General features: G+C 37.2%; 1 long non-coding RNA gene across 1 annotated transcript; it reads right to left on the bottom strand.

The window, feature by feature from the left end:
- Positions 1–20,408: 20,408 nt before the first annotated feature.
- On the bottom strand, positions 20,409–109,055 carry LOC140511691 (uncharacterized). The gene is made up of 3 exons (XR_011969636.1): positions 108,742–109,055; positions 27,215–27,303; positions 20,409–20,540 (listed from the first exon to the last, which is right to left on the bottom strand). It is a non-coding gene; the product is annotated as an uncharacterized lncRNA (long non-coding RNA).
- Between the last annotated feature and the right edge of the window lie 35,124 nt (positions 109,056–144,179).

Consider the following 144,179-nt stretch of genomic DNA (forward strand, 5'->3'; position numbering starts at 1 on the left):
TGCTTGCCTCTTTTATGAGAGATAATTTGCCCCATTCAATTTCTCCCTTTCTCCTCCCAATATATTTCTCTCTCACTGCTTGATTTCATTTTTTTTTAAGATATGATCCCATCCTCTTCAATTCACTCTGTGCACTCTGCCTCTATGTATGTGTGCGTGTGTGCTTGTGTGTATGTGTACTCCCACCCAGTACCCAGATACTGAAATGTTTCAAGAGTTGCAAATATTGTCTTTCCATGTAGGAATGTAAACAGTTCAACTTTAGTAAGTCCCTTATGACTTCTCTTTGCTGTTCACCTTTTCATGGTTCTCTTCATTCTTGTGTTTGAAAGCCAAATTTTCTTTTCAGCTCTGGTCTTTTCATCAAGAATGCTTGAAAATCCTCTATTTCATTGAAAGACCATTTTTTTCCCTGAAGTATTATACTCAGTTTTGCTGGGTAGGTGATTCTTGGTTTTAGTCCTAGTTCCTTTGACTTCTGAAATATCCTATTCCATGCCCTTCGATCCCTTAATGTAGAGGCTGCTAGATCTTGTGTTATCCTGATTGTATTTCCACAATACTTGAATTGTTTCTTTCTAGCTGCTTGCAATATTTTCTCCTTGACCTGGGAACTCTGGAATTTGGCCACAATGTTCCTAGGAGTTTCGCTTTTTGGATCTCTTTCATGCAGTGTTCTGTGGATTCCTTGAATATTTATTTTGCCCTCTGGTTCTAGAATCTCAGGGCAGATTTCCTTGATAATTTCATGGAAGATGATGTCTAGGCTCTACTTTTGATCATGGCTTTCAGGTAGTCCCAAAATTTTTAAATTGTCTCTCCTGAATCTATTTTCCAGGTCAGTTGTTTTTCCAATGAGATATTTCACATTATCTTCCATTTTTCCATTCTTCTCTCTTTGTTCTGTGATATCATGCTTTCTCGCAAAGTCCTTAGCCTCCATCTGTGCCATTCTAGTTTTGAAAGAACTATTTTCTTCAGTGAGCTTTTGAATCTCCTTTTCTATTTGGCTAATTCTGCTTTTGAAAGCATTCTTCTCCTCATTGGTTTTTTGAGCCTCTTTTGCCAATTGAGTTAGGCTAGTTTTCAAGGTGTTAATTTCTTCAACATTTTTTTGGGTCTCCTTTAGCAGGGAGCTGATCTGCTTTTCATGCTTTTCTTTCATCTCTCTCATTTCTCTTCCCAGTTTTTCCTCCACCTCTCTAACTTGATTTTCAAAATTCTTTTTGAGCTCTTCCATGGCCTGAGCCCATTGGGTGGGCTGGGACACAGAAGCCTTGATTTCTGTGTCTTTTGCCTGATGGTAAGCATTGTTCTTCCTCATCAGAAAGGAGGGGAGGAAATGCCTGTTCTCCAAGAAAGTAGCCTTCAATAGTCTTATTTCTTTTCCCTTTTCTGGGCATTTTCCCAGCCAGTGACTTGACCTCTGAATATTCTCCTCACACCCACCTTGCCTCCTGATCCTCCCAGCCAGCGTTTGGGGACTGAGATTCAAATGCTGCTTCCAGCCTTAGGGCTTTTGGCGGGGGCGGGGCTGCTATTCAGTATGAGATTATGTTCAGGTGCTCAGGTCAGGGCAGGGCTGCCTCTCAGGCTCAGTTCCCTCAGGGGGTTTATGCACAGACCTTCCACAATGGATTCAGGCTCCTGCCCGCTTGGGGAGCCCCGATCTGCAGCCGCCTCTCAGCTTCTACCTCCCGGGGGGGCCCGAATCATGGGGGCACCCCACTCCCCTCTCGACCCACCAAAGAGACTCTCTCACCGACCCCTGTCACCTGTGGGCAGAGGGACTTGTGCGGCCGCTGGAGATCTCGTCCCTGAAGCCTGCTCGGGTCTGTTTCTCTCGGTGCCGTGGCCACGGCCGCAGCAAGTCCAGGCTGGGCCCCGCGTCTGCAGCGTGACGGACCTTTTGCGAGAGGTTTGCAGGTCCCTCTGTGGGTGGAGGGACCCGCGTGCCTGCTGGAGATCCCGTCCCCGAAGCCTGCTCGGATCTTTTCCTCTCAGTGCCGCGGCCACGGCAGGGCTGCCCTCAGCTCCCAGTCCCGGCGCCCAGTCCGCAGCGCGAAGGACCCCCCACGAGAGGTTTGCAGGTCCCTCCGGAACAGAAACCTCCCTCGCTCCGTGGCCTCTGGGTGCAGAATTCACCGTGAGTTACTCCCCTGTAGCCGTTCTGTGGGTTGTGGGTTCAGAGCTATGTGTATGTGCGTCTTTCTACTCCGCCATCTTGGCTCCGCCCCCACTTAATTCTTTTCTCTGACTCTGCAAGAAACTTTGGAGGGTAGTTGCTTAGAACTGTTCATCCCTTCTTGTTTTCCTTCTTCAGGATCCCACTCATGGTGCTCCCTTGAATGGCTAGAGAATGTGGGAAAAGAACTTTTCCATAAGTAGGAAAGTCATATTTTCATAAACTCTTTACCTTTCCATACTACCCAGAGAGCTTGGTTCAGCCTCTTCCCGTTTTTGTCTAAGCAGCCCACTCACCTCCTTTTTCCTCCAGTACCAATAACAAAGGTTTGCCCCTACCAGGTCAGGAAAAGAGGAGTAACTTTCTCTATCACCTCCAACCCAAGTAGAACGTTAAGGGTCAGAAACCTCCCATCATATCTTTTTTTATTTTTATTTTTTTTGTTTCTATTTTCTATGTTTATTTATTTTTAGTTTTCGACATTCATTTCCACAAAATTTTGAGTTCCAAATTTTCTCCCCATCTCTCCCTACCCTATAATGCCTTGCATTCTGATTACCCCTTCCCTCAATGTGCCCTCCCTTCTATCACACCCCACTCTTCCCTTATCCCCATATTCCCTGTTTCTTGTAGGGCAAGATAGATTTTTATATCCCATTACCCGTATTTCTTATTCCCCAGTTTTATGCAAAAACAATTCTCAACATTCATGTCTAACACTTTGAATTTCAGCTTCTCTCCCTTTCTCCATGCCCACTCATCTCCCCCAAGAAGGTAAGCAATTCCATATAGGCTATATATGTGTACTTTTACAAAAGACTTCCATGATAGTTATGTTGTGTAAGACTAACTATATTTTCCTCCTTCTTATCCTGCCTTCCATTCATTCTATTCTCTCATTTGTCCTGGTCCCTCCCCAAAAGTGTTTATTTCTAATTCCTCCTTTTTCCCATTTGCTCTCCCTTCTATCATCCGACTCACCCCACTTGTCCTCTTCTCACATCCTGTCCTGTAGTGTAAGACAGCTTTTCATACCAAATTGAGTGAACATGTTATTCCCTCCTTTAGCCAAATGTGCAGAGCGTAAGCTTCACATTTTCCCTCTCACATCCTCCCTTTTCTCCTCCAGTGAAAAAGCTTTTTCTTGTGTATTTTATGAGTGATAATTTACCCCATTCCATTTCTCCCTTTCTAATTTCATGTTTCTTAAATTTCATCCTTTCTTATTCAACTCAACCTGTGCTCTGTGTGTGTATGTGTGTGTGTGTGTGTGTATAATCCCTCCACCTACCCAAATGCTGACAAAAATCTCAAGAGTTACAAATATTATCTTTCCATGTAAAAATGTAAATAGTTCAACTTAAGAAAGTCTTTATGATTTCTCTTTCTTGTTTTCCTTTTCATGCTTCTCTTGATTCTTGTGTTTGCAAGTCAAATTTTCTATTCAGTTCTAGTCTTTTCATCAAGAATGCTTGAAAGTTCTCTATATCATTGAATGACCATTTTTTCCCCTGAAGTATTATACTCAGTTTTTCTGGGTAGGTGATTCTTGGCTTTAATACCAGCTTCTTTGACTTCTGAAATATCATATTCTAAGGCCTTCAATCCTTTAAGGTAGAAGCTGCTAGATCCTGTGTTATCCTGATTGTATTTACACAGTACTAGAATTATTTCTTTCTAGTTGCTTGCAATATTTTCTCCTTGACCTGGGAATTCTGAAATTTGACTACAATATTTCTTGGAGTTTTTCTTTTTAGATTTCTTTCAGGAGGTGATTGGTGGATTCTTTCAATTTCATGAAAGGTGATGTCTAGTCTCTTTTTTTTATCATGGCTTTCAGGCAGTCCCATAATTTTTAAATTGTCTCTCCTGAATCTATTTTCCAGGTCAGTTGTTTTTCCAATGAGATATTTCTCACTATCTTCCATTTCTTCATTCTTTTGGTTTTGTTTTGTAATTTCTTGGTTTCTCATGAAGTCATTAGCTTCCATCTGCTCCATTCTCATTTTTAAAGAACTATTTTCTTCAGTGAGCTTTTGAACCTCCTTTTCCATTTGGCTAATTCTTCTTTTTAAAGCATTCTTCTCCTCATTGGCTTCTTGGACCTCTTTTGCCAATTGAGTTAGGCCATTTTTAAAGGTGTTATTTTCTTCAGCATTTTTTTGGGGTCCTTTAGCAAGCTGTTGACTTGCTTTTCACAATTTTCTTGCATGCCTCTCATTTCTCTTCCCAATTTTTCTTCCACCTCTCTTACTTGATTTTCAAAATCCTTTCTGATTTCTTCCATGGACTGAGACCATTGTATATTTATTTTGGAGGCCTCTGATGGTAAGCATTGTTCTTTCTTATTCAGAAGGATGGAAGAAAATACCCATTAACCAAGAAAGTAACTTTCTATAGTCTTTTTTTTCCCCCTTTTTTGGGCATTTTTCCAGTCCGTTATTTAACTTTTCAGTCCTTTGTCAAGAGGAGGGTATACTCTGGAGACCCATAAGTTCTCAGTTCCTCCAAGGTGGCACAATCAAGGGAGAAAAGTTTACTCCTCTCCTGGCCTGCACACTGGTCTGGGAGCAACCAAAAACTTTTCTGCCCAAAATCTGTGAGTAGTAGAATTTCCTCTCCACAACTGCCTTCAGCTCTGTCATGCCCCAGGACTGAGCTCAGGCCTGAGATTCAGATCAGCTGCTCCATACCCCCAGGGGCTTTAGGTGGAGGGCTCCACAAATGGAAGCTGCTGCTGCTGCTACCACCTCTGCTGTTGTTGCTGTCTTTGCTGCAGCCCCAGCAGGGCCTAGGGGAGGACCATGATCCGTTCTTTCCCAGTTGAAAAAGCCCTCTCACTGACCTTTGAAGTTGCCTTTGGCATTTGTGGGTTGAAGGATCTGAGAGCCTCTGCTGCTGCTGGGGATTCCACCCCTAAAACCTGTTCTGGTCTGTTCTGGTCCTGTTCCTCTTGGTGCAGCCTGGCCAAGGCTGGACTGTGCTGTGCCCTGAGCCCAGTGCAATAGACCTTTCCTGTAGGCCTTCCAGGTTACCTTGGGCTGGAAATCTCTTTCACTCTGTAGTTTTATGGCTTCTGCTGCTCTAGAATTTGCTGAAAATCACTTTTTACAAGTATTCTATGGCCTATCAGGGAAGAGCTAGAGTATGTGTGTCTTTCTACTCTGTCATCTTGGCTCCCATTCTACCATCATATCTTATGAGGTGAACCAGAAGGTTTGGTCATGTTCCCTAATCCACTGACCAAATCCCCAGATAACCTTTCTGCCCCAACATCACCCCAGTCCTTATTCACACTGGGTCACCTTGGGGTCAACGAAATGTTTTGTTTTGTTTTTAACTAAGGAAGTTATTGGCCCTCTAACTTGGCTAGCTGTCTTTTTGCCACAGTAGACTGATAGCAAATGATCAGCTTACTCCAGCTGAATCACTGGAGGGTCTAAGTTCCTATGTTCTCTTAGGAAATGGTTCTTTTCCAGATTCTTTAGGAAAGGAAGGCTGGAGGGGGTCTACCTTGGGCTAGAAGGGATGTTCCCTGCTCAAAATTTACGCTGAGTTAGGATGGACTTGAGAGCATTCCTTGCTCAAAGGAGAGAACATTATCCTCCCCTCTACATCCATTTACAGGTCCAAATAAAGGTTGAAGGAAGGAAGGAATGAAAGAGGGAGGGAGGGAAGGAAGGCTTCTCCCTAGATGCCAGACTTCTCCAGGAGTAAACATATTTTCATATGAGTCAGGAAATGGAACCACCTGCTGGAGAGTAGTGGCTCAGTCCCTTTGCTCCAACAGAAGTTGGCTTATTACAAAGCTATCTAACTTATTATGATCAGTAGATAGGTCATACTACAACTATTCTGGGTCATTTAAGAACATCACCACATTTGGAAAATACTGGATCTCAGTGTGACCCTTTCAAGTGCATTTATATTTATTTGTTTATCTCTCTTTACTATTTCTACTATATAGAAATATCAAAGAGCCTTATGAAGGGCTATGTGGCCCAGAAGAATAGGAAACCCAAGAACTCTAAGTGAAATAGATGAAAAAAGAATGAGATCTAATCTCAAAGCGCATCTAAGTCTCCTGTTATAAATACCAAGTAAATAGAAGATGAGGAAAAACAGCATTATGATTCCTATAGACATTAGACATCTCAATTTCAATTAAAACAATCATGGAACTGACTCATAAGTAAGCTATTGCCACAGCCTGGGAGAATGAGTGTAATTCTGGCAAGTATGTAGTAAGTGATTTTATTTTGTTTTGCATCTTCAGTCAACTTTGGTCCCCCTTTGGATTATTGTAAAAAGGATATTAGACTTTCTATTTACTGGTAAAATGGAAGGCTCTGTCCTATTGGAAAGACTGGGCAGAGTTGACAAGAGCTTCAACTCTCAGAATCCTCCTCTTTGGATACTGGTGAGGCATCAAGTTTTCTCTTGGGTATTCAGCTGGCTTCCAGCTTCAAGACAGAAGATGGAAGATGCCAACCCCATTTTAGATTGTTGAAGGAAAAGGCTTTGGGAAAGCATGAAAGGAGAGGGAAGTCTCCATCATGTTGCTATTCCTGGTTTGTTACTCTAAAGACTTCAAGGAGTTTTCCCTTGGGTGATATCTAAGATACTCTGTATTGGTTGAGTTGTGTTATTTCTCTCGCAATGAGAAAGATCCTTCACTACGTACTGCTTAGCACATATTCTCTCTTGTGTATCTTCTCTGACTTCTGTTTTGCTATGACTTGGATAAATGAGTATATATGTAGGTGGGTGTATCTATATACCTATATATGTATATATCTATATATACATATATATACCTATATATGTATATATCTATATATAGATATTTAGATGCAAACTATGCTGTTAGATAACAATAGTGTGCCCAGATCCGGGACGACCTCGAGGGCAGGGAGACTCTACCCATTACGTATCTCCCGGGGAGAGGCAGAAATACCCGAGCTAGCCGAGCTAGCTCAGTCTGACCTTCTCGAATCCCCGCTGTTCATGGAGGGCCTCGTAAGACTCTAAGATTTAGAAGTCCCACTTTTACCCGCCCGAGACCGTCCACACGGAATTGAGCTTCCAATCCTCACATAGATACTTATATGTATGTGTATATACACACATATATTTAGATATACATTCATAGATATCTCTCTCTGCATATATATACTTGCATATATATACATATATATACATATATATGTGTGTATATACATACATACTTATGACATCCACACAAATTTCACAGCCTGCACTGACACCTTGGGTGATAAACTCACATTTCTTGGCTTCCTACAACTATGAAGGTCAAAAGCACACTCCTCTTTTGGTCATTTAATGCCCTTCCTTACCTGACTCCAATCTACCTTTCCAGACACGCATGCATGCACACACACACACACACACACACATACACACATGAAATCTTTGTACTATGGGAGACTATATTTAAACGGTCTCAGAAGTTCCTGGCTAGGATTTAAAATACTTGAAGTATTTTTTGAAAGAAAATTGAAGCAAAAGAATTAGAAATAAAATAAATGTGTGTCTATAGAAGAGAAGGGATAGAGAGACCCAGAGAGAGAGACAGACAGACAGACAGACAGACAGACAGAGACAGAGACAGAGAGAAAAAGAGAGAGAGAAGAGAGAGACAGAGAGAGACAGAGAAAGAATTCAAGTTCCTGATTATTAGAGACATTTTAACTTTAAAACATTTCACTGTCCCAAAAATCTCCTGAGCATAATTCCTTTTGTAGGAAGAAGCTGGCAGTTTCCCTGAGCTTTATTAAAATATCTCTATTTATCTTTAGAAGACAGAAAACTTGTTAAAATTGTCTTTTACCAAGAAGAAATCTATCACATTAAGAGTTTCAGAAGTTTTATATGGGATAGTTATGATTCAAACTTTTAAACCTAAAAAAAAAATTCTTTACCTCATAAACTTCACAGGGCTCTTTTTAAAATTATTTTGTTTTTAGTTTTCTATAACCATTTCCATATATCTTAGATATTTTCCCCCTCCCCCCTCCACCTCTCCGCTCCTTCCCAACTCCCTCCCCGAGATGGTGTGCAACCTTATTTAGGCTATACACATACATTCTAATTAAATACATTTTCACTTTAGTCATGTACTGCACAGGACTCTTAAGAAAAGCTTGGAACAGGAAGTCAAATCAATCACTTAAATCAGCAAGGATTTAAGAAGTGCCTACTCTGTGCCAGGCATCATTCTAAGCACTGAAAATACAAAGAATGCATGAAATGGTCTCTTCTCTCAAAGAGTTCTGTGCTATCAAGGAGATGACGTATATAAAAACAAACACATGAGTCAGCTAAGTGGCATAATAGATAGAATACTGGATCTGAGTTCAAATCCAGACTCAGACACTTACAAGCTGTGTAACCTTTTACAAGTCACCTTCCATTTGCCTCAGTTTGCTCATCTTCAAAATGGGGATAATAATGGCATCTGCCTCCCAGAATTATACTGAGGATCAAATGAGGTAACATTTTTAAAGTGCTTAGCATGGTGCTTGGCTCATTATAAGCTCCATTATAAATGTCAGCTCTTATTATCTTATGTTCATGGGAAAAAGGCACTACCAGCTGGGGGTAAGAGAGGCACGGGGGAATCATGATGATGGTGGCATTTCAGTGTAATTTTAAGAGGAAGAGATAAAGATAGATTATGTTGTAGGCAGGGGGTGAGAATGACGAGCAATCATTGCAAAGGAACAGACAGGAGATATTCAGGGGCACAACGTGAAGGCCAGTTTGGTGGTTTCCGACAGGTCATGAAACAGTAAAAGATAATAAGTCTGGAAAGGTCAATTGGAGTCAGGTAAGGAAGGGCATTAAATGACCAAAAGAAGAGTCTTTTTTTGACCCTAGCAGTAATAGAAAGCCAAGAAATGTGAGTTTATCACCCAAGGTGTCAGTGCAGGCTGGGAAATTTGTGTGGGTGTTGTAAGACTTTCCTGGACATGTTTTTCACATTAAGACAGAGAAAGGGAGGAATTCATTTGTATAAGTAAAATTAGATAAGTCACATAAAAGCCCAGACCTTAGTTTCCTACCTCTGAAATGAAGGGGCAGAACTGGATGGCCTTTTGAGGCCCTTCCCAGTTTTAGCTCTATGCCCATTTGGAAACTTGACTGAGATCCTCCGATGAAATTTTGAAATGCCTTTATCAGATGTATGACTTTACCAATGACATTTTCACTACTACTTCCCTGAACCCTTGTCATAAATCTGCTATTTCTACACTTCTCATGACTCCTAAATCTTCTCTTGAACTGTAAGTAACAGAAGATGGTGGGAGAAAGATCTGCTGTCGAGAAGAGCAAAGAATTTGGAAAGAGAATGAGAGCATGAGGTCAGTCCTCGTGAGGCAGCTCTGATGGTTAACTTACAACAGAATAGCAAAAGAACATTCACCAGAAGGCCCTGAAATGGGAGATAAGGATTGAAAATATTTCTTGGAAATAAATGAAAAAGCAATCTGCAAGAAGAGATAAGAGAGGAAAAATAATTGAAGAATTAGATTTAAAACAATCTGTTTGGTAGAGATTTAAACCAGCAATCAAGTTCCTTTCAACTCACTTGGAACAACTCACAAATTCACTGCCCATTAATCTTGAAAGGACAAAGCTCTAGAAGCTGCCAATAGAAACACTGCATTTATGATTGACAAACCAGTGATTTAATCCAAAACAGCAGCAAGGCTAAGTAAAAGGGGAAAGCTCAGGAACTCCAAAACCGAGGGTCTGCATCTTTATCATTCACTTCTGAACCAGCATTTTCATTTTCATCTGCTCTTTCATGTTAATAATCAAATGCAATTTTTGCCTTTCCCTCCTAGCAGAATCTTCACATTCAGTCTATTCTGCATTTTACTACCCAGAGAATCTGCCTTCTGCAAAGACTACATTGGCCACCCCACTAACTCTAACGTGAACTTCTTGGCTTTCATTGCCCATCCCGTCTATCTAATTTCTCACTATCCTTCAGCATCAGTCCTTTATTTTGGTCTGTTATTGCTTGTTTTGGAGTGGTTCCCTTTAACTAATATTGTTTCAGCAACTTTACCTTCAAGCATATATAAAGTACCTACTAGGAACGGAGCACTGTGCTGGGCACTGGAGGAGATGCACAAGGAATATGTGATTTTTTTTTTTTACTCAATCGTATGTTTCAATGATGCAGAGCTCAAATATCACCCAACCTCTTTGAAAACTGTACACACTAGTAAAATATAAGTGTTGAAAAGATAGAGCTATGTTTTCATGGAAAGCTTGGATTAGTCAGTTGAGTCAGGTAGGCAGCACAGTAGATAGAACACTGGCCCTGGAATTGAGAAGACCTGAGTTCAAATCCAGCTTCAGACGTTAACTGTGCAAGTTTGTGACATGGACAAGTCATTTGATCTTTGTCTGTTTCCTTGACTGTAAAATGGGGATAATGAAAGCACCGACCTACCTTCCTCCCAAGATTATTGTGAGGATCAAATGAGGTGATATTTGTAAAGCATTTAACACATTAAGCACACAAGAGGAACTTAACAAATGCTTATTCCATTCCTTCTCTCAGTAAAAGAGCTCTGCAGCTACCCAAAAGCAAAACAGCCAATTTGAAGCTTCTTTTTCAATGATTGGCTAACTTTATTGTCCAGCTATACAGATGGACTTTCAGATGCCTAAACTGTTAGTAAACGCCAGAGGACACCATTCTAATACATGTTGAAATCTGAGCAATATTTATTCTTCATCCAGTTTGTTTTCCCTGTGTGACTAGATGATCTAAGCTCCTCTGAGTTATTATGGATCTCTTCCAGAACTCTTTGCTGTGTCTTTTTTCTTGATAGTATTAGCATGTTATTGACAAATGGGAACATCCAGTATCAAATAATACCCAGCTCCTACTCTGATGAAAGTCACAACTAGTGGAGAATACAACACATATAAAAATAATCTTAATAGAATGTGATGCCTGACATGTAGATAGAAGAAAGAAAAAAAATAATTGCTTTCCAAAGTACAAGGCAAGGAAGAATCATTACTGACTGAAGAGGTCAGGAAAGGTTTTACAGAAGAAGTGAGATATAAACTGGGCTTTAAAGGTTGAATAAAATTTTGAAAGGAAAAGAGCAAGAATGAGGGTCAGTAAGTGACCAGTTTAGAAATGGGGCTGGGGATGTGGGCAGGAGAGGTTCTGTGCATGTAAGAGAGTTGTGTGTGATAAGACTTGAAAGGTGGGGTGATGCCTAATTGCAAAGAGCTTTGAAGGCAGGGCTATAGAGTCCAAACTTTACACCAGTGGCATTAAGGTGTTTTAAGCAGACATGCCATGAGCTGTGTATAAGAAAGATGAATTTGGCAGTAAAGGAAAGGCTATATTGGAGGTTCAAGTGGGAGCAGAAATAAAATGATGTCTTAGTAAAGATATATTTGAAAAATCTGAGATAGGTAGTAATGAGGATAATGCATAGAAATAAGAATACACTGCAAAAGTTAAAATGGTAAGACCTGATATCTAATAGGATATGGAGGGTGAAGGAGAAAGAAGAGAAAGAGCAGATAAGACCAGTGGTTAGAACATATTTGATTAGCTGAATGATGATGCTACTGACAGGAATATTGAAGTTATGTTCCTGTCCTCTGGTATGGTTTTTTCCTTTTGTGAGCTGTTGAATCCAGCCAATTAAAATCTAACCACCTCCCAAAAGCCTTCCAGGACTCTTAGGCTCTCACTGACTACCCCTTTCTCTCAATAGATATTTAGCCCCTGTACTACTTATTAAAAATGAAATTTAGCCACTTCTTTCAGTATTTGATAATTATTTCACTTGAATTAATCTTGTCCTAACTAGTCTGTAAGTTCCTAGAAGATGAGGACTGCCCAAAGTACCTTTCACAACAGTAACGACATTATATATTCAATTAAAATCAGATAGCAACTGATTTACATATATGTTACGTATGTACGAGTAAAAATATATAATATATACATACGTGTTATATATGCATGTGTATATGCACAGATCATATATACATATGTATATACATACACATATACCTATATGTATACATGGATATACATACATGTAGACATGCATTTGCATGCATATGCATTTACTAAAAGTTTGCCAATTAAATTGTGTATATATATATGTATATGTGTGTGTATATACATACATACACACACACACACACACACACACACACACACACACACACACACACAAGAATGTTCCAAGGCTCAAAATGCCCCACAAGTTACAACTAAACCATTTTGAGAGTCAACTAGCTTCAGGAACTTCTTCATAATGCTGGTTTAGATGGCAGGGCTTCTTAAACTGCAGCATTGTGCGTCCTGAGGGCATGCTCAATGCAAAGTGCCCATGCTTTGTGTTCAGAACCTAGGCTGCAGTAAAGTTGCACAATACAACATGAGCAAGTACTACCGGAAATACAACAGATTCATTACAGATTTGATTTTTAATTTTTAGTCTGAGCACTCAGAAACCTTTTACTGTGGCCAATTTTTTTGCAACTCCATAGGGGGTCACAACCCACAGTTTAAGAAGGGCTGGTTTAGAGGATACACTTATTATGCAGAAGTGCCATAATAACTTTTATTCTGTGCCAGTACACTTTAGAGGAAGCAGTTTATGTATCTGAATTGTGTGATGGTGAGCAATACTTCTACTGCATATGTGACAGTCAGATAGACCACAAGTATTTATTAAGTTCCTACTATGCGCCAGGCATGGTTCAACTTTGAGGATGCAAAGACAAACCAAAAGAAAATCAATCCCTGCCCTCAGAGAGAAACTAAGGGAAACATTTAACTATATAAAACAAACAGGAATATCATTAAGATAAAAAATTGGGGGGAGGAGGGTAAGGTACTCAGATGGGCCTAGGGCCATGATGCCCAGCTTGAGCCCCTCGCAAAATGTAGGCCCCATAAAGGATCCATCCATGGGTGAGGGAGCCTTAGGGCACAAAATGTTCCAGAAAGACCAGGCCTCCGGCACTGACAGAAGTCCCAGAGTGAGAAAGCAGTTCACTCAAGGGGACAAAGTCCACAGTGACAAGCACAGCCAAGAAGACAATAAAACATGTTAGGCTTTTTTTTTATTTCCTGAATATTCAATGAACAATAAGTCTAGAAGAATCTTAGGTGATTTTTGTCTTGTCTTCTCATTACATAGATGAGGGCACCATCCAGAAATTTTGTGCGGCCAATTGTCACATTTCCGTGAAAAATGTGTATATGAAAAATATGTAAAACCACTGGGAGAATCCCCCCATCTCCCCAGGCTATCTCTACTAATGCCATTTTTGTGAGAAGAAAAATAGTGATACCAGGTTCTCTTTAGAGAGGCAGGAACTTTGTTATTTATTCACCTATATATCTCAAGAAATGGCACAGTGCCTCCAAGTATATGCCTAAAACTAATCATAGAAATGAAATCTAAGCTATGTTGAATGGCCTGCTTTGAACTTCTCCCACACAGAATGGCAAAAATTCAGAATCTAAAGGATGTCAGAGGTCATCTTTCTAACCTGTACCTGGCCAATAACTCTAATGACTAGTCATCCAGAGTCAAGATCTCAAGTGAAACAAGATTCATCACATTCTGCTTTTCCATCATGAGTTAATGAACTAAAAAAAAAAGCATTAAAGACTTACTCTGTGCCAGGCATTACAACAAACACTGCAGATACCAAGAGAAAAGCCAAGACAGTCCCTGAACTGAAGGAGCTCATACTCTGATTGGTGACTGCTTCATATGAAACAATCTCTACTGAAGACCTAACGAAAAGCTCAAGTCCTAAGGTTATGTGTGTGGGGAGGGTAGCAAAGTCCCTAGGCTCACAAGAATTTAAGATGGCAGGGCTAGGGAAATGAAGAGCATATACAGGCAGAGCACATGGCATGGCCTGTGGGTCTACGATCTCATCAGAGAGAACAGTTATTGAATTCCACATATAGCCCTTACTATGTTACAGTCACTGTACTAAATGCTTTAAAATGATCATCTCTGTTGATGCTCACAATCCTGGGAGGGAGCTGCTATTATTATCCCTATTTTACAAAAAGGAAACTGATATGTAGGTTAAGTGACTTGCCAAAGTCACATAGCTGGTAGTTGCTGAGGCTAGACTGGTACTGTTATGCCTGACTCCAGGCCCACTGATCCATCCAGTGCACCGCCCAGTTGCCCAGTGAGCAGTCAAACTTCCCCAGCAAGGAGGTGGGGTAGGAAGGTTGGATGCCCCCATGGATGGCATGTTTTTCTTCCTGGTCATCCTAGAAGAGTTCTAGAATAGTCCAGGCCAGAGGAGCAGAGGCTCTCAGTCGTCTCAGACAAGGTCAAGATTAGGGTGGAGGGGTCAAGGTAAAAGGGCTAGAGAGTCCCAGTGTTTGTTGTTCTTCAGATTACTGGGAAGATTTTTTTATTTCTTTGTTGTTGCTGATTTTTCTTAAGTATGTCCATAGAGGACACCCCTTCTGATTCAATTAGCTAGCCCAGGTTCTAGGTATTTTGTGGTTCAGTCTGCCAAACCATAACTTTCAAACCTAGCCCAGCCCAACACTCTCTGGACGACTTTTCCATCTTGCTCTTGCATGGATGCTCCCTCCACTGCCCTGCTTTTCAGCTCCCTTTTTTGATGTGTTTCCTTGCACAATTAGAATATGAGCCTCCCTGAAGACAGAACTGTTTCTTTTTGCTTACAGTTGTGTTCTCAGTGTTTGGCAGAATCCTTGGCATACAGTAAATCTTCATAACTGCCTTATCTAATCTAATCTCCAATAATCCATGAGCCCTAAAAGATGTTTTACTTTTGACCAGTCAGCCAGATGACCAAGATATTTTAATTAAGTAAAAACAAATTTAATTAAATGTAAAATTAATGATATAACATTCTTTTTCAGAAATGTTAACTCTTCTACAAATTCATTCACTACACACATAAACACACACAGAGAGAAATATACATGCACACATATATGTGTGTATTTGTTCCAGATGAAAAGCATAGGAGAGAGGGTGTTCGTATAGAAGCTCAGACCACCTGATCTCAAAACTTGCTTCACACAATTACTAGCCGAGGAATGTTGCACAACTCAGTTAACCTTTGTCAATCCGAGTTTTCTTATATGCTAGATGGGAAAAATAATAAGAGCATCTATCTTACAGGGTCAAATAAGGATCAAATGAGGTAACATTTGGAGAATCCTTTGCAAACCTTGGGTCAGCTGAGTAGTTCAGTGAAAAGTGCACTGGGCCTGGAGTGAGGAAGATCTAAGTTCCAATCTAGCCTCACACACTTACTGGGCAAGACATTTAATTCCAATTTACCTCAGTTTCTCACCTATAAAAAGAGGATATACTGCAGAAGAAATGGTAAACCCCTCCAACATCTTTGTCAAGAAAACACCATGGACAAAATCCATGGGGTCATGCAGAGTCAAATACAAGTAAACAAATACAATTGCAAACCTTAAAACACTACGCAAATGTTAGTTCTTATTATTTTAATTTTCATCTAGTACATGCACACGTTCAAAGCCTAGTTCCCCACTCATTATGCCCCATTGCCTTCATAAGAGTAACTGATGCTAGAAAGAAAGGAATATCTTTTCCTCTTCTATGGATATCATTCTCTCATTACTTTCAAGTAAGTTATGTTCATTACAGACTGAAAAAGAAATTGAGTATTTCTGAAATTCTGGTAAATACATCAAAAGCATCCACAAATGTAAAATAAAGAAGGAAAGAAAAGGGAATTATCTGCTGTTATAATTCACAGCCTTTGGTATGAATCAAGTGATGTCTGAATTAAACCTTGAATCAAAATTACAATAAAAGGAACTAGATTCCATATTGGATAAATTGCACTTTCATACAAATCTTCTCTGTTTTTTCATATTATTTGCACAAAATAAAGCATAGCATAATAGATAGAGTCCTATACTTAGAATCTGATAGACCTGGAGTTCAAATCATGTCCCTGAAACTCCCTTACTACGTAAATGTTGACAAGTCACTTCAGTTTTTGGAGTTGCAGACAATTCTCTAAGAATATAAAGATAGGTTGTCATCTATATCAATGGAGGGAGTTCTACATGTTGACATCTGCAATTTCATGGACAGCGATTTTGGATTATATGTTTATCCGCCATGTTAGTTTTTAGGAGGCTTCCTAAAACTTCCCCAAAACCCTTTATGAAAAATAAAATATTACACAGTTAGAGACAGGCATTTTTAACAAAGAAAAGTGCCAAAGAAAATAAATTTCCTTAATTTATCCTGAAATTTGAATTTTTAATCAGAACTGTTGGGCAAATTATTGTAGACTAGTGAAACCTAAAATGCATTAGATTATTTGTGAGCAAAATTATGGATAGGAGTGGAAATTATGAGCCACTCCCATTGCTTTTGTATCTAATATCTTGATGTACTTAACCCTTACATCAATGAAATCAAAATGATATTGCTTTACTTTCTGTGCAATTTCTCTTCTTAGTTGCTTGGATTAAGAAAGCAACAGCAAAGAAAAGGAGGAAGTAGGTGTTATTCCATTAGACCCTGACTGAGAATCTCATTCCCTTATGTTAGCACAGTTGTAGAGCTCACATGAACTCCAGTCCCCTCAACCTTCTTTCCATTACGCTCTACTCTGATGAGTGTGGGGGTGTTAAGGCAGGACTACTACCTCTGCTTTGAGGACTTGCTAAGAACTTGTTAGAACTATTCACCCTTCTTTGGTGCCCAATCTCACCCAACTCTCACCTGTGGCTCCAAGAAGCTGTAACATGAACAGTGGTCACACCCTGAGGAACTGTTTCAGCAGACTTGATAAATCAGATTGAAAGTAACTGACAGACCTCAAGCCCATCAGTGAGTTAGGGAGCTGTCTACCCCAAGCATGTGAAGACTTCCCCTAGCTAAATGGGTAGATGAGAAGAATTTGTTCCAATGGTCATGAAGGCAGATTAATTAAGCATTGTGGGACACTTAGAGCTTGGTCAGACATCAAAAACATCAAGATCATCCACTGCATCTTGGGCTATCACTAGTTGTCTTGGCTTTTGTCTTGCCACTGGACTTTGATGACTCTAGAAAAGAGAGTGAGGCTGATAACTCTACAATGTTTCCTCCCTTAAATCCAATTCACATACAAGTGAACATATCACCCCTTGATATTAGTGGTCCTATTCAAAAATGAAGGACAAAGAACAACTGTAATGGAAAGAATAGTGTAACACAATGTTGAACTTAGAGATGAGACTTGGGTTCAAATTCTGTCTCTACTGTCTAGTATTCATATGACTTTCGATGAGATACTTTGAACCTCTAAATCTCCTTTATTCATCCACAAAATGGGGATAATAATTCTTGCCCAATCTACCTCACAGCATTGTTATGAGAATAAAGTGAGAAAATATACATAAAGTGACTTGTAAATCTTATTTTCCCTCTTAGTTCCCTCTCTACCCACACTCAACAAAAAAGTACATCACATGCATTTATTTTAAGCTATTCCAATATTACTATTTAAAAAGTATTTATGTAGGGCCTGTAAGGTACCATCCCCCTGGCTATATCAAGGGACCTTACTCTCTAGAACATTCTATTGTTTTACAAATCCTTGGAGTATAATTCCAACAAGTATTTACCATTGAAGATGTTCAGATCTGTGTCTCTTAGTTTTGATTAATTACTTTTCTTTTGTTTCTGTCTTTTTTTCATTCCTTGTTATGGAAGTAATCTTAGCATGAGTGTGGCAAGAAATAAATATGGAGATGAAGGAGATATAAATGTGTATGGAAGTTATGAATGAATATGAAAATCAATAAAATATTTTAATATAAAAATAGAGAGCAATAGGATCACAGATCTAAGCTGGAAATGATCTCAGCAGTTATCTAGTCCAATAATCTCATTTATAAATAAGGCAACTGAGGCCCAGTGTTGTTGAGTGATTTGTCCAAGGTAATATGAACAGTAACATCACAGGCAGAATTTGATCCCAGGTGCTCAGATTTTAGAAACAATGCACTTTCCATTGTATGAAGTAGCCAATGAATTAATGCATCTAAAAACCTTCTGTGAAGTGTATGTGTGTGCATGTGTGTGTGTGTGTGTGTGTGTGTGTGTGTGTGTGTGTGTGTGTATGTGTGTGGAGAGAGAGAGAGAGAAAGACAGAGGAAGGGAGGGGGGAGGGGGAGAGAGAGAGATAGAGAGAGAAAGAGAGAGAGAGAGAGAGAGAGAGAGAGAGAGAAAGAGAATGCTTTAGGATCAAGAAGCAACAAAAGAAAGTAGCATTTCATTAGCTACTCAGAAGTCTCATGAATACTTTCTCCAAGAATCATCAGAAGGCATAGGATACAAAATGCATGAAACAACATCACAAAATATAGAAAATGACTGTTCTCAGACAGACCCACTCTTCCAGTATCAGCTGTCTTTGTGCATCTGGGTCCTCAACTTATGCAAATATGAAAAGGCAATGATGATGAGATGGCACTGAATGTTATGTGCAACAGCTCCAATTCAATTTGATTAAATAATGTTTTCACTCTGAAGAACAGGAAATGAAATCTTTAATTCCATTACTACTTTTCGAGATTAAGTGATGCAAAGTCACCATAACAAGAAGCCTCAGAGAGCCTCAAGCAGACAGTTGATCTTCTTGCCATGGAAGAGTAAATGGCAGTCCTGAGTGAAAATTTTAAAGGTTAGAATGTTATCTCAGTTTCAAATTATTATAGAGGAAGAAGATAAAACACTATGAGCAGGACTGCCTTCTAAGTTCAACATGAAACAAGAAAAAATATATTCTGCTCTTTCTATGGTATTTTTCCTCATTGGCAATGATAATGAAGTCAATATACTAGAACTTTACCACTTTGGCCTCTCACATAAGGAAGTGGTGATGACACTTGAAAATGATTTTGTCAAGGACTGCTGAACTTGGCCACATACCAAGAAAATTCATCTGTGTCAGAGATAAAATCAGAAGGATTCAGGGATCTATATATTTCCAGTGTGTCTACTTTCTCACATAATAAAATATTTATAAAGATGGTTTATGAAACCTGTGTGTGTGTGTTTAGTTAGTTCTAAAAGAGGACCATGACATCAAGATGATAAAATGACTTGAAGGTGACTTTGATTTGAGGGAAGGAAGGCAGTGCAAAGTCACCAACCTCACTTTTTTGTCCTGAGCCATCTGGTTCCAGTGGCCTGATATTTATTAGAACAACTGGAGATGGCCCAGGATGCAATGTGAGACCTTGGGCCTTTCAGGCTAAAGTCTTATCACATTGTCACTTTGAGTGAGATACACCCATTCAATGAATAGGCTTCTTTAAGTTACTCAAAGGATGGCCCCTTTAATAAAAAAACAAACAAACAAACAAACAAAAACAAAAAAACCTGGGAGGGGAAAATCCTCAGAGTTCTTGGGTAATAACTGTCAAGCTATTAATTGAACTGAGCAAGAGGAGCTTACCTTTGTGTGTGGTGCTTTGGAGTTCACAAAGTGCTTTACTCCTATTCAAGCTGTGGGGTGGGTAGTATAAACATTATTTCCATTTTACAAAGGAGGGAATGGTCTCCCAAGGTCACAAGGCTGATAAAGCAGCAGAGTCAGGATTTTGAAGCCTATCCTTAATAAGAAGTATATCAGGACATATCTTGGATGAAAACCTAAGATAATGGCTAGTTTTATAGGATCAGATGATTTTCAATAGCAGAATATACTTTTATAGTCACTCATTTGAATGAGAGAGGGAAATACCTAAAAATGGAAAATCCTGATGGGTTTCCTATTGATTTTTCTTGAAATGTTTGACAGTCAAAATCAATCAGTAAACCAAACTGCTGACTTAAAGGTTATCATCAGACCAGGTGAAATCACCATAACTCTATTTCAGATGGGAATCCGAGATAAGTTTGCTTCAAACTCTAGATGCAGCTGGATATCAAGGAAGATATAAAGTGGGAAAACTCATTTAAGTAGTTGTGTCACTACCTCTGATTCTATTGTCCTGTATGATTTATAACCAATAATAATGGAATAAACATGGAACTAATTCTCTAAATTTAGGTAAAAAGATGTTTGTTTGCTTGTTTTTCCCTACTTTACTTTTTTGGAGGGACAGGGAAGGAATAGTAACGTTTGGCCACAAAAATAAGAAGAAATGTAAGTTAATGACTATTTATACTCACACCAGTTTTGCATTCTTATGATGTGAATATTTGGCTTCATGGCTGGTATCATACCTCCTGGGCAAGTAGGTGGTGCAGTGGATTCATTCCTGGGCCTGGAGTCAGGAAGACATGAGTTCAAATGTAGCCTCAGACACTAAGTAGCTCTGCGATCCTGGGTAAGTTGCTTGACCCTGTTTTCCTCAATTTCCTCATCTATAAAATGAGCTGGAGAAGGAAATGGAAACTACTCCAGTATCATTTCCAAGAAAACCCCAAAACTGCATCATCAAGAGCTGAATATGACTGAAAATTATTAAACAACAACAATTGTCCTCCCTAAATCTTCTTTACCTCCAAAAACAAGGGTTATCATATTTGACAAAGGCAGGTTAAATGATTTCCCCATCTTATTGGCGTAATATTTCTATTTTTGTGAACATGTGGGGTTATGTGACATGTCTGATCTTTTGGCCTAGTATTGAGGATTTTTAAAAAGGGTTAAAGTAGGAGTGTAATTTAATACATTTCAATTCCATTTCAAACACAGACATATCTTCATCTAGGATGTGAACCAGAAATATGACCAGGGAAAATGGAACCACTGGTCATCTTGATTGAGTGCTCTATTGGGTACATTTGGTGAGCCAGTACTTGTCATTGCCCTCTCTGCCCTACTCTTTTCCTTCTTTTAAAATTTAATCAGTCATATCCTGGTATAATAATTAGTTCCCATGTTTTGTTAAAGGACAATATAATTGCCCCTGAAATCCCTGTAGTGCTCTCTTCTACTGGCTTGTGCAATTTGTGAGAGATTAAAAATGTAGAGAGAGTGCAATCCCAACAGCTCAAATTCCCCAGTTAGGAAACTCCCTAACATTTGGGCAGCAGATAAATTAAAAGTGCCACAATTAAAATTCATATTTACCTCTGTCTTACTCCTGGCCTCTTTAGATTTTGCAAATTGCTAGTTATAAAAAGTGTTTAGATAAAAGAAGAAAACGGAATATTTTGTATTTTCTGTTACTATGTAGGCACAAGGAAAGGAAGTTGGTGGAAGAAAGCTAAATCCTGATAACTCCCTATTCTAACTTATTATTCTTGTTAACTATTAATGAGGCAATAAATTATTGTTTTAATGCTTCTGAAGGAATAAACATGGAAGTAATCCTCTAAATTTAGACCCTGAGACAAAGACCAATTTGTTGCAGGCTAATTAAATTAATTCTGATCAATGAACCAAATCAACATTGTATTGTGAAAAAAACCCTAGATTTAGAGTCAATACCTGTCTTTGCTCCATATTTTTCCTAGCTGTGTGAGCTTGGGCAACTCATTTTCCCTGTATACCCTTTAGTCTCCTCATTTTTAAAATGGACAAAATAATACCAGCATTGTTGACTTCAGAAAATTGTTATGAGGATCAAAGGAAATGATGTGCAGTTATTATTGTGGTTATGATCAATAATCATTTCACCTTCTATTTACCATTTATATAGGACCCTCTGGGTAAAAACATAGTTTCAAAGGATCATAGATCTAGAGTTGTAAGGGATGTCCAAAGCAATCTAGTTGATAGATTTTTACAGATGAATAAGCTGTTGTCCAGAGATAAAGTGAATTGTCCAAGGTCACAGAATTAATAAACACGAGAGCTAAGATTTGAATCTATATCCTCTAGCTCCTGAGATAGCCCTAGTTTTTTCCATTGTATATCTTGATACCTCCCTTCAACAGAGTGAAAAATACATATGAACAATTTTCCTGATTTTACAAGGCTCTCTACTTATCACATTAAGGGATGATTACGGTTAGATAATTCAGGGCCATATGTTGAATCTCTTCGCTTAAGGGTCAATCTTACTTCCCCTTTTCACATAACCCTTACAATCAGCAACAAATCATTAAATCAAGTAATAAGTATTTATACAACATCTGTCACAAGTCAACACTGGTGCTAGGTACTGGGGTTACAAATACAGAGCTTTAATGCATGGTCATATGTGTCTTATCTAAGCCAGAAGATGATTCATGATTTAAGGAAACTATTCTTCATTGCCATTGGCAAATTGCAAAGCTGTTTCCCAGTTTTTGAGGCATAACAAATCTGGGGGCCATCTCTACTGTCAAGGGGTGACTTAAAAACTGAAAAGTTATAGGTGTGAAGGAGGTAGAAATTAACTCAAACAAAACACTTATCTTTTTACCTAGAAAAGACCAGTAAAAAAATATACTGTTATAAAATGTTCTTCAGCCTAATGGATGACTGTGATATTGCTACATAGACTATGACAGAGGGATGGTAATACAGTATAGTATTCCTTTCTTAATATAGGCTTCTTTTAAGGCGAGTGAGTTTATCAATGGAGATTGTTCAGAGCTCATAATAGTGCCAACCTTAGCCTAAACTGTAAAAAACGTTTATAGGTGTTATTCTGAAGTTTTGTTAGGCCACTTAATGTTCTATGACAGGGTAAGCTAGCAAAGTAAAAAGGGCCTGGCTTTGGACTCAGAGGATATGGGTTCAAATCTTAGTACTAATGCTTACCCAGGATGTCTCTGGGCATCAGTGAGGAAACTGGTTTTGATGGCCTCTGAAATTTCTTTCAACTCTACATTTTTGTTCCTATGACACCTGTGGGTCTCAGTTTTCTCATTTGTAAAACAAGAATGTTGGAGTCTAAAGTCCTTACATCAGAGGTGTCAAGCTCTTGGTCTCAGGCCACAGGCAGCCAGCAAAGAGTTTCACAGAATCAGATAAAAATGTAATTAGGGAATGTTGAACATAATGCAATATAAATAATGCTAGTTTGTGGTTTTCTAAGTCAATATGCAGCTTGTAAGGATTCCTTTCTATTTGAAATTGATGCCACCATATTTGTCCTCTAAATCTATACTACAGATTTAAGTAGTATTTATGGTGTGTGTACATGGGGCTCACATGGACAGGCAGAACTGTAATTAGCTTTTTCACACCCAAGGCATGTTTCACAAAGTGACCCCAGGGCAAGAAGCAGAAATTGTTTTCTCAAATCAAGTTTTAAAGACAAATTCTGTTGAAAAGGATGGTGGAAAATAGAGAGAGAAATCCCAGGGACAAAGCAAGATTGTCCTGCTATGGGAGAACTTCACCTGGGGTATGATTCTACTGGTAGTTTCCTTTGTTAATTAATTATTCTTGCTAACAAGATGCTGAGTTCAGTTGTATCTGTACTGCTGAAAAAGTATAAGTGCTATCATTCAAACAACAGCCCTGGGGATGCATGACCCAGTTTCAGCTCTCAAGACTAATGATTACATGGGAGGATACATACATGAAATAATTAGAGAAGGCATTATCTATAAAAGCATAAAATAACTGTAACCCTAACTTAAAATCCTTGGTAAGACAATGAATCTCATGACCCAGTCAGAATGGGGAGAAGTCAATGGTTGCTAGAATAACTGGAGGAATCTTGGAGGACTTTCTCAATCCAAATGATCATGGGGTATACTTTCCCTCCTAGTTCTGTACAGTTAAATCAGCTTTATTCAGATCCACTATGAGGTGAGAGATGAGTGCTAGAAAATGTCTCAAAAACCTAATCTAACTTTCTCACTCAGATTTCTTTTCCTTGATATGGAAGACTACAGACTATACTTGGTATGGAAAATAGGATTTACCTTTCTCAATAGCTCTAAAGACAGATATCTACAATTACTCAGTAGAACATTCCCAGAAAGAAAAGAGAGACTCAGAATTACTAACATATTGAGTAATGTAAATTACCCATCCTTCTCCAAAAAATAGAGATAAGACATAAGGGACTCCTCAAATTTATTACTTAAATAAAAAGCAACCAAAAAAAGAGCATTTGGTTTGAGTAACTTAGTTCCAATGTTGAAAGTTTAGTCATGTGGGAATTCTTTTCCCAGATGCTGAATTTCTTTTTGGATTTGAGTAACTGGAATTTTATTTTAATTCACTTAATTAAAATTTCAGATAGGTTTATTGGAGACTCTTATGGTCTGGAAGATACATAACTCTGCCTTCAGGCTCGACCACACCTAAAATGTCCTAGACAAATGAGAGTCATGCAATTTTTAAAGAACTCCAAAGAAGAAATTCAACCAATCCTCTCTGGCATGAAGTATATCTTAAAAGATTAAAAAATTTCTTCCTTTGCATTTTAAGATCAATGTAAGAAAATGGTGTCTTCAATTGGTAGAAAAAAAGGCCTTACCGGAAAATAAAATCATTCCTGACCAAACCTATTCCTTTAGTCTTTTGAAAATTTATGCTTAGTTATAGACTTTTAAATGCTGGCTAACATCTTGTTCTATAATCAAAATATCTCTAGCAACCCACCTTTACTAAATATTTGTCATGGTGGGCTGATTAATTAGAGTCCAGCCCTTAGAGTATGTACAATATTCTCTACCTGGTACCATCTCATGTGAAAGTTTGGAGAATTTTCTTCTGGGAATTCATACCAAAGAAACCCTTTTCTCATTCAGAGACTACAAAAGTATTCTGTTTCCTATCAACTGACTGTGGGGTGGTGAAAATCCTTTTAATTCACTGCTGAGCCAGAATTGAAGGCACATTAAAAAAAAAAAAAAAAAGCATGAAGAGAGGAAATCTTTTTCCCTGATGGTTTTCTAGTGAGGAGAAAGACATGCTATAGATCTCCAAGTGAGAAAATGAGCGGTGTCAGGAGCACTGTTAGGCAGCGCTGTGTCTGCCTTATTAACTTCCCTTTCCCCTGCCTTCCCCCAACCCCAGCCCACCATGTGGCCATGAACACATGATGCTTTTGTTTGTTCTATCTTGTTATGTTTATTCTTTGGTGATCATAGATGAAGAACTATGAGAGGTGAATAGACCAGATTAGAACTCTGGGAGCTCCTAAAGGTTGGACAAGCTACTAGAGATCCACCAACTAGAAGTGTTTAGAGGCAGAGTCTTTAGGTAGCGAAATCACTACACCTATAAACCAATTAAGGATATATTATCAAAGACATCTATGATGAAGAAAAGGAGGGGGGTACTCATTTAGCAAGAATGAGAGGTCTTGGATAGTCCTAGGTCTATACTGGTGTATATGAAATATTACAAGAACCAAAGGCTCAATACACTGTTGAGGATATACAAATATAGATATGAATAACTTAAGATCAGCAGGATTGTATGCTTTGCAGTCTGCACTGAAATCATACACCCTTCAAAGTGGACTAATGAATATCTCACTTGACTCTTAGCATAATATCATACACATAATTTGCCCTTGATAGATATTTTTCTTAAATTTGAAAGAACACATGCAACTTGTTCAGTTCATGGACTTGGCTTTATCATTGTCTTTCCTACTAACTAGTTGTTTGACATAAGGCAGATGACTCAGCTTCATCTGGTCTTAGTTTTCCCACCTGTTAAATGAAATATTGAACTAGAATATTTCAAAAGTTCCTTCTAGCTGCAACGTTGTAGGACTAGGTGGTCACTCTATGTGATAATTAATAGTCTAAAAGTAGAACTGACTCAGGAAATTTGCTTAAAACAAATCTAAGAGCAAAAATAGAATAGTCTGGAGACATTTCATATAAGAATAAATAGAAAATATAGTATTAGAGTGCATTAATATTCAGAATTAGGGAGCTGCTAGCTCCCCCAGCAGAACCATTGTAAAGGGGAAAGCGATGTTGCAATCAGATTCTGAAGAAGTGTTTCCTAATTCCAGGACTGTCACTTTCTCAGGGGAATCACTTCCCCTCTTTTGACCTCTTAACCCTTAGTCTCGTCATCTGGGAAATATCTAGATTAGCTAGATGGCCATGAATCTCTGGAATATTTAGCTCTTTGTGTCTGTAACACCAAAGAGGATCTCAGCATCACTGCAAGACAGGATGATGGTTGATGTTCATTACAATGATTTGAGTCAGCAAGATGAGGTTAAATTTTGGTCAGGAGTCTTTATTTAAGAAAGGAGGGGAATGTAATATATTTTTAGAAGATTTCTATCCTAAATAACTAAAATTTAACCAGAATCAGTTCTGCTCTTACATAGGTACTTACCTAAAAAATATCAATGATAGGGAACTGCTCATTCTCTGATGCTACTGGATAAATTAAGTGTTATTAATTAATCAGAACTAACTTATTAAGTGTCTGGAACTATATGTCTAGAACTTCTTTATATCAAGTTCATATTAGACAGACTACCAGTTCTTTTGTGTTTATTTTATGGGAGAACATGTGCAAGAATCACCAAAGAAAAGTAGACATGGATTTACACAGGGATTAAGCATGACCACTACGTGCTAGGAACTATGCTAAGTGTTTTATGTATGTTATCTCATTAGATCCTCACAACATTTGATCCTCACGACAACCTGTGGGTCAAGTACTACCATTATCCTTATTTTACAATTAAGAAAACTGAGGCAAATGGTGGTCAAGGGACTTGCTCCTGATTCTAATATTTCTGAATCCAGATCCAGCTATCTATGTACTACATCACCAGAGGCCTCTAGATGATGGATTCTCATCTGAATCATTAGAGGAAACATCTACATTGATGAGATCACTGGTCCTTTTGATTTATATAGAGTATGAAGTATACAAATAAGTTCAAAATTGGAAGGATGGAGGACTATGTATTGAATCATACTCTTAACAACATAAATTCAAGAACTTAAATGTTTGCAAGTCATTTTTATATGGATTATCTCATGTGAGCCTCATGGTAATTCCATGAGGGAGGTAGTACATTGTTATTCCCATTGTACAGATGAAGAAAGTGATGCTCACCTGTCATCATACAGCTAGTAAGTGACGAAGGTAGAATACAAACTCAAGTCCTCCTGACTCCATGTCCAGCATGATATCCACTTCACCTCCTTTACTTCCAGAGAAATATTGATTAGTATCTTTGTCCTACTGTCAACATGAATCCATTTACATATTTAATAATACTCAGCACTTACTGACATAGGCCCATCTCATTGTTACAGGATATCTACTTTAGCTGCGACTGTTACTACGTCATGTCCATATATTCCAAATTAGGCTAAATTGGTCATAAAAATAAACACTGGGCCTTAAATATTGTGTTTAAAGCAAATCAGGGTAGCCATCAAGGAAATATGCTTAGGAACCTCATAAAAACAGACAGCGAAATGAAAAGAATGGTGACATGTCCTCTGGCACTTTAATTTGTCTATTCATTTTTTTAATGGGAATTAGAGCATGTAGGGGTGGAGGGAAGGAAAAGAATTCACTGTTTGTGTCTTTTGGCCTACTCATATAGAGAGCGATGTGGTAATAGCACAGAGGGGAGGGGTGTGAACTGATGAATGTGGGATGAATCTGTGCAAATTTTACAGACCTAATGTAATTGAAAGGAGTTTTTAAAAATACATTTAATGGCTCTGTTGTCATAAGTTTCTGTAGACTAAAAGTATGAAAAAGTCAACATTATTCTGACAAAGGTTTTCAAGATGTGATCTTCCTTTACTTCTGATGACAAATAGGAGTATGTGCCTGAGTTAATGCTTTCTTCTAGTTTAAATCTTTAGGTCCCTCTTACTCTCCTTTCCTATGGGAGCCTCAGTTTCTGAGTTACAATCTCCTTTGTGCATCAGGAGTGTATGAAGCAGCATCCTCATTTATAAAAAGAGAAGGGAATGAGACTAGGTGATCCCTAAGGTGATTTCTAGTTCTACATTTTAGATTCTAGTTTTTGAAAAGAATCATTAGCTATAGAAATAGAAACAATGAATATAAGCCTAAAGCACAGCTTACCATTTTGCATATTAAATTAAGGAAAAAATGTTGATTAAACACCTTCTGTGTGCTTAGAGCTATGTTAGATGCTGTGGGAGAACACAAAAGAAACATAAAAGATCGTCCTTGGCCTTAAGGTTGGTTAGGAAGACATAACTAAAAACAGGTGAAATAATTTAAATATAATGAAGTCCTAAACTGTATGGTTGCTGACTATGAATATAAGACTGACTTCATAGTCTTGACCTTATAGTTAGCCAGAACCAGAATATGATCTCCTTTACCCTTGAGTCCCTGTTATATATTCCTTATGTCATCATCTTCTACTAGTTCTCAACTTTGAGTCACCTCTACTAAGTGGAGAATCTTTTCTATTCAGTTTCTTATCCTTCTGAAAACAACTACAGGTTATCACATGCAACTTTTCGCTCCTCCCCAGCTAGTACAATTTTCAAATAGTCCCAAAACTTCATTCTTCATTAACTCTTAATTATGCCACCACCATGGTCTCTCAGCGTAAGATCTTGATTTATATTTTATTGGGCAAATCAAGCATATCTGTAATACGTTCCTTTCATTCTCCTACTACAGACTTCAAAACATCACTTGACACCCATCCACTCCTAATTTGCCACAGCCTGCAAGGATAAAGTCTCTCTTCTTTCTATATTCTGCTTATGTCCTTAATATGGATAGATAAATTAGATAGACAGATCTCTATGCGTGTACGTATGTATATATGTAAAGAAAATACTTCATCCATTTTTCTTATCTGTAATCTCTACTGGATTTCTCTTTACTGGATGATTCAAAATCCAAAATGATCCTGGAAGGCTAGAACATTGGACCAAATCTTATAAAAATCACTTTAATGGGTATAAGATTATAGTCTTACAATTAGATTGAAAAAATCAATTTTTCAAGTATAAGTTGAAGAACGCATGGCTAGATGGTGGTACATCATCTGGAGAACTGCTGAATCTCAAGCTCAATACAGGTCATCATTGGAGGACAATAAATGTAATTGTAGACTACTTTTGGGGGTATGTCCAGGAATATTAAGGTTTCCTATCACTGGGTTCTGCTGTGGTTGGATATCACATTATAGCAATGATATTGATAGACACAAGAGTATCTAGAGAAGGGTAGCCAGAATGGTGAAGGACCTCAAGAACAAGTCACATGAAAATGGTCTGAAAGAACTGGGCCTGTTTATCCTGAATAAGATGAAGTATTGGGAGGGCACATGATTACTGTCTTTAAGAATTTGAAGGAATGTCTTGTTGAAGTAGAATCATATTTTGATTCTGCTTGGCCCCAAAAGACAGAACTAGGAACAAGGACTGAAAGTTCCATAGAAAACAATTAAAGCATGATTTAAAGGAGGATAAAAAAAGCACTTAATAAGTAAGGGATATCCTAAGTTCAGTTAGAATACTGAGGAAAATAATGTGTTTCCCCTTATTTGAAATCTTGAAGCAAAGGCTGAATGATTGTTAATTACGGTTTCTGTAGAGGGGATTCTTGTTCTAGTATAAGTAGAAAGAGATGCCTTCTTAGGTTCACCCCTTTTGACTCTGATTCTTTAATTTGGATTTTTTTTTTCTGGCTACTCACTGACATTCTTATATCTCTCTTTTTCTTAAAAATCATTTACTTGGTTCTGCAGTCCCTTCGAGTTTCCCTTTCAGTGTCCAGATCCTAGAAAGATCTGGAGTTTCACTCTGCTATTTGCTGAACAAACTGTTCTGAAAAGATTTTTTTAATGTTTCAAAATATAGATAGAGAGTTGCGCTTTTCTTTTGAACAACACAAAGAATTCACAAAAAAGTCAATATGCTGCCCCTATGTACACACAGACACACAGACACACACACACACACACACACACACACACACACACACACACACACACACACACACACATACAATGTGTATTAGTCCAGTGTGTGTTCGTCCTTTGTTGCAGAAGACCATGTTATCAGAGAAATAATGACATGACTTGTACTTGACTTTGTTTTTGACTGAGGGAGGGCTGTGCAGGTCACCAGTCTCACTTCTCCTCCACAGCCATCTGAATCCAGTGACCAGATATATTCATCAGGATGACTGAAGATGACCCAGGATGAGGCAATTGGGGTTAAGTCACTTGCCCAAGGATACACAGCTAGTGAGTGTCAAGTGTCAGAGGTAAGATTTGAACTCAGGTCCTCCTGACTCCTGCATTGGTGCTCTATCCACTGCATTAGTCCAAACAGTTAAGCAAAACTACCTAAAAGACTTTAAGGATCCTGGAAATTCTCTCAGTTCTTAAAAGCTGTCCCTGGAATATCCTTCTACCATGCCCACCTCTTTCTCTAATTGGTGAACTCCTTGGTGGGGGGAGGGGGGAAGCTCTTTACTTATTTTCCCACTGTGTGCCTCAGGGATCCCTTCTCTCCATCTTTAGCTCCACTTTCTGTGTTCTCTTCCTAATAGAATATAAACTTCTTGAGGTCAGGGACTATCCTCTGTTTTTCTTGTATTTCCAGCCCCTAGCACAATGCCTAGAACTTAATAAATGGGCAGCTAGGTGACTCAGTGGCTAGACATGGGGCTTGGAATCATGAAGACTCATCTTCGTGAGTTCAAATCTGGCTTCAGACACTTTGTGACCCTGAGCAAGTCACTTAACCCTGTTTGCCTCAGTTTTCTCATCTGTAAAATGAGCTGGAGAAGGAAATGGCAAATCACTCCAGTGACTTTGCCAAGAAAACCCCAAATGGGGTAACCAAGAGTCAGATATTACTGAAACAAATGTGCAACAACGAAAAGCTTGTCACTTGCCTTAGAGTATAAATCATATTCTACGTTTGTAGTTTGCTGATTAATAATATGAAGGAAGAGTATATTTTTAACCTTTATCATTTAGCAAACTTTGTTAACTTTTACTTGAATTTAGTTGCTTTTTAATGTCATCTATATTTTAATTATTGTACTCGTTGAATACATAGTTTGTCTCTATAGTTTTGTTTTCTATTGCTTTAACTCGCTTTAGATAAATTTTCCCATGTTTCTCTGAAATATTCATATTGATCATTTGTTATACACCAATACCCCATTACATTGTTAATCTACAGTTTCTTCAGTAATTCATATAGATAGAACAGATATAGATATATAGGCATATGTAAATGTATCTCTATATATACACATACATGTATTGTGTGCACATACATATGCACATACAAGTATATCATTTATATCAGTATTATGTATAATACAAGTATGTATAGAATGATTTTACATAGTATGTATATTCTAAAGACAGTATAGTTTCTATTATACCACTGTTGTTTTCTGTATATTCATATGATTATTAGTGATTTTGAATTATTCAGATGGTTATTGAAAATTCTATCTCTACATATCCTTTGACAGTTTGTTTATTGGAAAATGCTACTGCCCAATATTCCCAGATTTTGTAACCTCTCCTGCCTCCATGAATTTGCACAGGCTGTCTCCCATGCCTAGAATGCAACTCCCTTCTTATCTTCTTGGTTCAGAATCTTTAGCCCACTTTAAACCAGCTCAGTTACCTTCTCAGTGAAGTCTTCCATAATCCCCTTCACTATTCGTTAAGGATTTAACAAGTCTGCAGATTTTCCTGTTCACTCACCCAGCTGCCTTCAAACCCTTACTTGGTGTGTTCTTATGTATTCAATCCCTGAGGAAGCTGCAAAATTCTGAAGGGAAGCCAAAGATGGTATCATTTTCTTTTTTTCTTTGCATTCCTAGCACAGTGCCTTGCATATATCAGGTAACCGATAGTTATTTCTTATATTAAATTGAATTGTCAGTGATATAAATAAAATAACATAAATGTCGCAATTGTAAAGGTTGGCGGTGACAACAACAACTAGAAGCAACAGCACTTATTGAGCTATGTTCAAGGTAAAGTGTGACATGGAAGAAATACAAAGACAAAACATGACAAAAGAACTTTAAATGTAGTCTGGACTGGAATGGTCTCTAAACTGAGAATGGCCAGAGCCAACAAAGAAGACCAGAGGCAGGTGAGTTGGGAATCAAATAGCAGTTGAATTGATTTTGGAGTGAGAAAAGCAGCTTTGCAAACCAAAGTCCTTCCAATGAGGGCTTGTTGTATGTGGCAGGAGTAGGCAGGGTTTATAAAGATGAAAACCATAAAAAGGTGGAACCCAACACAATCATTCGTAGGTCTTAAACAAACACTTCCTGTGGCAGGCTTGTGCATGCAGGCATTTGGAGGACAAAACAGGGTCCTATGGGAATAATCCTTAAATTATTAGAATCATTAAGCCTTGTGATTGTCTCAAGTTGTAAGGGTCACTGAGTCTTGTGATCATTCAGTGGGGTGCAGAACCAGAGTTAGCATGACAGAAACAGGAGTGCTGCCCTTGGTTCAGTTCACTTAGCAGTCACAGGCAGAGGAATTGTTTAGAGTCAGAAGGGGTGATTAGTGACTTTCGGCTCTAGTATATCAGCTGTAGCTCCAGTCCTAAGGCCAGAGTATCCAGGGAAATAGGGGAATTCCAATAAATTTATATAGCATAATCATTGCACATGTCATATTAATTAATATGAAAATTGTAAATCCCAGGACAAATAAAAACACATTCACAATGCTGCCCTCAAGGAGGTTAATACTTTATATATACAGCACAGTTCATTAAATATAACAATAAGGGAAAGAGCAGAAACAAGGAAGCAGATCAAAAAAGGCAAGTTTCTAAGAGGTAGAAGTGAGGAGGAAATATATTTCAGGCATGAGCTAGAATGCTAAGTTTGGGGAACAGCAAGTAGGCCAAATTGCTATGATATGTAGAGTATGTTAGCGAGAGTAGTTTGAAGTAATTCTGGAAATGTAGGCTGGAGTCACCGTGTAAAGGGATTTAATATCTGAGGCATTTACATTTTTTTTTCCTATAGGACATTGAGAGACCTTGGATATTTTTGAGCATAAAGTCACACTTATCCTTTAGAAAGATTATATTGTTAGTCATGTGGAAGATATATTAATGAGAAAAAGAAATTGAAAGCAGAGGGACATATATTCCAATGTCTTCCACAATAGTTGAGGGACAAGTTAATGAGAGCTTGAATCATAAGAGAAAGTGAGAAATGAAATTAATACATAGGTAGACAAAGATTTGTGTGTAAGAAATTTTGTGAAGACAGAAATGACAATAAGTGGCAATTGTTTAAATGGTGGGAAGTCAGTCAACCAACTAACTATGTATGAAGCTTACTATGTACTAGGCACCAAGGGTGATACACAGATTGCAAACCTGTGAGGTTGAAAAGATGTTGATACTTTCAACTGAAACAATGAATTTGGAAGGGAGGAAGAAACAGACAGGAAAAATCTAGTGAAATGACTATGGGACATACGGGACAGATTGAGGTTCCAGAAGGTATTTTGTGACTGTATCTCAGGAGAGGAATGAAGGTTGGACATAGAGATTTTGGAGCTATCAGCACAGAGATGATCATCAAGCATATTGTAGCTGATAAAATTGATGATAAAATTGATAAAATTATCAATAAAGAGGGTGGATAGCAAGAATAGAGGAGCTCCAAGACAGAGGCCCAAGGCAGTCTTAATAAGTTGGTGATGGAAGATAAATGGGAAAAAAATCAGGAGGGAACATTGTTAGGAAAGAGGAAAGATGTTATTCAGAGATGAAAACTGATCACTACAACAAAAAGCTGCAAAGAGGTTAAGAATGGAAAAACAATTGAGAAAAAAATCAGTTGGATTTAACCATTAAGAAATTTTGAATAACGTGGACAAATTAGTTTCTATCCATTTCCTTATTTTTCAGATGTGTAAACTTGAGGATTTGAGAAGTTAAGTGATTTGTCCAAAGTTTCATAGCTAGTAAATGGCAGAGATGATTTATATTCAGGTCTTTTGTTTTTACATTTAACATTCTTTTGTAGATAAACTATGCCTCCCAATGTAAAAGATCATCCAACTAATCTTAACATTATCTAGAGCTAGACGTAATCTGTATTACATGTACAGATGTTAAAATAATGTTCAAAATGGAAATCTCTGGCCACTTTGAATGAGTCACCAAAAGGCTAAATGATCTTTCCATAGTCACAGAGCAACTAAATCAGAGTTTCCAGACTGTTCTTTGACCACATATTCCTAAGCTTATATTCAATTATATGTTGTCTTTCCATGGCCTTCCTCTTCTTATTCCTGTTTTATGCTTTTGATGTAACACAGGTCTACCATTAGGATAAAAAAATTCAGCTTAATGGGAGGTCTCTGAGTAACTTATATAGTTATACATATATATATTCCTCTGTGTCATCCAGTAACTTACAATCACATGTCCCCACCACTTGATGTGGTTGGAGAACCACCCAGAGCTTTCCAATTACATAAGTACTAGTCCTTGGCCAACTGCCCATATAGCTACAAATATGCATTCCTGGAAATAGTACTAAATAGAACCTACATGTAAAACACTTGCAAATAAATATTCATCCTTTCCATCAAACAAAGCATGAATCATCTGGTCAGATAATAAGAAAGTCATGATCTGGAACCATCTCCAGTCATCCCAACATGTCTTACCACTGGACTCAGATGACTCTGGAGGAGAGAGTGAGGTTGATGACTGCACAGCTCTGCCAACTCACTTGTAAGTCAAGACGTCACCCTCCTGATGTCATTGGTCCTCTTTGAGAATGAGGGATGATCTACAACTAGTATGATCTAGTATTCTTTTACTAAGTTTTCACTGGTATATTATAATCTATAATTTGATTCTTCCTTATGTAATTTAATTCAGTATTGAAGTTAGAAAGGCCAAAGTCCCTTACTAGAATCAGCAGCAGAAATGATGTTGACATGTTTCTCCGTGCCCCTTTCTTTATAACTATTAATTGCTTCCAAGGCATGATATAGAGAGTGGCACACCGAATTAAATGTGATACAATATGACAGGAATGTATAATCTTAGGCTACATAATGCTATATAAGGCACGTCACCACTTGCCAGTTACAGTCTATCTGTAATTCCCTTTCTTTGGCTCTCATTTTTCTCACATGTAAAATGAGGTCATGAAACTAGATTATCTAAGGTCAGGATGAACCTGATAGAATATCCAGAAATCATGGTGCAAGTGAAATCCTATATAATGTAGAATGTAAACATAATTTAATATGAAGTTTTTTATGAGTTGTTCTAGGTAAAAAAAAAAAAATTCACCTTGTAGTCAACATGAAATAAGCCTCTCTGAATTTAGTTAGCCTGGTCTTTGGATAGCAACCATATATTGAGTCATTGAGCACATACATAATGCCAGTTAGGTAGGGCTTACTTGAATTATTAAAGCTTCTGTTCTGCAGGCATAATCTTTGAGAACCCAAGGTCACTACCATGACATTAATAAGGTATCAGAGGAGGACATTAGTGGAAACATAATCAGTATGCTCACAGAAGCGAACATTTAACCCTATATTATCTTATTTAGAAATATATTGCATCCATAATTATTAAATGATTTACTTTTGAAAGTGTACTTTATCTATAATCCTATTTGCAAAGAAATTAACCAACTTCAGATTAAGGAGTTTAATGAAATCCTCTATAGTCGTAAGTGACCTACAAAGACTACTACTGCTATTCATATATTAATAATAGTAATAATAAAAATTAGAGCCAGAGACTTTAGTAAGATTAATTACTAATGTGCTAATGAAATTAAGAAGACTAAGCTAAGAATATCCACTTTGGATCATAGGGTGGAAAGCTTTAAGTAGCTTTGGAGATTATTAATACAACTCCACCACTGGACAAATTCAGTGGCAAAGACTTACTATAGAAGAAAAAAGAAAGAAAAAAAGAAACCTGGGATGAATTTGCTCTAAACAGAAAAGTATTGTCAGATGAAGAGAGCTGCTTTCAGAAGAGATGAGGTGTTCTGGAAACCCAAAAGGCAATTTGACCTGAGGCCTTCATAACCAGGCAATTTTTAACAAGAGAGTGAGTAGAAATACCCTATTAACCAGGAATTATAATTAAACTGTGATTATTTTTAAAAGGTAATTATGATCACCTGTAATGAAAAACAGCATATCCTCATGTTGTTATGCAAGATAGGACACTATTTCTAACAAGGTTTTGTTTTCCTTTCCATTTTAGTTTTGTTTGATGGAATTAACCACTTTGGATTTTTTTACTAAGTAAACTTTTATTTGTATATAAAATGTTAATTGTGAAATAAATTCTGGGTGAAGTCACTTAAGTGCACGTGTATACTGCAACATTATTACCAATGGTCATTTGTGTTTCAAGAAGAGGCTTAAATGATGGACAAATAGATCTGGAGAAGGAGGCAGATAAGCATTCATGAAGTGCCTACTATCTGTCAGATGCTGCGCCAAGTGCTGAAGACAAGAAGAGAGAGACTGAAAATAATCCATGCCCTCAAAAAACTTAAATTCTACTGATGAGAGAACTAGGAATAACACATGATCAGTATGGGTCTAACACACCTACTCATGGAATGCCGAAAGACCCAGATGAAGGCCATTAGTGCAATGAGCAGATCCTTTCTGAAATATGTCGTTAAACACAAATCCAGATATCATTGAAGAGAAAATGTTGATGGCCTTCCACATGAGTAGAGCAAGGGTGGCTCCCCACGTCAGTGCAAGGAGTATACTCCCCAAGTAGAATCATAAATCCACTGAAGAATTGGGTCATTGAACATACGAAATATGTGCCTTGTGAGTTGGTTTGTCAGCTACCTGGTCTTAGGTCTAACTAAAATAACACCCTTATCTGCATGACTATAATCTGTGCCAGTGCAAAAATCTATTCTTCCCCAAAAAGAAGCAAAGAAAAAAAAAGGAAAGGCTTAAGAATCCAAGTGCACCAGCATGTGAAGGCATATAGCTGCCTGGGAGGGGAGCAGTAAGGGGAAGGAGGGATGTGGGATAATGACGACTCAAAGTAAAAGGAACAGTCAATCATCTTTAATAATTAAATGTTCTCATTTAAAACCTTTTTCTTCCTGAAGGTTAGTTTTCTTTTAACAAAAAATGTATAATTTGTGGAATAAGCTTTTTTAAAAAAATTTTTTTAACAGTGGAAAGAAAAAAAAGGAGAAAAGAGGAGGAAAAGGAAGAGAAAATGAAAGAGGGAGAAGAAGAAGAATACAGAGTTAGAGTTAGACTGAGCTCTAATTTTCCCAATATTCTCAGGCCATGCCAAGATTGCTAAAACTGACGTGGAAGAAATTCTGCTCTGCCAAAAAGCATGAAGATAAGTAATATTCCCATAAGGCAGCAACCACAGCACCGATTGAAGGCTCCATCAAAGGCTCAATTCCCTCAGGTCTCTTTCTAGCAGAACTTCTGAATCTCTTCCACACTTTGGCAGGACTTGCCTAGGATTTGTCTGTCATCAGTCCTCTTTAGTGGACGTGACATGTAATGTAGCCTGCTAATTTACCAGATGGAATACATCACCGAAAAAAAACTTCATGAACACACACATGCGTGCATACGCACACGCACACGCACACACATACCCTATGAAGAGGCTGGTCTTGGGACTTTTCCCCCTTTTTACCTGTGAACATGATAGAACCACCATTCATTAATCAGGGAAATAATGTACAGTTTGCTAATTTTGGGACAATAATGGCGTTCATTACAGGCTAAAGCATCAGGCAATGGGAAAGGTGGGTGGTGTTGGAGAGTGGATTTTTTTTCCAAAGGTAAACGAATAAAAACATATTCTGAATAGTCAACTGAGAAGCCCCTGGGCCAAGATCTGATCGTTGTTCTTTTGCTTAGGAAATTCTCACAGGTAACCTGAGAGTCCCACGTGAAAAAACTCTCATAAATGGAAAATACATGCTAACCCCAATACACATTCTTGTGATTTCTTTGCAAATGTCTGTTCGAATCCCACCCTCTTTTTCCAAGTCTCTCAATGCTTTTGGCAAGATTTAGGAAATCTCAAGTTTGGGCCTTAAGCCAGATGCCTCCTTTCTTCATTTGACATCTTTTCACACTATACTTATATATGAGTAAAAGCCTCAAAAATATTTGTTTGAACACCTTCTTTTCAGTTACATACTCCAGTAACCATTTCCACAAACTTTTATTAAATGCCTTTTGTATACACAGCCCTAAGCTGTATTCTAGAGGAGGCATAAAAATTTGATAGGACTCAATGGCTGTTCTCACAAAGGCTATGTGCTAGTACAAGGATAAGAAAACAGCATGGTTAAATCATAATACATAATAGAATATGCCAAGTGGACTAGAAAAGTGAAAAATAAATTGATGTGAGGACTGAGAGGAATGTTAATTCTCTAGGTTCATAGATTTAGAAGGAACCTTTAAAATCATCTGCAAACGTTTCCTCAAGGGAATATTATACATAAAATATATTTTACAATATTGTATCTGATGAGTTTAAGAGGACAGTCCAAGTGCTATGCATAATAGGATGGGGTGGCTCTTTACTACCTAGTTTTAAGATTTCAAGGAGTAGATGACATCTGATCTAGTTTTAAAAGGACAGATCAAATTTTCATAGGTGGAGATGGGATGCAGGAGCATTCCAGACATAGGTAATTATTTGAACATAGGTATGGAGGCAAGAGAGAACCATAAAGGTCACAGTGCAAATAGTTCAGTAAGTAATAATGAAGTGAACTCATCATCTTCTCTGTTAAAACCAGCCCTCTCTTCCAAATGTCCTTTTTCTGTTAAGATCATCATCTCTTTCCATGCTATCTTTAATTCTTCCTCTCTCACTCCCTGCAGCCGGTCAACTACCATGCCTTGACAATACTACCTACATGTCTCAAAAATCAGTCCAGTCAAACAGCTGTTAACTTTGCTTTCCTCCCTTCTCACTGGGACTATTATAACAGCCTCTGAGTATACTCCCTGTCCCAGGTCTCTCTGTTCTTCAATTCTTCCTCCACAGAGCTGCCAAGATAATGAGTCAATGGCACAGGTCTGACCACATCACTCCCCGATCAGTTATATTTGGTGGTTTCCTATTATATCATGGGTAAAATATCAACTTTTCTGACAGGCATTAAAAAGGCTTAATAGTCTGATTTTTCAGATTCCTTTTTATTTTCCATCTTCGGTTCATACTTGTCATGAAACTGGACTACTGCCTAATCTGAAATTAGAAGTCTTTTTCTTCCCATCCCCCTAACTTTCTTGGCTGTCTCTACTGGATGGGAATCCTTCTAAGTAAGTCAATTAAAAACTCTATCACACTTAGCACTCATATCTTCATCAGATAAGAACCAATCTTGCTTAAATCAATCAGCAAATCGGAGTTTAAAACTAGGTGTAAACAAGCCTTGAACACCTGTGGTGAATCAATCCATCATTCAAAGGCTTTGTACTAGGTGAAAAAAAATGGTTGACTTTAAAGTCAATAATAATAATAATAATAATAGCATTCATAAAGCAATTATTATGTAAGATATACTATGCTAAGTGCTATACAATTATCTGATTTAATCTTCACAACAACTCTGAGAGGTAGGTGCTATCATTATTCTCATTTTATTGTTGATGAAACTGATGTAGAGGTTAAGTGACTTGCCCAAGGTTACATAAGTGGTAAATGGCTGAGGCAAGATTTGAACTCAGGTCTTCCTGACTCCGCACCATTGTGTCAATTAGTTGCTTTGAAAGCCATTATATGAAATAGAGTGATGTTGCACACTCTAGGAAACATCATCATTTTTATTGCTCTAGGAAACAACTTCATTTCCTGTGGGTTTTGTAGAAAACTGGAAACTAATTCTGAAGTTAAGGATTTTGGAAGTCTTTAGATAAGTCTCTGTGAAGGAAGTGTTTGGAAATTCCAGCCTGGACTTTGTTCCAAATCACTCTTCCTTCTCCTTCTCCCCATCAGAAGGATCTTGTGATCTTCAAAGTACAAGAGGATTTTGAGCCTGCCATTGGCATTCTATTAATTAGTGTAACATGGTAGTGACTACTTCCCAAACTGAGGGCATTATTTTCTCAATAAGAAAATATTGAGTAAAGTCATTTCTAAGCTTTAAAAGGAGCCCAGAAGAAAAGTTACCTCACATCTACAGGATCAAATTTAGGAGCCTAGCACAACAAGTTTCAAGTCACCCCTTTGCCATACGTGATCTTTAAACCTGAGTTCACTTACCCTTGGATTCTGTATATACTGGTTGGATAGTGTGACATTGTTTAAGGTTTGGGTGGAAAGATAAGGGAGATCACACTAATTATTCTCACCATACCTCCTCTAAAATATAACCCTTTCTAAAAACCAGGTAAGTATGGATGTCTTTAATATCACTGATACTCAATGAGGAGATGTGTACTGGTAGGCAATAACATTAAAGACACTCCCATTATTCTACGATAGAACTACAAATATAGAACATTCTAATCTCAGAAGAACAAAATTTACAGGGGACCCAAAGGCAATGGGATGATGGCTAAACTTGGACTTAGGTTGTAGAATATTACTGATCATGACTAACCAGAAAAAATGTGGCATAAAAGATATTCTCAAGGAGATGTACAGTTAGGGAAAAAAAGTTGTCTGGTCATACATTAAGAGTAAGGGATGACAGGCTAATGTATCATCTTAAATATTTGACAAGAATCAGTGAAATGTTAAAAAATCCACAGCAGGGGTTATCTGGTGCCTTCAATGGAACTCTGGGAGATTTAAGGAAGGATGAGAGGAGGATATGAGATGAGAAGGCTTGAGTGTTCTGTGATCTGCATCAGTGTGTTCACATCCTTACATCACCATTCCCTGAATTATCAAAGCAACTTCAGGTGGACCTCCTTGGTACTAGGCAATCTTAATCAACATTCATTCAGAGACTGTGTAACGAATTAAGTGAAACAAGAATAAGATAGATGGAGTGAAGTACTAAGGAATCTGAGAGTACAATGAGGATAATCTTAGGCTTAATGCCAATGATAACCAGTTTAAACTGATTTAAAACTCAGTATTCATTAGGGCAAAAGACAATCTAAAAACCTGAAATAAAATAAATGCTTCCATCTTTTACTGGGGAATGGAAAAGAATCATGGTATCTGAATGGAATAGAATATTACCGTATTACAAAAAACAAGAATTATTATGAATTTGGAAAAGAATGTACAGACATATGAACTGACACAGAGCTAAATTAGAAGAAATAGGGAAGTAATATACATGTCTATAATAGTATAGTGGAATAACAAACACATAAGAAAAATAGAATATTGCATAATTATAATAAATAAGAAGATTGGCCCTGAAGAAGGGATACAAAAAATATACCTCCCTCCTTTCTGTCCAGAGGAGGTGGACTATGGGTGTAGAATATGCAAATTCCATCAGTTAAAGGTGATGTTTTGCTAGATTCTGTTGCAACTTTTTTTTTTGCTTTATTTTTTAAAAATCTTTATTACAAGGGATGGTTGTTTGGGTAGGGGGAGCAGAGAGGACAGTATTTGGAAATGAATCTATATAAAAATAAATTTATCAATAAAAGGAAGATAAAAATAATAAATCGTCTCCATCCTTGGTAAATATTTTGGCCTCATTAATATTCTAAGAACTGAGGATACAAAGAAAAGGAAAAAGAAAATAATCCCTGCTCCACCCCCAGGGTCAAAATCACAATCTCACTGTACAATATGGACCTCATCAGAATTTTGCTGCTCTCTTTTCATTTTGTTCTAGAATGTACATATCTGATTCTTTTAAACCTAGATGAATTCTTCTGACCTTCATTATTCTCACTCATCTGCTTTCTTATCTGAAACCTTGTGTTGAACACTGTCAGTCAATCAATCAATCAACCATTCTACTTTCTCCGAGTTAGCACTTCTGGAATTCAAATATTTGCCAGCAGGAGGAAGCATGACATTCTTAATAGTCACCTTTAACAAGTGCTTGTCATCACTTTCAGTGACAACATTAGCACCCCCTCCTTTCAGACTCCTAGGAGAAGACTGACCCCACTGGGGAAATGGTCAGCCAGCTTGGCTTTCGGAGGAGCCTTTTCCGAAAGAAGCTCCCAAATCCCTATTGAAGCAACATTTCTATCATAATGTTAAAAGGCTTTCCAAATTTAGTATACATCATGTCACATCTCTCTATCATTCCAAGTTCCATCTTTTTGCTTTTCTTTTCCCCTACAGATCTCAGGCTGAAGGCTGTAGAATTTCAATGTTTTTCCTGTCATATTTCCTGTCCATCGTTTCTTATCTCATTGCTGCAGTGTACTTAGACTTATGAGATCCCCACCCCCATACCTCCATCTCCCTCTGTTTCTTTCAGTACTAGTACTTGCCATTCTGTCCTACCTCTGACAGGTCATAAAAAAAATTTTTTTCGAATGATCTTCCAAAATGAAATGCAAACAGATTTCTAGGCTGGGAATAGTTGCAGGAAATTGAAAATCATGATGAAAACAGCTATGGAGGAAAGAAATGAAGCAACACAGAGAGCATAAGGTCTAAGAGCATTTAATTTGTACCCCACAGAGACAGGTAGGGAGACATTGGACAGAGCAAAATGGAGGATTTACTGAAACCATCATGAAGAAAGTAGAAGACTGGGCCATTTAAGGTTATTTCAAAAATAATGAATGAGCTACATTTCCCAAGTCATAGGGGGAAAAAATATGCAATGAACTAACAAAGTTCATAGCTCCCATTCAAACTATTTTCAGTGTATAACAAATTAACAAAAATAACTTTAACATAAATTAATATAGAAAGGCATAGGGATGATATATCTTAAGTGCTGTGAGAATTCAAAGAGGAAAGTGATGTCTTCTCTATGTAAAGGTGGAGCTCACAGAAGGCTAACTTGATGGGACTGTGGGGAGAGACATTTGAATTAGAATTTAAGGCTGGATAGGATTTCAAATGCTCTAAGCATAAGGAAAGACATGGGCAAAGGAAGGGTAAAAACCCAGAACGTTTAGGGGTAATATCAAAGATGAGATAATAGAATATGTGAGGGGGAGTGTTGTGAAAGATGCCTAGAAATTTTGATTGCGAAGGACCTTTAATACTCATCTGTTAATGAAATATTAATGGTGGGTGGGGGGAAGAGTTAAAGATCTTCCCTGCCCATTAATAGGCTTCAGATACCTTCCATTAATTTTAATGAGGGACTGGGTCACTAGGGTCCTGCCCTCCAGCTCTGAAAAGTGTATAAATACTCTGAGGTGAGGCTTTACTTTGGGGCTTTTTTTGGAAGTAGGTTGGTATGCCAGTTGAGACTGGTTAGTTGCTAAGGAACCCCCCCAAGCTTTGAGAATCCAGATGTTGGTGTTTCTCTCTCTGGTAATGATATATGTATCTATGATCAGACAGCTAGAAGCCCTGTCTGTTGGTTTTTCTGTTTATAACTTTTGCTTGTAATTTCTGTTTGTAATTTCTCTGAAGTTCAGGGTGCTGACTTTTCCCCTGAGTTAAGTGAATGATATATGTACTTGATTAAAGTAGATTGTTGACCCCTCAAAAGTTTCTGTCCTTTTAGAAAATCAAATCTAAGAACCTGTACAGCAGACCCTCCTGCATATGCCAGGGTTTTTGCTGTTACATAATCTAAGCATTTGGGGATTTTTTTCTCCTGGTACATATACTAAGAAATCCTACACCAAAATGAATGCCTTGGTGAAGTTTACCTATCCTCTATACTCCCCAAGACCAACCCATATGTTGCCTCAGATCAGTACAAGCCCAACAGTTGGAGACAGCCTATCATAGGTCTTTAGGTAATAATAAAAATAATAATAATAATAATAATAATATAGCTGATGTTTACATATTCTTAAGGTTTACAAGGTACTTTATAAATATTATCTAATTTTATCATCACAACCACTCTTAGATGTAGGTGATATTGAGAGAGAGAGAGAGAGAGAGAGAGAGAGAGAGAGAGAGAGAGAGAGAGAGAGAGAGAGAGTGAGAGAGAGAGAGAGTGAGAAGGAGAGCAGTTATGTGACAGTCACTGTGCTAAATAACATACACACAAACATAAGCAAATGAGACATCTCCTACCTTCAAGGATCTTATAGTCTGATCCTGAAGATAATACGCAAAGAGAGGCTGGAAAGTGGGGCTGTGAGGAAGGTAGATGTCAAGAAGATAGAGAAATCTAAGAGATATAAGCATGACTGCGCTCCCTAAAGAAATGGATGTTTAGGTCATTAATGTTAAAATCAAATAGAAAGAGATCCTTGTAGACCTCATACGGACTTAGAAAACCACAAGTAAACAACATTGATGTTGTCTTTAAAAAAATTATTGAACTTTTCCAGATTACATTTTGATGTACTTTAGGCCACACTGGGGAGTTTTCCCAGGCAGTGAGTTTGACACCTCTGATCTGGGCTAAGGAGTCAGTAGTCAGGAGAACAGGCTTCAGAGCAAGGTAGGGAGGCAATCCAGAGTCAAGTCAAGAACAAAGTGTGTATGATTGAGGCTCCTCATTAAATAGAGGTCTCCTAACTCCTGCTAAGGTTTGATTTCTGTTACAATTATAGGTTTCCAGCTAGAACGGTTATTAGAAATCTTTTAGTATAACCCTCTCATTGTACAGATGAGAGAACTAAGGCACTTTGATTTCAAATTCATTGTTCCTTCTATTTCACCAAACTCCTATCATACAGATTTAGGGATTTATAACAGATTTGTAAATTAAACAAATGTTTTTGCTTCAAGCAAATGTATCCAGACCATTTGCACTTTATAGTATGGCATGAAATCAACCTACAGTGAAAACTAAATTCAATCCAAGAAGCATTCACAAAGAACTAAATACATACCCAGCACTGTGATGGTCTCTGTGGCTATAAAGATTAAAATGAGACACGAAGTTTGCCTTCTTCACAATCACAGGTAACTGAATCCAAGTCATATACAAAATAAAAACAAATGTTTGGGGTGGGTTGAGAGGCACTAACAATGGAAGAATCTGGGGGAAAAAATTCTTGTAGGAGATGGTAGTTGAGCTAAACATTGCAAAAAGCTACGGATTCCAAGAAACAGAGATACAGAGAAAGAAAAGAACATTCCAGGTTTGAGTTTGCATAAGGTGCAAAGGTACAATGATGGAAAGTGGAATGTCATGTTTAAGGGTGGGATGCTACATTCACCCAAGTATAGCAATCAAGTTAACAAAAGTATAAGCACAGTTTAAGCAAATGATTTCTCACTGTGAAAGGAATAAAGTATTTGGATAACTAGATAAAGGCAGATAATGTCACACAAGAAATATTTTGTGACTGATTGAAATAATCAAACATACCTCTGAGACATTTCCTTCTCCAACTCATTTTCAGAACAGTAAACTGAGGCAAACAGGGTTAAGTGACTTGCCCAGGGTCACAAAGCTAGTAAGTGTTTGAGGCCAGTTTTGAACTCAGGTCCTCATGACTCTAGGCCCAGCACTCTATCCACTGCACCACTGAACTGCCATGTATGTAAAATACCAAATCTATTCAGAGTCATTCAGTTTATTAGCAAGACAGTCTAGTGCTAGTCAAGCATCTGAGATAGAGAGACAGACAGACAGACAGAGACAGAGACAGAGACAGAGAGACAGAAAGAGATAGAGACAGAGAGAGGCAGAGAGAGAGACAGAGAGAGTCACTTGGAGATGAGGAGAGGAGGATTTCTTCACACATACACACACATAACACACACAAACATAGTCTGAGGGGACTATGTGAGTTGAGAAAATTATGAATTCCACTAGTTTCCAAACAGCTGATAACAATCACCAGAGATATCAGGAAGTGAATGAGCATCACTTCTGAGTTAGATATGGCCAGACTGCAATAGAGTTGCAAGGTCTAGAAAAGTTGAAGGTTAGAAACTGATCAGCTCCGTTCAGCAGCAAATTGATTCATGCAGCATAGGAATGACCCATCCATTGCTGATACCACATTACACAGAGAATTTCATGAAGACAAATGCAGGGGAAGAAATTGTGAATTTATCCTTTGGGTATTCTCACTATGTATACCTCACCATAATAGTACTCACATAATAGGTGGATTTTATTCTTCATCTTGATTTTCTATATATTTGTGGAATAGTGAGCCCCAGACTTTTCAGGGGGCATGTTTTATGTCAATTCTTCTCAGCTTATATCATCTTAGCAAATATATTTCCTGGAAAACTATCTTACTGTACCAAATAATAAATGGAAAACAGATTAGTGGAGAATAATGAGCACTAGCACTAGGAAACTAGTTCCTAGGAGTTACCTCTATAACACCGAGTGTGTAATCAACCAAATCCCTAACCATCAAATGTGGGCACAGTCTAGGGAAGTGACTCTAGAAGTGACGCTACAAATGCATCATCTAAGAACAAGTAGGATAGAATGAGTGAAAATGAGAACGCATGAAGAAAAACCACATTCAATCTGGCTAGTGCCATCTTATAAAGGACATGAAAAGCCAAACAGAGAGGTTCATATTTTTAATCTAGAGTTTCTGGAGTTTCTTTACCAACCTGGTCAGACTAATGCTTTAGGAATATTATTTTGGAAGTGAGGGGAGGAGATGAGGGGAGAAATGCGAAGTAAGGCTTGAAGTACAAATACCACTTAGGAGATTGTTAACAACATTCTAGGTGAGAGGCAATGAATAGTTGAACTAGGAAGGTTTAGGTGTGAGTAGAAAGAGGCAAAAGATTAAGAAGATACAGTGAAGATAAGATAGACAAGACTTGGAAACATTCAATATGGCAGATGAATGGGAGGGTAGAATTGAAATGATGCTCAGCCTTTGAACCTGGGACATTGTAGTATTGGCTGTGCCCTCAGTAGAAATAAGGATGCTAGGACGAGAGGAAGGTTTAGGAAGAGGGATAAAGAATTCAATTTCAGATTTTCCCCAGTTGTTTCCTAATCCTAAACCAGGCCACAGATGATTCAAAGGATTCATTTGAACCTGACTTGTCTTTAGAGATCTGCGAGGCTTGGATGCTGAGCTTACATTCTTTTAGGCAAAGAAGTCCATAATGAACATCTTACAGAACTATCTTGAGACTTTAAACCACCTGAGGGGGGTCAGCTTTTTAGGAATTTCTCCCTGTAATCTATCATTTCCAGTTTCTAACAGAAAATTTGGTCATGGAGGGAGAAGGGAGGGGGTAGCATTGTACCATGTAAAAGATCTGGCATGCACAGATCAAACTGTTTTCCAGGGTTCCCAGAACCAGAGACACTATGTGTGACTTCTGATTTCTTCCTCACAACCATTTGCTAGTATTTTGTGCCTCTCAAAACAAGATTGCCACAGAATACTCCTAAAAGCTTATATCTGAGAAAAAAAATAATGTCTGACTCTACCATGCCAGTGGTTTACGACTGTTTTCCTAAGCTTGAAGCAGGGTAGCTTTTCTTCATATTCTAATATTCTAGTGAAGATGTGCTCTAAACAACAAGGCCACTCCTTCCTAAAGAGAACAACACTTTCCATCCATTCCTGTTTTTCACATTCAACTCCTGCCTGTGCCCTCCCCTATATTCATCAGAGAGGATCCCTCAAACCTTTCTTTTATTCTCTTGACATTTCTTAGATGCCAATGAAGTACACAGAGCATCCATCAGTCTTCTTTTACTCTCTTTTCATCCCTGGCCTGTATTTTTTCCCCAATCATACGGTTCTCAGATAAAGTCTTTCAAACATCTTTTCCCACTTTATACTTCATTTGTAATTTCCTGCTGTCTTTTTATGACCACAATATGTCTCTATATTGTTCTTTGGTTGAAACTCAACTGCAGTTTCTTAGAGATAGTAATATTTATAACTTGTGGACATGCAATATCACACAATAAAAAAATTGGTGTTAGAAAAATGGTAAATGTTAAGGAAAAAAAAATGTTTTAAATTATATTGGAAGTAGAAAAAAAAGATCAGAGAAGGAATCACTATGCTGATTGGGGTAAATAGTATGATGATAATGGATGATAGAAGATTGGCCCAAACTCCTCAATTGCAATTTTCTCAAACAAGAATAATGTTAAGAGTGAAAAGAATATAATAAAAAATTGTTAGCATAAAATAGAAACACAAGATAATTAAGGAGACAAGACACAGTTTGATTGCTTTGGTGAGCTTAAACAGCAGGCCTAGACAAGCTACATTCCATGGTTTTGACAGAACTGGCAGATAGGATTGCAGAAACACTGTCAGGGATCTTTGAAATGTTACAGAGAAGAGAGAGGTACTACATGACTGGAAAAGGGTAAATGCTACTTTCCAAAAAAGGGGAAGAAAGTAGAGTCTCTACACTATAGAACAGAGAGTTTCATTTCTATTCCAGGCAAATTCTAGGACATATTATTAAAGTGATGATTTGTACGCATTTAGAAAAGGAATCAGTGATCACTAAAAGCCAGCTTGTTTTCATCAAGAACAGTTCATGCCAGATTAACCTCACTTCCCTTTTATTTTTCAAGGTTAATAATTTGGTAGATTGGAGAAATATTATAAATATCATTTACTTAGTATTCAGAAAAGCAATTTACAAAGTCTTTCATGTTATTTTTGCATACAGGGCACATGGGCTAAATTATAGTTGGTCCAGAACTGTCTGAATGGCTGAACCTAAAGAGTCATCATTAGATGGTGAATATGAATGGAGGTCTCTGGCAAGATACCAAAAGGATCACTGGGCCTGAGCTATTTTTCAGTGATGTGTAACAGAGTTATCTGTACTAGGAAGTCCACACACTATATTCAGATATAACGTGGCAGACAGGAAATGCATTCTCAGGTTGAGCAATCATTCAAGTTACACTCTATCCACAAACTGCTAAAAAAATCAAAAAATCAAGATAGGCTTTATTTAGACGATGGTAATGAACCTCACCAACAGGAAAATCCTTGCAATAAAATTATTCTTTATCTCTCACAAAGGAACAGAAAGCAAATCCTCCTAAGACTCTTGCTCCAATGGGAGGGAAAGGGAACAAAGTGGGAAGGGGGAGGGGAGTTTAGTGGTTCTGAAAGCTTTACGCTTTCATGAACCCCTTGGACCATCTGGTGAAGTCTGTGGATCTCTTTACAGAAAACTGCTTCTTAATGGGAAAAATACATAGAAAAGTTGAAGCATGTCTGAAGAAGGTAAAGACGATGAGAGGCTATGTAATTTAAGGATCACGTGAAGAAACTGATGACATTTAGTCATGTCAACAATCTTCAAAACTGAATGGCTTTTATATGGAAGAGAGATTGAATTTGCTTTGCTCGTCCCCAGAATTAGAGGAATTGCAAAGACAGATTCTGAATCAACCTGTATACAAATCCTAATAAAAAGAGTGATCCACAAACAAAATGAGTGGCCTGGGATGGCAGTAGGGTCCCCCTTATGGGAGGCCTTCAGGCAAAGGCTAGATATAACATCTTACTGAGCATTCTGTAGAAAGTAGCCTTGGCCAAGTGTAGGCAGAACTAAGATCTCAGGTGTCCCTTCCTGATTTCTTAAGTTCCTAATGACCTGAAATGGTGATATTATTCATATTAGAAGTGAAGATTTCCATTGGGCTGGAATCACCATGTTTTACATAAATAGTGCAAATTTAAACACATTGGATCATTTCAGGGGATTGATTATTTGCACTACTCTGGACGAGATCTAGCTATAATTGTTTTCTCCAAACTGAAATTATTTAGAATTGATTTTATATGTTTTGTGTTTACTGGTCTGTTTATATGTTATGTCTAGAGCTGACCATACCACTCCTCTGCTCAAGATAAAGTGGCTTCCTATTGTGCCCAGAAAAATAAATACAAATTTCTTGGTTTCACTTTCAAAGATTTTCAGCATCTTGCACCAGATTACTTTCCATATTTTATTCCATGTCACCATGTTTTATATAAATAGTACAAATTTAAATACATGGGATCATTTCAAGGGACTGATTATTTTCAATAATCTGGATAAAAACTAGCTATAATTGTTTTCTCCATCCTGAAACTATTTTGAATTGATTTTATATGTTTTGTGTTTACTGGTCTGTGTATATATTATACTTAGAGCTGACCATGCTACTCCCCTGCTCAAGATAAAGTGGCTTCCTATTGTGCCCAGAAAAATAAATATAAATTTCTTGGTTTGGCTTTTAAAGACCTTTACCATCTGACCTCAGATTACTTTCCATATTTTATTCCATGCCACCCGGACCTCATTCATTTCTGTTCTAGATACACTGGATCACTTGCTGTTGCCTGCACACATTCATAGCATATCCATGTCTTTACCCCATCCTTGTAATGTACTCCCTCCCAGCTTCTGCCTCTTGGAATTCCCATCTTCCTCCAAGGCTCCTCTTATTTGCTACCTCCTTTACAAGTCCATTCCTGGTTCCTGGACCTCCCATTGTTCCTGCATCTTAATTCAGAATCTACTTTAGATTTACTTATCTGAGTATATCTTATATTCTTGCCCCAACCCAACTCCCAGTAGAATGCAAATGACTTGAAGGCATATACAATTTCATTTTGTATTGGTATCCCCAATGCTTAGTACAGCACCAGGCATACAGCAGATGTTTAATAAATGCATGTTGTGGAACTGAATTGAAGTATGACTTTTAACTATGTTCACAATTTATTAATCAGTATGCAATTGATAACAATCACGTTTAAAATGGGGTAAACTGCATGATTTTTATCTGTGAAAAGTTAATAATAACAAATCTTACTCCTTTGTTAGAGTCTTGCCATGTTTGATCAACCTTCTGTAAATGTTAAACCTTCCTGGAGTGTTGACACAAAGGAAAAATGTTTCTAGAATCATAAGAACCATGTTTTCAGGTATTTACAATTAAAAAAAATGTTTCAGTGACATTTATAAATATTAGAAGGTTTAGCATGATTTTTATCACCTGACGCTATTATTTATTTCTTAAATCAAAACAGAGACAAATTAGAATATGCCATAAAGTCCCAGCTCACCTATTCTGATTTCTGCTTTCAGGCAACCTCACTCATTCTGTTGTGGAAGGACACAAGCAGTTCTTCTACGACATAAAGTCCATGAACTTCATTTAGAGCCAGATGAGTCTTATTTTGCCAACAGTTATAACAAACTTGCTTATCTGAGTTTCTATAAACTAAATTAAAAATTACACTGACAAGAGGGCAAAGTAGTGGATGATGGAGAATTTGTAACAATTTGACCCTGAAATTGAAATAGCAACAGTAGCATGGATCACTTCTGTACACAAAAGAGCCTGGATGTGTCAACAAGTCTGAAAGGCAGAATGATATAATAGTAAGAGAACTGGTCTTGAAGTCCAACAGACCTAGGTTCTGGATTGGCTTCTGGCATGAATAAGCTAGGTAACTGTATGTCACACATTTAATCTCTAACAACTTTCTAAGACTATAAGTTATGGTCTTGGAGTTTCCCCCACCATATTAGTATGGAGCGATTCCATCTCGTGAGTTTTCTACACTGATGAAACCAGAGGTTCTGGTGCTCCCAAAAATCAAAACAAAACAAAGACCTAGAACAATCCTCATATTCCAACTTGCTGATCAAAGTGATGACCCCAAGCTATTAACAAAATGATATTTACTTATGAGGCAAGAAAATAAGAGTGGAATGCAGTTCATAAAGCCATCCATTAAAATAATATGATGGGCCTAAGAGGAGTTTGAATACTGAAAGGAGTAACCTTTTAGCTATCAAAAAGACACAGTTGCCCAGAATGACTCAGTCCTCAAGTACTTTGGACAAACAAGGATCTTCACTGCACAGTCAGGAAATAAGAAAAAAAAAAAGACAAAGTTTAAAGCAATCAGGTCCTGTTATTTTTTTTTTTTTACCTTCAACAGATTGATTGATATGGTTGAATTGACTGGCAGTTTGGACTTCACTAGAATGAATTCTTAGAGATCACTGGGAGTTACCAGAACAAAACTCTAAAGCTCTTTTCCCTAGAATATTTCATTTAATCACACATGATAAATTCACCTCTCTCCAGTGCCAAATAAGCACTTCTAAAAATCCCTGAAGACCCAAGTATCTTATTACTCCCAAAGTAATCACATTAGCACATTGATGAATTGGAAAGGGCTTCTGCCAAATTGAGCCCAATCTGCCAAAAAAAAAATTAAGTACTCTAAAAATCTCTCTTCTTCATTTCCTAAAAACGATTATGCTTCAGTCGTCACTCTTAACAGACATTCTTATAAGTAGAAGTTTTCACATTAAAATTCCACACAATAAGATAATATATGACATTTTAATATAACCAAAATCCACCATAGTATTTCATATCTATCATATTAATTGTTAAGATAGATTAAACAGTCTTATAAAGGTGATCCATCAAATTTTTCATGAATTCAGAGTGTGACAATATGGGCTGCTCAGTGAGTTCATTAACCTTCCACCTCAGGACTAAAACTGAGAGTTAAACGATTGTTTCTTGGTGACTTCTGAAATTATCCTCAGCAATGAAATCAAATGATCCATTCATGGTAGATGTGGGCCTAAAACTGCTCATATATGAAGTAGGGCTGAGAAAATAAAAGGAATCTGGCAACAGACCCCATACTATGAGTCTGCCCTTTTCTTTAGTATTTAGTAGATTCTTTTTGTATGACTGATTCATGGAGAACTACCCTCTTTCAAGAATCCAAAATGAGCATCACTCAAAGGACAATGGAGAGACATATGAGAGATGTGAGCAAATTGCAACAAGAACATGAAGAAGTTCCAGATTAAAGAATATCATCAAAGAAACACAGAATCAATAATGGTGAACCTCTCATATATCGAGAATGAAGAGTTATAAATGGATAGCCCGTGTGATTCATTTGTATACTCATGATTTCAGGAGAAAGCTCTCAAACTATGCTAAGTGCTAAAGAGTTAAAGAAAGGCATAAAATAGTTCTGGACACCAAGAAGCTCACAGTCTTGTCCAATTGTTGAATGAAATACCAACATGAATGAAATCACAGATCCATTTGAATTAAGTTCATAAAGATTCTATTATTTTAGAATAAAAAATGCAATAACTAGCAACTCACTTCATTTGTTTCCAGCTTCTAGGCTTTAATACTTTTGGTGGAATATGATAGGGAGGATCTGTACTTGAGACTTCTTTGTTGTTGGGTAGGGGTGGGGAACCTGCAGCCTTGGGGTCACATGTGGTCTTCTAGGTCCTCAAGTGTGACCCTTTGAATGAATCCAAAATTCACCTGTACTTGAGGACCTAGAGAGCCACATGCGGTGCCAAGGCAGCAGGTTTCCCACCCCTGGTGTAGGAAGTTTCCCCAGAGGAACTTCCCTCCTCTAGTGCAAATTAACAACTCTTCTGCAGTTTATTGCCCCAGAGAGTTGCCTAGAGCAATGAGAGGGGCTAAGTGACTTACCCATAGGTGATATAGTCAGGCTGTCTCAGAATGAGGATTTGAAGTCAGGTTATCCAGTCTCTAAGGTTGGTCTTTTATCACCTATGGCACACTACCTCTCAATACTATAAATATACAAATGGACTTTTTATTGTGTGCATATGCACACATTGTGTGTATGTTTCAAAGGGTGAAGTATGCTAAATTGAACAGGTGAGAAGCTGACAGAAGAGGTCAGGATTGTAGGTATCACATCCATAAATCATCTACTGAGTCCCTACTATAGGTATCATGCTATGCTAGCCTCTGCAAAAGATGCAAAGAAATATAAAATGTGATCTCCGATTTCTTCAGGCTTCATCCTCCTTCATACCGTCTGGAACTATGACTGCTCTAGTGATTATTTTGTCATATAACTCCCCCAGCCCCTCCCTCCCCCCCAATAACTCATCCCCCTATAGCTAACTTGGAGGTAATCCTTTTTAAGTCACACTAATCTGACATATATTGAACCAAGCACAGGCTCAAAGCCTTTCCAATATTTTAGGCCATCATCAAATCTGGAAATAAACTTGGTGTGACTAACGTTATGGAGGAATTATGGTAAAAGTGAACCCACTCTTCCTAGACACCAACATGGTTAATAAAAAGTATAGCTCTCAAACATGCTGGAATGTTGGAGTGGGGGAAAAGAATATTTGTACTTTATTCTTAATAGATGTTTGAATTAATTATCCTTGTAATAGTTGGTTGATATTAAATGGTTAAATGGAAGTGGAACACTAATTACTAGGACTTAACAATGAGGGAAATGCAGCCATTGGGGGTTCAAGCCAATGACAATAGAGAAGAGAAAAATGAAAACTCTTCAGGGACCCTACAATCTGGAGAGGCAAATGTAGCATGCCTGACTATGAGAATGAGACGAGAAGCACTCACTATGTAGGAATCAAAATTATTGTCCTACTATTGGTGTGAAATCTAGATTAGAGGCAAGAGAAAGAGGAGGTGGGAAGGTCTTTATGGAGCAAGGTTCCCAAAGGATAATAATAAGGGTTTACAGTGGGGTAGTGTTGATAAGAAAGGTATAAATGCAAGAGATGATGCAACAAATGGACCTGGAAACTGACTGGATGTTACAAGTGAGACAAGGAAGAATCAAGTCTAATACTCCAAAGTTACAAATATGGGCAACTTGGTGAATGGTGCTGCCAAGGACAGAAATGGTAAAAATAGGTTTGGGGAGGAAGATCAATAAATATTTACTAAACACCTACCATATGTTAGATTTTGGGAATAAAAAAAAGACAAAATGAGGTATTTCTAGCCTTAAGAAGCTTCCATTTGGAGGAGAGGAGGGATATACTATACTCATAGACTAATAACTATATGGTATATAACTGAGAACTGGGAAAATAAAGAAATGTTTCTTGAATGAAATGGCACAAGACTTGAGCCCAATGGTTCCAAGTAAAGGAGGAAGTACATTCCAGAAGTGAATGACATTCTCTGACATAGGAAAAAAAAGCAGGAATTGCCATATTATGTATAGGGAATAGCAATCTAACTCAATTATAGAGGGTATTGGGGAAAGAAGAGGATAACATGAAATCAGCCTGGAAAGGTGGACTGGAGTCTAATTGTTTTTTTTGTTTTGTTTTTTTTTTTTGTTTTGACTTGGAGTATTATTAAGAAGGTTATATATTTTTAATTTTTTAAATTTTTAATGTTTTACAATCACTACCATAAAACTTAGGTTTTTTTCTCCCCTACACACCACCCTACTCCCCTCCCTCCCCAAGACAGCATACAATTCTGTATACGATTTACACATACATTCCTATTGAATACATTTTCACTATAGTCATGCTGTGTAGACAAGCTAAAATAAATGAGAGAAATCATATAACAAACCAAAACATAATACACACCTACACACACAAAAATGATCTGCTACATTCTGCAATTGAACTCCATAGTTCTTTCTCTGAATGTGGAAGGCATTTTGCCTTAGAAAACAATTGAGAATTTTTTTTTTATGCCCTTGCATTGCTATGAAGATCTGAGTCTACCAGAAAAAACTTTCACACACTGTGACAGTTGCTGTGCACAAAGTTCTCCTGGTCCTGCTCCTTTCGCTCAGCATCAGATCATATAAGTCTTTCCAGGCCTCTCTGAAGTCTTCTTGTTCATCATTTCTTATGGTGCAATAGTATTCCATTGCATTCATATACCATAATTTATTCAGCCATTACCCAATTGATGGGCATCCCCTTGACTTCTAAGTTTTGGCAACTACACAAAGCGCTGCTATAAATATTTTTGTACATGTGGGACCCTTTCCCATTTTTATGATCTCTTGGGGATACAGTCCTAGAAGTGATATTGCTGAGTCAAAGGGTATGCACATTTTTGTAGCCTTTCGGGCATAGTTCCAAACTGCTCTCCAGAACGATTGGATGAGCTCACAGCTCCACCAACAATGAATTAGTATTCCAACTTGGAGCCTAATTGTAAAACAGTTTGAAAACCTGAGGAGTTTGTGTTTTGATCAAACCACAATAAGTAGCAACCAGAGTCTCTTGGGCAACAGAGTGGTAGTGTGAGATCTCTGCCTTAGAAACATCAATTTTGCATCTATGTGGAGATTGTAGTTGAAGAAAATGAGAACTAGATACAGGTAGAATAATTAGGAGACTTTTGCAATAGATCAGGCAAGAGATGTTAAAGACCATGGGTGTAGTATGAGTGTAGAGTAGATACACTGAGGTGAAATCAACAAGATATGGAACTCACTGGACCTGGGAAGCAAATGAGATTGAAGAGTTAATGATGACTTCTAGGTTGCAAATCTAGGTAACTGTAAAGTGGTGCCTTAATAGAAACAGGGAAATTTGGGGAGCTGAAGGGGGGCAGTGATGAAGATACTGAGTTTAGCTTTGGACACAGGGAGTCTCAGACTCAGATCACCCAGATAAAGATGCCCAGAAGGCACTTCAAGATGTGGAAGAAAGTCAGGGGAAAAATTAGGGATGGATATTGAGATTGGAAATCATCTGAATTTGAATGTGATGATAACATATGGAGTTTGAGGTGAAATATATAGGTAGAGATGTATAGTAGGAAGTTATAGGTGTGGTCCTAGAACCTGATGAGAGTTCAGAATGGGAGATGCAGATTTGAGAGTTATTGACACTGAGGTGAAAAATTGAAGACAGGGGGGTGAATGAAAAAGTAAAAAGAGAGATTACAGAGAATAAATGTAAAAATTAATGACAGTACTTTTAATAAAGTAGAAAGAAACAATTAATCTACAAAAAATCAATATTTTTATGAGGCCATAACATAACAAAATCCAGGAAAATATTAAGAAAGGATAATCTCACTTAAAATAGCTTTGAAATAAAGAAAAATCCTGAGAGCAAATTTAACAAGATAGTCTCAAAATGTATAACTGCAATTGCAGAAAAAGCAATCTAAAGAAATAATGGTAATAATACATAATATATGTATGTATATGTATAAATGTGTGTATGTTTATATATATATACATATATAGATATATGTGCATATATACATATATATTTCTATCTAAATATAAATCCGGTACTATGTCAAATGATTAAGGGAAATTATTTTTTAAGAGTTAGATAATAACTAAATTCATTTGGAGGGGAAAAAAAATCTAGAATCTTAAGGGAGAGAAAAGGAAAAGGTAGAAATTAGATTAGAATGGGCCAGAAACTTCATAAAGCAGCAACTATTAAAACTTTTTGGAACTTTTTAACAATAAAAAAATAGATAACATGAATAAAATTGATAAGCAAGCATAAGAAACACTCAACCTCAGCAAACTAACGTTGGATAAATTCAGGAATAAAAACCACTTGAGGAAGAATTCCCTATTTAACAAGAACTGCTGGGAAAACTAGAAATCAATTGTGCTGGAACAAATAGAATACTTTATATGATATGCTATAGTAAGTTCTAGATTAATATTCAAGTGGAAAATAGTCACACCACCATAAATTTATGAGAATATTTTCTAGCTCCTTTCTCTACTATGGCTAGTGAGTAAATTCTTAACCAGTAGATAAAGGGTAAGACAAAAGACAAAACGGATTGTTTAAATTGTGTGGAATAGAAAAGCTAGACTAAGAAGAGATGTGGCATGGGAATTGTATCAAATATCTCTGATAAGTGTCTGATATCCAAGACATAAAGGCAACCCACAGAAATATAGTCATCTAATCCCCATTTCCCAATGACTTTTAAGAGGTCAAAGGATATGAACAAGCAATTCTCAAAAGAATGGCAGTGAAGTAACAACCATGTTTAAAATTGAGCCACATTATAAATAACATGAAAAATACAAATGAAAACAATTCTGAAGTTTAATTTTATATTCTGAAAATTGGCCAAGATGAAAAAACATGGGAAATGTCAATGTTGGAGGGCCAGACAAAACACATAATCATTATTACCCTTTAGTTGGAGCTGCGAACTGAGTCAACCCTTCTGGAAAGCAATTTAGAATTTTTCTTTAAAATTGGCTAATATAGCCATACCCTTTGACTTATGGATTCCTTAATTGGGTATATTCCAAGGTGATCAAAGTTAGAAAGAAAAATTCCACATACATCAAAATACCGACAGACTTTTTTTTGTGCTTGCAAAGGTCTGAAAGCAAAGTAAGTGTCCATGGACCAAGAAATAGCTAAACAAATTTGTATATGAATGTAATAGATTATAAGAATGCCATAAGAAATAATTGTGATGAAGAAATGAGAAGGCTTGACAACAATGATAAAAGATGAAATAATTTCAGATAAAAATGTGTGAAATGACTACAATGACCAAAAATGAAAGAACACTAAAAGTGAGGCTAAATGATACCTAATTTATAGTGACCAAGCTTTTCCCTAGAGAACATGTACTTCCCATAGCTGAATAAGTGGGGGAAATGGTGTAGGATATTGCATGTACTACCAGGTAAGGTACATGTGCTCTTGACTGGCTTATCTGGACTAGGTTTTCCTCTCTTAAAAAAAATTACAATAAATGTATCTCTTGAGAGGGTCAAGAATAAATACAGAATAATATGATGTAACAAAAAAATATAAATTCATACATAATATATGTATATGTAATATATGTGTCTATGTGTATATAGATATACATATTACATAAAAGTCTAGAAGATATATTATATATTATTATACATATATTTATATACATATATGCATGTATATGTAACATATATACTTATCCACATATGCATATGTGTACGTACACAATATATACATGTTTGAGAGAGAATGCAGATTTTTTTACTCAAGAAATTATGAAAATATCAAGTGTACAATTTTTTTAGTATAAATGAGGAAGAAATGGCTTCATGGTTTTTAATTACTCAGAGAATTAAAAAAATCATCAATTAACAGCAAAGGTGCTCAGTCACAATGCTGACAACTCTGTGAAAGTTTCAGTAATTTAACCTAAGAAAACTTTAGGGTTGATATTGGTTCATTCTCACACATACCTCAACTGCAATCCCCCAAAGAGCAATGAACTTAATTATAATGTCGTAGCCAAGAGAACTTTGAAAACAGAATTATTATAATCTGCAGGAAGCAATTTTTCCCCTAGAATCTCTACAATTATTCAAGTGAAATAGTGTTAGTATTTTTTTTTTTTGCTTTGCCCAAGAGGTTTACTGTTCATTTTCCACAACAATCACCTTGTAAGGACTTTGATCTCTAATTTGACAGATGAGAAAACTAAGAGCTAAAAAGGAGCTCATTTACTAATTCTTAGCATAGGAATTGCATACCACATTTCCTGAGGCCCAGGAGAATTTCTTAAGCATCTCAAGCAACCTTTCCCATTGCAAATGTGAGTGATTTTTCATTATACAGCAGTTGGAAAATGTCATTGTAGGCTTTATTTTCAACGTTTTCAAAATGACCTTTTTTATATTTTTCACATTGGAAGAAAAAACAAGAAATTATACCATGAGCACTTTATACCATGAGGGATTAGCTACATTCCTAAAATAGTGTGTCAGCACTCTTCAGTTGACTGTTATAGTGTGGTCTACTACAAGGATTTACACAAGTCATTAAAAGTTTAGACTTGGTGAATTATTTTCAATCAAATATAAGAACTACTATGTGTACCCGCACACATGTGGACCTAAGATTTCAGTGGAGAATGCTTCATGTAGATCATGGGATCATACCTATAGAATTGAAAGGGACCTTAGAGTTCATATAGTCCAATCCCCTCATTTTGCAGATGAAGAAACTGGAGTTAGATGACTTACCCAAGGTCTTATAGAAAACAAATGTCAGAAAGGGGCTCAGATTTGAACTCCTGTCATTTGACTCCAGAAACTCCCTTTATGTGACCAGATCAGCAACTTGTCAATAATTCATGGCTTTCAAGAACTGCCTGAGGATTTGAAAAGGTTGTTTTAGCTAAGCTTTGTATGTGCCAGAAGCAAAACTTGAACCCAGGTCTTCCTATAGCTGTTTCATTTTGCCACATTGGCTGCCTAGTACTGATATACCACTTAAAGGTTTGAAAAGTCTTCTGCATACATTACTTTATTGGAATCTGAGGGCTAGTAGTACAAGGTATACGTTGAAATGACCAATCTACACAGCAGACTGTATTCTTTTTTATTAGCTCAAAGCCATGCCAGACTATAAAACCATCTCATGATCACTGGAAATATTCAAGAATCATGTCAATTTTGTGATAGCTAGAAGGTAAACAGTTCTTCTGTTGCTCTGACAAACAAAAGGAGTTGATATTTGTGTTGAAAGAACAAAATTTCTTTGCATACTTTAGTACAAATAATATACTTTCACCAATGGGAATGATGAATTGAGGAAGAAAAACAAATTATGTTGAGAAGTCCATAATATCTCTAAGAATAAAACTTATCATAAATGTTAGGGAAGGACAGTTGGCTAAGTTGTTTTCAGGAAAGTGATATGAAAGTCATAGCAATATCTAGCATTTCTCCATTCCCCAACTCAGGGGTGTGTGTGTGTGTGGTGTGTGTGTGTGTGTGTTCCCCCACCCCCCTAAAAAAGCATAAGAAAAGTCCAAAGTATATAATATTATCCAGAGTATATACTATGATTTTTTTAATGCAGTAAGCACCTACTATATGCCTAGCACTCTGCAAAGCATAGGAGATATAAATACAAAAATAAAACAGTCCTTGTCCTTAAGGATCTTATATTCTACTGAGGTTAATGCTACATGTATATAGATACATAAATGGAAATAAATATAGACTCAAAAGAAGAACTCAGTTCAAATCCCAGTTCTGCTACTTACTGTCTGTTTGACTTTGGGAAAGGTAACTTATCTTTTTATAATTCAGCTTTCTCATGTATATGTGACAGGCCCTTCTCACTCTTTTCCTCTCAGCCAAAATTGTACTCTGTTGACATTTCTAGTGACTACATGGAAATAGAACAGGCCAGTATTTTACTATGCATGGTTATCTTCAAGGGTCTCCTAAATGGCTAAACCAAAAGAACTGGGGACTCAAGGGACCTGTTACAAAAGACATTAGGAGCTGGCATTCTCTTGGCCCTGGCTCTCCAAGAAATTTGATGATTGATTGGAGAAGGATGTATTTTTTTTCTACCCCACTCTAGAAGTGATCTCACTTACATGTCAACTAGTGTAAGGAGATTTAACCAAGCAATCGTGCTCCTGGATCATTGTCTGTCTTTGCCTCTCTTTTATGTTTATTTTTCTTGAATAGAAGATATATGTGTTTTTAAAGGCATGGAGAACTGGGTCATATAAGTGCTATTGTCTACTGGCATAGTGGTCCCAGCAGTGGTATCCACAGTGGCAATGCTGGATGACTGAAGGGGAAGTTTCTGCATCAGAGAGAAAGCCTGTTGAAAAGATGATCCAACTGAGTATTGGTTCAGACTTTCTGATGAGGCTCAAAATAGTAGTCTCTCAAATGATGGAATTTGTAGTAGTTGTTCTTACTAAATTCTGTTGTAATCATTCTGTAAATTTTCATTATGTTCTTTTTATGTTACGCATTCCTCTTTCTGTGGAAGAGTAAATGAAATATTTGATACTGAATTCATATTGCACATTGGGCATGTAAAATAATAAGAACAACAATTTTGAAATTATATTTGTTATATCGTTTAAGCCTTATGATAGTTCTGGGAGGTGGCAGTTATCCTCATTCTCATAATACAAATGAGAAAACTGAGGGTGAAAGAAGTTAAGTGACTTGCTGGTGTCACCCAGAATTCAAACTCAGGTTTTCCTAGTGCCATGTATTGCACAATATCCAATGTCCTACCTAGCTACTCTTTCCTTTTTCCCTTTGGGAAAACAGACACTTGCCACTCCTTTTACCAAAATTAGCATAACTGGACCAGAATGTCAAGGTGATGATTTATGGGAGATATAAAATGAACCAATTGGACTAGGTGACCTCTACAGTTCTTTCCAATTCTAATATTATGATCCCATGAGTTATCTTATCTTGAAAGAAAGATACAACTGAAGGCATGAGGGAAGGCAAGGGATGGGGAAAGTGACAAAGCTTGAATTAAAGATCATGATTCTGAGTGGTGGAAGTAAGGAAGTAGTGCATGAAACATGGCATGAAAAATCAACAAACCAGGAGATGGAATGAAAATTGCATACAGATGCTAATCTCCAATGTTAAAGTAGAATTGTGTGTGTGAAAAGGAATAATGCACAATAAACTAAGGGCAATTGGAGCAAGATTGGTTATCAGGGATTTAGAGGCAGGAGGAGAGAAAATCAAGATGAAGTACAACTTTTTTCCAATAGATAAAGGGCACCAATATCTAAACATGAGCACAAGGACAAATAGCATCTCCATGAAACCAATCTTTTTTTTTTTTTTTCCCAGAGAGAGGAAAAGACTATGCTGATACATTTGATGGTTATACAAGGAAGGCAAATGAAAACTGTCAGCACATGTAAAATTAATTACCAAATATTTGAATAGAAGCAAGAAAGGAATATTATGCAAGTTCCCTAGGAATGGGAGAGGAGTGGAATGTAACTTTATGAATATGTCTTTAGTCCAAATACTTACTAAAGTTTCACCAAATCTATCCTCTTTCAGCCTAGGCTTTGTAGTCTCAAAAAGGCAAATATTTTGTTTTTCTTTAATTTTCTCTGTTGTTTCCTAAGTCCATATGGAGAAAACAGAGTTGGGGTGCACAATGTGAACATTAGTAGAACTTGGTTCTACTTGCGTTAAAGACAACACAAATTTAGTTTTCCTATATAATCCATTGATATTTTAAGATGATTCTTAGATGATATGTTAGATTGGAAGCAATGGTGCCTTGACTGAACATTTCTTAACATCTAGGTCAAAAAATAAAGTTTCAAAAATGCTTAATATTACTTAACCTTTTCTAAGTAGTTAGGCTTTAGGACATTGTTTGTTTTTTCTAAAATACATTATTAGAAACTTACGAAAATAATCCCCATCGACAGCTATAAACATCTATTTTTCTAAATTACATGCAAAAATGTAACATTCATTTGTTAGAAAATTTGGAGTTTCTAAATGTCATTCTCACTTCCATTCCCTCTCTTTGAGAAGGCAAGCAATTTGATACAGGTTATACATGTGCAACCGTATATATGTGGAAATATATATGTTTTCATATTAGCTACATTGCAAAAGAAAATGCAAATTAAAGAAGAGAAAAGAAAAAGATACAAAATTTTTAAAAAGTATGCTTCAATCTGCTTTCAGACTCCTTTAGTTCTTTCACTGCATATGGACAGTATTTTTCTGTCCTTCAGAATTATCTAGGATCATTTTATTGTTGAGAATGTCTAAATCATCCACAATTGATCATCATGCAATATTAATGTTACTGTACACAAAGTGCTCATTCTGCCCACTCAGCTTTGCATCAGTTCATGTAAGTCCTCTTAGATTTTTCTGAAAGCATTCTGCTCATTATTTCTTGTGACACAATAGTATTCCATTACAATCATATACTACACCTTGTTCAGCCATTGACCAATTGATGGGCATTCCCTTAATTTCCAATTGTTTTTCACCATAAAAAAAGAGCTACTATAAATATCTTTAAACACGTTAGGTACTGATTTACAAAAATTTCAGTTCAAATAAAGGTATCCATAGTTGGGCGTGGGGTGAGGTGATGATGATGATGATGCATCAATTCAAAGACTAGACTATGCCCATGTATGTAAGCTTCTTGAGGACAGAATCTGTTCGGTTTTTGTCTCTGCATCATTCATCAGTATTAGAAAAACATGTGACACATAGTAGGCATGAAAAAAAGTTGATTGAGTGATAGCATTCTTCACCTTCTTATGTGGATGGCTGATATGGGATGTGAGTAGTTTCAGCAATGTATACTATAGGTTCTACTAAAATTTTAAGTGATAGAAGGAATAAAATCACCAAAGACAATTTATTAGAATATAACCAGGCTACCAGGATTGAAGTGAAAAGGAGCCTCATACAAATACTACCTAGAACGCTTAGTACTCTCTGTTTCCAGTGGACTAAATATGAAAAAGTATCCCGGAATTGTAGCAAGAGAAAATTTGGTCATATATAAGCATGTAAAAAAACACTGAAAAAGTAACTATAATCCAACCAATAGAATGCAATATAATTTTCATGTATGGACTATTTTATGAATAGGAAACTTGAAAAACTTAGAGCTTGACTTGTCTAATGAAAGGATCTGGATGATGTGGTTTCTTAAAGTCTTTTTCAATGGCAAAAATCTTTGGGTGGCTAAGTATGCCTTATGTTTTCTCTTTTTTTTAATCTTTTGTTACAAAACCCCTGGACTCAAAGTTCAGTTCAACAAGGCACTATCAAATTGTGGTTCCTTTTGCTTCTCCCAATTTTCTCTCACCACTTTCTTCTTTCCTTCCTGAATTTTCCTCCTTTGATGAAAGAACTCATTCAGTACTATATGGTACCTTCCAATATCTTTCATATTTTACTTTCCTTCCTTTACCTGTGATCTCATTGCTTGAGAACTCATGGTTAAAAAACTAATCTCTCTACCAAACAAGTTAACCAAGTTTTCTGCCATACGTAGTCTTAGGGAACCATGCTAAAGTCAAACAAAAATATTTAGTCCTCAAAGAGATATTGCTCCATGAGTAACTCAGTGAGAAATTTCAACAATTTGTTTTTCATATGTTAACTCACTGCAAACATTTCCAGAAAAAAATCATCAATCCAATTCAGTTCAACACTCTTTTTTTCAAATGCTCACCATGTGCAACACTGGGCAATGAGGAAGTACATGGTAGTGGGACCAGATTGTAAGATATAACATTTAATAAGAATTGGAATAAGAAATGTCATAAAGGAAATGTATATTAGAAAAAGAAGATTAATTGTTCACATCTCAAGGAGGAGAGATGATAGATAGGTGGGTAGTCAGAATGTTCCACTGTAATGCTCTTGATGTTAGAAGAAAGTAAGGAAGGTCTATAATACATTGGTTGTACCCTCTGTGGTGAATTTGTGTGAGGACCCAGACAAGAATCTCACAGTATAAGGAAGTTTATAACACACAGTTTGTAATCTTCATCTTAGGAAAGGAAAACAAAATTGCTGAGATCACAAAACAAATAGAGTATTTGAAAATAAAACAAGAGCTAGGTTGGGGCACAACAAAAATAAAAATGAAGCAGTTTTTGTCCCCAAAGAGCTTGCATTCTATTAGAATATTATCAGTGTTTACTGGATAAAATAGATTCCAAATGCAGTGACTATTATCCTTTGAAGAGAAAAAAATTATAAGGGAATATTTGAATGTTTGAATAAGGGAACATTTGAATGAAGCCTTTTCAGTAGTCTTACCAAACTCAAAATATGCTAGAATGAGACACCTATTTTTAAGCACCAAGATACATAGTGCAAACAAATCTTAGCTATTTATATTTCGTGTCAGTAATTTAAAATCACAGTATAAGATAGTCTTAAAATAACATTTGGGAGAAATAAAGTTTGCTTTCCCAAATTTTATGTAAAGACCATTGACTTTACATTTTAAAATACTGACATTTTCTAAACTGTCAGACATTATATCTGCTGCAGTCAAGTTCTATCATATGCTCAAGGACAAGTATGGGCATTTGAAGGTATTGCCCATTTGGATCAGCTTTGAGTTTTTCAAGTGTCACTTGGAAGATCTTCAATTTGATAATCTTCGAAGTGTGTTTCTATGAGTTTATTTTTTTCCCACAATTTCAAGTTTATTTAAAAATTCCAGTCTTGTAAATCCTAATGTAAAAAAAAAAATACATTGCAAAGGTTAAAAGGAAAATAAAAGAAAATGAACTTAACTTGATAGCATTGACTGCTCACTTCATTGCGATAACAAATAAACAAAATGAAGACAGCATTCTTTGTATGCTAAGGAATCATTGGGCAATAGAATTATAGTTTGTTTAATCAGACAACAGGAATCAGGAAATAACAGCCTATCTGTGTCAGGTCCAAGCTGGAACTTATCCTTGGGGATTGTTGTGGTTTTTGGTGGTTTGTTTTTCTCCTCAGATCAAACTGACATAGAATCATTAAATCTGTAAAAAGGAGTGTTTGCTCTTTTAGCAATATATAGATGAATGAGTGTTTGGTTGTGTGTGTGTGTGTGTCACATCTTAGGTTTTTCCTTTGAAAATAAAATGAGAGAGACAGAGACAGAAGTAGACATACACACACAAAGAAACAGAAAGATAGAAGACAGACAGAGATACAGAGGCAGAGAAAGAAGAAGGAGAAGGAAGGGCAGGGGAGGAGGAATTGGAAAGGAAGGAAGGCAGGCAGGCAGGAAGGAAAGGCACTTCAAAGGAAACGGGGTGATGGCCAAAATGTTTTTATGGTGTTGCAGTTTTTTGCCTTAAGATACATGGACACCACTGTGATTTAAACTGTTGCTGCTAACTTTGTGTCCTTTGTAAAGGATCCCAATGCATAGTCCTTTCTGTTGGAGACCAGTTGCCTCCCATAACAGAATCAGATTAAAATGAATCGATGAATGAATCGACTTTAAATTGATATGTACTTAAGCCACAATGTAGCAGCAAAGTACAAGAGATTCTGGTCAGGAACCTTTATGAGTGATGACTACACATGAATTATGAGACAGACCAATGTGACATTAAGACTCTAGACTCAGACAAAAAATGTTAAACTGTCTGCACCAGGTTGTAATCATCTACAGAAATAAAAGGCATATCTTTAACTTTAGATAGTGGGAATCCTTTGCGTTGAATAACGGTCTCTTGCAGAGTGTATTATTTTTTTGTATGTGTGCAGAATAACTGTGAGCTAGGAGCAAAGATGATTGCTAACACAAATACTCTATTAACAGAACACAAGCCATACCACATTTACAAATCCAAACTGAAACCATCTTTTATGTGCATCTATAAAATAGATCATATTTTGTAAAGTGTTTAAATGAGTTTGGGAATACTTCTAAATTACAGATGTTTCCTTGATCTGAATTTCCAGAGTACTTATGAATGTTTTGTTGTCATCATACAAAAACAGCTGGCTAGCTTTGGGTTGTCCTCATCGTCAAAGTGAATTTATTGAGCACTTAATTTTATGGCATTGTAAAAAGAGTTACAGGGATCTACACTCAGGCTAGATGCCAGGCAAATACTTCTCACAGACCTAGAATCAGATAAGATCCTTTGAATCCTTCTTTCGACTCATAGCAAGACCATTTTGCCGCTATGATCTATCAGTCCTGTTACCCCAGTTTAGTCATTTCCTTTATGTATTATTAGTCCAACAACAATTGCTAGGTACTTTACAAAAGGAGAAGGTCTGGTCAAATAATAGTAAGACCAACATCCAAAGAGTGCTACCTGTAGAAAAAGACTTCCATGTTGATTGACTCTCTGACTTCAATGAATCCTTCCCTTCTAAGAAATTGTTGACATTCAGGCCAGCCTTCTCAATAACACCAAGTCACTGGTTCTGGAAAGAACATTTGTAGCAATAATAGTGGTGTGCTATCTATTGACAAAAGATGGAATTCAAAGGAGAGTTTAAAGGCTTATCTCTAGTGACCGTGTTTCCTTTTTCAGAGAAAAACATGTGTACATAAGTACATATACTATATATACATACATACACATGTGTGTGCAAGTTCAGATCTTCACAAAATTAGAAAGAAAATTGTGGCTCCTTGATTTTTCAATCTTACATTCAGATCATACATTTGAGTGGAGGTTAAGATATAGAGAAAATGTAGTATAATGAGAAGCAAATAGACTTTGGTATCAAAAGGAGCCAGGTTTCAATTTCATCTCTCATCCTCTATTAACTATATGACCTTGAGTAAGTCACTTTTTCTTTCAAGGCCTCAGTTTACTCATCTATAAAATAAAGAATTTCGAGTAAATGGCCCTGAAGGTTCATTTAAGTTTCAAAGTATAGGACCAGGATTTTAAATATAGAACTCAAGAGGATTTTAACGGCAATGTAACTCAACTCTCTCATTTTAGAGACAAGAAATATGAAACTCAGAGAGGTTAATTGACTTTACCAAAGGTCACAGAGAAAATTACTGAGAGGATACAAAACCGCATCTTCTGAATGTAGAACCAGTGCTCTTTCCCTTATACTATGCTGCTTTTTCATTCTACACCAGGGGTGGAGCTAACATGGAAGGGTAAAAGCAGGGACTTGCTTGAGCTCTCCCCTAGGAGAGCTCAACCCAGGCAATTATCTGTAAAAAATGATTCTAAACAAATTCTGGAGCTGCAGAACCCACATAATGATGGTATGAAGCAAATTCCCAGCCCAAGACAACCTGGAAGGTTAACAGGAAGCACTTATCACCTTGCACAGGAAGCAGTGCATAATCCAGCATGGGCCTCGCCAGCACAAATGGGGCCTGAGCAGGCCTGGAGAAGATTGAATCACTGGCAGGTGTGGCTGTTTCCAGACTTCTCAACCTGAAAACACAGAGGGCAACTTGGGAGGTCAATGGATAAAACCTTTTGGACCTTTCTGAGAGAATATCATGGTCAGGCAGCAGCCCCAGAGTGGCGGAGGGGACAGAGGAGCCCACAGCAGTCACAGCACTGTGACAGTAGCAGCAACTGTTTCTGAAGCTCTAGACCCACAGATTTTGGGGGAATCAAGTAGCTGATAGTCCACACCGCAACACCCACTGGAAGCAAAGAACTACCTTGACAAAGAGCTCAAAAGTCAAGTAATTGGCTGGGGAAATAAACACAAACCAGAAAAAAAAAATATATCGGACTATAGAATCTTACTTTGGTAAGAAGGACAACCAAATTGTAGAACTAGAAGAAGACAACAAAGTCAAACTCCTACATCCAAAGCCTCCAAGAAAAATATGAATTGGCCTTATGTCATGGAAGAGCTCAAAAAGGATTTTAAAAATTAAGAGAAGTAGACCAAAAATGAGGAAGAGAAATGAGAGTGATGCAAGAAAAACATGAAAAATGAGTCAACTGCTTGCTGAAGAGGACCTAAAAAATGCTGGAGAAAATAACACCTTAAAAATAGACTAACCGAAATGGCAAAAGAGATATAAAACGTCAATGAGGAGAAGAATACTTTAAAAAGCAGAATCTGCCAAAAGGAAAAGGAGGTCCAAAATCTCAGTGAAGAAAATAATTCCTTCAAAATTAGAATGAAGCAGATGGAAGCTAATAACTGTGAGAAATCAAGAAAATATAAAACAAAACCAAAAGAATGAAAAAAATAGAAGACTTGTGAAATATCTCATTGGAAAAAAACTAACCTGGAAAACAGATCCAGGAGAGATGACTTAAAAATTATTGGACTACCTGAAAGCCAAGATCATAAAAAGAGCCCAGACATCATCTTTCAAGAAATTATCAAAGAAAACTGCCCTGATATTCTAGAACTGGAGAGTAAATAGTTATTGAAATAATCCACTGATCTCCTGAAAGAAATCCCAAAAGGAGAACTGCTAGGAATATTGTAGCCAAATACCAGAGTTCCTGGCTCAAGGAGAAAATATTGCAAGCAGCCAGAAAGAAACAATTCAAGTATTGTGAAAACATAACCAGGATAACACAAAGCAGTAGCTTCTATATCTCCCCATCTATGATTTAAATGAGTTAGAAAACTGATATAAATTATAAAAACTTTCTTTAGTTTAACAAAGACTTTCATTTTACTCTTGGGAAGATGTAGGAAGTAAACAAATGAGGCAATATGAATGCTTAGAATAGAAAATGAAAATAAATTCACAATATAGTCTTGCACAATCATTCTACATAGTCAGGCTCTTTCTATAAGCAAAAATGATTAATGTCTACAAGATTACTTTAACTTTTAGTTAAACCATGGAGCTGTGCCAGGAATCCTTTAGTTTTTGCTATATTTTTATTAATATTTTACTATTTTTTCAGTTGGAGATTAGTTTATATCCTCCAACTCTATGAATACCAAAACATTCTTTATACATGCCCTTCATTGCAAAAGCTTTTCAGTTTTTCAAAGTTTTTTTTGATTTTTAAATTTTTTTAAAGATTATTTTCAACTTAAAAAATTTATGAGAAAAAAGAACATTTTCATGCATAGTGCAGAAGAAATAGCGGTGACTAAATATAAAACCATAAATTTACATTTCAGACTGTTCTATGAAAAAAGTATATAATAAATACTACACATTGTTTTCAATATCATCTAGTTTTTCTGTACTTCCTACTTTTAATTTTTTTCCTCCCTTCCTTCCCAACTTGCACTAGAGAAGGCTAAAATTAAATATGAATATCTATATATATACATATATAGATATATGTGTGTTTATGTATATAAATGTGGTGTATTATGCATATTTCTGTTTTTCAATTCTTTCTCTGGAGATGTATATCATCTTTCTTCTTAGGTCCAAGTTTTCACTTTTTTTTTCCAAAATCAACCAAAGTCATGTCTTATTTCACAGTAGTATTCTATCACAATCATATACCACAACTTGTTTATCCATTTGTCAATTAAAGGGCATCCATCAATTTAGCCAATGTGATAGGTATAAGGTGATATCTCAATGCTGCTTTAAATTAAATTTCTCTAATGAATAATGATTTAGAACATTTTTCCATAATTACATATAGTTTTGGTTTCTTCATCAAAAATCTGTCCTTTTCCTCTAGCTATTTATCAACATCTTCATATATTGGAGAAATGAGACCTTTGTCTAAGAGCCTATGAAATTTTCCCCTAATTTTCTGCTTTCTTTCTAATCTTGGCTACATTGGTTTTATTTGTACAAGAACCTTTTGATTTAATGTAATCATATATTCACAGTATTTATACAGTGTTCCACTGATCTACCTTTCTATTTCTTAGCCTGTACCAGATAACTTTGATATTTTTGCCTTATAATATAGTTTGAGGTCTGGTACTGCTCAACCTACCTCCTTTACATTTTTCTCATTAATTTCTTTGAAATTCTTGACCTTTATTCTTCCAAATTAATTTTACTGTTATTTTTTAATTCAATTTTTAAAAATAATTTAATTTGCATGGCATTGAATACATAGATTAGTTAAGTAAAATTGTCATTTGTTTATGTTGACTTTACTTACTCATGAACGACTAATATTTTTCAATGATTTAAAACTGACTCTATATATTGTTTTATAATTATGTTCATGTAGTTCTTGGGTTTATTGTCACAGCTATACTCTCAGGTATTTTATATTGGCTACAATTGTTTTAAATGATCTAAAACAATTCTGAAAAATATTGATGACACATAGCATAATTTCCCTGTTTATCTCTTTTAATTAAATCTACTTTAGCTTAAATTTTGTCTGAGATCATGATTGCTACCACTGTTCTTTTTACATTAGCTGAAGCAGAATAAATACTTCTCCAGCCCTTTATTTTAACTCTATGTGTATCATTTCTCTGTGTTTCTTGCAAGCAGCATATTGCCAAATTCAGAATATTAATCCATTCTGCCACCCCTTTCTGTTTTATGAGTAAACTCATCCCACTCACATTCAAAAGTATAATTACTAGTTGGGTATTCCCCTCCATTCTATTTTTCCTCACTATCCTTCTCCCACTCTATATCCTATCCTTCCTCAAGCATCTAGTTGATTTCTCACGACCACTTTGCCCTCCAATTCCTTAATCTGCCCTCCCTTTTAATAGTCCTTCCTTACCCTCTTTTCCCACTCTCCAATCTAATCTTTTAACCCCTCCAGGAATCCCTCCCTTACTCCCTCCTCCACCATTCTAATTCTTAGTCCACAGCCCTTCTAAATGTCTCTCCACTCTCCTATCCTCTTCCTCTCTTATTTATAAATTTAGAAGACTTTTATATTCCTCTAAATGTTTCTGTTGTTTCCTCTTTAATTTATTTCAAAAATCAAATGAGAGATATCAAGGAAAAATTAGGGGAAAAGAGCAATCAAAGAAAATAAATAAATATATACATATATGTATGTATATATAGGTATGTATTTGTGTATGTATGTAAATATATATGTGTGTGTATGTATGTATATATGTGTGTGTGTGTGTGTGTGCATGTGTGTATGAAAAGAAAGAGCCAAAAACTTAAGGAGGCAAATAATTTCTTGAAACCTAGAATTGAAAAACAGGGAACTAATGACATTACAAAATATCAAGAAATAATAAAACAAAATAAAAGGAATGAAAAATAGAACAGAATGTGAAATCTCTACACAGAAAAAACCGATCTAGAGAAGAAATTGAAGAGAGATAATATAAGAATTGTTGAATTACAAGAAAAAAGTTATAATCAAAAAAGACCTAGTAAAAGTTTTATTTCATAAAATATTACAATAAATTATTAAGGAAAATTGTCCTAAAGATCTAGAGCAAGAAGGTATAGCATAAATAGAAAAAAAAAATTCTTCAGTCATAACCTGAAAGAGATCCCAAGAGTGAAATTTACAGGAATATGATAGCCTGGTTTGAAAATTCCTACATTAAGGAGAAAATATTACAAGCAAGATGAAAAAAATACAATATAATTAGCCTGGAGCCACAATCAGGATTACATAAGATCTAGCAGCTTCTACATTAAACAATGCAAGTCTTGGAAAACTATATTTCAAAGATCAAAAGCTCTAGAGTTGTGACCAAGAATAACATCCAACAAAGCCAAGTATAATCCCAAGCCCCCCCCCCCCAAAAAAAAAGACATTTAACAAACAAAGATTTTCAGGTATTTTGGGCAAAAGACTAGGAGCTAAAAAATTGACATAGGAGATCCAGGAGAAATATAAGGTAAATATTAAAGAGTAATTAGAGATGACTCAAGAAGATCCAACTGTTTACCTCTTAAATGTAAAAATATATCATCAGTACTCATAAGACTGTCACCATTACTTGAGTAGTTTGAAAGAAAGACTTGAGCTGAACTGATGAGGTGATTTTAAAAAATAAAACTGGGTAGGAAAAATTAAAAAGGAGTAATTATACAAATGAAGCATGAGAGGAAGAACTCACACAGAAGAAGCAAGACAAGATGGAGAGTGTAGTGCTAGGAACTTTTTCTCATTGAAAATGAGTTAAAGAGGGAACAACAGGCTAATTAAAAAAAATAATAGAGGCTTATTCAAAAAATGTCTGGTTCTGTTCTACTTCCCTGATAATTATTCAATCAACAAATATTATTAAGCACTATACTAGGTAGTGGTAGCCTTTTGAATAGATAAAAAGGGCAAATGGAAGAGGTTGTGTGGAGGTAGAATACATAAGACTTGGTAACTGATTATTTGGAGATGAGGGAGGTCAAGGCAATGCATGTCATTTAGGGGCTTTTTTTCTTCATCTGTGAAATGATATAGTTGGACTTGAAAAATCTTTATATTACCTTCCATTTCACTAAATGTCTATAATGATTGAGGAAGGGGTATATGATATATAAGTGGTACCCAAGAGAAAAATGACAATAAAGTAAATCTCACCTATCTGAAACAATCAAGAAATATAATTTTCAATTTCCACCATTTCCTAAACATAATTAACTTTTCAACACTAATTCTATCTTATCTTTATGAATGAATCCTTCTATGATCAAATATTAAATGCCAGAGATACAAAGTTAGAAGCTAAAAAGTCACTGACCTCAAGGAGATTTAATTCTATTGACAATACGTATACCTGCATGTATCTATTAAATATGCATATAATTACATATATAATAAAATATATCAATATACAAATCTATTAACAAAATCAATACAAAATACATTAATATACAAATTAATGTATAAAATATATTAACATACTATATATAAATATCTACGTATACAACCACACACACACAAAATGAATACAGAAGCAACTGTGAGAAACAGGAAATACTTCATTTAGGAAGAAGCAGGAAGACCTGAGTTCAAATCAGGCTTTGTACACTTACTAAATGTGTGACCCTGGGCAAACCCTTAACCTCTGTTTGCCTCAGTTCTCTCATCAGTAAAATGGTAACAGTAATAGCATCTCCTTCCAGAGTTATTTTGAGAATCACGTGAGATAATAATTGTAAAGTACTTAGCACAGTTCCTGACATATAGTTGGCACTATATAAATGCTCACTATTATTAGTATTGTTATTATTAATATTATTATCATTACATTAGCTAAGTCTTGAAGAAGACTAGGAATTTTAAGAGGCAGAGCTGAGGAAAGAGAACCTAAGTATATTGTACTGTCATACTGGGAAACAGTTGCTCGGATAAGCAGTAGAGGTTCTTTACTAATTACTCTACTTTTTTGAGTTCTTAGGGTTTCTTTTAGTTTCTCTCTCTTCTTAGAGGTAGATTATTAATTGTTACTCCTCACTGTTGTCAATATACCTTCCTGTTCTCACTTCTCTGCCTGCCTTGAAATTTCTTCTTCTGATCTATTATGTGCTTGGAAATGAGATCAGTCAACCCTGAATTGTTTAAAAAGTTGAGTCAATAGCTTATGAACAAGAGAAAGACCATAGGTGAACACCCATTGATAAAATGGTCCTCATGCACCATGAATACAGACTATGGGGACATGATTTGCATCAAATCTAGCATCCAGCTAGTAACAAGGTAGTTGAAGTTGGTCAATAACAGAAATCCACTTAGGTGAAGGACTACAGCAATCACCTTTGAATTTTCATAAATTCAGCCTAGGCTTGAAAATAGCCACAAAAATAATGTGTCATCTAAAACAGATGTCTTATGAAACTACCTAGAATTCTTTCAGTATGTAGCCTCTTCAATATGTGCTCTCACTCAAAACAAAGTCAAATGCAAGTCATCATTATTTCTCTGACGGTATGGTCTTCTTTGGCAAGGAAGGATGAACATAATCCTGTGAGTAGGTGCAGCTGGCTGAATGGGGACCCAGCTAGCTGGGGTAACTCAGCTCCTCCTCTCCTGTCTGTCTCCCCTCCCCTTCCTTCTCTCCAAAGAATGGTAAATTTGGATGACCAGAAGACGCCCAGTTAACTTGGGGTTTACTGGCCAGTTTCCTTCTCTTCCCTTCTCTTCCTTTCCCTTCCCTTTGCTTCCTTTCCCAAAACCTTAAACCTACTGCACTCTGAAACGCATACACTGGACAATACTAGGCCCCTGCCTAAGGGCTCCCTTCTGGACCCTCCTGGTTCAAGAGTGTTTATCAATAGTAACTGTTGCTGTTTCCCTCCCAGTCAGATGTCCTTAATTTTCTTTGCCTCTTTAAGGGGACTTCCTGTGTTTATTAAACAGGCCTATTCACTGAATGGGCATTACCTCACCCTAAGTGAATGCTTAAATAGACCTTAGCCTAAAGGGATCAAGGTCTCCCATTGCATCCTGGGTCATCTCCAGTCATCCTGATGAATATCTGGTCCCTGCATTCAGATGTCTCTGGAGGAGAAGTGATGCTTGTGACCTTGTACAGCTCTCCCTTACTCAAAACAAAGTCAAGTGCAAGTCATATCATCATTTCTCTGATGGCATGGCCTTCTTTGGCAACTAAGGACAAACACAACAACAACAACAACAACAGTGATCTCTTGTAACACTCATTTTAATTAAATTTTAATTTCCATTCCAAGTTTGTTCCCTACTTTCTTCCCTTCTCCTATTCACTAAGAAGATGAGAAAAAACACATTATAAATATGTATAGTCATGTAAAACAAATTCCAACATGAGCCACATCCAAAAATAGGGGGAAAAAGAAGAAGATTGAAAAATATTTTAGTTTGGATAGAAAAGAAATTGGAAAAAGTAGACATTTAATAGTGAAGCAGACCATGTTCCATCAACAGGATCATTGTCACTGGTAAAACTCCTAGTAATTAAGCAAAATTTTGACCATTTCCTAATAAGGAAATACACAAGAGGGGAAAGTGACCAATTGGAAATAAGGTAGGAATTTTTTTTTTGGTGACATACTTAAAATTGGACAATGTTTTCTAATTTCCACTTTCCAAAACACCAGATGACTGAGTACTATTTTTGCCTCAACAGAGTTGTCTTACTGTGTCATAGATTTTTCCAAAGGCAATGATTGTTGGAGAAGGAATTTAAGAAAGAAAATAAATGAAGAAAATGTAATCGGTTGAAGGAAAGACAGACTCTAGAGAGTATTTTGAGATCTGACTTTCATTCACACAGAAACAATGTCATGCCATGTAACAGAATATTTGGTCATGAAACCAGAATAAACTACCTAGACAAATGTACAATGTGGTAGTAATTGACAAAGTATTGCAGAATTACAAATACACACACATAAATGCGTGCATATATGTCTGCACATGTATACACCTATATGTATTTATATATGTATATAATTCTGACATGAATTAATAGTATAGGATTTTAAAGAAAAATCAGACTACTGTTGCTCTTTATTTGACAGCATTTCAATGCTTTAGTGTCCCATTAATTCTATAGTGCCTGACATGTTTTTATTGTTTTATTATTATTAAAACATTTTAAATGTATATTTTATTAAGTAGTCATTTGATATACTTGCTGATTAATTGATCAATAAATATATTTAATTAATTTTTAATTCTTTGTATCTGGGATGATATGAGTCAATAGTATATCATAGATAGCATGCTGAATTTAGAATCAGGTAAGCCTGTCTTCAAATCCAATTTCTGACAATTATTAGCTGGGTGACTATGGGCAAATCAATTATCCTCTCTGAGCCTCGAGCGCTTTCTAACACTCCCTATTATGTTACAGCCAGAATTCCATCTCTTTTGGAAAAGAGATACTCACCCAATGAGGGATTGCTGAATGTAGAATATGAACAAATTAGTTTAAATCCTACTACTCCCACTTAATATCTGCCTGAAAATAAGGAAGTGACTGAAAGTCTCTAAATCAGTTTCCTCATCTGCAACATAAGCATAGTAATGGCTATGAAACCCAGCTACCAAGGATTACAGTGAGGCTTCCATTAAATAAGGTAAAAACGTTCTTGAGACACTTTAAAGCATTGTATATGTCAGTTGCTAGCATCATTCCACTGCATAAAAAGAATTTACCCCTACTACTCATATATTCAACATACCATTTTCTTAAACCGTTAAGAATAGAAAAAACTACCCCTTCCTTTCTAGAGAAGCCACTATGGCAAAAAGCCAAGAAAAGCATCTTATAAATATCACAGATATTTGGGATCCCAGGGTTAAAACCTGAAAAAAAATTGAAGGAGGACAAACATGTTATTTGGTTACTGAACATTCTTCCAGTGTATCCTGGAAATCCATGGGCCTTGAAAATTACAGCTATGATTTGGCAAAAGATTTTGCTGAGGACCCTGAACCAGACTTGGGCATACTTTCCAGCCCAATGCCTTGGGCCATCATCTCAGGAAGCAACTCTTCTAGAGTTACAGTCTCATACTGCTCCTACAGTTGCTATAACCACATCTTCTAATGATCCAGCAAAGAAAATTTTTGCTACCAAAGTCCTTGGCACTGTCAAATGGTCTTACATCATAAATTGATATGATTTTTCAACAGAAATGACACTAAAAAAGAAGTATTACCATCTGTTTAATAATTTGCTGCACCCTAGAGACCATAGAACTCTTCTCTTACTTGCAGCTGAAACCTTCCAAAAGTATTATCTCCCTCATTATAATGTGAGTTTCTTGAGAATGGGGGTTATCTTAATTATCTATTTGTATCCCTAGTGCTTAGCACAAGACTTTGTATGTGATAAGCATTCATGCAAGCATTCATTTATAGACCTTCTTGCATTTTAGTGCTGAAAGTAACAAACTGTAAATATTTTGGAGAATAAACATGTGACTGCAAGGAAATGGGGATCAAAATTTATGTAAAACTCATGACCGTGTATCAAAATGTGACACTGAGGAGGAAGGAACGAAGGAACAGTATATGCTTAGAATGAAGTAATAGATTTCTTAGGAAGTTAGATAATGGGACCTTCTGGGGAGAAACTACATGCTTGAATTCCATTGAATAACAATGTAAATCCACAGGAGACCTCTAGGTTGAGATCATAAAGTACGAACCAGAGGGAAAGAGATTAATATGCTGATTGGTGAGTCCATTCTGAGTAGTACAAAAACTTCTCTTTATCACTTTAACATTAAGGAAAGAGATCTGCAATCTTCCCAGAGCATGTGTCTGTGACACGAGGGAGTCTCAAAAAATAAGTCAAATCTGATGATTCCTATCCACTTCTGACGATCCTTAGAATGACATGATTATTACAAAAGGAGTCTTGAAAGCATTGCTGAATGTTATTATGTCCTTCATAAAAAAGCAAAGACTTTAGGGACACAATGTTGATGTAACTACATATGCTATTTTCAAAAATAGAGATAGAAGAGATCTTATTAAACTCCTTATATGAGAAAATACTGTGAAGACAGGAATAGATCGATATCACTAAGGAATATTGATACAAAAAATTAAGTCATCTAGTAGCCAAGATCAAATAAAATATGAATAAAATTTTACATCATGACTACCGTAGATGTGTGCCAATAATGTGAGGATGGTTCAGAATTATACAATTTTCATCAATCATATTGATAAAATACATAAACCACACTCGCTATTTTTTTCAATAATAAAAGGAAGAGGGTTGAACATGTCTTTCCTTAAAAACTGAAGGTAATATAGAATTGAATAGATCCTTTCAATTTGCTAAGCCTCAGTTTCTTAAGCTATACAATTAAGGGTTCAGACCAGAAGATAACTGAGATCCCTTACAGATTTAACTGTTAAATATTTAAATGTTAAATAAAACATTTAAAATTTCTCCATAAACTAGAGAATAGTAGACTGTTATATATTTTATAATTATGGCTAGATGAAATATTTGTAAGCAGACATGGGCTACAATATGCCATAGAAGGTAATAAGAAATATAAAAAGCTTTTATTCAAACAAAAGTAATGCAGTTAGAATTAAAAGAAAAAATAGAAATGGGAAGAAAATCTTATACTAAAAATTTCTGACAAAATTCAGAAATCCAAAATATATAAGACATTGGTGTTCTCCTTCAGGGAGGAAAAAATGGTTCTTAAGAAAATTCCTTCTAAGAGACTCATTGGGATTGTTTCTGTTTTGTTTTGTTTTTTGCTTGTTTTCAGATCTTCCCATTGTTAACCCATGCCCACCTAGAATTAAATTGGCATCATTAACATTTTCCCCCAATAGGTAGCACTTTCAATAGATCTGCACTTCAGAAAGCAATATGTTAATATAGGAGTCCAGAGCAGTAAAGAGACGTGTCCAAGGTTACACAGAGAGCTGGCAACAGAACAGAGATTAGAACTCTGGTCTCCAAACTCCTGGTTTAGTAGACTGTTCATTCTCTGCCACTATTGACACTGCCTGGTGCCTAGCAGTAGTTATAGACTCACTGATATTGCGAATCCTGCCCATTGATGTAGGAATGGAAGATGACTGAAATCCCTCGTGTTTACGTTATCGTTTTGATCTTTTTGGTATATTTACTATCAGTTAGACTAAGGGCCTTCCAGAATATTTTCGTATATTAGTATATATCAACACTCTTACTCAAAGTAGCAAGTGATCTGCTGGGCTTTTCTCCAAAAAGACTGGGCAGCAAAGGACTGATGAAGAAGGATAGTTTTTCCTTGCCACTGGGTCCAAATTAACAATACTTGCAGAACTAATAATAAAAGCCATATGTTAGATTTGAGCAGACTCTTGGCTTTCATTAGCAATATATCACTGTAGCTCATGTGGTTTGAATAAAGAACAATTGGCAAAAGAGCCATCAGCATATTCATATAAAAACTCAAGAGATTTGTGGTGTCTGATGATACAAAAAAAAAAACAACTCACTGGTAGCAGTGCATAGTATTTCATTGCATCCTAGGATCAACGATATAGAACCTCAGAAGCCAGTTTCATCATTTAATAGATGAGGAAACTGAAGTCCAGTGTGGTTGAGTGTCTTGCCCAAAGTCACATAGGTAAGAAATGGCAGAGCAAGAATTTGATTCCAGGTCTTCTGCTTACAGAACTACTGTTCCAGAAGTTAAAATTGTTACAGCTCATTCAAAAAAGTTATATTAAAATGGTCTTCATGCAACTAGTCATACTTCTTTCAATTATATGTGTGTGTGTGTGTGTGTGTGCGTGTATTAGGTGAAATGATTTAAGTCACAAAGCTATTAGTGGTACTTAATTTTCATTACTTCCACGTACTGCTCATGATCTGTTTCAAGTATTTCTAACTTCTCTACAATTGACCTTTTTAGGATATCTGTGGATGTCTATAAAAAAAGAATAGGAAAATAATGAAATATTTCATGTAGCACTACACCATACAGAGAACAGGAATCAAATAAATGAATGGTGGATTATGAAATAATTCCACAGTCAAAACTGCAACAGGGAAGCAAATCTTCGTGTCTACTCCCTTTTAATCACCCACCCATCCTCATCCCTACCTCATCCTGACTATAATGAAGGCTTTACTTACCTTCTATCTTTCATAAAGAGTTCAACACACTTTTAATGGAATAAGGATCTTTTTTTCTTTAATTTTAATTTTATTTTTCTTAATTATGTATTAACAAAAACATTTAGCATTTTTTAAATTCAGCTTCAAATTATTTTTTTCTCTCTTTCCCTTCCCCTTCTTGTTAAGTCAAGTAATTTGATATAGTTTATACATGCATTGTCATTCAGAACATGTCCATCTTAGCCATGTTGCAAAAGATAAGAGAGACAAAAAAGGAACAATAAAGTTGATTTTTTTGTATGCTTTAGTCTGCTTTCAGATTCCATCAATTCTTTCTTTGGAGCTGGATAACATTTTTCATCATAATTCCTTCAGAATTCTCCTGCATCTTTGTTTTCCTTAGAATAGCTAAGTCACTCACAGTTTATCATTGTACAATACTGCTATTATAGTCCTAGAGTATTCTCTTGGATCACTATATTGCTGAAAATAAATAAATTATTCATAGTAGATAGCCATACAATATTCATGTTACCATCTACAATGTTTTCCTGGTTCTGCACATTGTACATTGCATCAGGTCATTTAAGTTTTCCTAGATTTCTCTGATTGCATCCTGCTCATCATTTCTTATAGAATACTAGTATTCCCTCACATATGCCACAAATTGTTCAGTCATTCCCCAATTGATGGGCATCCCCTCAATTTCAAAGTCTTGTCATTCCAAAAAGAGCTACTATGAATATTTTTGTACATAGAGTTTTCCTTTTTCTTTGATCACTTTAGGTTAGAGAACTAGTAGAGATATTGTTGGGTTAAGGGGTATTCACAGTTTTATACACCTTTGGGTATAGTTCCAAATTGCTCTCCAGAATGGGTAGATCAGTTAAAAGCTCCACCAAAAGGGAAGGGTCTCTATTTTTCCATATACCTTTCAACATTTGCCATTTTCCTTTTATGAAATATGAGCCAATCTATTGGTGTGAGGTGGTACCTCAGAATTATTTTAATTTGTATTTCTCTAATTAATAGTGATGTAGTGTTTTTATAGCTATCAATACTTAGATTTCTTATTGTGAAAACTGCCTGTTAACATCCTTTGATCATTAATCTATTAATGAATGATTCATTCTTATAAATTTGATTAAATTCTCTATATATTTGAGAAATGAGGCCTTTACCAGAGAAACTTGCAGGAATTCTTTTCTCTCTAGTTTCTTGCTTTCCTTCCAATCTTGTCTACATTGGATTTGTTTATATAAAAAACTTTTTTTTTATGTAATTAAAACTATTTGGTCCTATATTCTTCCATTATCCATAGATCTGACAGGTAAACTATTCCATGCTCCCCTAATTTGGTTACATCTAAATCATGGACATTTTGACCTTATCTCAGTACACGGTGTGAGGTGTTGATTTATACCTAGTTTCTGCCAAACTGCTTTTCAATTTTTCAGCACTTTTTGCCAAATTCTGTTTTCTTGTCCCCAAAACTTGAATCTTTGTGTTTGTCAAATACTAAATTAATATGGTTATTTAGGGCTATGTGTTGTGTACTTGATCTGTGCTACTAGTAGATCCACCACTCTATTTCTTAGCCAGTGTCAGGTTGTTTTACTTATTAGCACTTTATAATACAATTTGAGATCTGATATTGCTAATCCACCTTCCTTCAAATTGTTTTCATTAATTCCATTGAGATTCTTGATTTTTCTTTTGAGATTCTGAAATTCTTTTATCTTTCCAAATTTTTTTCTAGCTCTATGAAGTAATTTTTTTTAATAGTTTGTTAGTTTTTGGTAGTTTGATTGGTATGGCACTAAAGAAGTAAATTAATTTAGTTAGAATTGTCATTTTTATTACATTAGTTCATCCTATGTATGAGCTATTAATGTTTCTCCAATTGTTTAGTTATGACTTTATATAAAATGTATTTTACATTTGTATTCATATAGTTCTTGAGTTTGTCTTGGCAGGTAGAATTCCAAGTATTTTATATTATCTACAGTTATTTTATATTAAATTTCCCTTGTTATCTTTTCCTATTGGACTTTGTTGGTAATGTGTAGAAATGTTGATGTCTTACGTGGGTTTATTTAGTATTCTGTGATTTGTTACAGTTGCTAAATTTTGCTAAAGTATTGCCAATGATTTCACCTGTTTTATAAAAGATAATTCTCTATGATTCTCTAAATATACCACAATATCATCTGCAAAGATTGATAGTTTTGTTCCCTCATTGACTGTTCTAATTCCTTCAATTTGCTATAGCTAGCATTTCTAGAACGATATTTAATAATAGTGGTGACAATGGGCGCTTCACCTTAGATTTTACTCAAAAGGTTTCTAGCATATGCTCATTACAGGTAATTCTTACTGATGGTTTTATACATACATGCCCACACTCACACACAAAAACAATACATATTTATATATATATATATATACATGCATACATTTTGTGTGTATGTGTGTATGCATAGAACAACATTTTAAAGAAAGTTCCATTTATTCCCATGCTTTCTAGTATTTCTAATAAGGATTGCTGCATTTTGTCAAAAGCTTTTCCCGCATTTATTGAAATAATTACATGCTGTCATTTGTCTGTTTTTGTCGCTTTTGTTAATGATACAGTCAATCATGCCGATAGTTTTCCTAATATTGAACCAGCCCTGGATTTCTGGTGTAACTCTCACCTGGTCTGTGATATATTGCTGTAGTCTCCTTCCTTATATTTCGCTTACTTTTTTTGTATCAATATTCATTAAGGAAATTTATCTATAGTTTATTTTTTTAAATCTTCTTATAATAGTCAACTCACACTTATGCCTTCTATCTGTCTATGCTCCTTCTAACTGTCCTAAAAAATATAAAGTTATGAGTGTGACAATTATCATCTTTCTATACAGGAATGTAAATATTTTAATCTTATTGATTTCCTTATGGTTTCTCTTTCATTTATACTTCTATTGAGTACTGCATTTCAGTTATTCTTTTCCCCATTCATCTTAGGTCTTTTTATCAGGAATGCTTAAAGTCCTCTCATTATATATCATTTTTCCCCCTGAAGGACTATACTCAGTTATGCTGGATAAATGATTCCTGGTTATAATTCTAGGTCCTTTGCCTTCTGGAATATTGTATTTCAAGTCTTCTGATCCTTTAATGTGGAAGCCTTTAAATCTTGTGTGCTCCTGACTATAGTTTCATGATATTTGAATACATGCTTTCTGGTTGCTTGTAATATTTTCTCTTTGCCCTGTGAGTTCTATAATCTGACTCTCCTAGCATGTGACTGTTCTTTATCCAGGAAGGAAACTTGTTCTGCTGTAGCCAACCATGCCAGCTCTCCTTCCGGCCCTGGACCTGTAACCAGAGCCTCTGTTCTCTTACATTGATAATTGCAAGTGCTCCCTTTGAAATTGAGACCAAATCCCTATTCCCCCATAAGTCATCATAAGTACTCTTCTCTTCCCTAGAACTGTGAATGTGAACACAGCCCTTGCTCCCCTTTTGCTCCTTGAATTGTGACCCAGAACTGCCTATGTTCACCTCAACAGGATCCTGAACGTAGCACCAGTCAAAAGTCCTGTGTAATCTCCTTCCAACAAGTTGTCTAACCCACCCACTCCACCATCTGTGGAATGAGAGCTCCCAAAACTGTAGCTGCTACCGATGGAGTTACCTTCAAGGCTTGCTGCTAGCACCACGATGATACACATTGTACTCCAGGACTGAGTACCACCAAAGGAAGAGACCTTTCCTGACAACCACCTAAGTTGTCTTGGGCTGAAAAATTGTTTTACCTGACCTTTCACTGATTTTGCCACTCTAAAATTTTATTTAAGGTATAATTTTAGAGTTGTTTGGAGGCGAACTTGGGAGAGTTCACCTTCCTTCATCTGTAATAAGGTTTTTGACCAACATGACTATCACTGAAGTTTTTTTGTTTTGTTTTATTTTGGTTTTGCAATTGCCTGGACTTACACTGGAGCCCACACATCTTCAAGGGGGAACTAGAAAATTCTCAAAATGAAGCTAAGGAAATGAGCCTATCTCCCCTTCTGTTTTGCATATTCTTGCTGCCAATTCTAGAGTAGATAACTGATTTGGATAGAAATACACATTTTTATAGTATTAGAAATAATTACATCTTACACATACCCCCCCCCAAAAATAAAAATAATGGAATCAGATTTAGAGGTGATCAAAACAACTAGGCTAGAATGTTTTGTTTTTAAGGAATAAACACCACCAGGTAGAAAAAGACTCAAATTCTTAAGTTATCTTATTTGAATTTCATATATATCAGTTAAAGAATTTTCCCAAGAAATATTATCAGAAGTATATTTCTTCATTCCTCATATCTCTCTCTCTCTCTCTCTCTCTCTCTCTCTCTCTCTCTCTCTCTCTCTCTCTTTCTCTCTCTCTCTCTCCATATATATATATACGTTCATTTCAGATGACATTTTTTGTAGATATACAAAAAATTACATAATGGCTCACCCAATAATAAAATATCTTTTAACTTTGCCATCCCTCGAATAACAATGACAGAAAGCTGATTCTTTGTTCTAGAGCACATAGGGGATATAAAATACAATTACTTTTTTTCTCTACTGAATTTGTTTTATTTACTTCGTATACTATTTTCAATTATGAATTCCTTCCTGATTACCTGAAGTACCAAAGTTTCTAATTATGTCTCTGGCAATCCATTCAGTTTTTTTGTTTGTTTGTTTGTTTGTTTGCCTTTAATTCTCTGAACTTTCAATACTGAACCCAGTGTCCCACTTATGTCAATATTTTTATATTATCTGGATCCATAAGTGATTAAATTAGAAAACTGGGCTGATTCTTGTGTACACTGTTTGGGGGGGAGGCGGGGATATAAGACACACAGTGTAAGATAATCCTATTATTTTAACCCTAACTCAAAACTGTATCATCAGTTCACTAAACCATATGCTCACCAATACAAGCTGTAATTCTATAATAACAGAAACAGGCAAAAAAGAAAGATCATGCCACGATAGGATGAATATTTTCTGAACTGCAAGAAATCGCAGAGTTGCATTTCCATTGTTTCAAGACTTACAAGCACATGTAATCTCATATATACTTTCTACCCAAATCAGTGAAAGCCATTTTAAGTTATTGTAATATGATCTCTTATCAATGAGGTCAGTGCTTCTGCAATATTTTATTTCAATTTGCAGGAGAAATTCTTAAAACATGGAACAAACAATAACCAAACACATTAAACTAGCCTACTTAAAAACACCCTTAAAAATACTGTAGTGAAAAACCTGGCTTTAGCTCTGATACACTGAAGGCTTGGAAATAATCAAAATACCTTCGAAAAGAAGAAATAACAGGCTAATATATTTCTTCCAACGAAGAGGGGGAAAATGTATAAATCAAGTATGCATGCTCATGTACTGGCATGTGAGTATTCCAGGGGGTGTGTGTGTGTGTGTGTGTGTGTGTGTGTGTGTGTGTGTGTGTGTGTGTATGTCTGTGTGTGTGTCTGTGTCTGTGTGTATGTGTGTGTGTGTGTGTGTGTGTGATATTCAGGTGATATTCAGCATTAGCCTGTGGGGTAGCAAATGTTTATTATAAGTTGATATCCCCAGAAAGCATTCACCTAAGGTATGAATAAATTTTTTATTTGTGATTTTTATCTTTTGAGATTGATCTTGTAAATACAACTGTTCCAACTCAGTGCATTTTCTTGTTATTTAATCTATGTTGAATGGAACCACAAATTCTCAGAGCCTGAAGGGACTTGAGTACATTTAATCTAATGTGTAACTGAAAATTAAACCATTATACAACATTCCCCCCAAAATTATCATTCACTTTCCCACTGAAGCTCTACAGGAAAGAGGAACCCATTTCCTCCCTAATTATCCCATTTCACTTCTGGATGGCTCTAATTGTCAGGAAGCTTTTCCCATACGGGAAAACAAAATATATCTCTCCATATCTTCCTCCCCATCATTACTAGTTCTGCCATTTGGAAATAAGAAGATGACTAATCCTTCCTTATGTTAGTCTTTAAAAGACTTCAAGATAACTACTCTGTTCCACTCTTATTATGCTTGGAACCTAGTAGACACTCACTCTAACTCTAAATTGACATATGCTTGTTGACTGATTAATTGATGAATTGTCCATATTCAATATCTTTACTTCTTTCACTTGACCCTTGTGTTCTGTGGTCTCTAATATCCTTACTATCCTGCTCATCCTCATCTAGGTTTGCTTTAGTTTCTCTCTTTTTTTCCCCTTAAAATGTATCACTTAGAACTAATTGCATTGCACTAGATCTGACCTGATCGTTCAAGGGTAGAGTAGGACTCTCCACTTTGAGGTGATGGACATTATACCTCTCAAAATGCAAATTACATTTTTTTTGGATGCCATATCACACTATTGACCCATTTCTCAAAATAAGAACGACCAGTTCTTTTCATACAAATATACATTTTTCCTAGTTAAACCTTCTCCATATTATAATTGTGAAGTTTACTTTTTGAACATAATTTCTAAATGTCAGTTATCTCTAAAATACCATAGATAGAGCCCATTGTTCTATCATATTAACATCTTACTAGAGATTGATTCTATCATCCAATGTTTTGTGTATTCCTTCCAGATGGATTTTTTGTGCCATCTGCAGATTTAATAGGAATGCTACATATGCTTTTGTCCAAGTCTTAGATAAAAATGTTGACCACCACCCGCAACATATTTCCTGAGTACAAAAAAAAGCCCCAGCTATCCCTTGATACTTAACCAGTGGACCACCAAGAGCAACTCAGAAATAGAAGAGTTGCACTAAGTTGAACCAATGTCATTAATTTGTTGTATGTCCTTGTTAAATATACTGACTTTCCTATAACTAATTAAATGTATTTTTGTTAACTGTTAGAAATATTACATGTATTTCCTTTTGTTCCAGGCTCAGCTCTGAAATTAAGGGCCCAGTCTGATCAAACTTACACTGCAACAAAATGTTGTAACCTGTTGTTGAAAACATTCAACTTATGTGTGTAAATAAATCTATATGTGTACGTATACGTATATATGGGCAGGTAGGTAGCAAAATAAATAGAGTATGGGACTTGAAGAAAAGAAGTCCTGAGTTCAAGTCCAAATTCACACTTCCTAGCTGTCTGACTCCGGGAAGTCACTTAACCCTGTTTGCCTAAGTAAACATTTCTTATTTGTAAAATGAGTCAAAAAAGGAAATGTCAAACCACTCCAGTATCATTTAATAAGAAAACCCCAAATAGGGTCATGAAGAGTTGGATATGACTGAAAAATAAAGGGGAAAGAATAAGTACATACATATATAACTTCACTTCAGTTCTCCAGTAAGGCTAGTTGTTTGAGTAATTAATGACTAATTCTGAATATGCCAAAATTTTAACTTTAACTCTTTTTGATGAAAACTTACTAATGTATATTTTATTGTATGTAATATACTTGGTTCCTTTGCTAAACAGAGAATAATGAGCATAATTTAATCTTTCTCGATGATTCAGAGTCCTCATTACATTTAATTACTTGCTCTGATACAGATACTGTAATACTATCCTTGGAATATTCATAGGATACATCTACTCTATCAATAAAATGTATATTTGCCTCCTTAAGTAATTTTTCTAGATCAGTTTTTTTGTTTTGTTCTTACATTTCTCCCTTTCTCATGAAATAGAGTACAGATACCCTTTGAACCAGCAATATTACTTCTAGGGCATAAAGTGAGCATAAAAACTGGAAAAGGACCCACATGTACAAAAATATTTGTAGCAGCTCTTTTTGTGGTGACAAAGAACTGGAAATTGAGGAGATGTCCATCAATCGGGAAATGGATGAATAAGTTGTGGTGTATGAATGTAATAGAATACTATCGTGCTAAGAGAAAGGATGAGCATGTAGACTTCAGAAAAGCCTGGAAAGACTTACATGAACTGATGTTGAGTGAAATGAACAGAATCAGGAAAACATTATACAAAGTAATAGCCACAGTGTTAGGGGACTGATTTGGATACATTTAGCCCTTCTCAGCAATGCAAGGACCTAAAACTTTCCCAAAGGACTCATGAGGGAAAATGCCATCTATATCCAGCAAAAGAACTATGGAGTTGGACTGCAGAATGAAACAGACTTTTTTTGTTTTGTTTTATTTTCTTTCCCATGGTTTCTCCTATTCATTATAACTCTTCTATGCAACATAACTAATTTGAAAATGTGTTTAATGTATGTGAAGAGTTCATACCAAACAGCATACCATCTTGGGGATCAAGGGGGAGAAAATTTAAAGCTTATGGAAGTGAATGTTGGAAATTGAAAATAAGGAATTAAATATTTAAACAAACAAAAAAGAAATAGAGTGGAGAATGAACAGCTGTACTGCCTCCCACTGGTCTGTGTATCATGACTGCCTTTCTAGAAAATGAGTTACAGAATACATAGATTGGGTGGAAAAAGGTTTTAGGTTGCTCTTCCTACCTCCTCTCCCCCATAATGGTAATTTTAATGGGGAGATCTTTCCCAGTCATTAATAGGCCCATGTGACCTGCCTGGATCACATGGAAGTCTGACTCACATGGAGCCTGTGTGTGGTGGAAGGAGTTTATTTAATGAGTGGAACAGGAAGAGGCAGAGTAAGAGCAGAGCTGAGAGGATAATTTGGTCAGAACAGTCAGAAGTGAAGGACACAGGCAAGCCCAAAGCTGACTGTGTGATAAAGGCATTTTGTTTAAGAGAGCCTGCTTCTGATTTGTTTTAGGGAGCTGGTTTGTGGGAAGCCAAGTAGGGGGAAAACTTGGGGATGGTGTTGCTCTCTGCATTGTTACCATTGTAGAGATTGTGATTACTATGATGGATTTGACTTTCTGGTGTCTAAATAAATGCTTTTGTTCTGTTTTCCATGTGGAGAATATATGGTATTTCTCAATTCAGAATTGTGCTGCAATTTCTATGGCCGCCATAGGCACTGTGAATATTGCATCAGCTCTACGAATGGCAACAGGCATGGAATTGTGACATATCAGACCTTTATTTGGAGACAGAAAGGCAGAGAAGGCAGAGGAAGAAATGGATGTTCCTGGGTGGGAGAATTTGCCTTATTTCTCCCTACCAAGAGAATGGGCTAAAGGCACAGACCTTGCTGAAAACTGGGAACCAAGGCTACACAAGGGGGAACCCAGAAACTCACAAAGATCTGTGCAGGAAATACCAATAGAACTAGGGAAAGAAATGGCAAGGGTATGTATAGGAGAGTCTGGGCCATGCTAAGAAGCTATCTAATTATATGTAAAAGCATAGACAAGATGTTGGAGGGGAAGGCTCAGATGGAAAGGGAATGTTGTAAAGAGGCTTTTTATGCTACAGCATTCAAACTCTGCTTTAGAAGAGCAAGCTGGAGGGTCTCAGGTGGTAGGAAAAGCTTTTGGCAGTTTAGCTCACAAAAAGAAGCAAAAAAGTAACAAGAAAAAAAGATGAGTGGGAAGTTTCTCAGGCAGAATCAGGACAAGAAAATCAAGGGGGCCACACAGTATATGGGGAGGTAATTGAGGATTTTATTCAACAAGAGGTCACAGATATTTTGAGTCAGTTCACCCAAAGGATGAGAGAATCAGTGAAAAAGATAAATTTCCTTGACAGAGAAGAATAAACAGCTAGCAGATTAAAAGTCAGAGAAGATTAACAAGAGAAGAATTATTTACAGGGGTAGATTTTGGAAGAATAGATGGCATTCCAACTAATAACCTATATAAAATGTATTGAGGAAAGAGGCTTGATATTAGACTGATCAAGGAGATGAGAGCTACCCCTACAAATCCTCCTGAAACATTGTATCTGAGTTCTTCACACTTGCAGGGAGGATAGCGGCTTGGTCAGGTCCCTGCTAAAGAAAATATACCTCCAGCCAGAGCAATGACCCCCAAACTGCAAATTGGAAAAGAGTAAACAATAGTGAATGAAGTTATGCATATTCATGGTCTCCAGAAGCATGGCTGACCCTATATCTACCCTGCTTCTGGATGCTGTCTCCTTGTTCCTTTTTGACTTTTTGTCTGTTCACCTTGTTTTTTCAGATTTGTTCTCTGCAGGCTTAGTTTCCTCCACCTGAAGATTCCTGATCACTTTAGCTGGATGTCACCCCCTGTCTGATGTGCTATATCACCCCCTAGACCTGGTCTTGACCAAGCTCCGGATGCCAACTGAAGAACTGACCCCTCATTTGGGACTTCTTGGGGCAAGGACAGCTCTATGTCCAGTCTTAGCAGGAAGTAGCTATGGAAGAAGAGACCTTCACTCCTTACCCCAAGATTCTGGATCTCATTCATTCAAGGTGGGGAATGGTGGGGTGATTGTGCTCAAGCCCTACCCTGAGATAGTGTTTTACGTGCTTATTTTGTGATCCCTGTTATATTGTTGTAAAATTCTGTTTGTATGGGATGGCAAGATCCCCTACTCAAATTGACTACTCAGAGGCATCTCAAAGTGGTAACAGAAAGTTCCTTTATTCGATTCTCGAGAAGCAGGGCAATCCTTTCACCAGGTAGCCTGGAGCAGGGAGAGCTGAAGACAAAAGCAAAGCAGTGATATATAGAGACCCTAACTCAAAACCCTCTCCCGCCACTGACCACTATTCTCATTGGCTGAGAAATATGATCTTACCTTCTAGGCACGAATTCTAGCCAATCTCTTTGAAATCCAGTCTAAACTTCCCTCCCCCTTGTCTGTTAAAAAGCCCGCAAAAATACATGTCAGCATATGCAAATGAAGCATTGAGAGTACATGTAAATAAGGCGCATGCAAATGAAGGCATCGAAAAGTTATGTAAATGAGGCAGACCTGTTTGAGCACCTTCTATTACTCAGGCACATGTAAATGAAGACATTGAAAAGTTAGCAAGTTTTATCCAATCCTTGAGATCCTAATGCACTACATAGTCTGTGTCCTTATATGGGAATCACTCCACTCTGAAGGCACTATAACCTGAGACTCTCGGTCTCCTTTACCCCTGGGAGAAGAATTCGCAATCTGAGAAGTCTTCACTGAATCTTATTCCACTCATGTTGACACCAGTTGCTTAAGATATTGTTTTATGTGCTTATTTTCTGTTATCCCTGTTAAAGTTCTGTTGATACCAGTTTCCCCACTACCCATCTATGTAAGAAGATGAAAGATCTTGGGGCCCCATGTAATGGTAATTTAAATGGGGATATCTTTACCATTCATTAATAGGCCCATGTGACCTGCCTGGATGACATGGAAGTCTGACTCACATGGAGTCTGTGGTGGAAGGAGTCTGTTGGACAGGTAGAACAGAGTAGAACAGAAAGAGGCTGAGCTAGAGCAGAGCTGAGAGGAAAATTTGGTCAAAGCAGTCAGAACTGGAGGACACAAGCAAGCCTGCAGCTGGCTGTGAATATGAGAAGGGCATTTTGTTTAACGGAATCCTGTTTCTGATTTAAGGGAGTTGGTTTATGGGAAGCCTACCAGGGAGTAGGCTTGGGGATGGTGTTGTCCTCTGCATTGTTATCGTGTATAGATTTTTGTTGCTACGATGGATTTAGCTTTTTGGTGTCTGAACAACTGTTTTGGTTCCATCTTCCATGTGGAGAGTCTGTGGTATTTTGCAATTCAGAATTGTGCCAGGATATTCATGACCACCATAGGCGCTGTGAATATCACGCTGGCACTAACCCCCAACCCAACAAATCATTTCCACAGTCCTTAAAAGGTTCTAATTCCTTAACAGCCTTTAAAACCTCCTCTATTATTTCATCAATGATGAAACCTTTAACTTTGTTCTCAATTCTCTGAACTCTAGCTCTAGTTCAAATGAACAATCTTTATCTGCACATTGGAAAGGTTCATAATCTATTTAGAATGCCCTAGTAGCTTCCAAGATCTCCTCTCTCCAATTTGTCCTCTAAACAGGTGCCAAAGTGATATTCCTAAAACATGGGTCCAACTACATTCTTATCCTGCTCAGAAAACTCCAATGACTCTCCAATGACCTGCCTCTAGGATAAAATCCAAACTCCTTGGCTTTTTTGTCAAATCTGGCTACAGCCTTCCTTCTCCAGGCTTATTTCACATTTTGCAAGCTCATTTACTCCCCTTCACACGTTCTGTATTCCAGACAAAAAGACTTGTGTTCTGCTCTCAGTATGTATCATTCCATCTCCCATCTCCATAACTCTGCTTGGGCTATTCCCCTCCATGCCCAGGTCCTGCGGCTGCTGTACTTTCCTTAATTCTGCTGCACAGAATTCCCTATTTCTTTTTTTCCCCAAAGTTCAATCACACTTCCCTCAAGAATAGTGCTGTTGTTTCTTCTAGACAATTGAAATATGGCTACATTCACATGCCCTCATGAGGTATAGATATAAGCAACATGCATAGCTTCTGTGTAACGTTATCCCTTGAAGTCCATTTGGGTTTCAGAGCTTTGATAAAATAATACTATCAATATCAATCTTGGCAAAATTACAATGCATTTCTTTGTTTTAGAAAGGAAAGAATTTTGGTCTTGAACCCAGAACACCTATTGATGACAATATCTATGATCTTGGCCAATTCAACCTCCCTAAGATTCAGTTTCTTCATCTATAAAATACCTATAATGCTTGCCTCACAGATGAAATATTTCTAATTGTTTGTCTTCCCATTTACATTGTGTAGTCAGTGTGTAAATTGCTTTCCCTGCTCTGCTTGCTTACTTCTCTTTGCATCAATTTATACAATTCCTTCCATGTTCCTCTGTATTTGTCACATTTGTCATTTCTTACGTCACTTAACACTCCATTACATTTATGTACCACAATTTGGTTAACCATTTCTCAATTGATGGACATTTACTTTGTTTCCAGTTCTTTGCTGTCTCAAAAAGGACTGCTTCAAACATGTTAATTTATATGCAATTTTCTGGGTTTTGTTTTGTTCATGTTTTTTCAGTGATTTTCTTGATGTATATGACTGGCAGTGAATTCTCTGAGTCAATGGGTGTGGACATTTTAGCCACTTTATATTACTCCAAGTGGTTCTGCAGAATGGTCATCCAAATTTCATATCTCCACCCATAATGTATGAGTATGCTCTTTTCTCATTCCTCCAACATTGATTATTCCCACCATTTGTCATATTTGCCAGTTTTTTCTGTGTATGTAAAAACCTTTGGACTTATTTTGATTTTCATTTTTCTTAATCTTAGTTATTTGGAGCATAATTTCATAGAGTTAGTAACAGCTGGCAGTTCTTTTGGGAACTGTATTTATTTCCTTTGATCATTTAACTAGTGGGAAATATTATTTTGTCTTTGATATTTCTATTAGTTGTCTGCATATCCTGGATACCAAAACCCTTATCAGAAGTATCAAATCTCACTTCTGATGCTAACGATCTATGTGACCTTGAAGGTAAGTCACTTGGCCATTCTGGATCTCTGATTCTTCATATAGAATATAGCTTTTGAAGTCTCTGCCAATTCTAGATCTCTGCTCCTTCTATAAATTTCTTTTATAAGGAATCTACTCAATGTGTTGGGATCCTTCAGCTTAGTCTCTTGACATTACATAGAGACCCAATGTAACATATATCTTGTCCATCTCTTTTTTCCCTTTAATATTTAATTAACATTAATAATTAACATTAATTTAATATAAATATTTTATATTTTATATGCTATCCACATACATGTAAAGAAAATGCAGACAAAAATACAGTAAAACATCAGCGTGTTTCAGTCTGCATTCAGACTTCATCAATTCTTTCTCTGGAGGTGGATAACAATTTTTCATCACAAGACCTTCTGAATTGTTTTGAATCATTGAATTGCTGGGAATAGCTAAGGGCCTTAGTTATTAGCCATTAATACAATGATTTGTTCTATGAAGTTGGGATTCAGTCAAAGTCCTGTACTTGAGGACCTAGAGGGCTACATGTGACCTCGAGGTCACAGGTTCCCCACCTGTGGCTAAGGCATTCAGAGTTGATCATTGTACAATATTGCCATTACTGAGTACAGGGTTCTCCTAGCTCTGCCTTTCTCACTTTACATCATTTCATGCAAATTTTTCCAAGTTTTTCTGAGAGCATATTGTTTGTCATTTCTTATAGCACAATGGTATTCCATCACAATTATATGCCATACTTTGTTCAGTCACTCCCCAAATGATACACATCCCCTCAATTTCCAGCTTTTTGCCATCACAAAAAGAGCTGCTATGAATAGTTTTGTAATTAGGCTTTTTTTTGCTTTTGCTTTGTATGAGAACATAATTGCTATCCCTGCCTTTTTTTTCAGTTGAGAGCATAATAAATCCTACTCCAACTTCTTATTTTAATGCTCTATGTCTTTCTGTTTTGAGGCTCTCTTGTAAACAACGCATTGTCATATTCTAGTTTCTAATCCATTCTGTTATCCACTTTTGTTTAATGGGTGAGCTCACACCATTCAAATTCACAGTTATGATTACTGTGTATTTCCCTTCATCCTATTTTCTTCTCCCTTTCTCTGTCTCTCTCTCTGTCTCTGTCTGTCTCTGTCTCTCTGTCTCTGTCTCTGTCTTTCTCTCTCTCATCCCTCCTTAAAAAATCTGTTTTACTTCTGACCACCGTTTCCTTTAATCTGTCCTTTCTTTTATTATCATTTCCCTCCCTTTCTCTCATTCCCTTCTCCTCTTACTTCCTTTTTAGGTAAGATAGATTTATATACCCATCTGAGTTTATATACATATATTCTTCCCTCTTTGAACCAATTCTGACATGAGTGAAGTCCAAGCATTGCCCATGCCCAATTCATGATTTTCCTTCCACTATAAAAGCTCTTCTTTGTGAGACTCTTTTAGATGATTCTACCTCTCCCTTTACCTAGTATATTCTTTTGTCTCACCTTTTCATTGGTTTTCGATCATCTCAGCATAATCAGTTTACATGCATGCCCATTGTCTATTGTAGACTTTACTTTCAGTAATAATGATAAAGTTCTGAATTACATGTGTCATCTTCCCATATAGGAATGTAAGTAATTTAACCTTATTGAGTCTCATGATTTTGCTTTCATGTTTACTTTTTTAGGCTATTCTTGTTTTAATGTTGAATTTTCTATTTAGTTCTGGTCTGTTCATCAATAATGCTTGAGTAAACTGATCCTTGCTCATAATCCTCGCTCCCAGAAAGCTAGGTAATATACAAGTTGTTGTATATGATTGTGATGGAATATGGAATACTGTTGTGATACAAGAAATAATAAAGCAGGATGCTCTCAGAAAAACCCTGGAAGAATCTACATGAATTGATATAAAATGAATCTTCATGAGTTCAAATCCAGGTTCAGACATTTATTAGCTGTGTAAGCGGGGCAAGTCACTTAACCCTGTTTGCCTCACGTCTTCATCTGTAAAATAAGCTACTGAAGGAAATGCAAACCATTCCAGGATTTTTGCCAAGGAAATCTCAGATAGGGTCACAAAGAGTTGGACATGACTGAAGTGACTGAACAACAACCATCCTGGCTACTTTGCCTTCTGGAATATCCTACTTCGAACCTTCTACTTCTTTCATGTATAAATTGCTAAATTCTGTGTGATTCTGATACTTTATAATACTTTAATGGTTTCTTTCTAACTGCTTGCAATATTTCCTCCTTGACCTGGGACCTCTGGAATTTGGCTATGATATTCCTAACTTTCATTTTTGGATATCTTAAAGGAGGTGATCAGTGGATTCTTTTAATTTCCATTTTAACCTCTGGATTTAAGATATTAGGGCAGTTTTTTTTTCTTCATTATTTCTTGAAATAGGATGTTTAGACACATTTTTTCTTCATAGTTTTCACATAAAGCTATAATTGTGAAAATTATCTTTCCTTTCCCTATTTTCTAGGTCAGTTGTTTTCCCAATGAAATATTTCACATTTACTTCAATTTTTTTCATTTTCTTGACTTTCTTTATTTTGCTTAAATGACATAAGGAGTCTTTAGCTAATTTTTTCCTCAGATTTATTATTTTATTTGTTTTCAGTTTTCACAAGTTCCAAATTTTCTCCCCCTCCTTCTCTCCTCCCTCCCCAAGATGATGTACAACCTGATATGGGCCCTACACATACGTTCCTATTAAACACATTTTCACATTAGTCATGTTGCATAGAAGAATTAAAATGAATGGGAGAAACTATGAGAAAAACAAAACAAAAGAAAACATAACATAACAAAGGAGAAAATAGTCTGCTTCATTCTGCATTCTGACTCCATAGTTCTTTCTCTGGGTGTGGAGAGCCTTTTGTATCATAAGCTTTTGGAAATGTTTTAGATCCTTGCATTGCTGTGAAGGGCTAAGTCTATCAAAAACAATCCTAAAATACTGTGGCAGTTATTGTGTATAATGTTCTCCTAGATCTGCTCATTTTGCTCATCATCAGTTCATAGAAATCCTTCCAGGTTTTTTTGGAGTCTGCCTGTTCCTCTTTTTTTATAGCACAATACATTTCATTACATTCATATACCACAACATGTTCAGCAATTCCCCAATTGATGGGCATCCCCTTAATTTCCAGTTGCTGCAGGTGGCTCCCTAAAGCCTGTTCCAGGTTCTGCCCCTGCTGTGATGCACAACCCACGCTGGGTTGTGCTCTGCTCTGCACCCTGTGTGATAGACCTTTCCTGTCGACCTTCAAGGCTGCCTTGGGCTGGAAATCTCTTTTACTCTGTCATTTTATGGCTTCTGCTGCTCTAGAATTTGTTTAAAGTCATTTTTACAGGTATTTTATGTTCAGTGGAGGGGATCTTGTATACGTCCATCTTTCTACTCTGCCATCTTGGCTCCGCCCCCCTAATTTCCAGTTCTTGGCCACCACAAAAAGAGTTGCTATACATATTTTTGTACACTTGGGTCCTTATCCCATTTTTGTGATCTCTTTGGGTATAGCTCTAGAAGCAGTATTGCTGGGTCAAAGGCTACACACATTTTTATAGCCCTTTGGTCATAGTTCCAAATTGCTGTCCAGAATGGATGGATCAGCTCATAGCTCCACCAACAATGAATTAATATTCTGACTCTCCCACATCTTCTCCAACATTTATAATTTTTCTAGTTTGTCATGTTAGTCAATCTGATAGGTGTGATGTGGTACCTCAGAATTGTTTTGATTTGCATCTCTCTAATCAATAGTGATATAGAGCATTTTTTCATGTGACTATAGATAGCTTTAATTTCTTCCTCTGAAAGCTACCTGCTCATATCCTTGGGCCATTAATCAATTGGGGAATGGGCTTGTATCTTTGTCAATTTACTCAGTTCTCTATATATTTCAGAAATAAGGGTTTTATCCCAGACACTAGTTGCAAAAATTCTTTCCTAGTTTTCTGCTTCTCTCCTAATCTTTGTCACATTGACCTTATTGGTGCAAAAACTTTTCAATTTCATGTAATCAAATTTTCCCATTTTGCATGTCATAATGTTCTCTATCTCCTGTTTGGTCACACATTCCTCCATTCTCCATAAATCTGACAAAGAAACTTTTGCTTGCTCCCCACTTTGTTTTTAGTAGCAGCCTTTATACCTACATCATGTACCCACTTGGATTTTATTTGGTTTATGGTATCAGGCATTGTTCTATACCCAGTTTTCACCACAGTATTTTCAATTTTTCCCAGCAGTTTTTGTCAAACAGGAATTCTTATCCCAGAAGTTGAGGTCCTTGGGTTTATCAAAAAGTAGATTGCTATACTCATTGACTACTGTTTCTTGTGTAGCTAACCTATTCCACTGGTCTACTCCCCTATTTCTTATCCAGTACCAAGTAGTTTTGTTGATTGTTGCTTTATAATATAATTTAAGATATAGTATGTCTAATCCAACTTCCCTAGCATTTCTTTTCATTAATTCCCTTGATATTCTGGACTATTTGTTCTTCTAGATGCATTTTGATGATCAGCTAATTTTTTAATGAATTTTTTTTCTTTAGTGAATTTCTATGGCTCCTTTTCCATTTCTGCTTTTAAAGGCATTCTACTCTTCATTGCATTTTTGTACCTCTTTTTGCCATTTACTTATTGTGTCTTTTAAGGTGTTATTTTCTTCAGTGTTTTTTTGTGCCTCTTTTAATAAGCTGTCGACTCTCTTTTCATAATTTTCTTACATTATTCTCATTTATTTTCCCAATTTTTTCCTCTACCACACTTAATTCTTTCAGGAATTGTTGGGCTTAGATCCAATTAGTATTTTTTCCCTTTGAGCCTTTGTAGCTGTTTTCACATTGTTATCTTCCTGTGAGTTTCTGTCTTGATTTTCTTTACCCATAATAGCTCTTTAATGGTCAGGTTCAATTTTTAGTTTTTGAGCATTTTTCTAGTCTAGTTCTTGACTTTGAACTTTGTGTTAAAGTTGAGTTTTGTTTAGCTGGGGGTGGGAAGACATTGTCTGAAACTTCAGGCTTTGTTCATGATGCTATTTTCAGAGCTAGTTCTGGGGGTCTTCAAGGTTTTGGTGCTTCCAAGTTGGTGTGATCCATGGAGAGGATCAGTGTAATCACTCTTTGCCTGATCTGTGCTCTGTTCTTTATCCAGGAGGGAGCACTACTCCTCTGCAACTACAAGTGCTGACACATCCTGGAACTATGACCAAGTCTTCTACTCTCTGGCACCTGCAAGTGTTACTGCTCCTGTAGTACTTTGGAATGGCAACCAAGGCACCTGCTTCCTTGTAACAAGCCACAAGTGCTTCTCTCTACCCTGGAATTGTGACCCAGAATAGAGTATGGAGAATAAAATTTCCAATCATGGCTACCTGAACCCAATGCCAGCAAGGGCTCCCTTTTAATCATTTTTTTTCTGACCAGTTGTCTTACAACTGTACCAGCTCTGTGTGGAGAGCTCTTGAAACTGCTACTGTCACTGTCACAGCCACTGCCAAGGCCCACAGTTGGTGCTGTTGCCATATCCACTCTGGTTTGCCTCCTACCCTGATTTCACAGACCTCTCCTATTGAATTCCTAAATTGTCTTGGGTTGGGAAATTTTCTCAATCTGACCTTTTGCTGGCTCTGCTGCTTCAAAATGCAATTTGAGGCATTACTTTAAAGTTGTTTAGAGGGGAAAGTTGAGAGAGTGTGGTTGTGTTGCTGCCTCTAATCCACCATCTTGGCTCTGCCCTTTTATACTGCTTTTTGCACACAGTTTATCATTTGAAAGAATGAAGTGCAGCCAGTTAAAGCAACTTTGAGGTACTACCTCATACCTATGTGATTGACTAATATGACAAAAGAAGAAAATGATAAACATGGAGGGGGTATGAAAAAACAAACTTGGACACTAATGAACCATTGGTGGACTTGCAAACTGATCCAACCATTCTAGAAAGCAATTTGGAACTATGTCCAAAGGACTATAAAACCATCAATTGCCTTTGATCCATCAATACCATTGTTAGGTCTTTATTCCAAAGAGATAAAAAGGCAGGGGTGGGTAGGACCTATTTGTACAATAAATATAGCAGCTCTTTTTGTGCTGGGTAAAAATTGGAAATCAAGGGGATGGACATCGTTTGGGGAATAGCTGAACAAGCTGTGGTATATGAATATGACGGAATACTACTTTGCTATAAGAAATGACAAGCAGGATGCATTCAGAAAAGACTTGGAAAGATGTACATAAATTGATATTAAAGTGAAGTAAGCAGAACTAGGAGAACATTGTACACAGCAACAGCAATATTGTACAATGCAGAACTCTGAATGACTTAACTATTCCCAGAAATACAATGATCCAAGACAATCACAAAGGACTCATGATGAAAAATGCTATCTGCCTCCAGAAAAAGAACTGATGTTGTCTGAATACAGACTGAAGCATTCTACCTTTCTTCCCTTCTTTCTTTTTCCTTTCTTTCTTCCTTTCTTCCTTCCTTCCTTCCATCCTTCCATCCTTCCATCCTTCCTTCCATCCTTCCTTCCTTCCTTCCTTCCTTCCTTCCTTCCTTCCTTCCTTCCTTCCTTCCTTCCTTCCTTCCTTCCTTTCTTTCTTGTTTCCTTTCTTCTTTTCTTTCTTTCTTTCTTCCATCCTTTTTTTCATTCTTTTGTCTTTTTGCACAAAATGACTAATATGGAAAAGTTTTACATGACACCATGTTCATACTCTATATCATGTTTCTTACTGTCTCAGGGAAGGGGGAGAGGAAGGGAGGAAAGATAGAATTTGGAACTCAAAACTTAAAAAAACTGGCAATTTTTTTCTATGTAATTGTGGGGAGAATAAAATATTTTCTAAAAGAACTTACTGCAGCCAATCAGTGAACTCCATCCTTCTCTCCATTGCTCCACTGACTTTGTCAAACATGAGATGAATTAATGTATTCATTGAGATTTCTGACTAAAATTCACATTACTACAACTTCTTGTTGATGTGACTAATAGCTTTGTACAAATTCTACTATAAATGTCATTAAGGACAACATGGGAACAAAAGGTCTTCCTTTTTTGTCTTTTTTGGGCCCAGAACTCCCTGCCTTCTAATCTGAGCAACACATTTCTTCAGAGTAAATCAACCCAACTAGTAGCCTGTAAGACAAGGGCTACAACTTTAGTCTGTCTAGGGCTGTTGTTTCCCAGCAACACAGTGCTTTACATATCATCTGAAATGACTTTCTAGTTTGTGTCTAATGTATTTTTCTCATCCTTCCTACTGATGGTTGTTCTTTACTTTAGTCACTAGAGAGCAACTGTGTGACTGCAATTATAATGAGGACTTTGCTGTCCTGAGACAAGTGGGCTTCCTCATTCCAGCTGGCAATCATAAGAAGCAGTTCTGATTTTTCTGCCAAGAACCACATATAGAATATATGCATATGGTTATGCATGAGTTTTGTTCAGCCAGTATACACTGGTATGCACACCAGCAAATAACTACTGCATTCTGGCCAAGTTGTCAGAGTTCTACTGCGCATTCCACATTCCAGCCAGAATGGCTTCTTCACACAGGCTGGTCTCCATTCTTTCAATGCATTTTCTGCTCCACTCTGTGTCTTGGGATTTTTAGGGTTTTTGTTGTTTGTTTGTTTTGGTTTTTTTTTAGCTAAACTTAATTGTCAACTCTTACAGCCTTTCCTGATTTCTCCCAACTACTAGTGCCTTCCCCTCAATCAAAAATCATCTTGCATCTATATTATGCATACTTTTATGTCAATATGTTCTTTCTCCCAATAAAATGTAAGATTCCTAAGGGCAAGGACTATTTAATGTTTCCTCATTATATCCAATGCCTAACAATGTTCCTATAACAGGGGTGGAGAACCTGTGGCCTCCAGACCACACCAGGTCATAAGTTCCCCAGCCTTGGCCTAGAACTTAGTAGATACATAATTTTGTTCATCCTTCATTGCTGAAGAAGACCATGCCATCAGAGAAACAATGACATGACTTGCACTTGGCTTTGTTTTGAGTGAGGGAGGGCTGTGCAGGTCACCAGCCTCACTTCTCCTCCAGAGCCATCTGAATCCAGTGACCAGATATTCATCAGGATGACTGGAGATGACCCAGGATGAGGCAACTGGGGTTAAGTGACTTTCCCAAGGTCACACAGCTAGTGAGTGTCAAGTGTCTGAGGGGAGATTTGAACTCAGGTCCTCCTGACTTCTGCATTGGTGCTCTATCCACTGTACCACCTAGCTGCCCCTTAGGTACATAATAAATATTTGCTGATTGACTGATCTGCTATAGCATTGTATGCTCTAGACAACCTTGAGGTTAAAACCATTTATGAAAAAGGAAGATATTGTAATTATTCCCAATAAATTATCTCCTTTCCTTGATGTAGTTATGAAAAGTCTCCTTTTTCAGCACTACAACCTCCCAAAAAAGCCACATAGCATAATGGATAGAGAGCTGATGGTGGAATAAGGTTCAAGTGTATGGGATCAAGTCCCTGTGATTCAACTTGGCTGCATGATGCTAGATAAGTCACCTAATTTAAGAGTGCTGAAGGCAGCTTTCTAAGACAATCAGTCACAGAGAACATACTAGTCTACATTTGTAGAGAAAATACCTCCCCATGAGCTTCTCAGGCCAATGCAATCATAGATCCAGTTAAATCATCACACATACACACACGCAGAGACATGCACACACACATACACATATGCCCCCACACTCTCTTTTTTCTTTTTCTGGCAATGAGAAGGCACAAATCTGCAGTCAGTTTAACTGCAGTGATAAATTTTGGTTGTGTATATATTTTTATCCACTATTCTATAGTTTTTCATTATAAGCCCTAAACACAGAAGTACATTTTTACTCATTTTCCTTGATCTAAAACTAATTTAAATTATTTCAAAACTCCTTCCCCCTCTTAATTTCTACCCACTTTGTTCCTCATTGTCACATCAGAAAACATAATTTTAGAAAAGAAGTTCACCATATCTTTATGTGAGCTATAGATAATGCATCTTTCTATCAGTTTAATCAGTATGCTGTGCAAAGAGACCCTCCAAACCACAAATCTCCTGGGAATTCTGCAGGCTCGGGCACCACAGCTTTTGAGCTGTCAGATTAAAAGCACCCACCACCAACCCCCTCTTCCCACAAGCTATGTGTTTGCCATAGAAAACAAGAGAATTCCTCCCTCACAAGATGTTGTGTATTAAGCTAGAGATACACCTGTTTCTCTCATTTGCATCAGGCTTTGGGGAGTTGAGAGCCAGATGGAGGCTGCCATTGCCTAAGAGTGAATCTCTCTCTTCTGGGTAGTGATATTCAGATGCTGTCGATCATACAGTCAAAATGATCTTGCATCTGCACGGTTTGCCCCAGGGAAGCATCAGCAATTCCATTCCAGTGGAAAGGACCAGTAGATTGTTTGTGTTTAACTGCTGGCTCTGATTCAGCTGGAAATGGACACGTGTTCACCATGCCTTCTAGAGCTCTCCCACTTGATTTTTTTAAAGGAGCAAAAGAAGGTAAGATCACACTCCCCTACCTCAAGGCTTCCATGTCAGCATTGACAGGGTTGTGTTAGATATACAACTTAAAAGGAAAGTCAAAATAAATAGATAACTATCAAGGAAAGCCAAGTTCATGCACCCATAATCAGCAGTCTCCAGCTAGAGACTAGCAGCAACCTGAAATAAAATGAACATTGGCAGAGCTCTATCAAGTCCGTTCTAGGCCTGGGGAAACTTTAGCAAAATGTTCTTTAAAATCAACTGCTTGTAATAAGTTCAGTTGAAGGGAGAATGGGAGAAAGAAATCTGAGAATACGTGGTCCCTTTCCTTGGGGATTGGGGCTGGGCACAATCAGAAATGAAGTGCTTACCTTGGATATGGAAGCTAAGAGAAAAATTCTTGACCCTCCAATTTCTGAAACAGCTCTGTGATATGGTGACATAAATGCTGGCCATGGAATCAGGAACACCTGAGTTCAAATCCAGCCTCAGTCACTTAACTAGCTGTGTGACTCTGGGCAAATCACTTAACCTTAGTTTACTTCAGTTTCCTCAACTCTAATATTTGGATAATAATAACCCTTATTTCCCAGGGTTGTTTGAGGATCAAATCAAATGAGATCTTTGTAAAGCCCTTAGCACAGCGCTTAGCACATAGAAGAAGCTATGTGAATACTAGCTACTATAACTTCCTATCAAAAGAATTCTTATAAGTTAGATTTTAATCTTAATTTCCCTTTCCTTAATGAAGGAGAATCAATATTGTCAGAAGCTTAAGGCAAAGCCCACTTCTACTAACTGAAAGAGGTTGTTTTTGCTTTTCTTTACCTTTCCTTTTTGTCACCTAGCCCAGACTTCACTTGCTGAATTTTCCTTTTTTCTTTCTCTCTTTCTACTATCCCTGTACAGGGAAAGAGAAGAAGGAGAATTAAGAGACAGAGTAGAATTGAGGAGAGAGTAGTCACATGCAACACAAGCCTCAATGTTATAGGACAGATTATAAAGTGGGTATTAGGAGGAGAGAAAGAAAAAAGTAGATCCTTCAAGTGAAGTCTGGACTGGGTGAAAAGAGGAAGGGCAAAGGAAAAGAATCAGACTACTAAAATTATACAGTGTGTGTGTGTTTTTCCTTCATTGCCAAAGACCATGTCATGAGAGAAAAGATGACATGACTTGCACTTGACTGTTTTGAGTCAGGGAGGACTGTGCAGGTCACCAGCCTCACTTCTCCTCCAGAGCCATCTGGATCCAGTGACCAGATATTCATCAGGATGACTGGAGATGACCCAGGATGAGGCAACTGGGGTTAAGTGACTTGCCCAAGGTCACACAGCTAGTGAGTGTCAAGTGTCTACAGTGAGATTTGAACTCAGGGCCTCCTGTCTCCTGCTCTATTCACTGCACCACCTAACTGGCCCACTGAAATTATACAACACTACTGTGTACCCCAATCCCTTTGTTTTACCACCACCTATCTCTTTGTAAAAAGGAGATGAGTTGGAGAAAAAGAGAAGAAATATTATGAGAAGATATGACATGGGAGATGGAAAAACAAACCTAACAAACACAAACAAGACTGTGAATTGTATGAAAACACTCATAAAATGGATAAGGGTGGAAGAATGGGTTAGAAAACAGACATCGACAATATTTTGTTTACAACCATCAGAAGTGAAATGTAAAGGGTCACATGGAGCAAAACATGATTGTAGAGTAGATTATGCTACCCTACTTTGTTCAGTACTTTTTAGTCCTACCCAAATCTCCCTGATCCCATTTGGGATTTTCTTAGCAAAAGTAATGAAATCACTTGCCACTTCCTTTTCCAGTTCATTTTAAAGATGAGGAAACTAAGGCAAACAGGGCTAAGCAACTTGCCCAGGGTCACACAGCTAATAAGTATCTGAGAACAGATTTGAACTCAGGAAGATGAGTTTTAATGAATTCAGGTCTTGTGCTCTATTCACTCTGCCACCTAGTCACTTATATTTAAGTGAAACTCTGGGTTGTCATTAATCCCAGACAAGGCAGTCATAAAAATAGACATGATTAAGCAATATAAAGAAGTTAGGTTATTTTTAAAGACCCTACAGTTAATGGCATGTTAATATTATATATGTACATATATATTAGAATGCAATATTATTGTAAGTTAATGACAATAATAGCATTTAGTTTTTAGACAGCACCTAGTATATGTAAGGTACAGTATTCTCTGCTTGAAGGAAGCCAGGGAAGCAAAGAGGCAGAGATGAGGAGGGAGACAGTTTCAGGTCTGTGAAGATACGAGTTGGGAGATGAAGTATTCTGTGCAAGAAACAATAAGGACAGTGTCACTGGATCACAGAATACAGGGAGGAGAATAAGGTAGAAAAGGATTAGAAATGTAGGAAGGAGTCAGTTTATAAAGGCTTTTAATACCAAAGAATTTCACATTTGAATCTGGACATAATAGGGAGCTTGATTGATATGTTCAAACCTACATGCAAGGAAAGTCATTCTGACAGCTGATGGACTGGAGTGGTGAGAGACTTGAGGCAGGAAGACCAGCTAATGAGCTACTGAAATAGTCTAGATATGAGGTGATGAGGGTTTATGTCAGAATGATGGTAACATCAAAAGACAGAAATGGAAATATAGAAAATGTTATCAAGAGAGCATAAAGGACAGATTTCATCATTTATGAACAAAGAATCACTAACAGAACATGGTAACTGGATGTGGTGGGTGTGGGGCATGAGTAGTAAAGAGTTGAAGATAATGCCTAGGTTGTGAGCCTGGGTGATGAGGAGAATGGGGGAGCTAGATCAGTAATAGGAAAGTTAGAGGGGCCATCTCTAGTCATCTTGATCTATATCTTGCCCCTGGACCCAGTACTGGAATAGAAAGTGATACTGGTGGCTTTGCACATCTCTCCATCACTTAAATTCAATGTATTTGCAAGCATGGCATCATCTTCCTGATATCATGGTCCTTTTCAAGAATGAAGGACAAAAGAAAAATGAGGAAAATTTGGAAGCAGAGAGAACTTAGAGGGAAAGATAGTGAGTTGTTTTATACATGTTGATTCTAAGATGTTTACAAAATATCCAGTTCAAGATGTCTGATAGGCATTTGGAGATGTGGGACTGCTGGTCGGAGAGAGGTGAGGTCTGGCCTTTCTTACTGTAGTAAGAAAGCTTTATTTTATAGAGATGGCTTCATAAGTTGAAGTCCACATTGTCTGAAATGATTTGGGAATACAAATTCCTACCTCTTGCCTCACTAGTCCCTCCATCTGCCTGGTTTAAAACCTTTGCCCACCCCTAGCCTGGCAGCTGCTCTTCACACAGTCATCGCTCTCCAATTTGTATCACCACATGGTCTCTCTCCTGCCATGTCATTCCTTTCTAACTTGATCCTGAAATCCTTGCTCTGTTCTTAAAGTTCCCTTCATCATTGCCATCTTTTAAAGTTCAGACAAAAATAGAATACTGGTTTGCTCTCAAAGATACTACCCTCCCTACTGTTGCAGCTACATCTCAGTTGAGGTCCTCCCTGGTTTGGCCCAGCCCTGGTCCCTTCACTTCCACCCTCCCTCTCATTTGAACCCTTTGCACAATCCTACAAAACTGAATTTATATTTAAGAATTCATGGGCCTAGAGATATAGATGTTCAAGGGACATCGAAGGTTATCTAATTCAACTCAAATTTTTATATATCAGGAAACTGAGGGTCATAAATTTTAAGTGACTTGTCCAAAGTCACACACAGGACATGTTTAAAACCATTTGCCCCAGGCACAGAAATGTTTAATTAAGGCTCTGCAGGTGGGCATTATTAGAGTTTGCATGGAGATAAACAGCAGTCCAGGGTGGCTGAGTCATACCCCATTAAGCAATTGGAAAAGAAAAAATAAAAGAGACACCAAGCTGGGCATTTGGCTACAGCGAAGGAGCTGAGCCATGGGGTTGGCTGAGAGGCCAATAGTCATAGTCAAAAAAGCAAAACTTATGGTCCAAAAACAGCAGAGAGACTGGAATATGGGCAAGAAAAATTGAGGGAGGGTGCCAGCGTGTGAGCTGACAGCCATGGTCATTAAACCTAGGCCAAATCCAACATGAGAGAAGCAGAAATGAGGGAAGTATAGGCGCTTTGGGTCCATTACCTGGTATTAAGAGAAATGATTATTTCTATATTAATATATTTAATATATAATAATATATAATATATAATAATATATTTATAATATATAATAATAATTTATAATATATTTATTTCTGATATTAATATACAATTATTAAAATTGGGGATTCTCCCACCTTTTTATTTTTTTCCCCCGGCCTATTTCATTTTCCAATCTCCCAAAGACAGAGATGATGGAAAATTGGATTAATATTCTCCTCATTCTGGGTATTGCTACTCTACCCAACTAGATTAGGTGAAACTCCCTCAGACTTGAGTGGAGGCATAGATATTCTTTGTTTCGATTGCTGGGAATAATTTAGAAGTAAATGACATAAACAAATTCATTGGCCAAGCCCCTCATTGTAATCTCCATTCTCTCATCACTTGTTAACCAATCAGAGTCAACTGCCACCCTCTGGAACACCCACCGTTCTAAGGAAATATAAGGCATGAACCTGCTACCATGATTGCTTTGGGCATTAGAGAGTATCACTGGTCTTTTCTAAAAATGCTGGCATTATTAATGATTAATTAATTTAATTAATTACCCAGAAATTATGTCTCTCAAACTTTTTAAATGTCATAGTATATTACCACAATTCTCATTTGTACAATGGCTAAAAAAGAGAATTCTGTAAATGTTAAAGCGCTATATAAAACAGAGCTAGAATTACTATTAGACATGCTCCGGCTGGATTCGTAAAGGCACATGACAAGGTGAGGGGCCTAAGAGAAGCAGGTGAAACAAAACGCTTCACTTTGACGTAGATGGGAACAGTGGTTAATCTATCGCATAAACTTCAAGGAGGCTCAGAGGCTAGAACACTGGACGATCAGACCCTTACTACCTGTGCAAGTAAGTGATTTGGACAGGTCTTTCACCCTATGTTTGCTTCAGATTCCTCATCTCTAAAATGGGGACAATTATAATATCCACCTCCCCATATTGTTGTGAGGATCAAATGAGTACTTTGCAAACCTTAAAGTAGTCTCCAAATGCTAGCTGGAGATGTTGTTGATGATGACAACTGCGAAGACGACGACGATGATGATGATGTGCTGATGGTGATAATGATGAAGATGGTATTAGAAGCCATAGTAATACTCCTAGGCAGTGGGTCAGGTATCTCTTCAAAGGTTATGTCTGAATAATATAACTTAAATATAAATAATGCACCATCAGGTCATACTTTAGGCTAGTCCTGCCCAAATTGGGTACGTGTAAATGAAATAACCTACTGGGCTGCTCTATTCGATCAAACCATGTAGGTGTTCAGCACTTGAGCTCTATGACTTCACTTATGACTCTTTGCATGAAACTGAACACCCTCATTTTTTTACAAATGTTTTCCCTGGCTCTTACATAAAGACATAAATATATCTCCCAAAATAATTCATAATATATTGGCTGGTTTCCCCCTCCCCCATCCTGTTGAGATTCAAATATCTTTCAACTTTACCTGACCTCAGAAGATTACTCATTCATAGAGGTTAGAATAAATTAAATGAAATCAAAATCTAAAGGTATAATATTACATTGCCCAACTGAGTGACTGAGCTCAGCTGTTCCTAGTGTAAGATCTGAAATCTTCAACTTCCCCTACGTCTGCCTCTGATTCTCTCACACAAACCTCAAAAGGCTTTATATGAAAGCTCTGTAATGACCAACTTTCAAAGTCACATGGGAAGGAGAAAATCACCTCAGTGTTGTCTCAGTACTAAAGCACCTATCACTTCACATCTTTACGGACACCTTCAGTATTCTTCTGGTTGACAATTAGATGAAAGCCCATTGGGTAGCTTTTGGACTGGCTACATAAGGGCCCATGATTATGGACTGTACCACTATCTCCATTTGTTGCCTTTGGGCATGTGTGGATACCCAAATCAAACAAAGAAAATGGTCAGACCAAAAGATCACATTGTAAACGCAATCCCTCCACAATTTGAGAGCTCTTACTTCTCTGAAACTTTCTCATATTATCTTCCCTTCTCCTCCCCATAAAGCAAAACCACTCTCCTCCTCCAAAAAGAAGTCTTCCTCCATAGTGAGATATTAGTATGACCTTATGTAAATATCTTTACATTAATTGTCCCAGGCATTTCAACTCTCCCATCTCCCCTAACCTCAGATGCCAGAAAAGTATGGAGGAAAAGAAAACCAGGAAAAGCAGCAATTACATAGACTATTCTAATCCTGGGATCAGTAGTCTTTTAGAAGCGACATGAAGGTCTTTATTTAATCAAAAATAATTTAAATGACTTAAATTAAATTCTTCAAATCTAAATAATTTAATTTAGATAATTTATTTAATCTAAAATTTATTTATAGCATTCTCTGTAACTTGTCTGTTCTTCCTCAGACTTGGAATTTCTTTTTTTATGCCTTTGCGCATATAGTCTTTCCATGCAATATATTCTCTCTTTATTTCAACACTTAGAACAGTGGTTTTCAAATAATATGTAGTGATGTCCATGCTTTATTTATAACAACAAAAAAATGTTTCCATACCTTCCCACATTCTTTATTTTATACCAGTAATGTTCTTGGCTTAGATTTTATTCTAATAAAGTTAAGGATTTATTTTTATAACAAATAGGAATCTTAAATATATAGTCACTGCACTGTATTCCTTAGTCCAGACTCATAGACTTAGTGCTAGAAGAGAATCTTTAAGGTCGTCTAATCTAGACTCATTTTACAGCTGAGAAACTGTAAAATGAGCTTTGGCCCAGAGAGATTAACTTGCCCAGGTAATAAAAAAAGGAGAGCTGGGATCAGAATTCATCAGCCATAGTTAAATCTAACAATTTCCCCCTCTGAAGACGGTTGACTTCCAAAGGAAAACCGTACAATGATGAATTGTTCCAGCTGTTCCAATTGTTATACCTTTATAAAGGGATACACCAGTTACATGGGACTAGTTATGGAGATAGGCACAGAGTTGCCATCCTGAACCCAAAAGTGGACTCAAGTGAGACCCTGACCCTTAAACCTCAAGTCTGGCCCTAGGAACCTCTTTTACTCATGAGAGGATAGAACTTCCAGCAGAATCAAAATGGTGCAACACTAGAAGAATCTATGGAGAGGCACACTGCACCAGAGAGCCTCCAATGGTCCCCAAGTCTACCAGGGATGGAATGCGATTAAGTCCTACATATCTGGGTTCTTAGTGGTCCCTCCAGTGAGCTTAACTTTTTTTTTCAATGTTCAGTTCTGATCCCCATGCCTTCTATCCGGGTAAGAGCACAACTCCTTTCTTCTTGTACTTTGGACCTTGTACTTGGGACCTCTTCAATGAAGGTGGGAGCAGGAGGCTGCCATGAGAGAGAGTCTTCTAAAGTTTAGGGAAAGATGAAGGAGTATTGTCTGAGGGTTGGTAATTCTTTCTTATTGTCTCACTTTTGTTTACTTTAATTTCAATTTTATCTTTTTTAAAGTATCCTATAGGAGATGAACTCAAAGATATGTATAATTTTAGTTGTTGCTTCATACTCCCTCCTCAAAGGGTTGTATATCTCCATGAGTAGATGTTATGTTTCAAAGTTTGGAAAACTGTCTTAAAAACCTTAACTTTATTCACCATGAAGCCTTAATCCCACTTCCTATGGGAAGTATGTACTTGGTCATTAGAGCTCTGACACTCCTCAAATTTTTATTTTTTTAACCTATTGCCTGTTTTTCTGCCTGGCATAGTTGTTCAGTCATATCTGACTCACTGACCGTATTTGAGGTACTTTTGGCAAAAATATTGAAGTGGTTTGTCATTTTCTTCTCCTACTCATTTTACAGATGAGGAAACCAGAAAATATAGGGTAAAGTGACTTGCCCAGGATCACAGAGCTAGTTTGGAACTCTGGTCTTCTTGGCTCCAGGTCCAGTGCCGTATCCACTGTGCAACCTAGATGCCCTATCTTCCAGAGAGCAGAAAACTAATGAATTTTTATTGAATAAATAAATTCATCTTAGAACATAAGATATGCTAATGTTTGGAGAAGGTAGTCCTAGAAAATGCAGAGATAGATGACTTCTGAACTGAGGGGGAGACATCCAAGGGAAACAAGATGAAAATATGACAGAAGCATGTTCCCTTTAGAAAACCTATGGATTCAGAAGGAAAGGATAATAATCAAAACAACAAGAAATGTATTCATAGAATCCTCTATAATTTATCAAATGCTTTCCTCCAAAGAGCCCTGGGAGGTAGAAAGTGTAAGATGAGACACCAGGCTACTCAGCATTGCAACTGGAATTTAAACTTGGGTCTTCCAACTCCAAATCCAACGATCTTTAAGAATCCATGACTAGCTGGAACAATTAGGCAACTAAGCTCAGGGGTAGACATTTGTGAAAAGAAGAGGAAAAAGAAAATTCCTCCCTTCCCTCTTTCTATATCTCCTCTCTCTCTCTCTCCCTTTATCTTTTCATCCTCCTCTCCCCCCTCCTTCCCATATCTCTACTTCCCTCCCCTCTCTGTCTCTGTCTCTGTGTATCTCTGTCTCTGTCTCTGTCTGTCTTTGTCTCTGTCTCTCTGGCTCTGTCTCTCTCTGTCTCTTTCCCTCTCTCCCTCTCTTTCTCTCTCACCTGTTCTTCCATCTCCTAACTCTCCCTTCCCACTATTTCTTCCTTTTCCTTATCACTACCTTTCTTTCCTTCTCCTCCACTGTCCTCTTTTCCATCTTTCTCCTCCTCTCCCACTATTTCTCCCTCCACTCTCTCTCCCCTTAACTCTTCTTCCTTCCTCTTTTCCCTTCTCCTTCCCCCTTCCATTATCTCTCTTCCACTTATGTCTCCCTCCACTCCTCTCACACTATCTGTCCCTTCCCTTCCTCTCCCTTTCTTCTGTTCCCTCTTTCTCCTCTCCTTTTTCTGCCCTGTTCTTTCAATGCAGCATTTTCCTCTAAGAATGCTGTTTTCTCCCTTTCTAGTCTGAGTGACAATTTTTGCAGACTAGGCAAGTGGTGTCCAGTGAACCGTGGGTGGTTTTTCCTACCTTTTCTCTGGACTGGTAGGGGGAGTGTCCCTCAAAACCCCTTCCCATGCCACCCTTATTTTCTGTAGCTGCCCTAGCTTTCTTGACCTTGGTCTGACTGATTCCATTAAGTTGATGATTGGGAGATGAGGACTGCAAGACTGGCCCCACAGGCGAAATGGGGACCTTGGGCAAATCACTTCCCCATGCTTGGCTTCAGCTGCCCAACATGTCAGCAGCTCCTTCCCAGGCATGTTGGAAGGATCAATGAGATCATGTCTGCACGATGGTGTTAGTTTCTCACAACAGTCTCGAAGTAGCAGGAATGCAAAATACCTTGGATGTCTACTATACCTTTTCTCTATGGGGTTCCAACCTCAAAAGGATGTGGGTTTGTTGTTATTTTTACTTGGGAGTGCATGGAGGGAAAACTTTCCTCATGCCTTATGACTAGTGCATGTTGAAACTTAGACTGAATGCAAGTTTACTTGCACTGCTCTTCTGAACCTCTATTATCTTATCTGTAGTGACCCAGATTTAGAATTGAAAATAACCTTAGAAGTCACCTAGACCTAGTCCACACTTATTTTGTAAAGGAGAAAAATGAAGCCCAGAGAGGTAATGCCTCTAGTCTGGGTTCATATAGAGAGACAATAGCAAATCTGGGATTTGAACTCAGATCCTGGGACTTCAAATCCAGCACTCATCCCAATCAATGTATCCCTGCTGCTCCTAACAATGGAAGCATTTCCCCTGCTATGTAGTGGGGAAAGGGCTACCAGAAATGCAAACAACTACAGTAAACCCAAGAACCAGTACTACTTGTTATTGTTCAGTTGTTTCAATTGTGTCATGCTCTTTCTAACCCCTTTGGGACTTTTCTTAACAAAGATATTTGAGTGGTTTGCCATTTCCTTCTCTGGCTCATTTTACAGATGAGGGAAATGAGGCAAACAGGGCTAAGTGACTTGCCTGGGGTCACACAGCTAGTATCTGAGAGTGAATTTGAACTCATATCTTCTGACTTCAGGCCCAGCACTCTATCTACTATATCTACTAGCTGACCTCATTTTTTACAAGGTACCAAAATTGACTTTGGGCATCACCAGTCAACAACCATAGATAGAAGGACAAAATTAATAGCAGTATGGTACAGTAAAAGCACAGTGGACCTGGAATCATGAGCCCTGGGTTCAAATTTGCGTTGCTGCTTGTTGCCTATATGATTTAGAATAACTCATTTAATTTCTTGGGGTCTCAGTTTTCTCATCTGCAGAATGAAAGGATTGGAATATAGATGACTTCTATGTCCCCTCCATATCTGCATCTAAGATTTAGAAACCTTCTTTGGATGTTTCTATTCATATTCCTAAGATGAACGTCTGTGAATATTCATAAAGTGTTTTTGCCAGCATAAGGTTTTCCAGTTTCTCATATAAAACATAATTATGACACTGCAGTATTGAATAGCTCCCACATGTACTTCTATCACATTCCCAAATAAGAAAAAGACAACCTTTCACTGTGTAAAATCCTCAAACTTGGCCAGCCTAGGTGGGTCAAAGAACTTAGGACCCAAAGGCTAAGATTTGTTGTGTTCTATATCAAACAACTTTCTTTTTTTGTCCTCCTTAACTATTGCTATGTTAGAAGATGAAAATGATATTGAAGGATTTGCAAGCAATGCCAAATTAAACAATAATTAAAGAGAGTTACTTGATTTTCCCCAATTTCTTGTTTTTTTCTTCATTTTACTTTAACTATGAAACTAATCTGATATAGCTAAAGAATACCATTTCTTCATTTTCATTCTGATTCACAAAAAGGTTTAGAAACTTTATTCCATTTGTATGTGGGTGAATACTGTCTCCTAGTGTTACCTCACTACCTCATCTAATTGCATAAATTTATTATATGTGTACTTACACTTGAAAAGCATTAAACACCAGCTCCAAACAGAAGCAAGAAGCATCCTTTATGAATGCAAACATAATTGAAAATCAATAAGTCAAATCAACAAGCTTTTATTAAATGTCGTATATGTGACGAACTCCAGGCTAATGCTAAGTTTTTAAAGAAAGGCAAAAGACAGTCCGGTTTTTCAAGGAACTCACATTCTAAAGGAGGAAACAACAACCTGCAAACAATTATGTGTAAACAAGTTATAGGCAGGAAAAACTGGAAATAATCACAGGGGAAAGGCACTAGCATTAAGAAAGATCAGGGAAGACTTCTTTCTGAAGTTGAGACAAGCTCAGATCTGAAGGAAGTCAGGGAGGAGAGGAGCCAGAGAGGAGGAAGAAGAGAATTCTAGGCTTAGGAGACAGCCAATGGAAATCCACAGAGCCGAGAAATGGGTGGTCTTATAAGAGGACTAACAAGGAGGTCAGTGTTACTGGATCTCAGAGTATGTGAAGAGGGTAGGTGTGAGAAGCCTGGAGATGTATAAAGAACTTTAAAAGCCAAACAAGATTTTCTATTTGATCCTGGAAGCAATAGGGAGCCACTGGAGCTTACTGGATAGGAATTGACATGATCTGATTGATGCTTTAAGATGATCAGTTACAGGAGCATCTAGGTGGTGCAGTGAATGGAACACCAGAGTCAGGAGGACCTGAGTTCATATCCGACATCAGACACTTGAGACTTCCTAGCTGTGTGACCTTGGGCAAGTCACTTAACCCCAATTACCTTGCCTTCCCTACTCCAAAACAAACCAACAAACGAATAAATAAATTAGAAGATCAATTAGAAAGCTGATTAAGGCACTGGAGAAACAAAATACTCAGACAAAAAAGACTTTGTAGATTTAAATTTGGTAACTGATTCCCAGTCCTTTCTTCTCTCTTCTTATTCCCCTTCCCACCCCTCCCTGTAGTATTCATCCTTCCACAAGTCTTCTCATAGTGTACTTGGGAGACAAGATGGTAAAAAGCAAAACCAGGAAAATCTTGGTCAGACTTACCTTTCTTATTTATTAGCTACATGACCCTAGGTAAGCCTCCATTTCCTCATCTATTAAATGAAAGAGCTGGGCTAAATGACACCTTACATCCCTTTCAAATCTAAAGCTATATATGATCCAACATATTTGTGTATCTGTTTTATTCCACCACTAAGAGGGAATACAAACTCCTGAGATAGCTAGATGGTACAAGGGATTGAGAACTAGCCTGGAGTCAAGATGGCTAAATTTACATCCAACTAGAGACATTGAGTAGCTGTGTGATCCTGGGAAAGTCTCCCGCCTCACTTTTCTCAGCTGTTAAATGGGGATATTAATAACAGCTGTGAAGATCAAAAGAGACAATATCTGTAAAGCATTTAGCAGAGTGTCTGCCACATAGTAGGTGCTACGTAAGTGCTTATTCTCTTCCCGTTGAGAATAGTGACTGCTTTTTTTTTCATTTTTTCTCTTTGTAACCCCAGCCCTTCACACAGTGCCTTAAATATAAAGGGGAGGAGGGATCTTTATAAATGTCTGTTGAATTAAAATGAGCTGAATTACTGTCCTCTTCCATCTGAATTGTCCAATATAGTTCATAAAAAATACCTGCTGAATTCATTTAAAATTTCCTTCTCTGAAGAAGCCAATCAGTTAAATGATATCTTCCTATATCTATTTGAATATTATATCATGTATTTGATATAAGAATCATAAATAGAAATGTGATGATAAGCGTAATAACATAGTTAAATGACTTGCCCAGGGTCACACAGTTAGGAAATGTCTGAGGCCAGATTTGGACTCAGGAGGATGAGTTTTCCTGACTTCAGGCCTGGCACTCTGTTTAATGTATCACCTAGCTGCCAACCAGAGACATAGTCATCCCGGATCATCCAAACCCTGCTTAAATTGGGCTTCCTGGAAACCATAGCTTTTTTGCCAGAGGAGTTTCAGTAGATACTAACAATTGTCAAGGCACACTGGCATCAACGAGCACTGTCTATTATTATCAATATTATTATTATTACAGTTTGTGAATAGTTTGGAAAGGGCTTTCTGAACATGGGCAAGGATATGAAATCACATTACGGAGATGGCCTGAGGAACAAACCCAGAGTGTTCAATGACTAACACAATTTATGGCTCTCCCCCAAACTCATCCCTAGTCTTGGTCACTTTGACCTGTTTAAGAGCTGGATTAATTTCCATTAATAGGCCAACCATCAACACTGCTTCATTTGTTGAGCTCAATATTATTGTACCAGAATGCTTGGTAATGGTTTTGTGCCAATAAATATAAAATAAAAGTTTCCATAACCAGAAGATTTTCTTGTGGTCTGGTAAAATGCCCTCATCTGACACGCTTTGTGTATGCCAAGTATCTGGATGCTCCTTATTGCACTTTGGACCAGATCAAATCTAGCAATCCCCAGAATTAGTAAATTGTGGAAAAGAATTGACTCTGATACAGAGATACTTAAAGATCAAGATAGAATCCAGTCCTCAAATGGCTTCTTGGGATACAAAATAAAAAGCATGGTACATTTGTAATATCATGGGGGTCAGTAAAACTGACAGTCAAAAGAAAATGGATGATAACTCTAAAGTTATGGGGAACAAAATAGAGAGAGACACAAAATAAGCCAGACATGTTTGAATCCTGGGAACTGTAGCCATCTGCCAGGCTTACAAGGTTCCATATTGCATTTTCAAAGAGGAAACTGAGGAACTTAATGGAGAGAACTCTAGCATGGGAAAAAAAGAAGACCTGTATTGTATTTTCAGGTCCACTTCTGACTAACCAAGGCACTGACCAAGTCACGTCATTTCTTGGCCTCAGTTTCTTCATCTGAAAATCTCTACGATTTCTTATAACTTTGACATTTTTGAGCTTACATTTCCTCTTTTGAAAGATGAGGGGAATGAGATTCAATATGATGCAATAGATAAAGAAGTAACCTTTAAGTCAGTGGGTTCAAGTCCTACCTCTGAAATTTCATGACCATAAATAAGTCTTTTGTGCTGCCATGGCCCAGGCAACTGGCCTAAACTTCAAGTGGCTATCAGACTGTATCACTGGAGGGAGTTTCCATCCTGGAAGATGTACATTAATGAAATTATATGTTGCTCATTACTCATCCCATCAAAAAAGGGGGTAAGATGAGTTCAATTAGACGATCTTTTCCTTTTCCTAGTCTACATTCCCCTGGATTTCTCCATTATGCCCTAGGAACATTTTTATCCTGAAAGGTGACTTCATCCCTGGAACTCATCCCTGGTCAGTACCCTCTGCCTTCAGGACCTTTTCCTCCCTCCTTCTGTCTGGAGAATAGGGAGTTCTCTCAGTTCTTCAGTTGAAGGAGGGCATCCAGGCCCTCCCCCAATCAGGTTCCTTCCCTTTCCCTCTTTTATCTTTCCCTCGTAGATTGTAAATTCTTTGAGAGCGGAGACTTACTCTTTTTGCTTTCCTTTTGTATCCCCATTATTTAGCACACAGTGTTTCGCACATAGTAAGTGTGTTGTTATTAACTGACTGAAGAAGGTCCCTTCCCACTTTTAAAAGTCAAAGATTTTACAATCTCTTTATTTGCCTGATAGATTGCACCTCTCAAAGGCAACCCTGGGTAAAATGAAAACAAAGGCCATAATTGGTCATTGTCAGGTCGGTAACAATTTGGAATGTGACAAGGGCAAAGTGGGAGCAGATTCCATTTTAAGGGCTTTATTTTTCCTGACTATTGAAGTTCACTTGCTCCTTTCAAAATAAATGTAGTGCTGCTCTGGCTCTAAGCACCAGGTCTATAAAACTGGAAGCCAGAAAGTCTGTGGTTCTGATGGGAAAATCTGGAAAAGTAGCGCTGAGCTAACACTGTTTTCTTTACTTGTGCTTACAGAGACCTCGAGACCCATACCAGCTTGAAGCCTCTGTTTTCCTTGACTGTGTCCTGGATTGACCTCAAGGTGACTAAAAGAAATCCTGGAACTTTACAATCTCCAAGGTTTATTTTTCGACATAACTAGGAAATGTTATGGCAGCACTTGCTAGGGCTCCAAGACGCTCATGCCTTGCCCCTGAGTGTGCCAGCCAGCTGAAAGACTGGATCTTACTGAAAGGAGTTAGCCTTAGTTTTTGAGGTGTATTCAATAAAAAAAAAAAAAAAAGATCTGAGGAACAAGATCTGAATGCTACCTACTAGACCTTAGAAAGAAGGGACCAATGCTACACATATAGCATTGTCTAGCTAGATTCTCTCCATCTACACCATTTTACTTTCAAGACCTCTATAAACATTTTTTTTTCCTAAGTATTTCTAGTTTGGGAAAAAATGTTAGAATTAATCAAAATTAGGCTCTAAATGACTTGATATAGCTTCATGGAGAAACTCCAGAACCTATTGCTTAAAAGAATCCAAGGCTAGCTATTGGAAGGCCTTCTAATTTTAATTTTGAAGTATAAATAATTAATGTGATCTATTGACTATTAAAGCAATTGAAGATTCAAAAAATGAACCCACACAGGAAATTCTGTTATTTATCCTGATTCCTGGTTTGCCCTGACAAATTTTAATGAAATCACACTCCACATTAAGCATCTTTGCATCCAGCCCAAATGCAAGAGAGTAAATATGACACCCATCATAGTATGGTTCAATCAGCTTACTCTTGTTTCACTCAAAATAAGTGAATAAATAACATGATGGAAGTTTGGAATGGGGGCAGATATGAAGGGTTTTGACTCCACTTATCTAAAAAAATAGAAAAAAAAACCTGACCTCCCAAATCAGTTACTGAAATTAATTAAATGATCCCATTTCTCAGGGTCCTCAGCTCTGGAATAGGACAAGATGAGGAAGACGGAAAACTTCTAGTCAGGAAATCTATGTGGCACAGTGGATAGAACAATGGACCTGGTGTCCAGAAGACCTGCATTCAAATTCAGCTTGAGACACTTAATAGCTTTGTGATCCTAGACAAGTCACTTAACCTCCATTTATCTCAGGTTTCTTTTCTGTAAAATGAGGATAATACCAGTATCTCTCTCCTAGATTTGTTGTGAGGATCAAATGAGCTAACAACTGTAAAGGCATAGCACAATGTCTGACAAATAGTAAACACTATATAAATGTTAATTATTTTAGTAATAAGCAAGAGAACATTAAATGAGCATTAAATGATTGCTAGCAGAGAATGATCGATTTTAAAGCCAAAAAGGAACTAGGAGGTCATTTCTTTCAGCCTCAGCTTTTCATAGGTGAGGAGGCTGAAGTCTAAGAAGACAAATCAATGTGTTCCAGGTCACCCAGGTAGTAAAGGGCAGGGCATTTCTTATCTCAGAAAGTGTTACTCAGAAATGTTACTCAAAGTAGGTGATGGAGAAATAGGATAGGTGGAGGTCAGGTAGAATCCCAAGAAAACCTTCTTTTGAAATCCAGCAAAATATCTTACATACAATTAAAGACGAATGGAAATGGAACTTCAAAGGAATGGAGAGAAGAGGAACTGACGAAAGGAACTGGGATGTGATTGGAAAGAATTTTGCAGAACTGTTCATAATCAACTATCCAGAGGAAAGAGACTCTCGTCTCTAAACCTGCCACATTTATACCGGGAGAGTTATCTGAGGATAGAAAAAAGGATAGTTCATTACTTTCAAGGGATGCCGTATCTCCATTACTTTAAAAACCTTTAACAGCAAATGATTAACCCCATCCCTGCCTTGGAAACTCAGTTTAGAGGCAGAAAGAACTTTAGAGGCCCTGAGAAGGAATTGCTTGGTGAGGAGGAATCTTAGTCTTAGACATAATCCAGTCTTGCCCTCACCTCTAGAAGGAGGATTATATTTTGTATGTACATGTTCATCACACCGGCATCTGGAGCCTAGAGTCCTGGATTTGAATGGCAGCTCGGTTTTTTACTAGTTTTGTGTCCCTGGGCAGACCACATATCATTTCTGAGATTCAGTTTCCTTATTTATGAGAGAAATTTTTATTTTACTACCATATTAACAACCCATTATTGAATTGGGATCCAGTCTTTTCTCCTCTATTTCCTCATTAAGTCCCAGCTCTTATTAAAAAGTCAGCATCTGAAGTATATGACTAATTAATGAGATTACCCTTAGCCCTCCAGGAACATATTCTTCAAACTTGGGAGAGACCCCACCCAACTAGAAGATCTAACTTCTGTTTAGAGTATAAACAGAATGCAGTCTGGGTGAATTCTTAACTTGGGGAAAGGAGTGCCTGTCCTTATACCTCCTCCCTAAGAGGTTAGAGTGGCCCAAGTCATGAAGGAGAAAATCAAGCAGGGTGATCTGCATGGAAATGGATTCTCCTGTTCAGATTGCATGAGGCAGTTGAGTCTTATGGTCAAGTCACATTCTTAGCAGGAGGAGAAGACTTCTAGCCCACCTTTTCACTAAATGTCCACCATTCAAGCTTGATTTTCACTTGTCAGGGGCATTCCCTTTCAAAAACTATTTAAGGCTTTCAGGATCTCCGTTGGTCATCTTTGGTTACCAGGAGAAACCACTAACCATCAATTTATTGATTGTTAGCTAGACTGATTAATACACTGATTATTAATTACCTGGAAACTCTGTTCCTTGGAGTTTTTCATGTTCCATCTGTAAGAATGATAATATTTGCATCCATATCACAGAATGCTGAGGAAAATGCTTCCCAGATATTATTAAAATTGTGACAAATATTACATTAAAGACACTGAAGTTTCAGTACACAAGAAATACATAAAATTGTTATAACAAAATGAGAGATTTGACTGCTCACCTATTTTTAACTAGTAGTAAATAGAAAGTTAATCTTAGAGTCACAAAACCCGGTTCAAATCTAACTCCAGAAAATTATGAATTATTTATAGTCATGGCTAGTTCTTTACTTACTAGGCAAGTCATTTAACTTGTTTTTGCCTAAGTTTCCTCACTTATAAGATGAAATGTGTGTTCTTGATACTTGTACAGTCTCTTCCAGCTATAAATCTATGATCCTATTATTTACATAATATTGCAAGTTATCAAAAAATTATATGCATTATATAGATACACACATATACATTTATACATTTATGTGTATGTATACATACACATATGTGACACTCATGCATATATGTGCATATAGATGAGCATGTTTGTAAATATTTGCATACATACCCAGTTATTTTATCATTATAACAACCTTATGGAATGAGTACTACATCTTACAAAAGGAAAATCTGAGCTTTAAAGGCAACACAGCATTGAGTGCTAGACTTGGTATCAAATTTCACTCTGAAACTTACTAGCTTTGTGGTCCTATGCAAATCACCTAACCTGAATCTCAGTTTCCTTACTTGTAAAATGGGGACATTAACTCCTAAAGTGATTGCCTTATAGAGTTATGGTAAGGGAATAACCTATGTAAAACTCCACATAAATGGCAACTATTTAAATTAATTTCCTAACATAAAATGGCAAATTAGTTTAAGAGGAGAAATTAAAGGGGCCACTAGCTGATGCACTGGATAGAGCACTGGACCTGGAGTCAGGAGGATTTCAAATCTGGCCTCAGATACTTGACGCTTATTGGCTGTGTGACCCTGGGCAAGTCATTTAACCCAGATTGCTTTGCCAAAAGACAGAGAGAGAGAGACAGAGAGAGAGAGAGAGAGAGAGAGAGAGAGAGAGAGAGAGAGAGAGAGAGAGAAAGAGAGAGAGAGAAATTAAAGCCCAAAATTCTCTTGATTCCATCCCAGTAATCTTTCCATTACTTCATGATTATGGAAATACAAATGGCAAATTAGTTTAAGGGGAGAGAGTAAAACTCAGAGTTTCCTTGATTCTATTCCAGAATTCTTTTCACTATATCATGCTAATGGAAGTATCTTTATTTCATCAGCAAATGACATTTCCAGTCCTCAGGATCTACAACATCAACTACCTTTTACTTGAAGAATCAAAAAGAAAAATTTAGGCAAGTTTCTTTCACATTTGATTTCACAGACCACAGAAGTGATATAGTTCCTCTTTGGAAGGGCTCAGTGGGACTTTTTTTCAAGTCCAAATAACCTGTATTGACTAAATGCATGGCCTAATTTCCTCAGATAATTGTTTGACTCCTACCCTCACTTAATCTGTGTGATCTAAACTCTGATTTAATTCAATAACATGACCCAGGGGCTTGAAAGAATCATACTCACTGAAGCAATTACTAATTCCAGGAGAATTCTTATGCCTATAACCTTTGAATAAACAGATAAAGCTAAGAACAACTTTTTTGTTTTGTTTTGTCTCATTTCATACATGAAGGTCACATGTTCCATTAAATTTCCACTCTGGAACTTGGTGTGGAGGTGGCTGATTTCTCAAAGATCTTTGCCTAGGCAACACAAGCTCAAGAACGTCTTTTTCAGGCTGTCAAGGGTCTAATGGTGGACCAATTAGTAGGCTCACAGATGGTCATCCTAGAACCACCCTAGCTAAGTTTGGTGAGTTTTATTACCAAAAGGTTGACCACCAGGTGATAATCTTTCTTTTGGTCAAAGAAACTCTTGAAGACTGTCTACTAAGGTGGAGAAGGATTGAAATTAAGTGAGTAAAAGGTATAACTACACCAACTAACTTGAAGTTAAATATATAGTAAGAACTTCATAGAACTTCATAAAAGCACTTATTTAACGGTCTATTTTATTCATGCGGTAGTTTCAGAAACTTCCTAGGAATGTTGAAGAATTTTATGGTAGGGTCAAAAATAGTTTAAAGTTTCCTGCTTACTGAACAATGAGCCAAGAACACACAGATAGCCATCTACTATATGAGTGCTAATTCAACCGGGCAGCACTCTCAAAACATGCCAATGCCATCAAGATGGATGTAGTTAAATGCCTGAGATGTGTTTTTAAACATGAGCATTATCCATAATTACCCATATTAAAATGTCAGCATACTCTCTTCTAGCAGACTTACATCATTCAATGCCAGTGTGGTGTGAAATTGGCTTCTCCGATAGAAAGCATCTTTGCTCCCTGCCTCAAGGAATGATACAGAATGCTAAGAAATAAGAGTAAAAATAACATAGAATTAATCATGATGTGATCAATGCTTTGTGAATCCATGATGCCTTTACTGATACACAGTGAACCCCCAGTCTGAAATTCTCATGTATTGAATATAATTTATGTCTACATTGGTTTAAATAGGGCATGATTCTAAATTTTACAATTATAATTATTCCTTCTAAAATTATCATTCTATCATTAAGTTTTATTAAGTATTTACTTTATGCCTGACTCTGTGCTAAGTATGGGGCATGCAAAGAAAAACAGAAACACAAAATGCATTGCACTTGTAAAACATTTTATGTATAGTTTGCAGGGTCCCTCAGAGTGATTTCCTTTTTAGTTACACAGTTACACCCATGTCCATGAAGTAATTGCTTATATCAATTCATAGCTTAAATACTCCTTTTGTTTTTCTTTTCTAGACTAAAGCAGATGACCATAAATTCAAAGCAAGCACTTCCAAAAAAAATAGAATGAAGGGGAAAATCAGGGAATAGTGTCATTCATTTTAAATGGCCTTAGCATGTATTTTTTCCATGACTGCTCCTTCCTTTCTCCAGAGAGTTCCAGTAGATCCCTGTCTCCCTAACACCATGGAAAGAGAATAAACAGTATGAAAGTTGCTAAGAAAATCTGCCACAACTTAGCTTATACTAGAAGTTTCAGCATATCTTGCAGGTTATCACATCGATTTCCTTGGCAATAAAACTGGATGGTCATGGACATTACTATAGCAAGGCAACTGTTCTCCAATGGTTTATCATAGCATGAGAAGCTCTGGGCTCTAGATCCTATGCCAGTGAGGCCAAAGCAATGGCAGACCCTATCTTCCCTGTTGGAAAGCAAAAGCCCTGCAATTAACCATATGTCTTCTGTCTTCAGTTGAGTTTAGTTAAGTTTATAGAGGCTGTTTATCAACTGGGTCAGAGGCTGACTGATTCTTTTTTTTTAGTCATGGAAGGTTGATGACCATGTTCCAAGTTATAGAAGGGCTGTAATCTAGATGCGGGGGAAAAGTATCCACTCTTTGATGCAATCAGAGATCCTTGATTCTTATTGCATGATGAAGAAAAGCCTTTTAAATTAGTTACTGAATTTTGACTGAGAGTATTTGCAAGAGTCTACAACAAAGAAAGTCAAAGCAGAATTACACAATCCCAGAATTTAAGATTCAAAGGGCCCTTATCAGCCATCCAGTCCAACCTGCACACAAAAGCAGTATAAAGCTGCTTTAAAGTTTTTTAGGCATTGGTAGACACAACCACAGAATATACACTGTAATACAAATCACAGACATAAAGTAAATCAGCAGTAGGATGTACCTTCTTGGCCACTCTTGCCTCCAAGCCTTTTCCTTTCAGTCAAAAAGCATTTATTAAGTGCTCACTATATGTCAGTAGAGAAAAAGAAAAAAAAGATTTTCTAATTTCAAGAAGCCCCCCTTCTACTGGGGCATACACCATGCAAATAACAGTGTATCTACAAGATAAATACAGAATAAATTGTGGACAATCTCAGAACGAAGACACAAAATTTCAGGAGTGTGAAGAAAGGCTTCTTGTAGGATTGGGGACTTTATATGGGACTTGCAGGAATCCAGGGAAGCCAGTAGACAAAGACAATGAGGGAGAGCATTCTCTAATGAATCTTAGAGCATGTGGAGGGAGTAAAGTTGGTATCAGAAGACTAGAAAAGAGAAACGGACCAGGTTATAAAGAGTTTCAAAGGATAAACCAAACTGGCAACTTCTTGGATACAGGTGAGAGAGAGAGTAAGAAGTCAAGGAGGACACTTCAGTGGCAAGCCTGGTTGACTGAGACTTGTGGTAACCTCAGTGTTAACAGGGAAGTTAGGAAAATACAATGAGTTCACTCATGAAAACATTTAATTTAAGATTTCTGAGGGCGGAGCCAAGATGGCAGAGTAGAAAGACGCACATACACATAGCTCCAAACCCACAACTCATAGAACAAATACAAAGGAGTAACTCACGGCGAATTTTGCACCCAGAGGCCACAGAATGTTGGAGTGAGGGAGATTTCTGCTCTGGAGAGACCTGCAAACCTCTCACAAAAGGTCCTTCATGCTGCGGACTGGGCGCCGGGACTGGGAGCTGAGTACAGCCCTGCCGCGGCCACGGAACCAAGAGGAAAAGATCCGAGCGGGCTTCAGGGACGGGATCTCCAGCGGCCAGGCGGGTCCCTCCACCCACAGGTGACGGGGGTCGGTGAGAGAGTCTCTTTGGTGGGTCGAGAGGGGAGTGGGGTGCCCCCATGGCTCGGGCCCCCTCGAGAGGCAGAAGCTGAGGGGCGGCGGCAGACCGGGGCTCTCCAAGCAGGCAGGAGCCTGGATCCATTGTTGAAGGTCTGTGCATAAACTCCCTGAGGGAACTGAGCCTGAGAGGTGGCCCTGCCCCAACCTCAGCACCTGATCTTAATCTCACACTGAATAGCAGCCCTGCCCCTGCCCAAAACCCTGAGGCTGGAAGCAGCATTTGAATCTCAGACCCCAAACGCTGGCTGGGAGGATCAGGAGGCGAGGTGGGTGTGAGGAGAATATTCAGAGGTCAAGTCACTGGCTGGGAAAATGCCCAGAAAAGGGAAAAGAAATAAGACTATAGAAGGTTACTTTCTTGGTGAACAGGCATTTCTTCCCTTCCTTTCTGACGAGGAAGAACAATGCTTACCATCAGGCAAAGACACAGAAGTCAAAGCTTCTGTGCCCCAGCCCACCCAATGGGCTCAGGCCATGGAAGAGCTCAAAAAGACTTCTTCCAGGACATCCAGTTCAAGATGTCCAGTTGGCAGCCCAAGATTGAAGAGTGGTGTTTAGGAGAAAGGTTACAATAACAGCACAAAAGCAGATCTATGATTCATAGCACTTAAAATACTTTGTAAATTTTAAAGTGCTGCACAAATGCTAGCTACTATTATTGTTATTTGTATAGAGATCAAAATTGAATCTATGGAAGTTGATGAGATCATAAAATAAGAAGAGTCTGATTTGTCCTCATTCCTTCAAAAGTGCAAGAGCAATGATATGCATTTTTTATATATAGGTGTAGATGTGTCTGTGTACTTTCCACATTGAACCCTGCATCTGATATAATGTATGCAATCCAACCAACCCAGAAATGAAGTCAACTCTAACTTATCCCAGTCCTGGCTTCCAACCTCTGAAAACCAAAACTCAATACATCTCTTATATATAAAATGAGGAGTCAATGTTAAATCATGTCCAAGGTCCTTCAACACTCTAGAAGTCTGCATTTTTAAACTATAATATATAATAATCATACTCACTGTATCTATATATTACATTTCCAGACTTCAAATGATCTGTTCTAAACCAGAAACTAAGTGAGTTTATTGTGTTTTAATACATTAATTTACACATTTTATAACTATGCTTTGAAAAAGAAATCTCTCTGGATAGTCTCTTTGTGACCCTGACAGAATGAATTATTTAACATCAAAAAGAGGTAAAGTTGATTGACTTGGCTTAAAATGAACTTAAAAAAAAAAATCAACAATCCAAAATGTCCATGAGAAAGTGTCAGATTACTTTGAAAAAGCTAGCATCCACAAATTAGAAAAGAACCTGAGAAGTATAGCTGGGAATCAAGAACTAGTTTCTTGACTTTACACATAGTGTTAATTTCTCTGGGCCTCAGTTTTTTTTATCTATTAAATGAAGGGTTATAATAGATTTATTGGATTCTAGGATTCTTTGATTACATGTTTTCTTGTGAGTGGAAGTGAGGGAAAATGACAAAAAGAAGATACATTGGGGTGGGGGTGTAGGAGATAGTAAGGCAGTGCATATGAAAATAAGTTTCCTTTTTTACTACTTGATCTAGAGCCTGCTCCATGACAACTTTGCCTCCTCTGTGTACTCAAGGCAGTCAAAAAGTCATTGAAATACTGTGTTGTTGTAATAAAGGGACTGGTCAGTCATCAGAATATGCACAGGGATAACAGTCAACTCACACTGAAGGTCTGTTAAGACTGGTTCTAGAAATGCATAATGAGGTGAAATAGAGAGGCCCTGTACTGAATTCAGAAGTACAGTTATTTTGTGACTTTCACATCTTTTTACTTCATGATGAAGAAAAATCTTTTAAATTAGATATTGAACTTTAACTGAAAGTATTTTCAATTTTGGAAAGCTAGGCAAAAAGCCTCAAGGGGGAGAATAAAAATCCCAATAGTCAACCATTCCCTTGCCACAGGCCAATATATGACATTGAACACAAGGCGCTGCTACTTCTTTGGGCCCTATTGCATTCTTTATTTCTTATTCTTAGGTAAATAATGATTAGAGATCCAGTACTCCAGACTGTGACCTTGTGAATTTTGGAAAATTGGAAGAACCACCAGGGATCTTGTGATTGAGCCTGAGAAGGATCCAGTTCTGAGAGACAACCTGCCTGACCCACCTTATTAGCGGATCAACCAAGGAGTAAAGACACCATGTTTTCCATGTTAGGAAGCAATTTGTAAATCAAGAGCTTTGTTACACCCAGAAAGGAGCTTAATGGTTCTTAGTGGGAAAAATGTTTGTAGTACCCACTTTAGAGTTGAGCCCACTCTCCCCAGAGACATAAGGGATAGAAAGGAGAATCTGACTCCCAGTCCTGGAGAAAATGTTTATATTTCTGTCCAGGCAGTATCTTCTAAGAGATACACCCATTCACCCAGATGGCTCAGGAAAAGAAGGAGAGGTTGGTGACCTTGCACAGTCTTTCCTCACTCAAATCAAAGTCAACTGCAAGTCATGTCATCATCTTGATGTCATGGTCCTCTTAGAGAACAAAGTACAAACAGTCTTCTAAGAAAATACAGTAAGTATAAAAGCTAATTGATGTTAATTGTTTAATGAAATCAAAGAGATAGAAATTGGTTAAATAATACTAGGAAGATATTGACCAGCAATGACAAATTATATTTGGGTAATATTCACTAGTAACCGACACTAGGCAGGACACAATAGAAGGAGTCTTAAGCAAATAGTATTAGTAGAGCCCCATAGTCCTTCAAGGGTAACTCTACAGCCCTAGAGGGGAAATGGAGCCCTAGACCTGCTCTAAGCCAGGGTTGAGGAACCTGAGGCCTCGAGGCCACAAGGACCCTCTAGGTCCTTGAGTGTGGCCTTTTGAGACTCAGCCCTAGAGAGGGCAGGTTCCCCACTCCTGCCTTAGCACTCACCCCATCAGTTCTAGTGTTGGCTGGGAGCTTTGCAAAGCTGTCATTACACACTTTTGTTTGGATCTCTCCGGTAATTGGCTCAGGATGAATAAGAAAATCAAGAAATTTCAAAGAAAATGTTTTCCATCCATTGCAACTTCTCTTCTTTCATCTCAAATATAAATATCCAATTCCTCTTTCTTCATCTATTTCCCTCTTTTTTCAAAAGCAGGCTGTCTTTCTTTTTTCTTCCATTGGCTATGATCTCTACTTATTTCTATTTTCTTTGTCTTTTTTTCTTTTTTATTTAAAAAAACAAAAAACAAATCAGAGCTGGCACTAAGCTACTGAGTCCTCTCACAGTGGGATTTCTTTAAAATGCTGATTTATGCAGAGCTTCTGGCTTTGTCTCTATGTAGGAACATCATCAGCCTGTCCAAGATGAGCAGTCAGCATTCATCTGGCAGTTTTATTAGTAAGACAGGATGACAGTGTACCAGCCCCAGGCTGGAACTGGAGAATTAGAAACACTTAGTCAAATAAAGGTCTCCATAGACATGCCAGCAATACCCATTAAGAAGATTAAATTAGGGGTCAAAATGGGCTACTTGCTGTGGTTTTAGTATTATCAGATTATTCCAAGACTCAGTATCTTAAGTTCAGAAGATTTTAAAGTAAATATCTCGAAAACAAAATAAATAGCAGACTGGATAGTAAGTAAAAATCATTGTTTCATCTAAGGTTAAAATTAATCATTAAAATAGACAAAAATATCCAGAAGAATTTGAGGGGGGAAGAAAAAACCTACCCTACCTTCCAATTAAAGCCATTAACCATTTACTAAATTTCTGCTATGTGCCAGGTACTATACTTGGTACTAGAGACAAAAACAAAAGGGAAAGAGGAAGGAAAGACAATTATAAAGTGCTAATTTTGTGCCAAGAACTGGGATAAATACTTTACAAATAATCGATAAACATTTCTTAAGCACTTACATGCTTAAGCTAAGCACAGGAGAATATTATCTTTTGGTGCTCACAACAACCATGAAAGATAATATTATGATCCAATTTTATAGTTGAGGAAACTGAGGCGGGCAGAGATTTACAAGTGACTTGCCCAAGACAATGCTGCTAGTGTCTGAAGCTTGGTTTGAATTCAAGACTTTTGTGCTCTGTGTCCAGCACTCTATTCACTGATCCACCTAACTGCCTCTAATGATGACAATGATAATTAAAAATAATAACTACTGTTTTACAGTAACATTTTATGGTTTACAAAGCTCTTTAAAAAAGTCTTATCTCATTTCATCTTCACTACTACCCTGGGAGGTAGGTAGGGGCTCTTATTATCCCTGTTTTACAGATGAGCAAAATGAGGCACAGAGAGAGATTAACTTCCTGCCTTCAAGGAACAAATGAAGACACTACCATGTCATAACCCTTCTCAAAAGTGCGGGTCTCAGCTCTGTGTGGGGTCTATCTACAAGTGGGCCTTCACCACCCTTGGGCAGACCTCTCTACATATGTTTATACTCTATTTATATTGTATTTACTTCTAATTTCATCTAACAGACTATAAAATTCTTGAGGGCAGGAATATTTTCCTCTTTTTCTTGTATTCTCAGTGCTTGACATCAACAAACATTTACTTGGTAAATTCTCTAGGCAAAGTTTGTCCTGGATGTTTTGGAAAAGGAAAGGAATTCCAATATCCTGGGAAAAACAACATATGAACTTGAAAAGAGAATAATATAAGTATTGAGGTACTTGTCTGTAATTCCCATTACCAGGAATTTTAGGAATTCTGTGCTGCAACAGGCTAAGGCAATTGACTGTCTACACTCAGTCTAGAACCAATATCATGAGTACCTGGAAATATGGGGAGGGGGCCCCAGGCTGCCTAAGGCGGGGTGGACTGGTCCTATTTGGAAACACAGCAGGTCAAAGCCCCTGTGCTGATGACTAATGGGATCAAGCACCATGAGTAGCCACTGCACTTCTGGTCTAGGTGAGATAGGGAAACCCAGTCTACAAAAAGAGAGAAGGAAAGGGAGAGAAATATAGGGACAGAGAGACAGACAGATAACGCGTATCAAAATGATCCAGGAATCTGCTGGTCAGCTGCTTCCTTTTGTGAAATAATCTCTGAAATATACTACCTACTTGTACCATGAAACATGCATTCTGACTGTGTTCGCTTTTGACATTTACAGCATATAGATATGTATGTTATGTATGTGTGTGTATATACACGTGTGTACAAATATGTATGAGTGTATTTGTATACATATATTTATATATGGGGAGAGAGAGAGGAGAGAGAGAGAGAGAGAGAGAGAGAGAGAGAGAGAGAGAGAGAGAGAGAGAGGAGAGAGAGAGGAGAGAGAACTTCTCTTTGCTGTATAAGCCTCAAAATGGTCTTCAGTACCCAAATGAACTAGTTCTAACCACTGAGAAGGCTTCATCAAGGAGGTGGGATTAAAACTATAACATAACCATAAAAACTGAAATGATAAACCTGGGGAAGCCATTTGTTTCTTTTTTTCCAGATGTCAGGAAACTATGTGCACAAAATGAATAGCAACCTATTCTTTTATTTTCAAGTATTCAAGATATTTAAGTAAAAAAAACATGTAGAGGGTAGGATAGAAGGTAAAGCAAGTGGAAGGAGAGTGGGGGACGGGGAGGGCAGAACTCAACTCATTGCTGAAAGCACAACAGCTCTAGCCATGGAGGACAAAAGAGATCCCTGGTGCTTCACAAATTAAGCCTCCATGACCTAATGTGAAATCATTTGGAATGCAGACTGACGCGCAATTAAATAGCTACAGTCCGTAATATGTTTTAATTAGTTCATTTGTTTCAATTCATTAATTGTTAAATTAATAAGTTCTGTACTCTCTCTGGCAAAGCTGAGGGTTTTACTCATAGCTCAAGATTGCCCTCCTATGGACTGAAAGGTAAGCAGACCTATTAGAGGGAATTGGTAATAGGAAAATCACAAGGCTGTTTTGAATGGCAAAATTACCTTTTTCTAGGGTTTGCAAAGTCTCCAAGGTTTATTTTCCCCTCCACCTTAGTGGTTGACCTTGGAGAGAGTTCTGGGAGCCTGTGCAATATATTATGGAAATCACTGTCTGGTATGACCAGTGGCAAATTATTGGAGACAAATGATAAGCTCCATGCTAGTCATCTCTGAGGAGGGTCAATCATTATAGGAAAACCACAGAATTCTTAAGGACAAGCCAGTTAGAGGGACAGTACTGGAAAATAACAGGGTAGTGCGATGAGTGTAGCTAATTGGGAAAAAAAACCCAAAAACTAGACATCTTATAGGAAGGAGACAAAGTATAAGGGAGAGAGAAATAGAGAGAGACAGAGACTGAACTCCATTTTGGCACCAGTGAGATTAAAAGTAAAGTCAGAAAATTATTTAATCAATATATTGGTTAGTTCCACTAAAATATAAGTTGTTTAATGTCAAGAACCCTGGCCATTTATTCAAAAGTTCTAACATTGTATCTTGCAACTGCTTAATGCATATAGCCAAATAATTACATTGAACTATAATTCAATCAAGGTAGTTATTACTTCTTATAAAGTAGATTTCAGTTTGTTCACACTTTACTTTCCAGGGCTTTGCATAAATATGATACACGGAAACTGCCCATTATACTATCCAAAAGACATCAGTGGGAGTGGTGTTATTAGGAGACAGTTCATCATTTAGTCCTCTCGCATTATGTGACTAGCCCAAATTATTTTTACGTCAATATGTTTCTTTGGTTTTCTCTTACAATTTAACCCAGGAAACAAAGCCTTGTACAGAGTAGGCATCATAAATTTAAGAAAGTTGGATCTCAAGTATTAGCAGCTACAAAGAGTGTGGTTAATGAAATTTAGAGGAAAAAAGCAAATCTGGAGATCGGTTTAATAGGATTTCAAGATTGAACTTGTTCTCTTTGTGGAAGGTACCATGTCTACAGCCACATGGAGTCAGCAGTCCATACCTCAACTCCTCTGACTAGCCACTGTTCACTCTCATAGAGGAATAAGTAGGTCAAGAAGCCATTACACTCCCTTGGCATTCAAAGACACCAGCAAGACACTTGTGGAGCTTGAAGTGGTCATTCACTGGTTCCAAATCACCCTCACCAGCTGCAATGTGAAATGAGAAAGTATATGCTGATCTAATTAGAGGAGTCAAAGAAAGACCTTGGAAGTGAAGAAATCTATTCAAATGCCCACTAAGACACTTTGAATCACAGCTAGAAAAACTCCTTGTGGTGAATGTTCAGATACTTGGGATTGGTTCCAAATGAGAAGCCATGAACACCTTATTGATTTGTATGGTCCTTCTGAAATTGTTAAACAAATCACATCTATCAGCATTGAACCACCATTGTAGATCCCTAATCAATCATCTCTGATGATTGCAAAAGAAAAAAAAAAGATTTAACTTGTCTATTTCAAAGGACTTATATTAGGGAAAGTATAGTCATATGACATATGATGTAATATTAGGCAGGGTCAATCTTCTGTACATACAGACAGGACTGGAAAGAAAATGTTACCAATAGCTCCATCCACAGCATACCCATGTTAACGTTATCCTTTGATAAATTAATAAAGGAAATGTAACAAATTAAAGAAATTGGCAAACTGGCTCTTTTTTAGAGACAGACCTGGATAGTTCTTTTTTCTTTTTAAATATAATGGCCAGCAGAAGGACAATTTATTTGGAATATATGTATTTACAAGGGGTAGATAGTTGGCGCAGTGGAAAGAGTGCCAGACCTTGTAACAGGAAGACTCATTTTCCTGAGTTCAAATATGGCCTTAGACACTTCCTAGCTGTGTGACCCTGGACAAGTCACTTAACTCTGTTTGCTCCAGTTTCCTCATCTGTAAAATAAACTGGAAAAGGAAATAGAAAACCTCTAATTTCTCTGACAAGAAAATTCCAAATAGGGTCAAGAATTCTCAAACATAACTGAAAATGACTAAACAGTATAATGTACTGACTAAGAAAACACAACATAAAGCAGATGCCCAATTCCTCATTTTTTTTAAGGCTAGTTATGGGAAAGAAAGGGCAACTGGAGCATAAGCAAAGTACATTCATTTATCAGTTACACAAAGGAACATTCTCTTTGGGTGTAGAATGAGTCACAGCCAGTCAGCTATAACAGTTGACATGACCCAAATATCTATCCACCACATTCCCAGGTTCATTGTGGGGAAAAGGTCATTTGTTGTTTTTTAGGCTTGAACTAAGACTATATAAAAATAAGAAAAAGTTTCATAAGGTATGTGTGGCCCAGATATATAGCTACCACCCAAGTAGCCCTCTATGGCTCAGGATTGTAGGGGCTGAATGCCTATTGAGAAGGCAAGATGAAAATCGCAAGAATGGAACTTGTAGTTTGTTTCTGCCCATTCTTCGGTGTTTATTTGTAGAGTGCTGATAGAGACCTGGGAACCTTCCAAGACTGTTACATTTATGCATAAACCTATTTCCAGTTATTTAGCTTTATGAGAGCTGACTACTTGAAGAGCTCTGGTCTACTTGGGAAATATAAAGAAGACAATGGAAAACTTGTGGAAATCAGATCCCAGTTATTCCTTCAGTTCTCTGTTCATAGGAATAGTCCAAGTAACTTTCTATCATCAATATGGAGGAAAAGGGGTAGAGAAATAGAACAGCCCAAGCTAAAAGACAGTCTTGTGATTCTGGGGTGGTTAATTTCTTTCTCTAGACTCCACTCTTCTACCAATAGAGGAAACTGCTTTTTTATTGATTCATATTTTTTGCCCACCCTCCAACTTTATGTGGTAAGTCCTTAATAAGTATCCAGTGAAATAACATATGGAATGTGCTTTTAAACCTTATGGGATGCTGTAAATACTATTGATTATTATTAATATTTTTTTGAGTGAATAATAAGAAAATAGCTCCAAATAGACTCACAGGAGCCTAAGAGACAAATGGAAAGAAACTGGGATATTTCCTCATGCTTCTTAGACATACTAGGTCTACTCATTTACTCTAGGGTCCCAGGACACTGGGCTTTGGAATAAGTTGACTACAGCCTGGTGTTAGAGACATAGACACTAGAAGATGAGTGGGGCAAGTTCTATTCCAGACCCTTGTGAGAAATTGTGATTGGCAAGAAGTACAGGGCTTTCTGTTTGGCAGCATGCTAGAACAGAATTTCCTGCCAAGAGAGGGTGCTCTGGAGAATTCTCTCTGCCACTTCATAGAAGTGTCTTCTCTGACAAAGGACTCAGCATCTAAACTACCTGCCATGGACTGTGGAAAGCTAGGGGAAGAGCAAGAACGTGGAAAGATGCTGACTCTGCCTGTGCAGACATGTGCCAAAAAGCAGCCACATACCAAGGGCACTATGACAGGCAGTGCTTGCCAGAAGCCCTACCAGTTACATTATTGTAAATGACTCAGACTGTACAGATTTCTGATTACAGTTGCTCATTGGCAAATTCTGCTATTTTCCATGAGCTGTGTTCTATTTATTTTCTTCTGCCTGTAATTTTTTTTTTTATTCTTTCAGTTGTGTGAATTGTATGTTTTCAGAGGAGAGGTGGCAATAACACATAGGCAGAGACATAGTACAAAGTTCCCAGATTCTCTGGTGGGGAAAATGAGGCAGAAAACTGAGTAGTCCCCCAAAGTGTAGTCATGTTCTTTACTGTCGTCTGTGTTGGTATCTCATCACCCTCTCCCCACTTAAAGTACATAACTTTAAAGGAGGCAGCTAGGTCTAATAGGAGCTTTCTATTTCCTCAGGGGCTCTTCACACAATTATTGATTGTCTTTTGTTTTCAGTGATGTCATGGGCAATATCTTAATTTATGGATCAATTAGATTAAAATGAGACAGAGTTGGATAAAGTCTTTAACCTCATTCTCTCTTCCAGAGGCATCAAAGTCTAGTGGCAAATTCAGTGCAATTAGAAAAGAATTAAGCTGAGGGAAATGTTTGTATCCAGTTTCTATGAGAAACATTTGACATCTAAGTTATAAAAGTTTTGGTATAAGAATAAGAGCCATTTCCAAATGAACAAATGATTGAAGAAAATGGAAGAAGAAATCCAAGCTTTCAATAGCCATATTAAAAAAAAAATGCTCTAAATCACTAATAAGACCCAAAGTACACATTTAAAAATTTGCACTTTGCACTTCTACTTCACACAAATCAGATTCATACAAAAGAGGAAAATGGTGATTGTTAGAAAGGCTGTGGGATGAGAAGCACAATAAAACAGTTTTGGCAAAGGTATTAATTGGTCTATATATTCTGCAAAGCAAATTGGAACTATATTCAAAAATGTTGCTTAACAATCCATCCTGTTTGAGAGGTCAAACACAGAGAACCTATAAATGCAAAAATATTTATAGCAGCATATTTTTTTTGGTAACAAAGAACTAGAACAAAGTAAATGGTCAACAATTAAGAAATAACAAAAACAAATAATGGAATTTGGGCACAATTCATTGCTATCCAGTCATAAAATAATGATGAATGTAATGAATTCAAAGATACCTGGGAATATTTGTTTGATGCAGAGTTTAGGGAACAGGACCAGGAGAATGGCTTCTATGGAAACCACAATAATGTACAGCAAAACAATTTTAATATTCTTCAGAGCTCTGTTAATAGCAGGAATTAATCAGAATGTCAGAAGATTGGTGATGAAGCATTGCTTCCCACCTCTTGACAGAGAAGAGATGGGCTAGACACGCTAAAAGATGCATGCATTGAGGGAAATAGGCAGTGTTGATTTTCCTTCGCTGTACTACTAAATAGAAAGGAAGGCTTCTATTTGAGGAACTGATGGGAAATGAGAGTGATGGGGAAAAGAGCATCAATAAAACATTTTTAAAATATTCAGAAGAAAGCAGAGGGAAGTTCAGAAAGAGACCCAGATAAGCAGTGAAGTTTTAGAAATCAATGTATATTTTAAAATTATATAACAAGTTTTATATGGATTCCTTATTTTGTTATTTGTTTATTGAAATGCTCGTTTTTTTTTAAAAAGGAAATTTTCTTTTTTCTTTTTTTTTTTTTTTACTTTTTTTTTTTTATTAATTTTTTTATTTTTTTAATGTTTAACAATCATTGCCATACAATTGCGATTTTATCCCTCCCCACCCACCCCCCACTACCTCCCTCCCTCCCCACGACTGTATACAATTCTGTATAGATTCTACATATACTTTCCTATTGAGTATATTTTCACTATAGTCATGCTATGTAGTCAGACTAAGATAAATGAAAGAATCCGTATAACAAATCAGAACATGATACACAAACAGATACACATACACAAACATGATCTGCTACAATATGTGAGTGACTTCCATATTTCTCTCTCTGAGTGTGGAAGGCATTTTGCCTTGAGGTCCACCATTGGGATTTTTTTTTTTTTTCAGAAGTTCTTGTGTTATTACAAAAATCTAAGTCTACCAGAAAAAACTCTCACACACTGTGGTTGTTGCTGTGCATAAAGTTCTCCTGGTTCTGCTCCTTTCACTCAGCATCAGGTCATATAAGTCCTTCCAGGCCTCTCTGAAGTCTTCTTGTTCATCATTTCTTATGGCACAATAGTACTCCATTACATTCATATACCATAATTTATTCAGCCATTCCCCAATTGATGGACATCCTCTTGACTTCCAGTTTTTGGCAACTACATAGAGTGCTGCTATAAATATTTTTGTACATGTGGGACCCTTTCCCATTTTTATGATCTCTTGGGGATATAGTCCTAGTAGCGATATTGCTGGGTCAAAGGGTATGCACATTTTTGTAGCCCTTTGGGCATAGTTCCAAATTGCTCTCCAGAATGGTTGGATGCGCTCACAGCTCCACCAACAATGAATTAGTGTTCCAACTCTCCCACATCCTCTCCAGCATTTATCATTTTCTTGTTCTGTCATGTTTGCCAATCTTATAGGTGTGATGTGGTACCTCAGAGTTGTTTTGATTTGCATCTCTCTAACCAATAGTGATTTAGAGCATTTTTTCATATGATTATAGATAGCTTTAATTTCTTCCTCTGAAAATTGCCTGTTCATATCCTTTGACCATTTATCAATTGGGGAATGACTTGTATGATTATACATTTGGGTCAGTTCTCTATATATTCTAGAAATGAGGCCTTTATCCCCGAGCTTAGCTGTAAAAATTTTTTCCCAATTTACTACATCCCTCCGGATTTTGGTTGCATTGGGTTTGGTTGTGCAAAAACTTCTCAGTTTAATGTACTCAAAGTTATCGATTTTGCATTTCATAATGCATTCTATCTCTCCTTTAGTAAAGAATTCTTCCCTTCTCCATAGATCTGATAAATACACTATTCCTTGCTTCTCCAGTTTATTCATGGTATCAATCTTTATACCTAAATCATGTACCCATTTGGACTTTATTCTTGTGTACGGTGTCAGGTATGGGTCTATGCCTAATTTCCGCCACACTGTTATCCAGTTTTCCCAGCAATTTTTGTCAAACAATGAGTTCTTATCCCAGAAGCTGGGGTCCTTGGGTTTATCAAACAGAAGGTTGCTATATTCCTTGTCTACTGCATCTTGAGTGCCAAGTCTATTCCACTTGTCTACCTCTCTGTTTCTTAGCCAATACCAAGTGGTTTTGATAATTGCTGCTTTATAGTACAGTTTAAGGTCTGGTAGCGCTAGGCCACCTTCCCAAGCATTTCTTTTCATTAGTCCCTTTGATATTCTGGACCTTTTGTTTTTCCAAATGAATTTTGATATTATTTTATCCAGCTCTAGAAAGTAATTGTCTGATAGTTTAATTGGTATGGCACTAAATAAGTATATTAATTTGGGTAGAATTGTCATTTTTATTATATTAGCACGGCCTACCCATGAGCAACTAATGTTTTTCCACTTACTTAAATCTGACTTTATTTGTGCAAAAAGTGTCTTGTAATTGTGTTCATATAGTCCCTGGGTTTGTTTTGGCAGGTAGACTCCTAAGTATTTTATACTGTCTACCCTAACTTTAAATGGGATTTCTCTTTCTATCTCTTGCTGTTGAACTTTGTTGCTAATATATAGGAATGCAGAGGATTTGTGTGGGTTTATTTTGTACCCTGCAACTTTGCCAAAGTTGTTTATTAATTCAAGTAATTTTTTACTTGAATCTCTGGGATTCTCTAGGTAAATCATCATATCATCTGCAAAGAGTGATAACTTAGTTTCTTCTTTGGCTATTCTAATTCCTTGGATATCTTTATCTTGTCTAATTGCTACAGCTAACATTTCTAGTACCATATTGAATAATAGTGGTGATAATGGACAACCTTGTTTCACCCCTGATCTTATTGGGAATGCATCTAGCTTATCCCCATTGCATATAATGCTTGCTGAAGGTTTTAGATAGATACTGCTTATTATTTTATGGAAAGTTCCCTTTTTTCCTACGTTCTCCAATGTTTTTAGTAGGAATGGATGTTGTATTTTATCAAAAGCTTTTTCTGCATCTATTGAGATAATCATGTGGTTTTTGTTAGCTTTGTTGTTGATGTGGTCGATAATGCTAATAGTTTTCCTAATATTGAACCAGCCCTGTAGTCCTGGTATGAATCCTACCTGATCATAATGTATTAATCTCGTGATAAGATGCTGTATTCGTTTTGCTAAAATCTTATTTAAAATTTTTGCATCTATATTCATTAGGGAAATTGGTCTATAATTTCCTTTCTCTGTTTTGTCTCTTCCTGGTTTGGGTATCAAAACCATATTTGTATCATAGAAAGAATTTGGGAGGACTCCTTCTTCCCCAATTTTCAAGAATAGTGTATGTAGTATTGGAATTAACTGTTCTTTAAATGTTTGATAGAATTCACTTGTGAATCCATCTGGCCCTGGAGATTTTTTCCTAGGGAGTTCATTGATGGCTTGTTCAATTTCTTTTTCTGAGATGGGGTTGTTTAAGTATTCAACTTCCTCTTCTGTTAATCTGGGCAATTTGTATTTTTTAAAATATTCATCCATCTCGTTTAGATTATCGAATTTGTGGGCATAAAGTTGGGCAAAGTAGTTTCTAATTATTGTTTTAATTTCCTCCTCATTGGAGGTGAGTTCACCCCTTTCATTTTTAATGTTAGTAATTTGGTTTTCTTCTTTCTTTTTTTTGATCAGATTAACCAAAGGTTTATCAATTTTATTAGTTTTTTCATAAAACCAACTATTGGTTTTATTTATTAATTCAATAGTTTTCTTTATTTCAATTTTATTAATCTCTCCTTTGGTTTTCAGTATTTCTAATTTGGTATTTACTTGGGGATTTTCAATTTGTTCTTTTTCTAGCTTTTTCAACTGCAAGCCTAAGTCATTGATCTCCTCTTTCTCTATTTTATTTATGTAAGCATTCAGAGATATAAAACTTCCCCTAATAACTGCTTTTGCAGTGTCCCATAAGTTTTGGTACATTGTCTCACTATTGTCATTCTCTTGAATGAAGTTGCTGATTGTTTCTATGATTTCTTCTTTAACCCAATCCTTCTTTAGAATTAGATTATTTAGTTTCCAATTGATTTTTGGTTTCTCTTTCCATGGCCTTTTATTACATGTAATTTTTAATGCATTATGATCTGAAAAGGATGCATTGATTATCTCTACCTTTCTGCACTGGATTGTGAGATTTTTATGTCCTAGTACATGGTCAATTTTTGTAAATGTTCCATGTACTGCTGAGAAAAAGGTATATTCCTTTCTATTCCCATTTAATTTTCTCCAAAGATCTATCATATCTACCTTATCCAGAGTTTTATTTACCTCCTTAACCTCTTTCTTGTTTATTTTAAGGTTGGATTTATCTAGTTCAGAGAGGGGGAGGTTGAGGTCCCCCACTAGTATAGTTTTGCTATCAATTTCTTCCTTCAACTCCCCCAACCTCTCCTCTAAGAATCTGGATGCTATACCACTTGGAGCATACATGTTTAGTAATGATATTGCTTCATTGTCTATGGTGCCTTTTAGTAGGATATAGTTTCCATCCTTATCCCTTTTGATTAGATCTATTTCTGCTTTTGCTTTGTCTGAGATTAGGATTGCTACTCCTGCCTTTCTTACATGAGCTGAAGCACAATATATTCTGCTCCATCCTTTGACCTTTATCCTATGTGTATCCCCCCATTTCAAATGTGTTTCTTGTAAACAGCATATTGTTGGATTATGGCTTTTAATCCATTCTGCTATCCGTCTCCGTTTTATGGGAGAGTTCATCCCATTCACATTCACAGTTATGATTACAATCTGTGTATTTCCCTCCACCCTCTTTCCCACCATTTGTGCTTTTAACTCTCCCATCTCCCTTCCCCTCCTCAATAGTATTCACTTTTCTCCCCCTCCTCCTGCAGCCTTCCCCTCCTTCTTTTAGCCCCCCTCCCTTTTACTCCCCTTTACTCTTATTGCTTCTTTCCTCCCTTTTAGCCACCCTCCCCTTTCTTCCCCCTTCCCCTCCTACTACCTAAAGAGCTAGTTAGGATTATCTGCTTAAGGTTATTGTTCCCTCCTTTGAACAAATCAGATGAGAATACCTCTCAAACAATGCTCATCTCCCTCCCCTCCTTCCCTCTACTATGGTTTTGTACTTCTTCCTGTGATATAATTTGCCATTTTCTGCTTCCCCCTTTCCACACCTCCTATTACATTCCCTTCTCATACTTAAATCATATTTTTGCCATGACATCATTTACTTTATGCCCGTTCCCTCTACATATATCCCTTTTATCATAATAGCTGCACAGTTCTCAAGATTAACAGGTATCATCTTCCCTTACAGGGAGGTAAACAGATTGCCCTAATTGAGTTGCAAGTTTTTGTTTTTGTTTTTTCCCCTCTGTTTACCTTTTTATGATTCTCTGGAGACCTGCATTTGAAGATCAAATTGTCTATTGAGTTCTGGTGTTTTGGTCAGGAAGCTCTGGAAATCCCTTATTTCGTTGAATGACTTTCTCCTTGCCTGAAATGTTATGCTGAACTTTGCTGGGTAGTTGATCCTCGGTTGGAGTCCCAACTCCTTTGCCTTACGGAATATTGGGTTCCAATTCTTTCGATCTTTTAATGTAGAAGCTGCAAGGTCCTGTGTGATCCTGACTGTGTGACCTTGATATTTAAATTGTTTCTTTCTGGCTGCTTGTAGTATTTTCTCCTTCACTTGATAGCTCTGGAATTTGGCAACTATATTTCTTGGGGTTTTGAGTTTGGGATCCCTTTCCGGTGGAGAACGGTGGATTCTTTCGATGACTATTTTGCCCTCTGAGTCTAGTACTTCTGGGCAGTTTTCCTTGATGATTTCCTGGAAGATATTGTCCAGACTCTTTTCTTCATCATGGGTTTCTGGCAGGCCAATAATTCTTAGATTTTCTCTCCTGGATCTATTTTCCAGGTCAGTTGTTTTTCCAATTAAATATTTTAGATTTTCTTCCATCTTTTCATTCTTTAGATTTTGTTTGACTGATTCTTGTTGCCTCATTGAGTCATTAGTTTCTACTTGCCCAATTCTAATCTTGATCGTATTGTTTTCTTCAGTTAGCTTTCGCATCTCCTTTTCCATCTGGCCAATTTTTCCCTTTAAGGAGCTATTTTCTCCATTTAATTTTTGTACTTCTTTTTCCATTCGACCAATTTTCCCAGTTAGGTTTTGGGTTTCCTTTTCCATCTGATCAATTTTCCCTATTAGGTTTTGAGTTTCCTTTTCCGTTTGATTAACTCTTCCTTTTAGGGAATTATTCTCTCCAGTTAATTTTTGAACTTCCTTTTCCATTTCTTCAATTTTCTTTTTCAGATTGATGTTCTCATCAGTGAATTCTTTTTTTATGGTTTTAAAATCATTGGCCAGTTTTTCTTTTATATCCTTCTTCAGACGTTCCAGGTAATCTAGTTGTGCTTGCGAGAAATTCATAGTCCCATCTGAGGTTTCAGATGGAAGTACAGTCTCAGCTCTGACCTCTTTGGTGTTTGTGTTTTGGTCCTTATCCCCATAGAAAGATTCTATGGTTTTTTCACTTTTCGTCTGCTTTTTCCGATTCATGATGTTGGCTGAGTGTTGTAGCTTCTGGTTCTTTCAGTCAGAAGGTACAGATCTTCAAGTTGAGTTGATGTTTGTCTAGGCTAAAAGCAGGCTTTTTTTTTTGTTGTTGTTGTTGTTGTTGTTGTTTCCCAGATCAACCCTGGGTTTAGCTTGATAGGTGTGTGGGAGGTGTGGTCTGGTCTCAGGATATCTCCTCAGCTGGCCTGAGGCAAAGGCAAGGTCCGGGGGATGGTGATCCCAGCTTCCCTATTGTCTTCCCTTTTCCCCTGGAGGGCTGGGGCACGCCTAGAGGCTAATGCGTGTTCCCGCCCCTCCTGGGGCTCGTCTCCCGGGCTGAGGCTTGCTTGGGTCTCAGTGCGAATTTTTCTCTGCCCTGGGTCGTCTGTCCCTCCAGACAGCCTCCACCACGGTAGGAAGAATCCCCCTTTGCCACCTCTCCAGCCTCTGGTGTTATGAGACCACCCGCCCCCTTCTGCTGCTCCCACTGATCCAGGATCAATCTGGGGAAGAATTTTATGGTTCCCTCACGGTCATCGGGGGGGAGGGGAGAGCACTTACTGATCACTCCGGCATCCCAGCTTCTGGATGTTCAAGTAGTGACCCACTGAAGTCCCGTCTTTAGGCTGAAGATTTCAAAGGCTGTTGCGCTGATATCATTGGCTCGGCCTGGCTTATCTCCTGCTCCGCTGGTCTCGCCCGCCACTCTCGGGCCCCTCGGGTCGCCTCCGCCCTGCCGCGCTGACCGCGCTGCGCTGTGCGCCGGGGTCTTACCCCCGCGGAACAGATCCCTCCCGTGGACCTTCCAGTCCAGCCTGGGCTCCGAATCTGTCAAAGTCCGTCTCCCACTGGATTCTACACCTCCAAAGTCTGGTCAGACTCTCCCCCCAGAGATATCCAAAGGAGTTTTTCCAGGAGCTTAGGTGAGTCGTTGCTTTCACTCCGCCATCTTGGCTCCGCCCCTAAAAAGGAAATTTTCAAAAATAAAGTTAGACAATGTCCCTCAACTTGGAGAATATTTTGAAAAATAACACTTGGTGAGTTAGAACAACAAAATAATTGAGTCAGTGTATTAAGTGGGAGCATTGGACAGATGCATGACAGAAGAGGTCTTACCAGGCAAATCTAGAACATAGGATAGTTTTTATTAGTATCAGGGTAGCCTCCTATCTTT

The sequence above is a fragment of the Notamacropus eugenii genome, chromosome 6, assembly GCF_028372415.1.
Source record: "Notamacropus eugenii isolate mMacEug1 chromosome 6, mMacEug1.pri_v2, whole genome shotgun sequence".
Taxonomy (NCBI): Eukaryota; Metazoa; Chordata; class Mammalia; order Diprotodontia; family Macropodidae; genus Notamacropus; species Notamacropus eugenii.